Here is a 123,590-nt window from a genome sequence, read left to right on the forward strand (position 1 = left end):
CATGGCCCCTAAACATTGCCGAAAATAAAATTACCTGGGAGTTTTAAAAAAATTCCCAATGCTGGAGTGTCGCTAATCAGTTATGCATGGAGGGCTAGGGGACAGACAGTTGGGGACATACGGGATAAAAAGACTCTGCCTTTACTGTTGTTTCTCAACTGGGCTGCTGATTAGAATCATCAAGGCAAACATTTCCTGTTGCCTGTACCCTGAACAGTTCTCCGCCTGACCCTACCTACTCTTGGAGTTTGTGGGTGAGTTGGCGCAGAGTCAGTGACTCAGACTCCGGGAGCAGGTGAGAAATGCTGCAGCAAGCTCACCTGAGCACTGCTGCAAACTCCTTTAATACCCTCCACTCATGTCCCCCATTGGTTCAAAGAAAGTATATATTTTATTTTATTTTTTAAAAGACTTATTTATTTATTATATGTAAGTACACTGTAGCTGTCTTCAGACACTCCAGAAGAGGGCATCGGATCTTGTTACAGATGGTTGTGAGCCATCATGTGGTTGCTGGGATTTGAACTCCAGACCTCTGGAAGAGCAGTCGGGTGCTCTAACCCACTGAGCCATCTCACCAGCCCCCGAAAGTATATATTTTAAACAGCAGTTTCTGATTGGCTTATTGCATTTGCACTAGCAATCCTTGGTCTCTCAGGCAGTCCTCAATTAGGTCCTCCTGCAGGAATGCTGGTGTCACAAGAAGTCCTCAATTAGGTCCACCTGGAGGAGATGCTTCTGCAGCTGTATGACCGCCAATGTTTACATAGAGGCAGCCCTACTGTTACTGCTACAATGTCCAAGATGGCAGTGGCCCTCTCAGAACTTTCTGAGTTATATAATGTGTGGTCCTCAAGTCCAGCAGAGCCAGAGTTGTGCTGTGATAATGAGTGGAGTCTCAGAGGACGGAAGCTAGTTGTCACCATTGAGTCCATGTAGCAAAGTGCTTTAGTTAGGGTTTTACCACTGTGAAGAGACACCATGACCAAGGCAACTCTTATAAAAGACAATATTTAATTGGGGCTGGCTTACAGATTTAGAGGTTCAATCCGTTATCATCAAGGCGGGAAGCATGACAGCATCCAGACAGACATGGTGCTAGAAAAGCTGAAAGTTCAACATCTTGTTTCAAAGGCAGCTAGGAGAAGACTGGCTTCCTCAGGCAGCTAAGTGGAAGGGTCTCAAAGCCCACACCAACAGTGACACACTTCCTCCAACAAGGCCACACCTACTCCAAAAAGGCCACACCTCCAAATAGTGCCACTCTCTGGGTCAAGCATATTCAAACCACCACACAAAGGCTTTGCTCCCAAGGTATTGATGGTGCATGGCTTTAGTCCCAGCACTTGGGAAGCAGAGGCAGAGGCAGAGGCAGAGGCAGAGGCAGAGGCAGAGGCAGAGGCAGAGGCAGAGGCAGAGGCAGAGGCAGAGGCAGAGGCAGAGGCAGAGGCAGAGGCAGAGGCAGAGGCAGAGGCAGAGGCAGAGGCAAAGAATCTCTGAGTGTGAGGCCAACCTGGTCCAGGAAGATCAGGGCTACACAGAGAAACCCTGTCCTGAAAAACAAAACAAAACAAACAAACAAACAAAAAACAAAGGCTTAGCTGAAGACATTTATGACTTGTGTTTGTGCTGCCTTGGGAGTGGTTTATTGCCTATATTTGCCAGCTGGAAAGAAGGATTCTCCCTGACTGGGCAAGTGGGTGGAGGAGGGAGGACAGGCAAGGGACAGTCCCTGAGAGAGTTAGTGTGACTCCCCTCTTGCTGCACACCCTTAGTTGGTGAGGTCGGTAATTCGGTCAGTACTATGCTCATCTGTCCTCTTACCAAAAGGATCTGAAAAGTCTTTATCACAAAGTCAAACAAATCAATTAAAAAACAAATCTTTTCATTGCTTTAAATTCTCTCAATTAAAAAAATATATTTTATTTACTTTATGTGCATTGAGAACACTGTCACTGCCTTCAGACACACCGGAAGAGGGTATCGGATCCCATTACAGATGGTTGTGAGCCACCATGTGGTTGCTGGGAATTGAACTCAGGACCTCTGGAAAAGGAGTCAGGGATCTTAGCTGCTGAGGCATCTCTCAAGCCCTCTCTCAACTTTTGGATGACACCTAGTGGCATTTGTGCATATGCTGTGACAACTCTACCTTCCATTTTTTGGTGAGAGGACAGTTATTGTGGTCAGTTATACTGCACTGTTGAATGATCCCCAAGTCTCGGTGGCTTCATGAGAACTCATGCTCCATTTTTTATAGTAGGTCTGGGGGAGGGGGGCAGGCAACTGGGGACCCAGGCTGGTGTTATGCTTGCATAATTTTTCTGGCAGAATGAAGAACCTTGTCAGTGCTGGCTCTTACATTTTCCAGCACTGGGGGAATCCTGTGAAAGGATGTCTTCTGGATATGACATGGCTGCAGTAACCATGAACACAGCAGCTATGGCTTCCCTCACAAGACCTTCACACTCACAAAATAAGACATGAAAGTAAGAGGAGACTAACTGAGGAGAAAGGGGTCTGTAGGAGGGGGAAAGGTATGAGAGGGTAACGGAGAAATATGTTCACAATATAGCCGAAATGTCGAAATTTGACATGTATGAAATTGCCAAAAAACGACAATAATTTAAAGATGCCCAGCACAAGCTGACATGTTCAGTGTCGTTCAGGTACTGTTGCCCAAAGAGCTGTACCCATCTTTTTCTTATTTTAAAGATTTATTTACTTATTTTATGTCCGTGAGTACACTGTCTCTGTCTTCAGACACACCAGAAAAGGGCATCAGATCCCATTACAAATGGTTGTGAGGCACCGTGTGGTTGCTGGGAATTGAAGTCAGGACCTCTGGAAGGGCAATCAGTGCTCTTAACCACTGAGCCATCTCTCCAGCCTGAGCTGTACCCATCTTAAAGGAAGGATGACGTAAGTACTGATCAGAGGGAGTGAAGAGAACCTTTATGAACAGCTGCAATGACAAACGCACCATTAGTATGTAGATATAATTGTTATTAGCACTTCCCCGAGAGCCCTGGCAGCTGTCCACAGAGTGAGGCTCACACGGAAGCAGCAGCAGACTATGGGTGTGGTTGCCTGGGTCTCTAGCTTATGCTGGCAGTGAACTGGAAGTAAGTGCATGCGTATGCATCAATGAGAAGTGTCTCCTTCCCCCATAAGAAGAACACCATCAACTAACTGGACCACTCAGAGCTCCTAGGGACTAAACCACCAACCAAAGAGCATACACGGAAGGAGCCAGGATTCCAGATACATATGTAGCAGAGGATGGCCTTATCTGACATCAGTGGGAGGGATGGAGGCTTGATGCCCCAGTATAGGGGGATGCTAGAGGGCTGAGGTGGGAGTGGGTGAATGGGTGGAGGAGCACCCTCATCAAGGCAAAGGGGAGGAGGGAGGAGAGAAGAGGGGTGGGATGGGGGAGTTGGTAGAGGGGTAACAGGGAAGAAGGATATCATAAAAGAATAAAACGGTTAATAAAAAGAAAGAAAAAAAAGTGTCTCCTTCTACACAAAGCTAGAACAAGCTTGTGCCCAAGAGGTAGTAAGGGAGCAATAAGGGGTGTGCCCGTAGACCACTGCATACTGCCAGCCACCCAAACATATGGCAGGATCCCCATGTCACCACGATGGCAGGGTCCCTGTTGTTACCATGATGACCATCATTTCCGGATTTCAGTTCTCTTTACAGTAAAACTTACACAGGACCATATTTGATTAAAGCAACCAACCAACCAACCAACCAACCAACAACCAACCAACCAACGACAAAACCCAAACGGTTGTTGTCCAACAGTCAAAAACAATTGATAATAATATTGAACCTATTTTGGAGAAATCCCAGAGAAGGGTAAGAGTCTTTTTCTTCACTCTTCTTCCTCCCTGGAAAAGCCTCTGTAGTCTTTGAGACTCTTGCCAAGCAATGTGAGGTCCTCCCCCATCACCTCCTAGACAGAGCCCTTTAGACCTCACCACGCTTGCCTGTGCTCTGACAGCACGCATCAGCCTGTGCTAGAACTTGCTTTTCATCTAATGGTTTATTTAACCAGGATACACAGTTCTTGATACGATGCTTACAGCTTAACCAGTATCACTTTGACCAGTCCTTGTAACCTGCCTAGGAGGTGATCCCTGGTATTTCTACTTGGAACACGAGAAGCCCAGCCCCTGCGGAGCAGGTACTTGCCCCTAGGTGGTTCAGGAGAAAACCCAGAGGTTTCCTGACTAGGTCAGGAGCCATGGGGAAAGAGGGAAGCCACCATGAGCTTAGTATTTCCAGAGGCCTGGGTCAGAGCTTGGGATCAAGAACGGCTGCTAAGTGAGCAAACCTGCTGATGTATTGTGATGAGTAATCTCGGTTGTCAGGTTGACTATATCTGAAATTAAGACCCAAGCAAATGGACATGCAAGTAAGGGCTTTTCTTGACTTATATGAATGAGTGGGTGAGACCTACCCTAGATCTGAGCCCCACCTTCTGGTGCAGCCCACATTAAAGGACATGGAAGAAGGAAGCTTCTGCTCTTTGCCTGCTTGCCCTCACTCTTGCTGGCAAGCTCATCTATCCTGTCTCGGGGGCTTCCCTACTTCTTTAGAACCTAACTCTTTGGGATTCTCTAGGAATCCACCAGGACCCCAGCGTCAGGGTGGGACTGCCAAGGAATGCCGGCTCATGAACAGCTACTGCATTCTTATCCTTTCTTTCTATTGGGTGACAGCCTTGTTGGGTTACCTGAGCCTGTTAGTCACTCAAATAAGTTATACATGTATGTTTATATATATACATATGTATGTATGCATATATGTAAAAATATATGAATTTTTATATTCATCCTTCTATTCTGCTCCTTTAGAGAGATGCACTGATTCATGGACAACCACTTGGTCAGCCTGCCCCATATAGACCCATTTCACAAATTACTTTGATCTCATTGGGATTATTTGGGAACATACCCACTAAGTGGAATGACTCAAGACATAAAAGTAGTGTTTTAGGTGAGATAAACTCCATTCTTGTTACAGAAATTTGGAACTTAAACTTACTATTGTGTCCATTTATTTTATTGATTGATTGTATTTTAATCAATCTGAAGTGATATTTGTAAGGGGCAAACGTACTCTCACTGATGGATATAGATTCATTCCATGGTCACTGTGGGGACTCTGGGATTTGTGTCTTCTTGGAAGTCTTTGCTGAAGGTTAGTAGTTTGCTATAAAATCACGGAACAAATCTTTTCGGTGAGATAGGTCATCCTAGTCCCACAAGAACTAGGCTAAGGAAATCAGGTCAAGATTCCATCATTTCCATTCCATTCAGATGTATTGTGCAGCACTGATAACTGGGCCACCGAAGCTCTCTCCAGTCAGGCCTACATCCAGAGACCTCAGCTCTCCCCTTACAGAACGGTAAGACAGACACACAGACAAACACACAGACAGACAGACACTTTTGCTGAAGTATCAATGTCCAATGATTGCTTACAAGTGCCTATCCTTAAAGAAACCCAGCACAAAGCTCCGAGGACCTAGCTGCATAAGGGAGAGACTTTGAGAGGAACAAGCTCTTTAGCTGCCAGGCCTAGGAGGCTACAGGAGAATAAATAAGGGCTTTTAACAGAACAGCTAGGGGTGGCTCTTGGGTTCCTAGCGAGTGTGTAGTTCTTGGCAGTGAACCCCACTGCTGCCTTGTTCTTTTGTGAGCCTTGAGCTTGGGAGCCCCACCCCTACCCCACACCTCTCCCTCCTTTGGTGGTTCCAGCTTGGAGATGTGCATGCACACACACACTGGAGCTCCTCTGATCAGTCTGCCCAAAGCCTTTGTTTTCCCACCTAGAAAACCCAAACCCTTCCCCGTGGGCCCCTGGGGCTCCCCACGACCCCTTGATTTCTCCTCGGCTCTTCTCCAGAGCTCTCTACCCCTCCCTCTAGCCATGGCGACCCCCACTTCCTGCAACAAAGGATGTTTCACAGTGACAGCACTTTGATTAGATTCCCACCCCACTCCTACCCCAACTACATGCAAAGAGCACCTGGGGAGCCCTCTTAGTCGTCATGAACCAGCTCCCCACAGCAGAATTAATTTATACCTTTTTCCCTTGTAAGAGACTTGAGCCATTTTCCTTTCCTAATGTCTAAAACCTGGAAAGTGGTTTCCTTTGAAACTCAGAGACCCGAATGAACCTCAGCTTACCTGCTGTCACTGGTCTTGGATGTCATTTAAGGCATTGATAAGGTCATCTGGGCTACACGGAGAGATGTTCAGGGGCTCTTGCTGAAAGGGGGCGGGGGAGTTACTGCGTGAGCTGGAAATGGTGATTTGCTTGACATAGTGTGACATTCATTATGCATAGCAAAACATTAAATACATTTAATAAAAATTTAAGAGATTAAATATCTGCAGATCTCCTAAGTCATTTTATAGACAAGGGTAAAGAAAAATAATTAGAATTATGTACACATATATTAAAAACTAGATGCACACACTGAAAACCTTAACATAGCATGTTACCTCCTGGAACAAGTATACAGCCATCCACTGTGGTTTGCTGAGGTCTCCAGGCTGCTGGAGCTGCCGTCCCCCACTGGGCAGGGCATGCTGGTGGGTGAGTCTTGTTCCCTGGGTCTCAGGAATCTGCCACATCTTTCTTTAGGCCAGGAGAGCAGCTGGTGCATGAATAATGACGGGTGGAGATGCTTCTCTTGGACCCTTCCCTGCAGACAGCTGCTCTGCCTTCACAGTGGACCCCAAATCCACAGAACTGCCTCAGCACCCGTTTGGACTGACCAGCGGGAAATGACAGTCTTGCCTTTTAAAGTCTGAGTGACTCCATGATAGTATTTGGAGGTTCCAGATGGCTTTGTTCATGAACTCTGCAACTAGCCAGCTACCTGATGGGGCTGTTCTTATGAAATCTCTCCGTCATTGACACTGGAATGACGCTTACACTGTCTGCACCAATTGGGAACTTTACCTTGTCCAACCAATTTTCTGGTGACCAGATCTTGTTTCTGTAACTTTGGGGTTGTCCTTTAGCAACTCGAAGCCCATGCTGCCTTCCCGGCATCCTCTTTCCCTTATTCTAACAGTTCCAATGCATTTTCTGGGCCAGCCTGTCAACAGTATTGGCTCAGGTAGCTTTGGAACAACACCATGATATGACTTATTCCAAAGCGATAAGGAGCATCGAATTTGACGAAACCTTGGTGAGAATGTCTTTCTCTAGGATTCCCAAACTAACAAGGGGATGGGCACCATCAGCACCAATACCTAGGATGCTTGTCTCAGAGTAAGGATCTAGAGGACACAGACTTGGAGACAGCAGTTCCAACTCATGCTGTGAGCATCCCAGCCCCTCCTTGCTGGCTCCCGCTGTGCTGCTCTGCACCTGTCAGCAGTGCTTTCTGTCTTTAAGACTAGGGACTGAGCCCAAAGCTTCAAACACTCTAGGAACGGCCATGGCGCCGGACCCCAGCTCCCTCCCACGAACCACCGATCCGCTGAGAAGTTCTTTGTGGCTTTATCTAGTGTGGCTATGTGAAAATTTTTATTTTCTACATTAAAAAGGTTTGATTGTGGTAAAGTGTCCAAGAGCTTTCCTGTGCTAGCCCTTTTAAAGTGTTAATTCGGTGGCATCAAGTGTCTCTTGATGCGGGACAGCCATGACTTTTACTTCCGGGATCTTTGCTTCATGATAAACTGAAGCTGTGCTACCATCTCATGCCAACTCCCTTGTCTCTTGCCTTCAACTCCTGGTCACCACTACTTCAATTTGTCTCTACAAATGACTGGGTTAGTAAATGTCACAGGAGTGGAAATCATAGCTTTTTATGACTGATATAGCTCATCTACTAGGTCTTCAAGGTTCTCCCACATTGAAGAGAGTACCACACATCCTGTTTCCTTACTGCTAGCTAATATTCTACAGTGTGTACACATTTTGTTTCTCCACTCCTTTGTGGGTGGCCATGTATGCTGTTTCTATTTTTGATTTTTCTATGTAACACTGCTGTGAAAAGTATCTATATGAGTCTTATTTCAACTCAGAAGCTCCGTGTATCCAAGTTGGGAATAGATGACTACATAGTAACTGTTGGTTGGATAAAGGAATGTTAGGGTGTCTTCCACAGTGGCTGCACGGCTTAATGTCTCTACCAATATGACATCAAGACTGCAACTGCTCATCTCCTCACTAACACTTGTCCTGAGGCCATTTAAGGAGGAACTACACAATCCTGGGAAGAGGCCTTATTACCTCATCTGAAAAAGAAGGGAACGGTTGGGTTAATGAAACTTGAAAGCCAGAAACTCTGGTCCTTCAAAAACAGTTCTGTGCTCCCCCACAGTCTCTTTGGAACCCCAACCTACAACACCAACACGCTGGGCTGCAAAATCTGCACGGAGACAGAGTGATGCCTAGCGCTGCTGTGTCCCTCTTTCCTAGTGTGTGCAGCTCTTCCTTTAAGTCCCCTGCACTCTGTCCGCTACAGGAAAACCCAGAGACACTTTCCATTTAGAGCTGAAGAAGACAAGGGAGAAGAAGGAGCCAGCAATAAACGGTGACACCAAGACCCTGTTGCTTTCTTGTAAGGACTTTATTTCCATGTCACCGTGGTCTCAGGCAGACCTGAGGCACCTTTGTCTGTCTCGGTTTGGCCTCCTTATTTTTTTTTTTATGGTGCTTTTCCTTAAACAAGAAAAATGTCAAGTGAGATTTGTACACCATCAGTTAATGTTTTAACAATAATTAAAAAAAATGGAGCCATTGTCTTACTGGTACAAGAGACCAACAGCAACAGTACACACGGTACAAGGAACTTCACAACAAGTTACAGTAGACCAGACTGACACACACGCAGGTGAGGGCAGGGACAGAGCAGTGTATGTACAGGTGCCCGAGGACGTGCGGTCAGGCTGGGCAGATGGGTCACGCAGAGTCTTAAGTCTATCTGAAGGGCTCCGTACCTTTTCAGCAAGGTTGGCCTGCATCCTTTCAGATGACAGACACTCTCGTCTTCTGGCCTCACGGCCTTATCATTACAAAAAGTTCACTGAGTTAAGACAGTCTAAAGCGTTAAGAAAGACTCCTGAAAAATTAAGACTGGACAAAATAAAATTTAACTTAGAACACTCCGAACTCAACATGGAGAAACCCAACCAGAACGGAACAGTGCAAATTCAACAGGCAGGCAGAACTGAGAACAAGGGTGCTCGGAATCTCTTCAAATGTACATTTTAAAACTCTTTAAATCTATTTATACCTTATTTACCTTTTTTGTTTAATATATCATGTGTAAAAAAGATGGGAGACAAAAATAGTTTTCTGAGCTATGAAAAAATGATTACAGGCACGTTTACTGTTTCATTCCCGAAACATCTCAGTTTACCAGGTTGAACATTCAGTAGCCGTGTGTTTTTAAAAGCATCCTTCGACCTTGAGAAAGGATCTACATCTTTCCTTTGGGATGGAGGTTGGCTGATGGCGGTGATGGTCTGGTTATGCAAATTACAGTGAACTATTCCGGCGATCATCCACGCAAGCTTGCATCCTGTCACAGGTGTGGCTTCTCCTCTGGTGGGTCCTCCTCACCGTGTTCCTCCATGGACATCGGGTGTCCGGGTGACTGTGACTGTGAGGCAGTGGGGGAAGGTGGGGCCCAACGGGATGGAAGGCGGCGGTTTGCTGGTCTCTCTGGCCTGGAAAAGCAGGGCTCTAGGGAGGGCGCGAGCGCAGAACAAGGCAGTTCCTTCAGAGCCGAGAGAGGGAGACAGTGTTACTCAGATCTGCAGTGTCATGTGGGCCACAGTCCCAACATACTCCAAACACACTGAAGTCAAATGAAACAAACCAGGCAGCTTCAGCATCTGAATGAATGATTTACAGCATGCATGGAGTAACTTAAAATGATAGGTTAAACACTCCACATGAATGATTAGTGATGTGACCTGTTAACGAGGTGACAGAACACAGCAACACGGTGACACGGGGCTGCTTTGTAGGGCATCTCCAGAACTGGGCTGGAACACAGAAGTAACAACTGGGGACACCTTGTCCCCGGCTCACCCTTGAGCCTCTTGAAGGATCCTTTGAGCTACTGAGCTGGTCTCAAGGGATCTCAGGCTACTGAGGTCCACAGTGACCTAGGGTTACATCCACAGTGACCTAGGGTTACATCCAGCCGTAGTAGCAAAGGAATTCAAACAGAACTCTGTTTATTCCAAGCTGATTGTCGGCAGGCTAAACAAACTCCCACAAGTTGTGGAAGAAAACCCGTTGAATTCAGAAATTTTAATTGAGGTCTAGATCTCTTTAATGACTCCTCACCGTGGTGGTGATCTTATGACTAGAGCTATGCCACGCTTGTCTTTCAGTCACTGTGATGAGCTAAGGGCTGATCACGTGACACACAACATCGGGCCATCTGTGGCTGCTTGCCTGTTTAAAAGGAATGTAGGGTTATGTGTTCTTCACCTGCATGTCGGGGATCAGGGATTGTGGAAAGCTGGGTCACATGCAGTGTGGATCATGGATGATGTCGTTGATAAGGTTCCACAAGAAGTCAAGAGGCGAACTACCAGAGTTAGACATGACTAACAATGAAAGACCCCAGATGATAAGGCTGGGAACAGTGGGGGTGGAGGAGCAGAGGCTCTGTCCGGGGGATGGGTGGTGGTTCTTGGGGGAAGATAAAACGTGGCAGACGATGCTCGGAGATGGTCAGGGAGGATGGCATGACCCGAGGGCAGCCAGGGACACGCCAATGGAGTAAAGGGGCAGAGTCTTTCCCTTATTCCTGAGGGGTCAGCAAAAAAGGAAATATTAACACTGAGGTCATTCCATCAAATGCCTGGTTTGGGCAGGCAGCTTACCTGACCTAGGAAGAGCCCTCTCTAGACCATTCATGTATGCTGATGGTACCCTGACAGCCAGGATGCGCCTATAGCTACCACATGGACACACTCGAAGTCAGGATGCTGCTGTATCCATCTCATTACATCATCTCATAGTGCCGGGAGGAGGGTTCGGGACAGTCTGGTCTGCGGAATCCGTGTCCCCGCACCCACTACTGTCAGAGGGAACTTGTGCCCCTAGGCTGCATGTTGGTGCAGCTTCAGGGCTAGCCAGCTCCTCTTCCCACTGAGGGCGAACAGGAACAAGCTGTTCTCAGAGACCACCACACCTTCCTCACTAGCATCGGTTTTTGCATGAAAAATCACGGAACCATGCTGTCCAGGAAAGGAACATTTTCCTTATAAGAACAGCACACAGAAACAAGCAATGCTGTCAACCAGAAACCAGTAAGTAAGGTGGCTTTGCGGGAATGGTCTCCCCTGACTCCCTGCTATGGGGACACACTTTTTATCTAATGGTAGCTAGCCCCCCCCACCTCCCAAGACATTGTTATGTAGAGTAGGCTGGCCTCACACTTAGATATCTACCGCCTCTGGCTCTCTAGTGCTTAGATAAAGGTGTGCACCACCTCCATTAATTAGCACGAGCTCTACTTTTGTTATTAACTTCAGGTAGTCCGGGAGGTGACTGCATCCTTGACTCTTCCCAAAATGCATACATTCTTATAGGTCTCACTCGGGAACAGGGATGTCTGGTCCTATTCATTCGGTTTGTATTTACCAAGAACTTACTTTTTCATCAATGGACTGACTTGGAAGGACAAGAGACTTGGGGGTTTACTCTTGATTCATGTTTGTTTGAAAAAACAAGAGAAAGAGAAGGCTCAGCACATTATGCAGGCCATACCCCAGCCCACGGCATCACCAAAATGCGAGTGAGCAGTGGTGGGTAAAGCCAAAGACTCCCATAGGCAAGACCCAAGATGGTCCCTCCTGGCCAGTGCTTCTCTGTTGAACTGCAGGGGAGGAGAAACTTTAGCAGAATCTAGATCCTAAGTAGTCCACCCTGGAGGTGGGCAAAATGGGATGTCTGAGCTCAGCGTCTGTCCCTTGGGGGTGAGAGTGGACGTCCACAGATGAGGATGGATGCCGAATGCCAACCACGAGTACATCAGCTACACACACAGCTCTGTGGACGGGTGGAGGTGGGGAAGAAGCACTTACAGTGTGAGGCAGGCAGGGCTAGAGTCCCCAGGGGGCAGTTAGTAAGACAGTTTGGTTCTGGACAGACAGACAGAGAAAGAAGAGAAAAAAAAACAACAAGTCGGTTGGAAAGTGTCTCAAACAAAACAGTACAAGTAGAGAGCCCCTGCTCCAAGATGGCCTCCAGGAGGGAGCGGTGGCCTCTGTGTTCACTCAGAGGGAGACCGGGCAGAAGGAAGCCGTGGCTCAGCTCACAGGACTGTCTTCTGCTGTGAGTCAAGACACTGGAGGAAGCAGAACCGAGGGGCAGGGTCTTCCCAGGTCTCTGACAGAACTTCCGTGGCAAAGGGAGGGAGGACAATAGGAGGGCTGGCCACACGGCCTGCTTTGTTCTGATCACCACAAGCTACCGCTGCCCACGCTCAACCGTTCCCTCCAGGGTACATTAGGCTCTTGGAGGGAAGGGTGCCACCTACGTTGCATCATTCTCTCGGCACCTCTCTGCCTCGCTGCCAAGCTTTGAGAGAGAGGGCAAGGTCACTTGAGAGGTGAGGAAATCAGGGGAAGAAACACTTCCTGTCTCTCAGATGTTGAGATTCCAGTGGTGATACCACACAGGGTGCTTGGCACAGGCGAGGAAAAACACCAACAACTCTGCTTATCTGGGCGTGAAAACCAGACCTGGCACACATTCACCAAGAGAGGAAAGGCGATTTCCGATGTGACTACTGTGAGGGGGTCAGTCCAAACAGCAATGACTGATTCTCCTGGCATCTAGAACACGTGAACATCTGAGAGAAGGGGGAGAAACCATGTCCTCTGGGTTATCTATGTTCGTAGACTGCCCTAAACATTCACTGTCAAGAATACAAAGGTTCTTTTGTGCCCCCAATAAATCTCTAATACGAGTAGAAACTCAAGGTAGCCAACTGATGACGCCTTAAAGCAAGCTCTATATTAACTGAAGGCAGAGTAGACATATACAGACCCTCCCAAGCCACAAGATGAGAGAAGACACCGTTTGCTACCTGAGAACTCATACCCTACAATGTTCATTCTTCTCAGAGCGTGTAACCAATCTGCCCTGACAACTCAGACCTTGGGAAGAGCGGGTCAGAGGACTGCAACTGTCAAAATCAATACCGGCTTGACCTGCTTCTGGTTTGAACTCTATTTTGCGTTAAGTACTCCTTGGAAGGCTAGACTTGGAAGGTAATCATTTCTCCCCCCACGTGTAATTTGAGGGAGACAAAGGACATAAACCTGTCTCCTCATGTCACCAGGAAGCCAGGGCTGGTGCCATGCAAGGGAGCGGTGAGTCGCCCGGGGCATCTTGCTGTCTTCTGTCCCTGTCCTTGCTGTAGGTAGGCCAGACTTGGACGATGCTCACACCCATGCAGACATCTGGGATCCTAGGACTTGCAGTCATGTGACTACTTACTGGGCAGACAAACTCGGTCAGCACTGCAGTGACAGTGAGGCATAAATCCTTGAGGCTGTCACCACTCTTATTATCAGGCTGCTTCCTGTCACTGCAGGCATGGGGTTTTCCTTTCTCTCTCTCTCTCTCTCTCTCTCTCTCTCTCTCTCTCTCTCTCTCTCTCTCTCTCTCTCTCTGAGAGTTCTCATGACATAGCCTTGGACAGCCTAGAACTCAAAGAGCCACACCTTCCTCTGCCTCCCAAGGGCTAAAGTGCAATATCATGCCTGTAAGTGTCCACACTGTGAGTGTCCTTGTTTATTTGTGGTTTTGTTTTGTTTTTGTGTTTGTTTTGTTTTCGGTGCAAGAATACCTGTGGGCATCCATATCAGAAGAATCCAGTGCTAACAGACTTTTGACACCATTACCATGTTCTATTAGGGCACACATTTTTTGCCCCCTACCGTATCTACAAACTGCTGATCTGTACTGAGGTGGCCTGAGAATCCAAAAGCTCTTCTTGTAGTTCCCAATGAAAGAATTTTGAGTCCGTGTTATCCACATGCACTGTTACATGCCCCTCACACAACCACACATAAAGAACTACTGGGTGTGTAGAAATCCTGACAGACAGACACGCATACAGTTTCCGCTTACTCAAGTTCTACACTTGCATCACGTCACACACAGAGCAAATATACACTAGACCAAGAAGAGTCATTTTTAGCCTGACCAGAGGATGAAGCCAGAATAAAGCACGTGTTTAACTATTCTGGGAACAGGTAGAGTAAACTTGCTTACAAGGGTCTCTGGGTTCCTTTCTGCCTGTTCCATTCCATCTTTACTCCACTTCTGCCCTAGCTACACGGACTCCACTCCAGGCTTCCTATGCTGGGAAGCCTAAGGCAGAGCTGATGGGGAAGGGAGCAGTTACCCAATTTACCTCCATGGATCCTGGCTCGGCTGGCACTGGTTCTCCAGTGTGGCTGTCGCTGGTGAGACCTGAGGAGCCATGGCTGGCTTGCTTCCTCTCCTCCTTTAAGGCATGCTCCAACAACTTTTTGTTGAGGATCCGGGCCACATTCTCAGTGAGCGTGTAGCCAGGGGGCGCAGATAAGTCCTGTCTCACTGGCGTGCTCTCTCCTCCCTCCTCCCTGAACGTCTCGGAGCCTACCCCTAGCGGGCTGGGCGACCTCCCTCTGGAACTGGTGCCCGTTTCCTGGCCTGGACCCAGCTCCTGTCGAGGTTCTGCTGACCGAGATCGGCTCCCAGCCCGCACCCCGATGGGACTGTGGTCGATGATATTGAAGAGGCTGGAGAGGCCATCATTGATGGTGGTGTGCACAGGGCTCTCCCTCGTGGTGGTGGAGCGGGCCCAGGCTGACTCGCTGAACCCTTTCTGGGGTATGCCTGGTGAGGTCCTGCTATTTGGCTGGTCAGCTTTTGAGAGGGGCTTTCTCTGAAGTTTGGGAGAACCGTACTTTGGGGAGCAGCAGGTGCGTTCAAACTTGGCCTGCACCTTCTCAATGGCAGGGGCCACCTGTCTACTCCTAAGGCTGCGGGAAGGAGAAGACACGGGTGTGGTGCCACCTCCGGCTTTTGGCGTGAGACACTTGTGGGGGCTGCTGGTGACGCCGCTGGCACGTAGGGCCTCGGTCTGCAGGCCCACGCTGATTGTCTGGATGGTCTGCGTCCCTGCTGTCCTGGACCCATTGGTCTGGCAGGCCATATCCCTGACGTGTGGCTCGGCAGGACCGGCGCAGATGGCATTCCTGACAGAAAAAGCCACCTCCTTCATGTCATCACTCATGTTCTTAGACATATCTAGGCTGTTCAGAGGGGAGGCAAATCCCAGGGAGGGGCAGATAGGTCTGTCGAGGGGGCGAAGAGACCCCTCCACACAGTCCCGGGGATGTCTGGGTGGCGTGCAAGGCCACCTGTTGAGCACAGGTTCTGGATGACCCCCCTTGGCATCTGCCAGGTTCCCTCTTGCTCTGCTCATAGGAAAGGGGCCCTCGGGGTCCGCTCGGCTCCTGCCCTCGCCGCCTGATGCTATACTGTCAACCCGGCGAATGGCAGGCGGGCTGTGCAGCACGTGCACACCAGACTGCTCAGTGAGGACATGGGTCCGCAGTGGCTGCTTCTGGCAGTGCTCCGGACTGGTCATGGTGTCTGTCGTCATCGTGACACTTGTGGTCAGATACCAGGAGGGATCCGGACAAGGCTCTGTGGTGGCTTCATGCCCCACCCTCCCCATCTCGGTCCTGTCTGCCCAGGGGTCTGGAGGCCGATCGGCCTCAGCCCTGGGGGATGCGTAATCCCAGTCGTTGCTATGGAATTCTTCAATGTATTTCAAGTCGTCGGGAGACAAGGGTGGAGTGACATCCTCCTTGCTGCCGGCGGAAGGTAGCCCCTTCTCAGGCAGGAACGGAGAGACGTCCATCAGACGCTGGAACTCGGACATACAGGACACAGACACAGCCCTGGGGAAAGATGCAGAAAAGAAAGGTGTTAGCTCCTGGGCCATGCTCTGCACAAGACGCACCCATGGAGGTGCCTGCCTCTACCTAACTCATAAAGCATGGGCCAGCCACTTGATAACCTCTGAGTGGCTGATACACTCCCCCAATGAATTCCCGCGCCATTACTGTCCTCTATAGGCGACAAACTCGCTTAGATGTGTGATCAACAGTAAAGGGGGAAGACAAGTGTGACAAAGCCATAGTTGGACATTGGTAGCCAATGCGCATGAACGCGAGTGTGGACTTCCTCAATGCTGGCATTTTTTTAAACTCTGCCTGTTTCAATCTGACATAAATTTGTTGAATGCCTTCCATGTGCCCATCTGCCAACACAGAGGTGGTGGGTGGCCTACTGGACAAGTCAGAAGGTAGCTGGGGTATACATGCAGCCGGTCTACCCACCTGGGCAAACAAATGCTCAAACCTGGATGTGCCTGCCACCTGAGCTGACAGAAGCTTTGTGACCTGGAATCTCTGGCAACTGCAGCCGAAGTGGGAAGGCAAAGTGGACACTATCACATGTCATGAGCTTCCCCTCACCTGAGAGAGTTTATACCTGGGGTTCTAGCATAGCCCTAGCCATGCCAGAGGTGACCCCAGATCCAGCACACAGACTGCTTCTCCACAGAACCTGTTAACAGTAGGCCATGCTGAGGCTACCCGGTGAGCAAGTGTGTACTCTCAGCGGTGTCTACACAGAACCACCAGTGGAAGCAACGGGTGGGGGCTCCGTGGCTCTGGGGTGAGCTGGATGGAGGAATGCAGAGAGGAGAGAGAATGGAGGGACACTTAGAAGCAGCCATGTTGGAGAGACAATAAGACTGGGGTGTACTGGAAGCATGTCTGAGCACCTCCTGATGCAGATGTGGCAGGACCAGCCGTATTGTTAGAAGTCGGAGGGTGCACAGCCAGGGGAGGGGACCAGGACCTTCGTGGTTTTGTGTTGGACATTTTGATGCTGTTTAGAGATTATGATCCCTGTGTCGACTACTTCTGAAATCAATAGAAACAAGTAAAATTAAAAAAAAAAAAAAAAAAAAAAAAAAAACACGGTCATAGTGCATAAAGGCAACAGAAAGATGGGAGGCCTGGACTATCAAAGGTGAGGACTCAAAGCCTCTGCCTTCACCTTCCACACAAAGATAATATGCTGCTATGGATGCCAGGGAGCACTCAGCAGTGACAGCTGCGTGCTACTCCTCTGTGTCAGATGTGACTGATTCCCTGTGTGCCTGTACACGTAAGCTACCCAGAGAAAAGAGAGTATCTTCCAGAGAAACTGAAGCTCTCCTGTTTACGGATGTGGAAACTGAGGCCCTCGGAACAGATCATTAAGAGGGATATGCAAATTACTTCCAGAGCCCAAGCCCACATGTGGACTTCGCCGTTGCCCGGGGCAGACCAGAGAAGAAGGACAGATCCATGCCTAGGCAACAATCTCGGTGGTGTGGACCACAGCCAGCACGGGCTGGCAAAGAGACACTCCTTTAGAGCCTCCGAGTTCACCCGACAATAAAGGATAAAGCTGGAAGCGGCAAACTGCCAGGGAAACAGCACCCGATGGAAATAAAATCTACAGAGGGAAGAAAAGCAAACGCGGAGAGCTCCCATATCCATCAATGTAAGGGAGAAAGGCAGAAGCAGGGAGCTCAGACCGGCGAGCAGGGAGCAGGTGTATCACTAACATGAAGGGTGGCAACCCCAGGCTATTCCCCTCAGGAAAGCCTCTAACTACAAGCCCAGGCATAGCAAGTCCAACACCTCGTGGATGGAGAGGCTTTCTGAACTTTGCAAGAAGCAAAGTTTTCCTTGGCTCGTTTAATAGCTGGCCTTTCCGAACACTCCTTTGGACATAGCATAGAAAGCATATGTTGCCCTTTTTGTTGCTAAAACTAAAAAACACGGCATGTCTACGAGATGCACGATTTAAAAGCCATCCATCGACTTACCTCTGAAGATTGCCCTTGCGACTTTCTTCTTCCTATAAAGGGGAAACAAATACTTGCTGGAATCAGTCAGTCTTGGCTTCCTAGGAATCCTGTCTGGGCTAAAGTGACTTGTTCTGCTCTGATCCCTTAAAGGTGGGGTTTGGAATGCTCACGGAGGCCGAGTCCTAAGCCGCTGCCCTGAGCCCTTTGAAGCCGACCAGTAAAAGCAGCATCCGAAGCATCACGGGAGGGCAGGGTAGCCTCTGCAGTCTCTTCCTGGAAGGAGGGGGTGCCTGAGGGGAGACCTGACTGAGCTTGTTGAGGGAACTGCTCTTGTGCATTCCTGCGGAGACCTCCTGACTTCGTGGAGTTCAAAGACCTGTCGATCCAGAGCAAGTGGTGTGTGTGTGTGTGCGTGTGCGTGTCAGGGTGGGAGCAGAGGGTAACAGTGAGAAGAGAGTTGGGAGCTTGAGGTCCTCCAGTCTAAATCTTGCCATGGAGGTTGGTGTGGCCTTCTTGGGGATAGGCCCCCCAGCTTGCTTTTTAGCACTCTCGATTACAAGCCAAAGAAGAGTAACAGCAGAGAGCTGTGCTGGCCAACAGCACCACAGAGGCACAGGTTGTCTGTCTACTGGGAAAGGACTCTCAAGCCGACACGGCTTGGAAGAAACAGTCACTTGACAGTAATGAAACCGTACTCCTGGGAACAGGAAGACTGAAGGGTGCCCCTCCTCACAGACAGCATGTCTCTGTTTCTGCTGCACAGAGGAGTAAAGTCCCCACTTTGACCCTGTGCCCTCTCTTCTATGAAACTGGGCTATATGCATTGCCTGCAGATCTGTGAGCAGGGCTGACAAACAGTCTACCACCCCAATACACACCACTGGGATTAAGGTGTGTGACGTCACTGACTGCATGGTTGAGCATCCCTCAATCCGGAAATTTGTAATAGGAAGTACTTCAGAATCGGAAACGCTTCCAGTTCCGACACTTGTTTCACACACACAAAATAAACATACTGAGTAAGACTACCTCCAGGTTTTGAGCATAAGGTGTATACAAAACTCACAATGATTTCTGTGTTTGAATTGATTCCGATCCCTAAGACACCTTATTATGTGCATGCAACTACCCCAAACTCTGGAAGAATTGGAAATCCGAAACTCTGTGGTTTGAGCACTTTGAATCAGGTACGTTCAAGTCATATAACGTCTCCATATTTCAAAACTATCTGAGGCAAGTCCCTGTAAGTATGAAGTATTTGAAAAACTGCCATCCAGTGTAGCCACTATTAACTGGTTCACATATAATGATCCCTACACCCACGTCCCCATTCCATCCTCCCAGATTTATTGAGACAGGGTCTCATTATCCCTATACCAGTTTTAAAAACAAGGTTTAAAAAAAACCATCATCACTGGAAAGAAATGTAACAGAAATTTGGTGGCTCTCTAAAGTCACTCATTTGGTAATCTGATTGTTGGATGTTTTTCCCTTTTGCCCAGAATAGCATATTTATAATAGCTGCCATTTAGTGATTGATAGCTATCAAATGTTAAGAAATTTCTTAATACAGAATTACTTCTCAGCCATTAGCTTTCTAGAATCAGAAAACTGTACTACAATTTCAAGAAGAGTTGAGAAATACACATTTATTTTCCTCTTTTGTGTTTTGTTCACCATACTTTTTCTTAAGAGTTACGCAGCAGGACCACAGTCCAGCGTTTCAGCAGGACCGGGGTCAGGTTCACCAAATAAAGTCATCACATCGCCAATGGCAGCGGTTCACGTGGCTCAATGCACAGGTTGTCTGGGGAACCTGATGAGAGGGGACTCTGCTCAATACTAGCTGCACTTAATGACAGCTCCCTCCAGCCATTAGGAACCTCGGGGGACAAACCCAGGCTGACCTCGGCAAGGCAGTTCCTGAGGGGTGGCGGATCCCCTGGATCATCATCCAGGGACAAAGCGTCCAAGTACAGGTTCTCACTGGCCGAGCACCTGTCCGACTCCTTCAGTTTGGAGAGCGGCCGGTCTTCAAATGGGATGGAGTCGGCGTCTTCACAGGGCCACATGGACACAGGTCTGGAGGAGTGAAGGCTTCCTTGGTGCGGGTAAGGGCGTGTGTCGTCTTCCCTTCGGCTGCAGAGGAAACTGCCGCTTCTCCGGGGACTTTTCTCTTTCTGTAACTGGGGGGGTATTAAAAATGAAAATAGTCAGTTTCCATTTTTCAGCATGAGAATCTCTCTAGGACCATCCCTTTCCTGCTGTATTGAGTTGCCTGTGTCTACCTGTAAAGACTTGGCTGGAAGCAAGTGTACGGTTCTGACCTTAGTTTCCGAATGCCCCGCAAGACAGATGATGCTTTCTGAAGAAACGCATGCTTTTACCAGGGCTGCAGAATCTGATTTGCCACACAAACCTCCCTGATGTTCGGAGGAGTCTTTGCTCGCATTCTCTTTATTTTTGTTGTAGTCATATAATTTATTTATCAATTATTGCACTCATGGGAAATTAGACTTTTTTTTTTTAAGTTTAATGGGAGTAAGTATAATACTTTCATTTGCAGTTACCTCCAGGACTTTAGTTATGCTCCATAGAATACTTTCATGGATGGCAAATTCCTGAGATGAACCGCATTTTCCTAATTGATTCAAGGGGGATAACAAATTCTATATATAACTCAAGTGATTGAACTGGAGTATAACCACGTGGTGCTAAAGGTGGCTTTACCTCTGCTTGAGAGGGTTAGCTATACAGATGGCTAAAGATCTAGCACGCTTGTGGCCTAGCTTGGAAAACTGAAGTGGCAACAGGCAAGCACTTCTCGGAGTGAGAAGATTGGAGATGAAGGGGTTGGGGATAAAGCCAGTGAGACTGCACGTGCCTAGCATTTGCAAGGCCCTGCTCCAAATCCCAGCACTTAAGAAGGCAGGGCCCATAGCTGCGGATGTGTGGCCTGCTGGTTTGTCAGCAGACGTGATTTCTCAGTTGTGGCTTAGCTCAGTGGAGATGAGCAGACAGGTGAGTTGGCAGAGGGGATGGTAGATACGGACAGGTGAACTTGCAGTTGGAGTAGTTTATCAGAGAGCTGGCTATGTACAATCACAGAGGACCAATGAGGTGTGGCTCAAAGCTCCCCCCACCCCCACCCCACTTATAGAAACTACAACTGAGGCTTGAAGGCCTTTCCAATGAGATCCTCGCTGGTGTATGCTCCTAGATTGACCATTCTCTTGAATAAGTAAAATTTCTAACGAAATCCATTTGGACTTCATTCGAAAGAGTGGCCAACTGAAGATTTTCAGTTCTCAAGTGCTGAGATGGTGGAAGAATTTCAAAAAAAAAAAAAAAAAAAAAAAAAATCCCGGCTCGCAACATCCCTCAAATCCAGACAGATGGTTTTTGAGAGCATCTTTACAAACTGCATCTCTGCTAACCCAATTTGAGCCTACCTCCATGAGCTTGCAGAAGTGTGGCTTGTGATCCATCAAGGAGGAAGGTCTACAGGACACAAGGGCTTCTACTCAGTTTATTTCTCATTTTGGAGGTGTTCACTCAGAAAGCTCTGAACATTATTGTTAATCTAAGAAAGGGGCAACCTGCAGCAAAACCTTAGATGGCAACCTACAGCAAGTTCACTGTTAAATTGGGGAATAATCCAATCTCTTCGGGTTTGAGCTCAGCTCCCTCTGTCTCTTCTCCCCCTCCCTCACGACACATCTCTTCGCAGTTCCCTTAATGATGCTAAATGCTCCGCTTAAAAAAAAATTTATATAAAAAGGAAAGCTTTTTATTACATCCCTCTAGCACGTGTCAGTGCCGTTTGAGTTTCAACACATGATCCTCTCCCAAGTTATTTTGGGCGAAGAATTAAGATGCAAGCATCGAGCTGGGAAGCCGCAAATGTGCGCCGAGGGTGTGTGTGAGGAGACGACTAAAGAGGAGAGCTATGAGCAGACGCGCTCTAACTCAGTAAAGTGGAACTTCAAAAATAAACCCGGGCGGCCAGCAGTAGTTCGCACTGGGGCTGCTGAGTGTCAGGTTTCCTTAAAATTAAAAAAAAAAAAAAATAGCCATGAGCCAAAGCGGCCAGAGCTGGCAGTCCCTGCTGCTGAGATGCCTGCGTGCTGCTGTAATGGTATCATGGGTCCTTTAGTGGGTAGGGTTTTCCAGGGCTGAGTACCTATTGTACTTTCAACCTATGGCAGAACAACAGTTAATACAAACAGAACATTTAACAGGTTCTATGCCGAATGATTAAGGACAGCAAAATCTCAAGACTGTCACCTCACAATCGGGTGAGAAGAAGGTCACCCCTTGAACAGGTTTTAGAGGGTGAGCCGGCTGCTCAGGTTCTGAAGGTAGCTGACTTAGCTCCCTAAGTACATGAATAGATACGCTCTGTGGCTGAGACCTGGGAGCTGATGGGCCCTATGGGGAGATCTAGTGTGACTACATAAACGCTAACTACCCCCCAGTCAAAAGTGAATTGAGATGAGAGTTCTTCTGCTAGGATAGATGAGGCACGCTGAGTGACCCTAGCCACGTTCTGACAGATGTTCGTCATAAGCACCGCCTCACGCGGTGTAGAAATTATTCGGGAGTTTAACGACACTGGAAAAGCATGAAGCATATGTTCTGCAAGTGGAAAATGGATTTAGTGCCACTTCTTTGTCCATATCAAGTTATCACAGCCAAGGTTATACGGCTTCCCAAGGAGTCAGATATCAAGTGGGAGCTGTGAGGGATATTCAGTTACATATTGGCTTCATCTATGGAATGTACAGCTAGACATTAAACCAGCAAGCAACTGGGGGAGCCATGAAACCAGTGCGTGCTTCCACTTGTACATAGATCTCTGTAGGCTCTCACCTGAGCCGACGTCCTCCTTCAGATAATACTTATGGCTACTGTATGAATTTTCAAATAGGGCATTGAAATTACAAAACCCTTGAAGATGCTGAGTACTTTGATGGAAATTAGATCCATTTCTGAGAGCCGCATCTCTATGTGTGCAGCATCCTTTCATCATGGGCCCCTCTGATAAACAGGGAAATCCTGCCCAGATGCTGGGGTCTACAGAACAGGTGTGAGGGACGGCCAGGCGGACGCTACAACACCTAAGACACAGAAATGAAGCTCAGCTCTTGGTCCTTGTTATCACCCCCCCAAAATAGTCTCAAAGTGAGGTGGACAGCTCAGCCCCAGGTCACTTCAGATACTGAGTGTCATCAGATGTGTCTGGCCAAGGTTTTCTTTGCTAGAAATTCCTCATTCCCCAAAGAAAAACAAAAGCCTGAGATGCCCGCCGAATTCATGGCAAGTGTGACTTTCAAAGCTGAAGAGGCCTGGGACAGGATCAACAAGCAGCAATGACTAGACAAGGGGATCCTCAAAGGCCCATGACAGGGAACATGATGGCCTCACTGGGGTAGAGCAGGGACACCCAAGGTGAGCACTGCAAAGCGGTGGCTGGGAATGAAGGCCCCTAGGGCCAGGCTGCTGCGGGTTACCTGTTGTTTTCTGAGAGATGAAACACGGCCTCTCAGAGGGAATAGAAAGCTTCAAGCGACACACAAGGTCCAGGAAGCACAGGGAATGAGAAGAGCCACTGAGAGTCTTCCCCCAAAGTTACATAAACACTAACAGTTGGGGAATAAGAAGGCCCCAGTTGGCTGAGCTGTCTGCAGTTTGTGTACCATAGGTACGTACGACCTCACAAATCACGTGCTGCGGTGGGGCTTTTCAGTGAGGTACCCTCCTGCTAGCCACCAGGCTCCTATAAGTAATCCCTCATCCATGGTCCTGTAAGTACCCCAAATAAGCCCAATGGTTTGCTAAACTAGATTTGGGTTGGAATTATCCCTTGATCTGTATTCAGAACTCCATCTGGGGCAGAGACATCTGTTCATGTCTCCTAAGAAAAAGTCAAGTTGGGTGTGATAAATTGGTGTTTATTTTATAAGAATACATGCTACTGTTAGCTCCGAATTTCCGCCTTGAGGCAGACCCACTCAACAGAGCACAGATGCGAGGCACAATCTGGCAGGTCCTTCACAGGGCTGTATTTCCAAACCAAACAGGAAGCGGTGACTTTCCTCTTGGTAGTATTTGGAGAATTTTGAAGTGGAGCCATATCAAATATTAGCAAGGTGACTCACTGGTGATCAGCGGGGACAGCCTCCGCTCCTTCAGTCTGTAGTGCTCTTTCTCCTTCCCTTTCTACTGTTTCTGAGTCAAAGGTTCTGGGTCATTTCTAAGTCACTTAGTGCTTCCTGGGTCCCATTTAAAATTTCCATGCAAATTTAAACTCAAATTCACCTCCATTAAACTTTAGCATAGGAACCGTGCCGTAGCTAAGCATACTTAGCAGAGCATACTTTTCAAAAGGTCCTCTTATTAGCACGGGCTGAGTGAGTACTTATAATGGAGTCATGATCCCCTTTATCCGAGTTACTGTTTCTAACTGACTGATATCTCTTGAGGCTTTTCGCATTTATAAGAATGATGGATTGAAAGAAGCAAGGTTATCTGTGGGCTGAGAAATCTAGCCACTGAGGAATTCTAAAACCTCCGCTCAGTGTGACGTGAAAACCTGAATTTCTCACATCGCTCCGGGCCTACTGCAGCTACTTCAGCTGCACCAACCGTGCGCAATGCGGAGAGCAATCATTCAGGCTGCGGGAAAGCAACTCCCTCTGCTCTCCCCACATCCGTCTGAGTTTGTTTACCGGAAGATGATGAGCTACCAGATAACTCCCTTGGTTCTGGTCCTATCTAATCACGGCTCAGCAATACCCACAGCAGGAGCAATCACCAGCAGACAGTGGCTTCTAACTCGGTTTGGTAATTACTTCGCTAATGGTAACAATTCCGTTCAGGCTGCAGCCATCTCCGCGGCTTCCGTAGCCATCTTAAGAGAGTACTCTGGGGAAAAATTCCCTGAAGGCAACCTGAAATAACTTCCCCTTTCAAGTTTAATCTCCAAATCCCTTTAAAAGGTCACTCCCCAGCCCCTGCACATGCATACAAAGAAAAGTCTACTACCATCTCTGCAATGAAAGGTGTGTGTGCTGTTAGGGTGTAATGAATAACCTTAATTGCTAACCTCACTGGATTGAGAAATACCTACATTACGTAATACTGACCTGGGAGTGTCCACGGTGGCCTTTCAACTAATTACATCCTTGGGGCTCTGACCTAATGAATGAATGAATGAATTCCTAGGCAAATTCATAGTTGATGGTATTACTGGGAGGTGGTGGAAGGTAAGAGGTGGGGTCCTGCTGGATGAAGCAGGTCCGTGGGGCCGTGGCCTTGTCCTGTCCTTCTTCTCGACTGCTCTGTGTGCTTCCTGTCCACCATGAGATGAAGGCCCTCCTCTGTCCTGCGCTTTAACCACCACATACGGTCCAAGCCCAGCACCAAGCAACCATCAACTGACCCAAAGCTGATCACATCCTTGTTTTCATGGGTCTTCAGGGCACAACTACACAAAAGTAATACATGGATCCCAGGACCAAGATCTCTACTGTGGGAGGCATTGCATTTCTCACTCTTCCTCTGGATTCTCTCAATAGAATGCAGATGACAGCAACAATCTCCTTTCTTTATGTTACTGGGCTGAGAACTATCTATGAGCTGCGCTGTGCTCTGGGGCTGTGCAGTGCTCTGGGGCCGCGGTGCACTCTGGGGCTGTGCTGTGCTCTGGGGCCGCGGTGCACTCTGGGGCTGTGCTGTGCTCTGGGGCTGCGGTGCACTCTGGGCTGCTGCTGCAGCACACCTACCTGCTCCACCCGCCACAGGAGCTCCTCCTTCTGTCGCCCCCACTCCTGCCGCTCGCTGTCCAGACGCTCCAGCAGCTCCACCTTCTCCCGGTTCCAGTTCTTCTCTCGGTGATGGATCTGCCAGCGCAGGTCCATCACCAGGCTGTGGCTGTCAGCCAGCAGTTTCTGGTGCACCTCTCTCTCCTTCTTCAAGGCCCCTTTGCCCTCAGCAGAGGAGTCCAGCTCGCCCAAGCTTTTCTCAGTCTTCTCTTCCAGCTGCCAAGAAGAAAAGACATAGGAACACCCTTTCTGGAAGTCCAGCATTGGAAGGGGAAAGACAGCTCAGTTATCGACACAGGCTTGCAGGATACATCCGTAAGCCAAGCTGAACAGATCCTGTAGATTTTTAAGGCCAGAAATAAGAATATTGAATGTGAAATCTCTAGATTGTTGAGCGCAGTTCTTACAGACTCCTTATTAGCCCCACCGCCCAGTCTAAGCCACTCTGTCTTCTGCCTCTACAGCTCCTTGAAGGTGGTGCCATGGCTGGTCCAATATTCTTGGCCCCTATCTGGGCCAAAATAATGGAATCTTCAATAAATGCAGCTCTGATGCAACGGAACTTCTGCCTTTCTGATCTCTTTCTCTTATCTGCCCAATGCGTGTAGTAGTAAGGCTTTGTATACTCGACATGGTGAACACAGCTCTGTACAGTGTATCAAAGGGCAAAATACCTGCTGTTTCAAGATTCTGTGGCCAGAGCCTAAGCTGGGCCACAATAAATGTTTAATAAATGCTCACCCTCAAATACCTGCTGGTGGAATAGCCAAACAAAACAACATATACTTTACACCTTATAGAGTCAAACTGGCAGAAACCAGAGAGAAGGCACATTATGCAAACACGACAGCACTAGGCCTTCCTCCTTCTGGAGGCCCAGGCAACACCCTGCTTTTTCTCAGTGCTCTTGGTCCCTAGAACTATCTATCACTGTACACGGTACTCAAAAAATCACACAAGAAACATCAGAAACTCTGCAAGCCAGATAACCGTGAGTACCTCTAAATGGCTGACACAAAAATTCAATTCAATGTGCTGGTTGGTTCCTGTCAATTGACACAAGCTTAACAGTTCTGGGAAGAGGAAGTCTTAATCAAGGAAATGCCTTCAGGGCTGGAAAGATCGCTCAGTGGTTAAGAGCATGGACTGCTCTTTCTGAGGTCCTGAGTTCAATTCCAAGCAACCACATGGTGGTTCACAACCATCTGTAATATGATCTGAAGCCCTCTTCTGGTGTGTCTAAAGACAGCTACAGTGCACTTACATTAAATAAATGAATAAATAAATAAATCTTTAAGAAAAGAAAGAAAGAAAATGTCTCCATATGACTGTCCTGTAGGCAAGTCTCCCCAGCCCATGTTGGGTGGTGCTGCCCCTGGGCTGATGGTCCTGGGTTCTGTGAAAGAAAGCAGGCTGAGCAAGCCCAGAGGAGCAAGCCAGTAAGCAGCACCCCTCCACGGCTTCAGTTTCAGTTCTGGTCTCCAGGTTCCTGCCTTGAGTTCCTGCCCTGACTTCCTTCAGAGGTGGATGGCAATGTGGAAGGATAGGTTGAAATGAACTGTTTTCCTCATCAACTTGCTTGTAGTTATGGTGTTTTATCAGAGATAACAACCCAGCTAAGACAATAAAATCCTAAATGTCAAAACTGAAGGAGACACCCTCTCCAACACACAGGAGTGAAAACACGCAATAAAAACAAAAACAACGGTTGCTGGCAGACCTGCTCTTTCACACAGACAAGGGAGGGTCTTCAAAGAGAAGAAACATGGGACGGTACTTGGATCTATCTGAAAATGCATGATAGGAAATGGCAGATAGGAATATAAAACTCATTTTCTCCATTTTAATTGGTTTTAAACACTACTTATTGTCTGAAGCAAAAATCAGAGGTGGTACATTGTATATACAGCACATATAGATGTAAAAAGTGGTGCTACAGAGAGGATGGGGAGGGAGATGAAGTACTCACTGTACTTCATCCCTAGACATGCAGCCGCGGGGCTCACGCATGCTAGGCAATTACCTTTCTCCTGTTACCCAGGATGATCGCAGTCTAGGGATCTCCCTGCCTCAGCCTTCCTACAAGGATGCACCACCACGCCCAGCTAAACAAGGTCTGTCTCATTTGCTGCTGCTGGATCCTCAATATGTAGAGCAAGGCTCAGTTTGGGAGGGGGGGAAAAAAACCAACAAAGGGGGTGGGGAGGGGAGATTTGTGTTCCACTGAAAATATCTAGGTTTTTGTTTAATATTTAAGGACAAGAGGTCAAACCAGACTCAGAACAAGTAAATTAACATCTGTCATTCACTGATCCTGGGCTGGGCATGTTGAAGACACTTCCTAAACAGTCAGAGCATACAGTCTGTGGTACCACCTGCCTTCTAAACTTGAGGGCCCAACTTGTTTCCTGACATGAAGGCTCTCTTCTCCCCTGAGGCTTTATCTGCAGCCAACGCACTAGATCTCGGGCTCCTCTGGAGCCAAGATACAATGTCTAAAAGCGGCTGGCAAAACAAGTATATCTTCCTTCTTGTCTACACAGATCCCCTATGCCTGCTACATTTCCAAAGGGCTTAAACCGCAGCTCATGGAAGAATAGCCCTGTATATTTCTCCCCAGTGACCCAGGGGTCCATCATCTCAAAGGCTTAGACTGAAAGGCTATGTTCCTGACTCTATATAGACTATAAGCCCCAAAACTAAAGTCAGAGGACAGACTGGGGGAGCTTGTGGAATCTGATGACGGATGGCAGTGCGGGTGTGTGGGGGGGGGGGGGGCGGCAGGGGACACAGGTGCAGGTGAACTTGAAGGGTACCTGGGGTCAGTGGTAATGCAGGCAAACTTGAGGGGGGCGGTCAGGTGGTAGTGCAGATGATCTTCAGGGGTGCCTGCTGGTCATGTGGCCAAGCAAGTGAACTGGGGGGTGGGGGTGGGGCTGTCCTAGGAGAACTGGTTCCTTGGGAGTAATAAGCCCTTTACATCTTTTATCACAACGGAGGCTATTCATGAGCTCTCTCCTTTTAAGGGAAGTGTTTACTTTCATGGTTGAGCCAATTCGTATAAAATTTTAATTACTTTATAGTTTGCCTCACAACAAAGGCTAGACAATAAATGACCAAACATCACACAGACCCGGTTTCCCTACAATGACCCAGAAGCACACTGGAGCAGCTGACTGTGTGGGAGACACACAGAGAAGCTGAGCTCAGCAGAGCCCAAGCCACACTCCCCTGGCCGGGCTATAAATCCTCTCTGGAGGTGGTTCACACGGGCTCTTCCCATCCTAGCGCCGCCTCAGATTTGAGGCAAGCTCAGTTTCCTCAGTATAAAAAGGAGATTGGACTTGACAAGGTCTCCTATCCACGAGTGGAAGCTCTTTCCAGTGTTCTGGAATTTCTAAAGGGCAGCCCTATGTTGCCTTTTTCAGAGGTCGCAAAACCACAGTACACACCTCTCATCTCAGCACTTGGGAGGCAGAGGCAAGTGAATCTCTGTGAGGCCAGCCTGGTCTACACAGCAAGTTCCAGTCCAGCCAGGACTATACAGTGAGACCCTGTCTCAAAAAAAAAAAAAAAAAAAAAAAAAAAAGCCAGCTCTGGCTTCTTGTGGTCATCTCCATATGTCGACAGGTCCATGCTGCCAGCCCTTCAGTGGAGCTCCTCCATAGCCTCATTTAGCACCAGGGGGACAAATAGCAAAACAAAATGCTACTGTTGAAGGTAGCCTCAAGCCCTGACCCTGCAGCACAGTTACTGTGGAGAACCTACCTGTGCCTCTTCCCCACCCATCCTGGATAGGGTAGAGGGGACAGACACACACACTCAGTGTTCACAAGGGAGGTGGCAATAGGGGCAGGTACCTGTTCCAGGCGGCACTTGAGCACAGCCCACTCCACATCCCACGCAGCCTTGTCGCTGGCGTACTGCTGCTGCAGCCGCAGCCGCGCATGCTCGTCTTCGCGCAGCTCCGAACGGAAGTCCTCCAGCAGAGCCTTGAGGGCCCTGAAGAGCTGCTGGTTTTCCACCACCTGTGGGAACAGAGCCCGGTTAGGCTTAACTTAACTGACGAGTGTCTTGGAGATGGGAAGCAGAGGGGCTCAGTCAGTGGGGGCTGGAGCACCCGCCAGGTTCCCTGCAGAAGGCACAGGTGGGTGGGGCCTCCGACCTCTGAATAGAGGCAAGATGGTCCCATCCTAAGCCAAGACCCCGGCAGATGTGTTCAGAAGACAGACCGTGGGGTGGTGCTGTGGGCACCTGCAGCAGAGGTACTCTGAACTCTGTTGGAATCAATAAGTTGCCAAAAGCCACAAGGGAGCCCCTGAAAGCTGTCAGGACGCTCTGTGGAACTTCAGACATCCAGGACTCTGAGTCAGGCTGGCTGCTCTGTTACATCATCCACTCCAGTGCCAGCTACTGAGCTAGAAGTAATCTCTGAGGTCCTAGTGGCTCTTAGAGGCATGGGAAGTGGGGGTGGAGGGTCACTCGTTGAGTTCCGAGGGCGGGGAGGGGGGGGGGAAGCTTCTGAGAGTTCCTAATTAGAGCCAGTGGTGAAAAACTCATCTTACAGCGTCTGCTGATCCCAAGACTGAACTATTACCTCACTGTTTACGCTTGACATAAAAGCTACAAAGCTTTCCAGACCCTGCCCAGCCTTTGAAGGCACACTTCCAAACTCTCATTTCTGTTTTAGTGTGTGTTGGCACGGGCATTATGTCACAAAGTCTGGCATACAGCCCCTGTAATCCCAGCCCTGGAGAGGCTAACACAGGAGGACTGCGAATTTTGGGCCAACCTGAGCTACACGGTGAGATTCCATCTCTTGGGACCTGAAAAGGTGAGAAGAGGAGCGAGGAAAATACAGGTCAAAGGTTTGTCTGAATTAAATGCTCTAAATAATTATGGCTTTTTGATGTGATGTGCAGCCAGGACCCCAGTTAGATATAAAACACTGAATTCCTGAGTTCTTGATCCCATGACGTCAGGGTGTTCTTGGTTTGGTTTACTCAGGAAAGCGCAGGAAACTAGAAACTAAATCCCGCCTCGAGCAAGTAAGTTCTGCCTCAGGACAACAGAGCCCTATGGCTCACAGTGACTCTCTGGTCCCAGGAAACTCACTTGCCGCTCCACTCTGCTGGTACACAGGCTCCGGCTCAGAGTCTACAGGCAAGACCACTTCTCAGTCATGCAGCTATAACCATCGATCACAGGTCACAGGCGGTGCAGGATGGCTATGAGTGCTGACGAACGCACAGATGCAAACTTACTAAACACATTCCTAAACGCCACTGTGTGGTTCTTGGGCGTGAACTCCATAGGTGACAGACACTGTTGTGTCACAGGGATGGAAACTTCTGAATCCACTAACTGCAGGCAGGAAAGAATGCCACATAGGGGAAGGATTTAAGACACTTTGTGTGTGTGTGTTTAGATTTAACAAGTGAACTTGATCACTCACAGCATATTAATGACCTGGAAGGGCGTAGCTGTCCCTGAAATTTATGGGAAAGCAAATGTAGTTGATCTTGACAGTGATTAGGTCTATTAGGTCTTTTTAAAAATTTCTGACTGTCAACACTAATATTTCCTTGTGACAAAAGGCATTAAGAGTAAAATTCAGGGGCTGGAGAGATGGCTCAGCGGATAAGAGCACTGACTGATCTTCCAAAGGTCCTGAGTTCAAATCCCAGCAACCGTATGGTGGCTCACAACCATCTGTAATGAGATCTGGCGCCTTCTCTGGAGTGTCTGAAGACAGCTACAGTGTACTTACACACACTCACACACACACACACATATATAAAAGAATAGTAGGAAGAGTAAAATTCATCTAACATTTGAAAAATTGGGCAGACAGAAAACTTCTTAAATTTGTAACAGCCCCTCCAGCTACCAGTCCTCATGGAGGATACTCATGAACACACAAAAGTACCTACAGAGGAGCTGGAGAGATGGCTCAGCGGTTAAGAACACTGGCTGTTCTTCCAGTGCACCAGAGTTTGAGTCCCACCCCCTACACCGTGGCTCCTGACCCTGAGCTCCTGGTTCTAGGGATGCAAACAGAATCAAATAAAATGAAAGTGTATAATAACTGTAATAGTTTTGATCTGGTCTTTGGGGGGTGGTGTCCTTCCCATTTACATGGGGGAAAGCATTCTTACATGTAATCAACCATTTCCATGTATAACCAAGTCACATAAAGGCTCAGCCTGCGATGGATCAACTCCTCTGTCACGTGACTACTAACAACATTAGAATCTGAGCTTTACAGCCTCTTTGCAGATTGAAATTTTACTTTCCCTGGCAGCCAAGCTGGCGGGTTTTGGCATTAGCAAATACTGCATCCAGTAAAATTAAGTCTTAACGTTTGTAGGCACATTGGGTTCCAAAGTCATCAGCAGAATGAATATCCTATGACTCCAGGGTTCCAAAACTGCTTTGGAGTGAAGGTGGCCAGTGGGAGCAAGCAAGTCCAGAGAATCAAGGTGACTGCCAATTGTTATCATCACCCAGGAGCCCTATACTGGAATAGCAGGTAGCCAAGGAGCTTCTGTCATGAACTCACAACACCATGTCAACATTTCTAGAGACTCTCATGCCATGGATGGACTTGGTTCTTCTAAAAGTTCTTGATGCCCACGTCATTCAATAATAATAGCCACTACTACTTACAATTTATCTTTAAATTTTATTTATTTTATACCTGTCTTGCTTAGTCTGCATGCATAGTCAGCAGATGGTTGTAAACCACCATGTGGGTACAGGGACTCGAACCTGGGTCCACTGGGAGAGCAGGTAGTGCTCTTAACTGGGAAGCTGTCTCTGTAGCCCCTACTTAATATTTCGTATGTGCCAGCGTGTACGCTAACTTATTCATCATAGCTCTTATATCTCCTACAGTCTTGATGCATTTTATATAGAGAGAAAGAACGAAAGTTCAGAGCAAAGAGGTACAGCAAGTCCCACTCTCCAGACTGTAACCTCGGTCTGTCTCCACCAGGGACAGGCAACAGGAGCCAGAAACATGTAAACCTCCACAGTACACTGAGCCCAGCTGTTTTCTTTTCATTTTGTTGGGAGAATCCATCCTGTCTCTGAGACACTGGCCTCCCCTTTCTCAGGCCTGTTCTGAGGCCTCTTGCTGGGACCAGTGTCGGGGTAAAAAGAGAGGACATCCAAAGGAAGCTTAAAGACAAATATATCAACTCCGGGGAGTTCTCTGTGGGTTCAGGGCCAGCCAGGTCTACAGAGGGAAGGCTCTGGTCCAGAAAGACTTCATGATCTGGAAGATCATCTGCACACAAGAACTTTCTGAATTTTTTGGGCCAGAGTCCAACTATGCAATTTTTTGTTGTTGTTGTTGTTTGCACATTTCAATTCAGTTTTAACTTCAGCAAAACAAAATAAAAACAAAACCACAGTCTTTTCAGACTCGTTGGATGATACCAACAGCCTTATTATTTCCTGGTCCTTTGTTTAAGGACATTCTGGTCCTTCGCAGCTCACCTCTTGGGTGCTGTGGCACTTTAGCATCCAAAACTGAAGTCTGTACTCATGGATCTTTCTTTTCTTGATGGTTTCAAGGTTGGCCTTCAGTCACCCAGACTGCCTTCCGAGCCTGTGGTACTGTTCATAGCCAGTGAGGCAGGAGTATGGATAAGGTGGTGTTACAAGTTACTTATGGGGCAATACCAGATATTTTTTCAGAGTCTGAGATTTCTGAGACCTTTGCATCACGTGTGAAGCATGGAGCCATCTTCAGCACTGCCCGGCCTGCCTCTAAGTCATTACCTTTGAGAACAGGCTTAATCAAAAGGCGAATGAGATCCTTTGACCTGCCATCATGAGGGGACAAACAAAGAGCCAGGCACAACACGGCGTTGATGGCCTCTGCCCCTATTTAATTCAGCTGCCCACACAGGCAGGGTAGTGCAGCGTTGAGGTAGCTGCCCTGGTTGCCTGCCTGATCCACGCAGGGCCAGTTTCTATTCGACAAAGATTCCGAGAAGGGAGCTCATGTGAAGTTCCATAAAAGCAAATAGTATCAATTCCAGGTGGTCCACGGCTATTGGCAGGAAATCCCAAACAAGTCCTTAAAATGATAGATCCATGGATCAGCAACATTTCCCTACAGGAGCCATTGGTCACTCCCGCCGTCATTGTTACACGGAGATTAAATTCGGCATTCTTTTCTGAAGCCATTATCTTTCCACAGATAAAAGAGAAAGGGCCACTGAAGACTGACCTTGAAAGTGTAATCTACGGTGGGAGCTTCCAGAAATGATACTCACAGTCACGCAGACATCATTTGCCTTCTGGCTGGGAATGTGCCAGGGGCTCGTGGCCAGGAAGACGCTCGGTCTATGCTCTAAGAGTGCCGTGCTCCCTCCCCCCCCCCCCCCCCCCCCCGCCAAGAATAAAATCAGGTGGCTGAGGGATTATCAAAGAGACACACGTTTAGTAGGTTACACTGTGTTATCGGCTAATAATATGCAATAACTCTGCACTCTGCATGTATAGCCTCACCTGAGGAATCAGGACAAGCTTGAGGAAAATCAGCTGGTCATCTGAGCCACAGACCAGAGAGCTCTAGGACCTGCCTTCCTTGTGGGAGGTATGCTATAAACTACTGAGTGTGGTGCATTCTGGGAGGGAGGCTGGGGGTGGGGGCAGGGTGAGCCCTTTTACTAAGTACTTTAAGTACCTGTAAATGTTTACCTATGCCTGCAGTTTCTGGAGACAACAGCAACCAACCAAAGACACAACACAAACCAACTGTGTGTGATCGTGAGCTCTGGTCTAGTTTGCTTTGGTCTGACTGATCGTGAGCTCTGGTCTAGTTTGCTCTGGTCTGACTCCTAGGGAAGTTATAGGATCTAAAGAGTAAACCAGGCTGCAGTGCAAAAAACTCCCAAAATGTATGGACTGTCAAGGCACAAGAGGGGAAGCTGTTAAAGAATTAAGTTTTTGGGAAGGAGCAGGGAGTGAACCCAGGGCCTTGTGCTTTCGAGGTGAGTGCCCTATTACTGAACTACATCGGCATCCTCTCTCATTGAAGTTTGTTTCTGGAGACTAGCTATGTACCTCAGGTTGGCCTCTAACTTGAAATCTTCCTGTCTCAGCCTCCTGAGTGTTGTGGTCATAAGTATGTAATCACCAGAGCTGGGGTGCGGAAGGAGGTTAGAGTGGTGGCTTATTGTTCTGACATGCTTATCTCATTAGAAGGGCTCTTTCCAGAATATTCTTTACCAAACAGAGAGGCCGCATAGTCAAAGACTATTAGCAGACTGGAGAGGTGGCTCAGTGATTAAGAGCACTGACTGCTCTTCCAGAGGTCCTGGGTTCAATTCCCAGCAACCACATGGTGGCTCACAACCATCTGCAATGAGATCCAATGCCCTCTTCTGGTATCCCTGAAGATAGTGACAGTGCACTCATATATACATAAAATAAATAAATAAATCTTTAAACAACAACAAAGTCTACTAGCTGAGGGAAGGCCAGCTTTGGGGACAAAGGACTCTAGCAGTATGGTGAAAGGTGTCTCAGAGATCAACGTGAAGTCACGTTTCTTCCACTATTGTCATGAATCTTATGTTAGGCTTGCCACATGAACTGTTCTCTCTTTAGCCATCAAAGCCACCCCCTTTGTTTTGCCCTGGGACCATAGGGCAGTGTTGGCCACATGAATAACCTGTGATCAGACCTCCATTTCAGTAATCACTAAAAAGTACAGCAAGCATTCTCGGCCATGGCCACTGGGCAGCCGCAGGCCTGAGCTCGTCGGGAGTCGCTGAGCCCATTTTCCCTTGCTCTCACCTAAGAAGATGAAAGGGCACAGTGTGCTTGAGAATGGGGTCACTGCCATGGGATTGTGTCACTGAAGACTGGGAAGTAGGGGATGTTGGCACAACCGAATGCTTGCCAACCTGGTGAAGTGTGCTTCTTGTTCTCCACGTGAGTGGACACCTGCGATACTGAACTCCTCCGGACCTGATAAATGTTGCCGTCGACAGGGTTCCGCGGTGGGAACTGCAGCAAAACACCAATCCAAGATTGGGGTTGGAAAATGTTGTTAGTTGCTTATTGAACCTCGGGGACGCCGTTTGGCCATGTTTCCCACGCTACTTATCACTCCCCCTGGGCTTCGAAGGGGCCATGGTTCTGCACAGCAGCTTTTAAAAACACACGTCGTGGCTCTTGCATTCAGGCTGCCTCTGATGGAGAATGTTCACGCCTAGTGAACCAGCTGTGGTTTACCAGTCCGCACTGCGCACACGGCACTGCGCACACGGCACTGCGCACACGGCACTGCGCACACGGCACTGCGCACACGGCACTGCGCACACGGCACTGCGCACACGGCACTGCGCACACGGCACTGCGCACACGGCACTGCGCACACGGCACTGCGCACACGGCACTGCGCACACGGCACTGCGCACGTTCCCTTTCCTGACTTCAGGCTGATGGAGACGCAGAGCTGATTCTGACATGAGCACTCCCCAACTAGCCCATCCTGCACGCCGTATGCGGTGGAAACTTAGATGTCTGCCCTACTTTTAAGAGAAACCACAGAAGGCGAGGGGGAAATAAACATTCAGACACACTGATGGGTGGTTCCGGCTGGGTAACTTTACATTATTTTTCACCCCCACGGTAACATTTTCCATGACTGTTTAGAAAACCAGATGTGTTTACATCTCTTCCTTTCTCCAAAGCATTTGGGTGCTCTCCTGGGAAAGGCTTCACCACATGGTCTTCATATTGACAGGTTTCTGTCTAAGTATTGATTGGAGCCAGAGACACTTCCGACTGATGACAATACCTCTTTTCAAATCAATAAAATGCCTACGTTTAAAGCTTTATTCATAGCTTGTACCATTCCAGTCTCTAACTAGATCACTGCTGGAAAACTTATTCCATGACCTCAAATCTCCCTGGGGATTCTGGCACGCTGACGCACTTCCTGGTGAGTGTGAGGAGAGGTTCCTTTGAAAGTTATTATCTCCATCCTGACTCACAGGCTCGAGGGAGAAGGAAGGTGGGTGGGGTACAGACAACTGTTCGGATTTGTGTATGAAGAAGAGAAAGCGCTGAGAGGAACCCCAGATATCCTCTTAACCTGCACTCCAAAGACCACCGTTTTCACATTGGAATCTGCACCAAATTGCTAGCGACAGCCAACTCCCACTTGACCCACACAACTCTGGGCAGAGAGGACAGGTGAGAAAGAAACAGCAGCTACAGCACATGGCAGGAGTAAACCACAATGCCTGTGGCTGGAAGGCTGGGCTATGCCCAGTGCCAAAACCTGCACCCTTACCCCTGCAAGCAGGCAGCCAGGGTGAGGAATCCAGGCTTCCTGTCAGAACTCTCTGAGAAGCCAAGGAGGGTCAGAAAGTACTCAGAGATCTCTCAGGATTTCAAGTCTCCAAATACAGACACTACTTTGTTTTAGGAACGTTAAATAAATAGATAGATAGATAGATAGATAGATAGATAGATAGATAGATAGATAGATAGATAAAATAATGTTTATGTGGGGTTGTGGGAGGAGTTGGCCTTTGGAGTTTCTGTTTGTGGTCCTCGGTGACACTAACCATTTAGTAATATTTAATCTACACTCCTCTTAACACACTCTGTAATTTGTCCAAAGTGTCACCATGTAAATACATGTTGTGTGCTTCAAGTGGTCAGAGAGATGTGAAATACTTTGTGCATGATGGGAATTTAAACAAATACTTCTTTATTTTTCCTTATAAAATATGTTACCAATGCAGTGCTGTTGGCAATGACTACTCAGTTAAACACCAACCAGAAAGCCCTTCAAGGTTGTTACCTCTCTATGATTAAAAACAATTATTCTCTCTTCTTAGAGGTCTGCCTATTGAATTTCTTCATTCTGAGACCAATTTTCTGGGTCCAAGGAGGCAGGTATTCAATAGACCTGATCTAACTACGGTCCTAAGCTATGGGCTAACCAGATGAATAGACGAGCTAACATGGGAGTGAAAGAAAGGCATGTCAGGACATCTGGTGACATTCCAATTCTTTCCCCAGTACCAAAAGGTCACCAGAGGCAGCTGAGGACTTTTGTGCACCCAGGAACATCAGCATTTGGAATAAGATGAGAGTCTCCCTCCTGGGTGTACAGAATGCTGGCCTGAGAGCTAGGCACCTACCTGTTTGTTAAGTGGTCCCCCGTCTGAACTCTGTAGCCGTGATCCGTGTTCGCTGATCTGTACCAGGGAGTGTGGGGCATGCTCTCCCATGGGAAGGCTACAGCCTTGGTCAGCATCCTCCTGGTCTATCCCATCTGTCTGGTGAACCCCCTGGACTCCAAGCTCAGCAAGCCCAGGCACATTCTCTGGATGTTCGCTCTGAAAACCAGGAGGCATAATGATCTTAACTTCGACTATACTCTTTGGTTCTACAGACCAACTATTCAAATATGACGGAGTCTCCTTATGAGTAGCCAAGACTAGTTAGTCTTAAACACCTGGTCTCACACAAGCCTCACACTAGAACTACGCGTGGCCTGCTGGGGTAACTGCTCACTTTGGAAGTGATGAAGTCCTTCTCTGTCTTTTCCACTAAGAGGCCCATTCCACTCCCTGCATTTCTTTCATTTAAGCAGTCTAGGAAGGGTGCTCAATTTATTAGAAAAGAACTCATGAAAACTTTTATTTATTTTTTTTTGTAAATTACGACGTGAATGACAGAGGAGGAATTCCAGTGTATTCCTTAGCAAGAAACTTCACAGCCACGTCTAGGATTTGCTTGACCATGTTTTTCCATGGCATGGATCCTGGGAACCTGGTTGAATTAATTTTTAAGGATGTTCCTCAATCTGAGGAGAGAGAATTGGCATTCTCAGGGTAACTTCAATGGCATGCATTGTTTACTCAAAGGCAGACAAAAGGCTCTGGCATCTCAAAGGGCTCCAAGTTCTCACAACACAGAAATAGCTGAGTTAGAGGCCTGTGTGGCTGCCCAGGCCGCCCAGCAAGTGAGACTGGGGGACAGGACATGCAAAGCCACAGGGCACTCAGTTGGGCAGTAAAGAGTTGGTCAGTACCAAGTAAGATGGCCCAAACCTGTAATCTTAGCAACTGAGGACTAAGAATCTTGAGTTCAAAGCCAGCCTAGGCTGGCTGTTTTTGGCTGTTTTGAGTCCAAAACAGCCAAAAATCCTGTTTCAAAAACAAAATCCTAAGGGGCAAGAGGAATGGCTCAGAGGCTAAGAACACTTGCTGCCCTTGCAAGGAGGAACCTGGTTTTAGTTCCCAGTACCCACATGGCAGCTCACAGCCATCCATAACTCCAGTTCCAGGGGATCCCACACCCACTGCTGGGTGCTGCTGGCACACACATGGTACACAGACACACACATACATGCGAGACACTCATTGACCAACCAACCTTGCTCTCTCTATGGAAATGAAACTAAGCAGAAAGCAACAAACCCTGCTCTCTCAATCTAGGAATTGCAAAGCACCGGTTAAATGGGTATAGATGTCAGAGGTGACAGAATGACCATTGTAAGGCTTAGAAGGAATCCTTACAAAGCTGAGGGATGGACTCAGTATGTGGGATGTGCAAGGCCAAGAAACATTTGTGCACCAGGCTTTTATAAACCACCGAGCTTGGCTGAGAAGCGAAGACTCCTGGGTGATGACCTCAGAGACTGACATCTCTCTGCAACAACGGGGATGTGTGAACAGAACTGTTCCAGAGTGGGATTAAAGATGGGGACACTCTTAGACCCAAGTCCAAGTCCAACACTCGGGTCGTCTTTTGCGTGTGCCTGGACAGGCCACTCCATTTCTATGGCTTGGATTGAGGTGGAAAGATAGATAAATAAAAGCAAGGAGGGGAGTGGGAGTGGGTGGGTATGGGGGACTTTTGGTATAGCATTGGAAATGTAAATGAGCTAAATACCTAATAAAAAATGGAAAAAAAAAAAAAAAAAAGCAAGGGACACCATAGATATGGCAGTGGGGTGGGGGTGGGTGCCAAAGACACAACAGATGCAAACTAAATGGGCTGGGCGGGTGGGAGGCGTTACCTCCTCCAGATCCTCTCCTCCCTCCTCCATCTGCTTCCCTTGGCGCCAGTGTTTCAGCAGCCACCTGAGCTTGACGTAGAAGAGGAAGATGTTCTGCTTCAGGGACCTGAGCTCCTGCTGCAGCAGATTCTTCTCGTCGCTCCACGTCCGCTTGTGAAGGGTGTTCTGCAGGGCCAGGCTGTGCATCTCCAGTTCCTTCCACCGCAGGGCGTAGAGGTGGTCCTCCTCCATCTTGAACAGAATCAAACAGATGCTGTGAAAAGCAGTCGATCCAATGTGCCATCCAAACCCAAACAAGGTTCTCTACAGTAGCCTACCTACTACCCAAGCTTTACGGTGCGCAGGAGATGTGAAACGTAGGAATCCTTTTAAGTTTAAGGGTGATTAGCAAGCTCATGAATTCTGTGAGGTAGCAGCAAGCACTGTTTCAAAGGGAAGAAGGCATTACAACCTTCTTCACTGCCGACCTCTTGGTGCTTAATAGAAATCTCCATCCTCCCATCAGGAAAATGCTACTTGGGTGCATGTTTGCGATTGACTCAGATGCCGTGTAAGGAGACCTCATTTCCCCTGTGTGCCCGTGCTTGGCACACGGGATCATTACAATGACAGAGAAGAAAAGAATTAGAAATCTACGTCTTACTTCCTGTAGTCTCTGGCTTCTCTCAAGCCCTGGTAGAGACTACCAAGACAATGGGAGACCTACCATGCACCAGAAAACTAGAGCAGCCCTGAGCGTATAGGATTCAACTGTGTTAAGCAAATGTGATAACCTGCTTCCACGTTAAATGTGATCACGGCTTAGGGAAACCAAAGCATCTTTAAAGAATCACCTATCTCTATCTCTACATTAACGTCCTATTCATGGCTTTTTCTCTTTTAAGACAGGGTCTCAGTATTTCCCTCAGACTGCCCTCCTGGGCTAAAAGCAAATCTCTTGTCTCACCCTTCAAAGTAGCTGGAACCATGGTCGCAGGCCACCACACATGGCTAAGTCCTGGTTTGAAAATACTTATATGGAACTCTTCCAAGCAGGAAGTAATTTACTATGTGCTGGCATTAAGCGAAGGGGTACAAATAAAGTCTTATTTTGCAGAAAAAGGCTCAAGGATAACCTACATTGTAGTGGCAGTGAGACTGGAAAGCAATGGCTTCCGAACCAAACAGAAATAAGGGTTAGAATGGCAGCCCTTACCCTTGCCTGACTCAACACTCAGACCAAAACGAAAGTGGTTTTTCCCCATCAACCGCCAGAGTCATTCTTAGGAACCACTGGATTACAACTCCCGGTGGAGACAGCGCCAAGGGCGATGTGCTCAACGCACGCTGATGGCCTCTGAGAAAGTCTACATGGCTGTGCAGTGTGGCTATGGTCATAACACATGTTCCACGTTGCATCTCAAGCAGGATAAAGAAGAAAGACCACTGGTTTACACAGCACCTTGGCAGGACCTCAGAGTCGAAACGCTGGTCATCCCCATACAGACATGACATCATGGAGTAGGGAACAACCTGGTGCTCTCGAAAACCAGCCCTGCAGTCCCCCACTGTGTTCTCCTGACAGAGGAAATTGCAGCTACCTCGTTGGGGGGTTGGGGGGCGGCACAAAGGCAACAGCATCTACTCCCACGAGGCTGTGGACCAGCATCATCGCTCAGGGAGCTGGGCCTGTGAGTGCTCTCCTGAAACTTGCAGCACCCAGCCCACACCTAGGGGACCTGTGGGCCTCCCTCCACGCCTCTCTGTCTGCTTTTGTTTGTTCTGGCCCATTAGGTGCCTCTTGAGCTCCGAGCCTGGCCTTTTGTCCTCTGGTGACATTGAGAGAGAACTTCCTGGCCCATGTGAAGGAGCTAAAAGGCAACAGCTCCTTCTCTGAAATCTTTTTCAACTCACTCCTTGATTGAAAGCCCAAGTGCTGTGTACTGCAGAGACTCTGCCATTGTGTCACCAGCGTCTCCAGCAACTGTCTCACTTTTCAAACCATTTTTGAGGAGGAGCGATGCCTGCATGCATGTGTGCGCACATGCATTTGTGTGTGCACCACATTGGTGAGAGGTAGACTTCTCTCTCACATAATTCCTTCTCTCTCGTAACTGTACGGGATTCTTCACCTGTACAGGAAACATCTGGGCAGGACTGTGCAACTGGGAAAGCACAGCAGGAGACGCTTACGAGTCTGGCGTTCAGCTCTGCCCACCATGGCAATTCTGCGTCTAGATCCTGGCTCACAATTTAATTAGATATGAAGTGGCAGGGCAGTGTCCTCGGAAGCCCAGGGCAGGAGCACCTGGATCTGGGAATCCCTCAGTGGATAGAGGATAATTAGCCTGTGACTCGTAACTTTAAAAATAACTACAAGTTAATCAGGCCATACCTCAATTAGTGGCAGGGTTGTTTTTTTTTTTTTTTAAAGACAACAGTTTAGGGGGATGTTTCTACTAGACAACTCCTTTTAGTGACAGACATACTTATTGCCCGGTTACATTCAACACCCTTGTTTCGTGGTAGTTTACCAGCATGGTTGCAGGAAAGTTAAACTAGATCTGAAGATTGTTCCCGAAACTACAGTTTCTCCCTCTCCAAGGCTTTTGTTTTCTGTGGATTGCTATCTGCTGGTCAATCATGGTCCAAAAGTATTGAAGAGGAAATCAAACAGCTAATTCATCCATCTAAATAATGTTTACTGGAGGGTATTGTTATCGTGTTTTTACTTTACGATTAATTATTGCCGTTCCACTCTACCCGTGCGTGACCCACAAGGAAAGAAACAGTACAGGAATGAACTGCATGCATATGAGAAGTCTGGGACTCTCTGTGGTTTCAAGGCATCTCTGGAATGTTCTAGGTTGGCACCTCTGTGCATGAGGAGAGACTGCCCGACTGAAAAGTGTGCTATGTAATAGATAGGTGGACAGGTTCTCTCTGGTGCATCTAAGAGTGAGCCTCTCAGCCGAGTGACCTGTGGAGATGCCTATGAGTCTTGGCACCTGCCTGCGACAAACAACATCACTTTCAAATACATCACGGCCCTGCTCCTGAAGGGGCTCCGAGACACACAGGGCGGACGTGCTGGAACCCTCCTGGGATATTTACCTTACGGATCTTGTTTGTGTATGTCTCTGTCTCCTCTTGATGGAGTCTGGCCGCCTGCTCGAGCTGACCCTGTAGCTCTTCTACAGACACACTCTGCTCAGGTAAGACTGGGGAGCCCCTGAGCTGATTGGCAGGATAAAGGAAGGGTTTAGTGCAAGCGAGAACTCGGCCCTCACGTGATGACGCAGGACACACATCTGGACAAGGTGACACACACGGGAGCACAGCAGCTGCAGCAGTGGAGTGACCACAGCAACCTCCCTAGGGCTTCCCCCAGAGGAGTCCTGCTGCTCTGGGCTCTGTGTCTACTTGAACTGCCCTGTGTCTCGAGATGAAGCAGGTAAGTGGGGACCTTTAACTACAACAACCATTAGCCAGGCTGAGAGAAACTCCTGAGCATACAGGAAGGCTCTCTGCTCCCTCCGCAGGTTCTAAGTGGTTTATACCATTCAAGTAGGACTTGGTGACGACACCTTAGTCCACCAAGGCCACTGTCACACAGCTGGTCTCCAAGACTCACTTCACTGAGCCATCTGGGGTCTTTCTGGGTTGCGTTACTAATCTGTCCATATGGCTTGCCTTTTGCAGATCTTTCTACCCACCCACAGGTGCCTTTCTCTAATCCCACGGCACAGCCCTGAATGTCCTGGGTTGTTATAGGTGGAGCTCCTTCCAGGGCCTCTCTGTGTCATACCACGTCCAGGGACCGCACAGATCTGTTAATGCTCACTACGCTCCTAGGGAGGTTGAGGAATCTGTATGGTTATTCTTATTGATAAAGCTTTCACTTCATGGCCAAATGGACATGAAAGAGACATCTGTCATTACTTTTGGAAGAAGAATTGGAGGCATCATTAAAATTTAAGCAAACGCCGGGAGTGGTGACGCACACCTTTAATCCCAGTACTCGGGAGGCAGAGGCGGGCAGATTTCTGAGTTCGAGGCCAGTCTGGTCTACAAAGTGAGTTCCAGGACAGCCAGAGCTAATCAGAGAAACCCTGTCTCGGAAAAAAACAAAAACAAAAAACAAAATTTAAGCAAAATGTTTGTGTTTAACTGGTCAGTGGTGGCTCACGCTTTTAATCCCAGCACTTGGGAGGCAGAGGCAGGTGGATTTCTGAGTGCAAGGCCAGCCTGGTCTACAGAGTGAGTTCCAGGATAGCCAGGGCTACATGAAAAAAAAAATGTCTTAAAAAAAAAAAAAGCAGGGTCTCTCTACATAGGCCTGGCAATCTCTCAAACTATCAATGTACTCCAGGCTGACATCAAACTCACAGAAATCCTCCTGCTTCTGCCTCTGGGATTCAGGAACTGTGCCATTACACCTGCCTGGCTAGGTGGTTTTTTAAACTGGGAACTATAGTGGGCTACTGTAATAAAGGCATGTTGTGGGCTCCTTCTGCTGCCTTTAACTCATTTCTACTTTTCACTGAGGACACGGCTCTTCTAGAGGCCTATGGCTATGTACAATTGTAATGGCTTAGTATATTTTCAGTATGTGCCACCTTCCATAACAACATCTTACTCTTTCCTCATGCCCGTCTGGAACAAGCACAACAAGCTGAATCAGTTGATAATCTTATTTGTCACCCACAGCCCATGCTGGTGCACAGGTTCCTCATGTCTGCCTACCAACCTGTAGGCAAATGGTTGTCTTGCTCATTGATAATCAAATATCCCTGCCACTGCACTGTCTCCTATTACCTTGGAGCTACCGAAGTGAGTAGTCCCCACTTCTGTCAACTACCACCTAAAGCCACATGTCTAAAGGCTGGACACTGCTCTCTGTCCACTTTGGAGTAAAGATTCGGGAGAATTCACTATTCAAATGGAAGTATGATATATATATATATACACACACACATACATATACATATATATATAATTATATTTGTGTGCCTATGTGAATTATGTGTACCTGTGTATGAAGGTGTCTGCAGAAGCCAGAAGAAGGTGTTATAGTCTTTGGAAGTGGCATTATACTTGGTTGAGAGGTGCCCAATTGTGGGTGCTGGGAACCAAACTCAGGCCCTCTGGAAGAGCAGCAAGTGCTCTTAACTGCTATGGCATCTCTCCAGCCTGGTATGTTTTATGTTTTATACAGCATGACTGGGTATTTCCTATGCTGGGCACCACCCACAGCATTGGGGTCACAGCAGGAATCTGCAGCTCGGGTGTCGTCTATAAGCTTGTTTCAGGGATCTGGGTGCTGGCTTCGGAATCTGAACTCTCTCTGAGTTTCAGTGTATTAGATACTAGCCAATATACTGTATTGTTAGACATAAACCATTCCAACCCAGTTCACTGTTAAGAAAAGCATATAGCAAGATATGCTGGGAACTAAATACAAAATTCATCTATGTTTTATATGTATCTTGCACCCATAGTCTAAGGTTAATTTTATACCGTGTTTCGAATGATTCTGTGCATGATGCCTCACAGTATGGAATTTTCTATTAATGGGGTTTTGTGGGTCCCCAAAAGTTTCAGACTTTGGGGGCATTTTGGGTTTCAGTTCAGATATGTTCAATCTTATATTACTTTTGTTTTAATCTTAATAAATACTTAAAATACTATAAAGCAATAAGTCTATTTCTTCATCAACATTTGATTGCTAGCACACCTTTCTGTTAAAGCCATACTTGTGCAGGGTCACAGAGAGAGCCTTGAGGTCATCTGCAAGAATTCAGCTGTCAGGGCAGACCACGAGCACTTGAGTCTTGCTCTTTCAAGTGCCTTTCCACACACTGTCCCTTTTACTAATGAAATACTCGAACACTTGTGGTCACTCCAGTGTTACAGAGAACAAAATACGAACATGCTATGGTCAAAAAATCCCGCCTCCTGCCACACAACTGCAAACAATCACATACACTTAGGGGACATTTTCAGATGACACAAATTTCCTGTAGAACAATGAATACTTTTCTTCATCACCAGACCCCTGAGGTTTGAATTTAAAAACCTTCCTTTGGCCACTTACCTCCTTCGATCAGTACCTACAAATGAACTTATCCCGGCTTTTCTATAGTCAGTTTATTTAAGCAAACTCCAGACCCACTTGCTCAGAGGCTGCAGAGACAGTAGCTTTGGCATCGTGGCCTCCGTTGCCCGGTGTCAGCATTCTGAAATCCACCCTCCTCCCACCAGAGACTCCATCTCCCACTCATCCACACTGCTGACCTTCTGACCAGCCCCAGATAAAGCACCTTATAAATGACTCCAAGGCTTAGGGACAAAGAGCAAAGAGAAAATTGTGATCCGTCTGCTGACCAACGAGCACGTATATAGAAGAACTCTACAGCTACTCGGACCATGACTTCCTTCTGTCCTGGACACTCTCTCCACCACTTCCTTCAGACTCAGTAGATGAGCTCCACACATGTTCAAATACTTGGCATAAACCCCAAGTAGCTGTCCTGGGACTGGCATTTCACAGCTGAGACGTGGGGCACCACAGATACTGTGTGCTTCAGTGATTAAGGGATAAGGAGGAGGCGGAGGCAGAGGAGGAGGAGGAGCAAGTAAGAAGAGCCCTTTGAGAGCCTGACTCAGAAACTCGATCCTCTGGGTGCAGGCTCGGTTTCATTTAGATATGAAACCCGACCAGTGTCTGTGCCTGGCCACTTCGCAGGCCTATTTTTAAGGTGCCTTGCACATTCCACATGAAATGTCCCATACAATGCACGCTCTTAACATGAGCGAGTCTCTTGGCAGAGAAGAGTCCGGAGCACAGCGGGAGCCCACCGCCAGCATGCTCAGGGATGGACAGGTGACAGGAATATTCATCCCTCTGAATTCAACGTCTCCTAACCCTTTCAGCTGTTAGTTTCTGGCATTTGCATTCGTGAGCTCGCAGGCATGGATGGGTTCTGACTTCTGTTTTCAGGAATATGCTGACTCAGGCACACCCTGCCTTTCCTGGGTTTGGTGAAGTGTGGCACCTGAACAGCCGGCCATCTATAGCCATACAACAGGCTATCCATATGGCACCTGCTTGCTATCTACTAAGAGTGGACTTTTCTTTTTCCCCCTTGCTGCATGCAACACTGTCACTGGTGTTACTAGCAGTAATCATAGCTTAAACCCAGTCCCCCAAGGCCCCCCAAAGTTATTCGATCTTCCAAAGTAGCAACTTGCCCTCTTTCTTCTGGCCCCCAAACAGCAGCACTCCGAAGGCCAAAACTAACAAAGGTGCCTCACAAATGGGGCTGGAGAAACCTATCCTTTTAATAAGCACTTCCACCTAAATTCTGAGAGAGGTTCTTCTAATGCTGGGTTTTACCCACGGCTCCCACCCCTCCCCCCTAAGACCTCAAGACAGAGCGCTAAATAAGGGTTACACACAGGTACACGTTGGCAGTGGTTATTTAAAAGGCAACGCACGAGGGGGCAGAGACATCTGCCAGCAGGGCACATCCGAGCTGTGAGCCAGGCCTCACTCTGGATCCATGTCTACACTGGGACTGGGGTGTGGCTCGATGGTAGAGTAGCTGCTTAGCATGTACAAGGCCCAGGGTTCAACCCCAGCATAACAACAAAAAAAGTGTCCTTGTTTGCTTTACACTCCCTCCCCAGTGACTCTGGAGTCTTCAGTGCAGAGCACCTCTGTGGTGCAGGGCACCTCTGTAGTAGGGATGCCCCACTCACTCCTAGGAGCTTCCTGCTGCCTCCATGGCTGGCAGGGAATTGAGGGAGGTTGTCATTGGGGGGCTTTCCTTGCTCCTTGGAATCCCCCCACTGCACGGTCCCTTAGCAGAATGTAGGATTGCGACCAGCAAGACTATGGGAGTGACACATCAAACCAGGATGGGCAGCCTCCCCAACGGAGGACCTACAAGGAAGGACTCTTCTGACCAAAAAAAAAAAAAAAAAAAAAAACTATAGCAGGATCAGAGGCTCCCAAAAAGTTAAAGGTTTACATACTCGACCCTTTCCTATTCCTTTGTGAAGGGAAGATGTATGGTTCTTGCCCCTTCTAGGAAACATCTCCCTTGTCCTGGCCGTCTTCCATTTTCTCATTTCTTCCTTTAAAATATGTATATACCACTGAAAGGAACCTGGACAGATATTTGAAAGAATGATGGTACTATGCTAAAGTCATTGAATGGTAGCCAGAAATACAGCCATGGATAGTATAAGCTCTGGGCTGCCTGGCCCAGCTGTCTTGGAACCCTGGAGCAGGCTGAGACCATTCTGGACTCAATTCTGTTCCATAGCACTGTCTTGAGAGGAATGGGGAGGGGGACTTAGGGTCGGTCTCTCCAAAGGCCTCATTTGTGTCATCCACAGAAGAAGGGAATTAAGTCTGAAGATCAGACGTGTCCTCCCAGGCTCTCTGTGCTGTGCTGGTGGTGGTGCTATGTCACCTTCCAGATTTACTCATCTACCTTTCCTGGAGACTGACTGTCCATCTGTATTTGATTCAATTACGTGTTCTCTCTGCAACACTGTGGCTGGTTCCTGAACGCTGTGATGTCTGCGAGTGCAGCACCCTGCTGTCACTTCAGTATCAACAGGACCAAGGTGAGGTGAGGGTTACAGACCTTCTCTTGCCAGGACATACGACAATAACCAGCCTCTGGAGGTAGGGGATCCAGTTCTTAAATAGTCCATCACAGGAAGAGACCACTGACTGACGACCACGTGCTGAGGAACCGTGGCACCCAAAGACAAGGAAGTGACCTGGACCGCTCTATCCTTTGTTCTTAACCCTCCTTTGTGCTGTCTGAAGCATGAGGTTCCGGGAGAGGCAGTCCCCACTCACAGCTTAAGGGATCTCCTGAGATTCACCGCGGGAGCACAGGAGGTGAGCAGAGCAGAACTTGGACCCGTGGCATAGATGGAAAATAGCTCCGCGTCTTGCTCAGGAGACCAAGCTGGTAGTGCATATCCAGCCTAGAGCCCTGGGGCTCAAAACGCCTCTGATAGGAATAGATGAGTGGTACACCACTCATCAAAGGCTGGAGAAAGTGTCTTCCCGGGTGTCTGTCCCGGTGATGAATCACCCTGGAGCCATTTGAAAAGTGTGCGTTTGTGTCTCCTCGAGCAACTACCAACGTTGTGGGATAGAGGCCTTCCCTGTGTGCTGTACAGGCTAACAAAGAGGCTTTCTTGTGAAAGTTTCAGAGTCCTGAAACACTAAAACTCACGAAATCCATGGGGAAATGGATAGCTCCAGTATGAGGCTACTCTGTTACATTTTAGTTATATAACCGAGGATTAAAGTGGATATACTTAACTCTGTCCAAAGATTGTACTGGGGAAACATTAAAGAAAATGTGACAGGGGGTGCTCTCCCTAGAGGGCCAGGGGCTCTGCCAGTCTCTGCCCCTCACGGGGGCTTCTCTCCACAAGTAGATGGTGATTCTGCTTGCTTCTGTTAAATTGCATACTGCTTGCTATATGCATACATGCTCAGCTCTTCCTATCCCAGGCCTGTGAGTCCAGAATTCATCCCCCCAGCTCATGAAGCACCCACTCAGGGAAGGGAGGTGAAAGACCAGCAGTGAGCCCGGCAGCTCACTTACCTCTAGGTTGAAACAGCTCTGGCCTCCCAGCCCATGGTGGCTCCCGGAATCCCCATCCGCGCGCCGGTGCAGCTCCCGAGTGGCTCGGAGACGCAGGCCCTCTCGCTCGTCCCCTCGATCCTGATTGAGCTGCCATTCCAGCTGCTCTCTCAGTTTGGACTGTGAGGTGCATGAAGGGGATTTATTTCACTTTTGCTTTTAATTTTTCAATGGGAAATAGAAGACAAAGGGGTAGGTAAAAGCTGGAGGAGGTGGAGGGTAAAACATGAAGTGGGTAGACAATGGGAAGAACTATCAGACAGAGAAGAGCGTGAATTAAAAAAAGAAAAGAAATCAACGCAAACACCTAAGAGAGCGAACAAAACGGAACTAGAATGGGTATGAGCGAAAGGAGGAACTAACGTGGAAAGCAGATCTAGGGGGCGGATATGTGTAACACTGGATATAAGACACATGCAATGGGGACACAGGCACACTACCCATGAAGGACACGGGGAAGAGGCTCTGCCTTCCTTACTTGTGGGTTGAGCAGCCAAAGCCACAGTCCGGGGCAGCAGCTGGGCCATGCACCCAGGGCGAAACTCCCCTTGGCCCTCACCCTGGGCGGCGAGGGAGGGCGGCAGGAGCGCGTGGCAGCCGCAGCCGGGGGTTTTCCTTCAAAACCAGCCTCCTCAGAACTGGCTCCTCTCCCCCATCCCGGATTATCTTCCAGAGGGAGTGGGTGGGCCTGGGATGCCTGAGACTTCTCAGAACTGCACTTGTCCCTCTGGTGATAAACCAGAGGGAGTCGGGCGCTTGTTAACTGAGTCTAAGTGTCCTGACTGTGATGGGAGTCGGTATTTTGTCTGAAACTCCTCATAGCTTCTTCGTCAGGGTGGCTGGTTAGTTGAGACACCAAGAGAGGTGCAATGGAAGGCTGCATCCGTCCCTAGCGCCTCCACTGGGCGTGGCCTTGTCGTGAAAGGCCCTCTAAACCACGAATAGTGGTGTGATTAAGGTAGAAGAGAACAGGGGAAGGAACAAGGAAATAAAAAACGAACTTACAAAACAAAATTAAAAAAAAAAAAAAAAAAAAAAAAAAAAAAAAAAAAAACAAAAGAAAGAAAGAAACCAACCGAGAGAAAGGATTTAGTTGACGCGGAGACTTTAGTACAATGCAGGTCTGAACTTAAAACCAAGCAGCCGTAAGCAGTGCGAGCCCTAGAGCAGCAATGCCAGCGAAGAGGAGGAGGAAGAACGAGACGGAGCAGGGAGGCAAGGCTGGGAGCCCCCTTACCTGCAAGTCTGGGCCCAACTCCTTTCCCAGGGTCCCGATGGGGGAGTCCCGGGACACAGAAGTCACAGTGGAGAGGAAGCTGGATGACTCTGTGAGGTGGGATAAGGGCGAGAGACCATCCACAATCCGGGACATCTGCTCCAGGAAGGCCTGCAGCTCTTTCCTGAAAGCCTTCATCCTCACATTGATGGTCTCCAACAAGTGGGGCTCACTCGGGCTGTTGCCCTCACCTCCTCCGCCTTGGACTCCAGGTGAGGCCAATCCATTGCCCCGCAGTCCTGAGTCGTGGATGAAACCATCTGTATCAGAGATGAGGCGCTCCACAGTCCGCTCAAGCCGCTGAGCCTCCAGCTTTATGGTCACCAGGCACTCGGTATCCTCCCGGACCCTTAGCAGCTCTGCCGGGCATGGCTCACTAGCCTCCGACGGCTTTCCGCTTCCGAAGCCCGAGGTCTTCTCAAACATGTCCTCCGAGTCGCTCTCCCCACCAACAGGGCCTTCTCGCTTTGGCTGGGGAAGGCGGCCCTCCTCCCCATCGCTCTCTTTCTTGCCCGCGTCACTCTCGGCATCACTGTCCCGGGGGCTAGGAGCGCGCAGCCCCAGATGTGCGGCGAGGTCACCCCGTTGGGCATTGGACAGAAGCAGCCGGTTCTCACACTGCAGCTTCAGTACCTTCCCGCTCAGCTCATCGATCTGTAGCCTGGCTGACTTCAGCTCCTCCTGCAGGGGAACGCTGGCCGCGGGGCCCTTAGACACACCGTCCCCAAGCCACCCTGACTCCTGGTGAGGCTCAAACTTGAACTTGCTCAGCTCGTGGGTCAACTGCCGGTTGTGATCTTCAATCTCAGAGATGGATCTCCTCAGCAGCTCAGCCTCTTCTTCCACAAACTGCAGGTGCCGGCGGAGCTCCGTGGAGGACTCCATTGAGTCTCCGAAGGGTGAGGTAGGAGTGCTTGGCACGTGGTCCCTGCCTGTTCCCTCGCGTTCATGCTGAACCCGTATGTCTTCCATCTCTGCTTTGAGGCCACGGTTTTCCACCTCCAGCTCCACGATCTTCCTGCCCAAGATGCTGGCTTCCTCCTCCACCAACTTCAGCCGCAGTTTCAGCTCTGCCTCCCTGGTGCTGGGGGGACCACCAGCCTCCCCTGTTGGGAGGGGACTGTCCACATCACCATAGAGGGACTTATACTTCTGCAGTTCCTGCTCCAACTCGTCCTTCTCCCGCCCCAACTTGGCCATCTTTTTGCGCATCAGGGAAGCTTCCTCTTTGACAAACTGAAGCTGACACTTCAAATCCGCACTGTCATCCTGCCAGGCAAGAATAGCCCGAGGGAGGGTTATCTGAAAATACCAAATGTGTGCTTTTTATGGGCCCCTCACACCTTACCCTTAACACACACACATGCATGCACATGTACACACACATATACACACACACATGCACCTGCACACACACACACACACACACACACACACACACACACACACATTCTTCCTGTTGGTGCTGTTGGCTTGTGGAAAGAGAGGCGCCATGCCAGAGCAGCAGTGAGTCTTGGAGTCTTTGCAGATGGAACCCTAAAATGACCCATAGTTTGTTGCTTTGTCAAGAAGCTGAAAAGTGGGCTGGTGAGATGGCTCAGCGGGTAAGAGCACCCGACTGCTCTTCCGAAGGTCCAGAGTTCAAATCCCAGCAACCATATGGTGGCTCACAACCACCTTTAACAAGATCTGACTCCCTCTTCTGGTGTGTCTGAAGACAGCTACAGTGTACTTACATATAATAATAAATAAATTTAAAAAAAAAAAAAAAAAAAAAAGAAGCTGAAAAGTTAGTTTTGGGGAAGACCATGCAACACAGAAACCAGCACACAAGTTATAAATGAAGAAGGATGAAGAAGGGGAAAGTGAATGAAGTCTAAGATCCATTTGCAACATGGTGGCCAGTGGTGACTTTGCAGATCCAGCCTGGCACATCAGCAGCACTCTGAGCAAGTCACCAAAGTCCTTCATCAAAACCTGACGGTAAAGCTAACAGGATTCAGGGACTACATCTATCTGGTGGCCACTGTAAATGTCCCTCAGATGTCTGAAAATCCAGAAGGTTCCACCAGGTCAATGAGGTTGAACAACTCTTATAATAATAATAAGTTAGAGCCTCGCTTTTCCACTGACTAGCTGAGGGGCATGAGACGGGGTAATCCATCTTTCCACTTGGCATGTGTCCTTCCTCAAGGCTCCCCAAATGACATGAAGACAGAGGCCGTAGTCGGCATCTCAGAGCTTTCCAAGCTGAAGTGCCACATGAGAACACACCCTGACATCTAGGACATTTTGCTTAGTACAAGTGAAGACATCTGGGCTCCTTGCCGGGCTAGAGCCACTTTGGAGCCTTTTGTTCTGGTCCTCTGTTTTGGTTGCTGTGACACAGCAGGAAATTAAACAGAGACCAGAGAAAGAAGCTAAGTGTTTGAAAATCTGAGAAGTAGTTCTCAACAGAATTCCAGGGAATCCAGAGTACTGCCCAGGACACGTTAAGACAGTCAGCTACCTTTTCAGCCTGGGTCCCGGGCCTTCAGGTAATCTATACTATCTTGGCTTACCGGATTGTTGTATCTTTTGTGTTCAGGATATACGAACAGTGAATTTCATAAAGCAGTTCTGTTAAACTGAGGGGGGAATACTGAGGCCTGCAAAGCCCCCCGAACCCCCATCACATGGAGAGTGTGCTGACACCTGCTCTGAGACTTGCTGAGCGGTGGCTGTCCAGGCTGTCACCCACGTGGTAGACACGTCAGCCTTCTGTGCATGGCTGTTTGTGTCCCCGCTGTCTGGGAGGCTCTATGAAGTCCCCGAGCTCAGAGAACCATAGCTATTTCTCTGTCACAACCTGGCAGAACAAAGCCATCTGACACTGAGATATAGAAACTATTTGCTTAGTGCCTTGCCCGCTTCTCCCTGACCACAGACAGACTCATGGAAGGAGAACTGAGTGACCCAGACAACTGCAGAAAGCATGATGTGCAGAGCGTCCCCTGGGGCCTAATGTACCCTATGTGTGGTCCATCATTGTCCCCTGGGACCTCTTCCCCAACACCCACCCTCTGTGTACTATGGAGAGCCATCTACACAGGTCACAATCTTCGAGTTCTTAACATTTTCACACTAAGGATTTAGTTTTGGTTAGGTAGACAAAAACAAAACAAAACAAAACAACTCCATAACTAACTCCATGACTTCTCTTGTTCTGGTTTTGGGGACAGGGTTTCTCTGTGTAGCCCTGACTGTCTTAGAACTCACTCTGGCCAAGTGAACTGACTCTTAGACCAAGCTGGCCTTGAACTCACAGAGATCCGACCATCTCTGCCTCTTGGGTGTTGGGATTGAAGGCGAGTACCACCATGCCCAGCGGCTCTGCTCTTTTAACCACTAGCAAAATGGGTCCATAGATTCTGTGGCTGTAATTTCTTTCTCAGGATTTCATGCAAAAGTTGTAAGGACACACAGTGTGCCTGATCCTGACACTAACGAATGCACACCTGCTCCTTCCCTCATCCATCCATTCATCCATCCATCCATCCATCCATCCATCCATCCATCCATCCAGTGTCTATTGAATATTTGCTTAGTAGCAGCCATTGGTGTATACTTTCAGACAGCTCTGATTTCTCAGAACATTGTAAAGTAACACAATGAAAATCATGTTCCTAGCTCCCTGCTAGACAAAGATGTACACACACACACACTGACAACTCCTCACTGTTTACATCGAGTTTGCAGAAAGCTACAATACTTAGCAATGGAGACAGGTTGAAAATACATTCTATAACTGAATTCTCGTGAGAGTTAAATACAGGAACTGGGAGAGCGAAAAGCTTCAATCTATCCTTAGCTGGGTGACCAGAGTGTCACCAAAATCGCCTAAATGACCCCACCACTACCTCTAAGGTAGATGAATCCTTCAGCAGAGACTACCGACAAGAGTATCATTCAACCAGATACCCATCCTCTGCCGCCCCTAGCCTGAGGCTCAAGAGGGCCCGACCAAGGGAAGTGCAGAGCCATCTCCTGTAACCCATGTGAGGCCTTGGTACCATTGATGGCCGGAGACATTTAACCCATCTCGAGAAGCAATTGTCGTTAAACGGGAGTATGGATCAGGGGCTCTCAGCAATCTTTCCTGGGACCAAGGTGAAAAGTGACTGGGAAGGAAGGGTCTATGAAAGGTCTGAGACTCAAAAGCTCCCACGTGTTGGTCATCACCTGCTCATACAAGCAGAGCATCCCACAGAGCCCCGCAGTCATCCTGGCTTCTGGAAAACCTGACCCTCACACTTCCACCATCCATCACCTCCTAAGAGTCATCTCTAGCACCATTCTCCCCCTTAACCTAGACCAAGGACAGCAACATCATCAATGTCACAATTAGCCCAAAGAGTATCCAGTCTGCAGATCATCTGAAGATCCATCATTCTCCAGTCTTCTTTTCCTTGAAGAAAGAAAACTCCAAAAAAGCAGGCACTCTGATGCGTGATAAAGCATGCTGTCATTTCTACCAACACCCATGCAGCACACTACAGGGCCTGCCACCAGACTAGAGCAGCGAGGGGTACAGGGAGAGGGAGGGAGAGACTTGAGAACCTTCAAGCCTGGTAAATGAAGAAAGTAGTGAAGAAGTTGGTCTCACTCCCTGATATCACTACAGCTGAAGCAGGACCTACTACTCTGTGAGGATGATGAGAGAAAGGGGTGCCTCTACCCAAGGGAAGCTGAGTTGGCCTGTTCTGAAGAAGAGTCTACTCCCTCCTATCCTAATGAGACAAAGAGATCCCACAGCTGGCAGCTGTTATTGAAACCAAAGACTTCTAGAAAACTCTACCAAGGTTCTAGAGGAGGGGTCTAGGTTAAATCCTAAACTTGGGAGTATCAAGCTCAAGTCTCAGGAGCCAAGGGGAAGCACAAGGTGGAAACTATCTTTCCAAGGGAAACGACTCCAACTATGGGCAGCAAAAAACAAGCATAGCATGGGTCAGACACACAGGGACCAGCACCATCACCAGCAGCCGGAAAGGCTTGTCAAGCAACAGAAATATATCGCTGCTGGTATATATTCTTTGGCTTGCAAGTCGGCCACCTAGCCAGCACCCCAGCAGCCAACTGCCCACGTTGCCTACCTTGCGCCTCGGTGCCAGCTTCCTTTGGGTTTTGGTGGCCGACCTGCAGTTCCCAGGACGTTCCACTCCACCATTCTGCTGAACAGAAACTCCTGTCTCAATCACCCTGCAGGCTCTGTGGGGCAACTCCACGCAGACGGAGTGCCTTCGCACACACACGAAGCTACAGTTCATGGGCCTGGCATGTCATACCCAACTTCCTCATTGGTCAGTAACTGCACATTGAGGACAAAGCTCTTTGCTGGGCCAGAGACAGGGAACCAGAAACACATTCTAAACTCAGGATACTTGAACCACTCAGCAGTGGGATGTCTTTAATTCCCTTTTGATCAATGGATCCTGCAATAAGAATTGGGGGAACTCATGGGGGTAAGAGAAAAATTAAATCTTCTATTGAGTTCTCGAACAACATTGAATTTCTAGAGGACACATATTCCCCATAGTCTCCAGCATCTGAAAACTTGATTCCTACTTAGTTACACTACCTGGTGAAGCTTAGCAGATATGGCCTTGCTGGAGGACTTGCCTCACTGGGGGGGAAGGCTTTGAGATTGAAAGGCCTACACTCACCCCGAGTTGGATCTCTCTACTTCTGGCCTTCAGTTCAAGATGTAAGCTCTAAGCTTGCTGCTCCAGCCGCCTGCCTGCCTGCTTCAGTGATTCCCTATCTTGACCTTGATACATTCTTATCCTTCTAGATCCATAAGCCCAAACACCTCCTCCTTCTGTAGGTTGCCTTGGCTATAATAAGTGTTCTTACCACAACAATAGAAAAAGTAACTGATGCCCAGGGGCATCATGAAGAGGGAGTTTCCAGGGACAGGGCACATACAGGCCCTTGATGCCCTCTTAGTCCCCCTGACCCATTGTATCTCTCTAATTACCTCTTGCTATAGAGTCTGCTGAAACTATATACCAATCACACCTTTGTTCTTTTTAAACACCAAATACTAAAAACAATCTTAAAAAGAGAAAAGAAATCCAGAAAGGCAACTTCAAAACAGCTGGAGAGCTTGGAAGACTCCATATCATGTAAGAGAGGGCTGGATGTTCCCAGTTCTCCTGCTAGAATGTCCGACTACTCAGTGAGTTGATAAGGCACTGTTCAGCTACACATTTAAAGCACACACATTCACAAAACAGTGGTAGATAAAGGACCTGACCATCCAGTGGCTGTATTATTTTACTATGTGAATGACTCTCATGGCCACAACACTTTCCGGCAATTAGGAGACCCGCCAGAACCCCAGACGATCGATCTCCACTTCAATTCCACACAAAGCCAGGTGGTTTTCTTTCCTAAAGCTCTAGTGGGTTATCAGAGCAAGAAGATACAAAAGGATGGAGATGTGGAAGTAGTAAGAAAATGTTCACCCTGTGAAGGTGTGAGTGAATGCCAATGTGCTGGTGGGTGGTGCTTTGTTTTGTTTTGTTTTGTTTTTTTGGTTTTTTTTTTTTTTTTTTTTAGTGTCTTAAAGGCAAAAGGAAAATTTAAAAGAGCGGGGGTGGGGGAAGCTTCTTGTTAGGAGTGGAACTTTGGGATGAAAAACCTCAGCTTACCTGGTTAACAAGTTTCTTCTCTTTGTACATTTCCCGACTGCCTCTTCTCTTCAGAGAACTCTGAAAAACATCCAAGCGATACTTGGTTACTGAGAGGTCACACGGTCCTACTGGTTGGAGCTACTTCTCGACTCTAGAGAGACCAAGCTCAGCCAACCTTTAAGTAAGTTTATATGTGCTGAATACTAAAGTACTCTATAGTCTAAGAACTGTTTCAGTTACTCTATTTGCTGCTTAACAGTAAAGAGAAGGCAAGAAGACAAACACAGGAAGTTTCAGAAACAAAGCAGCTCTGGAGCTGGTTTATCCCCCTAATTGCACTTTACTTGGTTACTATCAAAATTAATTCTTGAATTCTGAATGGTCAGATTAAAAAGTGGAAGGCTCTTATTTCTGAAGAAAGCAATCTAGGTTGTGGTATTATTAGTAATACCATTAAAAGCAATTATCTTAAGGGTCTCATAATGCTCCCAATGTATTCTTATAAAGTGGCTTTGGCTGAGTCCCTCACTATTTTCTGTGCCTGCCTGGATTCCTCTAAGTCACCTCTTAGTCTCTGGATGGGACCTCTTTTCTGGATCCCGCAGATATCATGGATGCTTACATACCTTAATAAAGTGCTGTAGTGTTTGCATGTAACCTATGAACATCCTTGCATATACTTTGAATCATCTCTAGATTACTCACTATGCCTAACATCAAGTAAATACTATAATCAATATCACACTATATTGTTTGGCTGGAGATAAGAAACTGTCTCATTTGTTCTATACACATTCAATTTTTTTCCAGATATGTTCAATGTACAGTTGGTTGTGTGGATATGGAACCCCAGTGAATACATGCTATTAAAGTCAGCTCATGACATTTCAGAAGACTTTTGCCTGCTTTATTCAGCAAACTGTGTACATATATGAAGCACAGACATAATTATAACTGAGGACCAGGGGTGCCTCAGACGAACAGGGAGCTGGGATTGCTCTTGCAAAGATAAGACATGAAAAGGGACAGAATAGTCTGGAAGAAGAGTAGCATCCTAGAGGAACTGGAAAGGATTTGGAGCCTGGTCTGCAAACTGAGTTCCAGGACACTGAGGGCTGTTACACAGAGAAACCCTGTCTCGAAGCACACCCCACCCCCTTGCAAATATCTAAGTCTAGCTATTTCTTAGCCTCTAGGAGGCCGGAGACCTAGGAGTTAAACAAGCAACTAAGACCCGCAAAGGTGATCAGGAAGGCTAGCGGAGGGGCTGAGGCATGCTCTCCAAATGCCAGCCACAGAACTGGCTTCGTTTCCTTTTCAAGTTTTTAGAAAAGGCAGGTTTGATCTACAAAATGAACTGGCGTCCAGCAGCAGGTACAGAGAAGCCTATCTTAGGTCTGAGACTTCTTTCCCCATAGTTCATAGGCTTTCCGAGGGTTTCATCTATACTCTGCAGCCGGGGGGAGGGGGGGTATTTCGATGAGAAGACTGAGACCCCAGCTTCTGGTGACTCTGTCTTGGAGAATTACAAAAGGACTGCACAGAGGGCCCCCAGTCCCTCAGCTTAACACAAGCAACATAACTGCAGGCTTATGGCAACTGCAGGCCTACGGCAATGATGAAGCGCATCCCTGAGCCAGGGCCTGCCACCTCTTGTGGTAAGTCTGACCCCAAGCTTTGTGGGTCATCTAATAACAGTGCAGATGCTATGTGTGCTTCAAGAAAATGAAACATGGATATGCGAAATGGAAGGCAGAAGCAGAGGTGAAGATTCCTAACTCAGACGCGAAATCATTGGGTGCTGGAGGCTGGATCATCAGGGTGAAGCCTGCTGGGTGCAGGGAGCCCATGGGTGGACTCTTCCAGGCCTGTGATCTAACAAACCATAGACCAGGTCAGGAGTCATGAGACAGCTGGAAAAGACCATATTCATAATAGCAACCAAAGCAGAAGCCCCTACAAGGCCTAATGTTCACCAGGAACCTGCAGAGGCACAGGAGAGCACACAGGAAACACTGGTGATCAACAAACGGTATTCTCAGCAACCACATGCTGGCTCAGAACTATCTTTAATCACATCTGGTGCTCTCTTCTGGTCTTCAGGCATCTGTGCAAGAGACTGCTGTATACATAATAAATAAATAAATCTTAAAAAAATAAATAAATAAAAGAGGCTGGGCAGTGTTGATGCACGCCTTTAGTCCCAGCACTTGGGAGGCAGAGGCAGGCGAAGTTCAAGGCCAGCCTGGTCTACAGAGTGAGTTCCAGGACAGCCAGGTCCTATCTCGGAGAGAAATAAAAAAGGTATGATGGATGCTAGCCAGTGGGAAGACTTTATGCTATAGAGATACTAACTTCCTTTATGAAGACAATGTCATTTTACGCAAATCCCCCTCCCTTTACTATGTAATATGTATGAGAATAATATGAAACGTGTCTGTGTGTACACTACATGATGTACATTTGTATGTGTGTGTGAACGTAGTCAGAATTTATAAGGACTTAAAGAGACTCTAGAATTATCTACAACAGGGGTTGGCACACTAGGGCCATGTGGCTGAAGCAAGCTGCCCAATTTACAAATGTGCTGCGAGGATCCTGCCTCCATTCCTCCCTGGATGCTTTGCAGAGCAGAGGCAGAGCTAAGCTCTCATGGCAAACCATTGTCACCTGCAAAGCTTAAAGCATCCACCTCCAGCCTTTGGCAGGAAACGGCTAAATCAGGAGCAGCAAATTGGCAAAACCAGGCAGGGAAACACTGAGAAGGAAAACAGAGACAGTATAGAAATGTAACACAATGGGCGGGTGCTGCAACAAGCTTACACAGTACAACAAAACAGAAAGCTTAGAAACAACATTAGTGGGAATCAGAGTTTAGCCATCTACACAGGCAACATTTTAACTCAGTGAAGACAGAAAGGGCTGGAAGGTATCAGTTTCTAGAGTAACATAAAAATTCCCAGGTAAAAGAAACATTAAAAAGGGGGATGGGGGGGGGGGGGGCTGGAATGCTGGCTCAGCAGCTAAGAGCACTGTCTGCTCTTTCAGAGAACGCAGGTTTTATTCCCAGCACCCACATGGGGGCTCACAAGCATCTGTAACTCCACTTCAAAAAAAAATGATTTTTCATCTATGACACACAATTAAAACAAAGCATTTTTAGTTGTTTTGCCTTTTCCTGCTTGGACACTTACAGATTCAACAAAGTTGTTAGGACCCACCCACCAAAAGAGGCGTGTCCGTGAAGAAAATGGAAGTAGGAGGCTGGGCTTTAAAACGTCAGCAAGATGTCCTGACCCCAATAATCCACCTCAGGGGATGGCCCCCGAGAACAGATGCTGAGGTGTGCAGGCAGAAATGTCTGCATACAAGGCACGTTGTCTAAGTACACCAGAATTGCTGTGGAGATGCCATAGTCACCATGCTTGGCTTTTTCCTGGGCCTATTAGGTGTGCACAGAAAGATCTCAAGATCCACATAGCCAAGGGGAGTGATTAGTAAGCCAAGCTAGCTAAGGTATACGCCTTTAATGTGACAAAAGGCTGAGGGTATTGCAAGACAATTCGTGTGCTCAGTGTATGTAAGGCACTAGGTTAAAGCCCAGTATCCAAATAAATAAGGAGAAAAGGCCAAGAAGTTAAAATTTAGATTATCAACAACAACAATAACAGAAAAAGGAAAAGGAGGGCAGCGACTGTCTTAGACCTCTCATGCAAGTTTGCAGTAGCACCGATTTCCTGCATCTCGCCTCACAAGCTGATACTGTTTTTATGAGCCTGGTCCATCAGGTATCACATATCCATGTGAAATCCCAAGGATGGAAGAAACTGACCAGGTACTTCACTATTACTGCAGGTCTAAAGGCAGAGAGAGGTAAGCCATAGTGAGTGATAACAGCTCTCAGCGAAGGTCTCCTCCTGAGTCTGGTCCACTATGGAGTGCCAGGGGACTCTACCAAGGGGATCCTGCGGGTAGGGTGGTCTGTGTGGCATGTTTTATGCCCAGCTTATCCCTGGGCATGACTCAGCCATTCGAGTGTCTTCTCAGAACAATGAAGAGAAAGATAAATGTATAAATCAATTTACCATTCCTGCTGGGAAAAAAAAAACAAACAAGATTTGTGAATCCAAACTGAATCCATCTCAGGCCTCTGCATTTTGTGCTTACTGCACACAAAAATCAGGCAACTAGTTGGGCTTTCTTTATGACTTAATTATTTATTGGGGGAGTACCTGTCATGGCACATATGTGGAGGTCAGTTCGCTCCTCCCACCACGTGGGTCCCAGGAATTGAACTTGAGGCTTGACAGTGGACAGCTCTACCCACCGAACCATCCTGCTAGCTCAGTTATTTGGACTTTCATGTCAATCACCACCACTTCCTATTTAAGCCAATTTCTTTCATGGAATTTTATAGAAGAACTGGCAAGGTTGTTTGCTGAAGTGTTTCAGAAGAAGCAGGCTAAAGTTGAAAGTGTGAGTTGTTAGCAAAATAAAGATGAGGACATTGTAAACTGAGTCTGTGTAGGGAGCGGGGTGCAGAAGCAGACTGACAGCTTCAGAAGCCACAAAGACTCTAATTATTTTACAAAGCTTTTTATTTCATTTTTAAATTTTTTGGCATGCACAGAAACATCAGATTGAGACCTGCGGCTGCTTTGCTTCCATTTCTGCTGCCGTTGCGGTAAAATACCCCAACAAAAAGAAACTTAGAGGAGAAAAGGTCCACTTTGGTTTAAAATTCTAACGTATAGCTCATCAATATGCAGAGGTCGAGGGAGGAACCTCAAACACCCGCAGTCGAGAAAGGTGCTCACTTGCTTGTAGGTGTTCAGTTCAATGTCTCCCCTGTCCAGCCACTAACACTGGGCTGGGTTATTCCACATCAATTAATTTAATTAGGACAATCTCCCATAGGCCAACCAGCCCAGTGTGGACAATCCCTTCCTGCGGATTTTCTCATGTAATGCTAGGTTACGTTGAGTAGATAATTAAAGCTAACCATCACAGAGGCAACAGAAGTGGCCGATCCTTTTAGGGGTACCGTTAAAAAGACTGATTCTATTAGTTCTTCTTCCAGTGCTAGGAGATGTGAAAAAAGCCGACACTGGCCAGGCTGCCCTTCGCCCAACTGACCCTGGCTCCAAATTGCTGCCTTTCTCTCTCCATTTGTATCAGTTATTTCTGTTGCTGTGACAAAATATTATGACCGAAAACAACTTAAGAATTTTATTTTGGCTTACAATTCCTGAGGACCAGAGTCCACCACGGTGGGGAAAAACAGGCATGCTGGTTGGAACAGGAAGCTGGCTGGTTACCTTTCCAGTCACACAGAGGAAGCAGAGGGAACAGAGAGTAATGCCCTTCCTCTACCAAGGCTCAACCTTCCAAAGGTAGCCTAACCTCCTCAAATGGCACTGACAACTGAGGATCAACACAGGAGCCAAAGGGAGACAATTCTCATTCCAACCACCATATCACCTGACCCTCTGACAGTTCCTGGGAAGGCTGTGACACCACAGGGGCCCCACACATACAACCCCCTCTTCTGTACAATGGAAACGTCATAGTTGCAGTACAGAAGAAACTCCCTTTGCTAGGTCCTGTCAAAAGGACAAGGACAATCTCACCAACCACCCTTTGTTAGGCATTTGTGTCGGGCACCATGCTGACCCCTCCCTTACACATCAGTAACTGACTGAATGTTCATCTCCTGCCAGTTCTTACGTTGAAGCCCCTAAGATCCAATGAGATGGTATGAGGAGAGATGGTCTTTGGGAGATAATTAGGTCTGGTAAAGTCCTGAGGGTGAAGCCACTATAAAGGAATTGATGCTATCCTAAGAGAAAGGTGCCAGTCTTTCTTCTGTGTACTGCTGAGGAGGCAGCGTTTGTGATCTGCTAAGAAGCCTTGGGTAGACCTTGGCCACACTAACCCTCTGACCCTGGACTCCACGGCTTCCAGAACTGAGAGAAATAGTGATCTGTTGTTTAAATCGGGGCTTCTTGAGCACTTTCTATTCCTGCTCTCTTTGTGCCTGACAAATCTTCATGTGACTTCAAACATACAGTTATACAGAACATGTCTATTCTATATAAAACAAACACTGGTAATAAATCATAAAGAAATTTATCTAAAAACAATTCTGCTATACGTAGAACTTTCCATCTATTAAAGAGTAAAGCAAATTTGCATATTAATGAGGTGTGCTTGTTTACTTTTACATAATAAATGACATCTTGGCTGGAAACTTGGCAGGGCAGGATGTAAAACAGCTTCAACATTTTTCATAGTTAATCTATATTTTGATTTTATGATTGTCAATGCTAAGAATACTACTTGGCAGAAATAGGTAGTTTTAAAAAAAGTATATTTAGGACCATTTCAGAAATAGTTGGAAATTTTATCCTAGTTCTAAAACAAATTCAACAACAAAAAATTCTTTCTATAAAACTTAAGTCAGCCACTTACACAGCAATCTTTAAAAATCAAACATTGTAATACAATATAATCCAAAGTCATATGAGGTTATCAACTGAGGTATGACAGGAAGAAGATACTAAATTTTTTGACTTCTGTAACTAAGTCATTGTGTCCGGGGTGTCTGAGGTGGCGTCTGTCCTTCGATGTCAGGAGGCATGATGTCATGCAATGGGACCATCCTTATGGTAGGTGTTCTGCACCCAGACTGCAGTGAAGCAGCAAGATGAACAAGCGCAGGCCCTGCTAGATATGGGGCTGTGAGCCCAGTCTAAGAGGCTGCGGTTTGTGCTACCCGGCCTGGGGTATTTGCTATAGCTACATAATACCCAACTAAAGCTGAGTAAGAGAAAGGAAGAGACAGGGAGAGGAAGGGGGAAGACTGAGAATTAATCTCTGATTACAACACTGAAAGTCAGCCTTAGAACTCTCCCTGTGTTCTTGGTCCTGGTCCTCAGATTGTTAGAGCCACCTTAAGGCTCACACAGTCTTTGTCTCCCACATTTGAGCTAGGCTTTTTTTTCTTTTTCTTTTTCTTTTTCCTTTTCTTTTTCTTCTTCTTTTCTGAGCTCCTGACTGGCAAGTTTTCTCATTCCCAAAGTGTCTTGTCTTCCTTTAGCCAAAGAGCTCAAAGAACTATTTTAGGAATGGCTGCAAGCCCCGGATCTCAGGCGCCCTGTGCACAGCTAAGGATGTACACTTGTTGGCTTTCTGGAGGTTTCTGAAAGATCGGAGGGGCTGACAGTGCACGTCCTTATATGGAAAAGTCAGTCAGAAAACTGTCATCAGCAGGCAAAAATATTGCAACGTCAATGAGGGAAATTATGCTAAGACAGACACAGGGCTGAAGGAAATGATAATAACAGAAGCCGATGCCCACTGGCGAAAACCTAAAGAGGTGAAAGGCAACATCCAGTCAAGAGCTGCAAGGCCCATGGCCACAAAGTTCACGAATGGACAGAGGCCCAGGAAGTACACCCAGCCTATTAAATGCAACTTTCCCCAGTGAACTCAGAGATCAGAATGACAGGGCAGAGTACATCCAACCTAGAGGAACAGGACCCACCACTGTTCTAGGCTGCAAGATGGTCGAGTAAGTCACCTCAGACCCTACAAACGTGTACCCTGAAACCTAGTTATTGGGAAATTACTCTGACATGTACTGCCAAATAATATAAAAGAAATTGAAGGTAATGACAGTAAATTATAATATACTTGAACAAAAACGAGAAATCATGGTCACTGTAAATAGGATGAGTCGCCCAAAGCAAAGACACCTCCCCCTAAACTGTAAGAATCCCAGTTCTGGGTGAGCCCATTACGGGGACAGCAACGTCACCACCTGGCACGGTTCCACAGAATCTGCATCTCAGAAGCCCTGACTGATCCCTTTAGTACAGGGAGGATAAGCGACCCTTGCTTGTGGTAAGTTGAAAAAAACACACACACACACAAATTGCCTGTATGAAGCTGTATCTTCCCCTGGGAGGAGCGGGGTGTGGTGGCCCTTGCTGGTACTCCTAGACCACAGGGGTAGAGAAAGGGCAATCAAGATATGGACCAGCCTGGGCTAACAGTTATTTGTCAGTGAGTACTAAAATTATGACTACAGAGTTTTACAAATTCCATTAAAAAGTCAAAAGTAATAGATGTTCTTTGGAATTACATTCTGGTACACTCATTGCAAATGGAAAATATTCTACTTTAAAAAAAATGTTTTAATACTTTTTTTTCCTAACAAACAGCCCAGCATATGAAGGGTGCTGGTGACTTCCACTCATGCCTGCAGCTGACTGTGACAAGTCCAGCATGGTAGTACCCTGCATCAAATGTCCCTGGCCCAGGAAAAGATCAAGACCCAGAAATCTGAGGACAGCTTCTACTCAGTGCACACCATTTCAGCAACACTGCCAAGTTGATAAGCTCTATGTCAAAGCACCTTTAGGCAAGGATGGTCTTAGTATTATTATTCTTTCTAATCAGGAAAGATTTTTGTTTTAAATGGAGTCAAACATTCAACATCCTAATTAATAAGCCTTTCTCTTCCCAATTACCAGATGGGTGGGTCTGAGGAGACCCCAGCCTCCTCAGACCATGCAGAAACCAACTGGAAATTAAACAGAGGGTTAACCTCAACAGGCAAGATTAGCTCACTCTGTGTGGGTGTGGTTCCTCACATACATCATCAGCACAGAGGGCGAAACGCAGGGCCTAATGGACACTTGGGGCTAGTAAGTGGAACTCCAAATCTCTGATTGCCTTCCCAGGCTCAGGGCTCCCTGACTGGAGGCTCTCCTACTCGACAGATGAAGTCTAATGCTCATCTGACTTACTGACCCAAATCTGCCTAAGATCCCGGTTATCTAGAGTCACAGCCCGGCTCCATTAATCATCCATCACACTGCTCAAACACGGAGCCTTGCTGGCACCGTGCAGAAAGGCCATTCCAGTTCGAAGGGCAAATCTCCAGCAGTTCTTGTCTCCAGGGCAGTGGCTGCTTAGATCCTTGCCTCCAAGCATCTACTGGGACACGCCCAAGATGATGTATGAGGGATGGGGGTGGGGAGAGCTTAGCCCGGGGTTTTATGATTCTTAGGGACCGGAAGCTTTCTGTTCTCCCTTTGCCTCCACCTGTCCTGAGTATTAAAAGTGATATAATTAGGGAAAGGCAGTCACTGGGCTATAGGGGATGGGCAGGATGTGGAAGAAGCTACTGAGGGCCACTGTGCAGTTCTGAAGCGATGGAAGGGCTTCCAGAGCAGTAGGCAGCCTTGGGGCTACAGATGGGCAGGGAGCACAACAGATAGAAGAGCTGTGAAGGAGACACCTGCTTGCCCTCAGCCATCTTGATCACGCCTCCATGAAGAAGGTGGCTGGGAAAGGCTTGCGCTCGGAGTGGCATTCTACAAAGGTGCACAAACAATCCAAGCTTTAGATGCTGAAAAAAGTCAGAGCACCTGGTGATGTCCAGGGCTGAGTACCTTTCTTTTAATGAATGCACTGGGTAGGTGTGGCTCAACACCCCAAACCATGAACACTTCTGCCACTGTATTACATTTATGCAACAAAATATCACAATTTGAAAGCATGGGCAGTTAGTTGCCAGACCAAATGTTTTCATGGCTGTCCCTCAACAGCTAATCAAGAGAGCCATGATTTGAGCTACCCTGCTAGACCCTCACTGGGGGAGCCTGAGGCACCAGACTCTGATGCGGTGACAAGCAAGCAGGGTCTGTGAAGCAGTCTTCCAGCACATCCCGGCAGCACAGAGCAAACGACGGCAGCTGGTGCCTTGCTGAGGCTGCAGCAAGGTGACCCAACTCACACAGCAAAGACCACACAAACAGGGACAGAAGAGACCTTATGGGCGCCGTTTTGTGTGTACTCCTGAGCTGTGCCTATGTGTCTCCACAGGAACAGATATGCTTGTTCCTTGAACAGCCTTATTTCGGGGCTTCTAAATGACATCAAATATATAGGCAGCTCCTCCTCTGCTGTGCTGAGAGGCCATGACCTAAGCAACGTATACAGGAGTTCACTAGGGCTTACAGTCCCAGAGGCTTAGAGTCCTTGATCATCCATAGTGGCCAGGAATCAGGCACAGTGCTGAAGCTGTAGCTGAGAGCTCACGTCTCAAGATGCCAACCACAAGCCAAAGGGAACTAACTGGGAAATAGCATGGACTTTTGAAACCTCAAAACCTACCCTGTGTGATACACCTCCTCTGAGAAGGCCACACCTCCAAATCCTTCCCAAAGAGTTCCTAAGGGGGCCATTCTCATTCAAACCACCACACTGTTTTTGGACTTCCTTATTTAAAATAAGAACTTCCTTCTTTATAACTGGGAGTAACAACAATGACTCACTCTGAGTGTGGTGGTGACTGCCTTTAATCCCAGCACACTGGAGGTGGAGGGAGTGGGTAGCACTGTGAGTTCGAGGCTAGCCAGGGCTGTCTCAAAAACAAAAACAAGCAAATGCCAGTTATAACTGCCTAAGACAGAGATTTTCTCTACGAATGAGAGAGGTAGTGTGATTCATAGGTGACAGATATAATGAACAAAACTTAGGTTAAAACAAAGTATGCCTTTTCCTGGTTAAAATTCTAAGTGCTTATCACTTGGCAGGGGTGGCTGTGCAGGCCTTTAATACCCACACTTGAGAGGCTTTGTTTTTTAAGCACAGAACGAGTTTACTGTGAATCACTAGCTTTCTTCTCTCTATGAGAAACCCAATGTTCAGAAAGGCAGTTTCCATTCTGCATAGGAATGTACAGTGTGAGGACAAACTTCAACTCTGTGATTATCATCTGTATGTTATGTTCTTTTTGGACGATTCAGAGCCCAAGCAGTATCTCACAGTTCACACACTGTCTTCTCGATGGGAAAAATGTCTATTACTGCGTGGGCTCCTATTCACAGGAGAGATTTTAACAGTAAAGCTTTCCCACAATAGGAAGGCATGGCTTCCATCACTGGGAGAGGTAAGTAGGTCAGACTTTGCGTGACGTTGCTAAGTACACTCGAGAGCCAATGGGAGCTATAATTTCACACACAATGTATGGGGTGTGTCAAACAACTAGCACACACACACACACACACACACACACACACACACACACGAGTGGCCACAATGTTCTCTCCCTACCAGACCCAAAGTACCAGAGAGAAGAGTTTCCTCTCCAACATATTGATTGACACTGTCTAACTAATCGGCTTGGTGGGGATTCAGGTCTAGGGTGGTTTCATGGGTCAGACAGTCTCAGCAAGAATGCCTTGCATCTTGTAACCAGGACACACCCCTCCCATGGCCTTGCCTCTCTCTTGGACATTTTAACCAGCTCCTTTCTTTCCAATCCCCTGATCATTTCTGGGTTCCTACTATTTCTTCCCTGTCTTAGTCAGGGTTTTTATTCCTGCACAAACATCATGCCAAGAAGCAAGCTGGGGAGGAAAGGGTTTATTCGGCTTACACTTCCATACTGCTGTTCATCACTAAGGAAGTCAGGACTGGAACTCAAACAGGTCAGGAAGCAGGAACTGATGCAGAAGCTATGGAAGGATGTTCTTTACTGACTTGCTCAGCCTGCTCTCTTATAGAACCAAGCCTACCAGCCCAGAGATGGTCCCACCCACAGGGGGCCTTTCTCCCTTGATCACTAATTGAGAAAATGCTTTACAGTTGGATCTCATGGAGGCATTTCCTCAACTGAAGCTCCTTTCTCTGTGATAACCCCAGCTGTGTCAAGTTGACACAAAACTAGTCAGTACATTCCCCCCAACTGAAAATTGGACAGGAACAGCTCAGCGTCCTACACAAGGCTGCCTCTTCACTTGGCAGGAACATCTGTTTTGTTCAAACTAAGAGAACGGTAAATGAGTAGAGCTGTGGGTTAGTACACTAGAGCGGAAGATGTCTTTGTGTATGTCACTAGCAAGTCCCTTCAAGCTACAGAACATGGAGAAATTCTTGGTACCCACAAAAACAATTACGAATGAAACCACCAAGGAAGAAAAAGAACGAAGAAACCAAATAGAAGCAGACAGACACAAGCGTGATGAAGAAGGCTAAGGGGCCGCTTCCCACTCTCTGTTTTCTCATATTGCCTCTGTAGATCCTAGATCCCGGGCCTTCCCATAACCTGAGGGTGACACTTCTTTTCACATGGCCACCATCGTTACTGCTCAGCTCTCTATCATTTTTGGGGTCCCTGGAGGCCAACTCTCAGATAACAAGGACATGTGTCTTCTGTTGTCATGGATTCCTCTCCCTCTCCGCTCCCCTCATGCACCTCCCAGCCATAACGGATCAGCCTTTCTTCCTTCTCCTCTCTCACAACCTAAAGAAGACTTGATCATCTGGATTATTTCTAGAAAAACCTCTACATTAGGGGCATCACCTTGGTGTGGCTCTCTTTTATCGACACTGGACTATTTAATAACATGGTGGGTTGGGAAGCCATGGTGGCATGGCTACTTTTATTAACAGAGGGGATGGGTGGCGAGAGGTAGTATCCATATGTACATGCAGGGGTCACGTGTCCTACCTTATCACGCCCCACCTTATTCCCCTGAGACAGGGTATCCCATTGAAACTGTACTGTGCCTGATAGCCAGCAAGGCCAGTCATGCTTTTTGTTTGTGTTCCCTACAGCGTTGGGGCTGCAGGCCCATGTGATCACACCCAGTGTTTTACATGGGTGCTGGGGATTTTAACTCAGCTCCTAGGGCTTGGACCACGAGTATTCTTACCCACTGGAACCCCCTCTCCCCCATCTACTCTACTTTTATTATTAAGTTTGTCCACTGGTGATTTTACATATGAATATTGTGTACTGGGATGACTCTCACTGGCACCCTCTCTTCTCACCTTCTAACCCTTACCAAACCTTATGCGCCTCCCACAAATTTTTCCTATATTTATGCCTTTTTTGTTTTTGTTTTGTTATTCATTGAGTTTAAATAGGGCTGTCAATATGACCATGGGTTTAGAGTTGTCCACTGGAGTCTGATAGGCTCACTAGTGGGTTTGCAAATGAACAAACACATTGACTCTACTCTCCAAGAATCTATCATCAGGGAAAAATAGGGGGATAAAGAGTGACCCCACCCATGACGGACGGTTGACAGGGCCCAGTGGTGTGAAGGCCCCAGTGCTGTCACGTTGATGACAGCAATGGAGTGTCATCCCCAGAAGATGGTGTTTTGTAGCCTTTCTCTCTATCTTCCCTCTTTTGCATTCTTTCTGCTCCCTCTTACAAACATCTTATTCAAGGCTGAGCACTCTCCGATCCCTTGTTCTCAGTCCATAAGCAGTCATGAGTCTTCTGAACTCCCCACATCTACTGCTCCCCATCTACTTATAACGCTGCTTATGCGCCTGCATTATGGCTACTTCTCTAGCCATGGTACACATTCTTACAGGAATGTGGGCATTGTCACCAATGGGGAATGTGCAACCCAATGCCATGTGCCCATTCTGCTAGTCACCAGTTGTGTCCTTATACATCCCCCCTAAATATCTAAATCCATAGAAACTTTTTTTGGGGTTTTTTTTTTTTTTTCGAGACAGGGTTTCTCTGTATAGCCCTGGCTGTCCTGGAACTCACTTTGTAGACCAGGCTGGCCTCGAACTCAGAAATCCGCCTGCCTCTGCCTCCCGAGTGCTGGGATTAAAGGCGTGCACCACCACGCCCAGCCCACAGAAACTTTTAAAAACACTGATTATTGAGGACTCAGATAACAGTACACCAATGTTCCAATTACGGTTCACAGAGACCAAGGAGAGAATAGCATCACCACTGGACAGTAATGGACCAGGGCAACCAGCTAGGGCTTAAGAGATGCAGAACACATCTCTGGGATGATGGAGATGTTCAGGACATAGTAGTGCTGCTCCCTTAACACCAAGAGTAATGTCACCGAATTACACCCTCAACAAAAGTTAAAATGGCAACTTGTGTGTTCTGTATATTTACTGTAATTAAAAAAAAAATCCAGATTTAGTCTATTTCATCCAGATGTAGTCTATTTTAAGAATTTGAAAGGTACACCCTCAACTCTCATATGGGTGGCGTAGCTTGGCTTGGGATGTCACGATGAACCCTCATGATTTAGTGCTTGCCCCTTGTGCAAAGCTATACATACATTCCCCGATCTCTCCTTTTATGGCCACACAGCTAAGATTAACCAGCTCTGTTTTCAATCTGTAAAATACACACTCAAGAGGACTCATACTGTTTATAAATGTCCTGAGGCAGCTTTTAAACAGTCTGAAGCTTTAGGGAGGGCTTTCTCCGCTGGCCTTATTTTTTTTTTAATAGGAATAATACACTTTTTAAAATCTGCATTTCCTTATGCCTCCTGTTCTGGTACTTCAAGTCTGTCTACTCTCATAACTATTGTGAGTATGCTTTCTATGTAAACCATCTCCCCTTTACTTATGAAAAGGTGTTTCTAAAATTTACTAAAAAATACTAGTGGGAAAAATTTCCATCCTTCAAAGTTACCTTAAGATTTGTTGGAGGCATCAGCTTTGCATTCCAGAAAATACCTTCTTCTGGGTCTTGCGCTGTTGTTGTACACACACCTGTGCGCACACAGCACTGTCTCATGGAAATATGGGAAGTAAAAACTGACAGGCACAGAAGGGGATGGGAAGAATGGAGGTAAGGAAACAGGAAGTGTGAGTCTCTCACCTTATCTTCCGAGCACAGTTCTAGTCCGTGGTTCCTGAACCCCAGAACTGACTGGGGACGTCTGGTTTTACCTGGGCTCGCAGGCTTCCATTTGACCATGTGGCTTCTATTTTGTGTCTAGTCACTTACTCCATGAGAGCCAAACACTTTATCAAAACACCTCCTGACACACAGGATGGAGAATACTACTCTTACTGCATATGTCAAAGCCCAGAAAGTAGTTTGCTGCTCAAAGCCATATTTGAACCTGGTTCCTAGGTAGCCCAAGTGTCCCCACAGCCTCTCAAAAACAGTAACTTTGTGGATGCCAACAAGTGCTTGCTGACAGGAACTTGATATACCATACCTGTCTCCTGAGAGGCTCTGCCAGTGCCTGACATGTTCAGAGGTGGATGCTCTTAGCCAACCATTGGACTGACTACAAGATCTCCAATGGAGGAGCTAAAGAAAGGACCCAAGGAGCTGAAGGGGTTTGCAGCTCCATAGGAGGAACAACAATATGAACCAACCAGTACCTCCAGAGCTCCCAGGGACTAAACCACCAACCAAAGAGTACACATGGAGGGACCCATGGCTCCAGCCGCATATGTAGCAGAGGATGGCCCTCTCAGACATCAATGAGAGGAGAAGTCCTTGGTCCTGTGAAGGCTCGATGCCCCAGTGTAGGGGAATGCCAAGACAAGGAAGCAGGAGTGGGTGGGTGGGTGAGCTACTTCTGTGCCAACAGCATACAGGATCTGAATGAACAGGTAAGGTCGGCCCACATTCCAGGAGGCTAACGATAAGTGTATGATGCTGTGACTTCAATATTCGGGGGACTCCAAATAGAGCACCTTGGAGGGTAGACACTCTTTATGCAACCAGAGGTTGTACTCAGGTCATCTATATTCTAGAAGGAAAGAAAGGGCTCCACAGCTAACAATGGAAGTGCTGGTCCACAGCAGATACAGCAACCATACGGCACGGCATCAGCTCCACCCTCGAAGTTCCAAGGTCCGAAGACTGTGTGCTCTGTGAATCCCCAGGAAGAGACAGACCTGCAACTCCAAGCCTGTGACCCTTCCTGTCAGTCATTCCTGAGTACCAGTCTTGTATTCCACCTCCTCCGACCTCTAGTCAGCACAGGCCAAGGTCTAATGTTTCCTGAGGTACAGCTACAAACAGAAAGCCTATTTCCACGACAATCGGCCATTCATGGCCACTGCACTTTTCTCTAGAAATGTGTGCCAATTACAAGCCTTTCCAAAGGTCCCCTGCTTGGGCAGGCAGCTTGCCCTTAAATAAGGGCCTCATTATGGCACTCTGCCTTTGAAACGTTTTCTTCTCATGACACTGTTTTCATGCTGCTGATAACAAATGAGACCTATTCGATTGTTCTACAAGCAGGTTTTCAAAGTGTTCTTTGCGGAAAGGCTCTCAGCCTGAATTAATGATGGGAGGAAAGGTTTTAAGTGTATGGTTCTGGCCCTATGAAGGTGATATAAGCACATGGGCAACTGCAGAAAGCCGGTGTGCAATCTGCCCAATCTGAAACCTGCAGGGTTCTTCCTGAAGATCTCCTTAATCGGGCTCTGCCATATGGCTACAAACCTGCTAAGGGCTTAGGACAGAATGGACTGAGCCTCGGGAAAGAAGTTGATGGTGCTATATAATTTTCTTCTGCTTGGAGGAGAGCAGACATTGACTTGTGGACCCTAAGCCTTGGAGGCTAATCCCTAACAAATGATGTCAATTCACAATGAAAAATCTGGCAACCGCTATCTACTTTCCCCTACGTGGCAACCCTCACTCATTTCGCCTTTTCCCTTTCTGCCCCATGGCAATGAACGGCCGTCTCACATTGTAATGACTAGAAGGAGAAAGGGAGAGAGTTTTTACAAGGTTGGCATATTCTGCCGTCCTCAACTGTATTTTGAAAACTTGTTGTCTGTCCCTCTCCACCCCCATCCCCATCAGCAAAAATGTACACATCCTTTGTCCCCAAGCCACTGGTATTATCGACTGTCTGATCACACAAACACCGGATGACTTAAACATGCACAAGCATGGGCAGGTTTCAGGAAGCCTCAACAGTGCCAAAGGCTACGGCTTTTACAGATAAAAACCACACTTTCATAGATTTACCGAGTCGTAGGACTTAAGATACCAAGGCAGATAGATACAAGATCAACTGGAAAGATTTATCCACTGTCTTCAAATCACCCCAAATCCTATGGTTGAAGGAACATTCTATAAATTATCTACAGAACAACAACAACAAAAACAAACAAACAAACAAAAAACCCTAGGGAAATATGAGGTGACCCATGTCAGTTGGATAAGTGGAAAAACATCTCAGTGGCCCCCTCACCCTGCTGAGAAGAGAGGCCACTGGCAGGCACTGTGTGCCTCCCATAGGGCAGCTTGACAGCTTTTATCTTCTGTGCATAGACAGTAAACAGGCCGGGGCTTTAAACACTCGTTTAGACACATCCACAATTTGGAAGCCAATGAAAGGAAGATTCACGTTCTTCAAAAGGATGAGCCTGCCTTATTACTGCAGCAAAATGCTACTGCATTTCAAAATCTAGAAAATTTTATCAGACCATCCCATCAAAAGAGATTCTTTCTAAACAAACCCAAATCCCCCAGAGACACGAACAGCTCTTCTGCGTTTGTGCTGCTGGAAACATCCCTGGGTTTGCTCCTGATGTGCATCTGCAAAGACCCAGGTCAGGCAGAGACCTAACACCTCCTTCCTGTCTCATGTCCTCTCTGCAGTAGCCAGACTTCCTCAAGGCTGCTGACCCAGGGTCAACAGGCAGAAAATAGCCTCTTTGCCCCTCCTGCCTCCTGCCTCTAGCCATCTCTACCTTTGTTTCTGACTTGCATTTTTCCATCCGGAGTTCTTCAGAAGATGAGCTATCACTACAAAGTCAGTGTTAGTTGTTACTACAGGGATAGTTCACCAACCCAGCGCCGCCAAGGGTGACATACTAAACTCTCCTTAGCAAAAGCTAAAGTGCAAAACAATAGAAAATAAAGTCGACCGCTATGGAAGTCTGTGGCATTCTAGACTCCTGGACATCTGTGGTTAAAGGATAGGAAGTAAGCTGGGCTGGTCCATGATACCCCATGGCACATTTTCCAAAATGTGTGGGATCAGAAGTATTCATATCTCAGGGTTGTCCCCCATCTCTGAGATATTAGGGTATTAGCACCTATAAAATGAAATGCTTGAAAGACCAAACTCTAAATACAAAATTCATGTATCCATTACACATACAGGATGAAGGTAAATGTACACAGTATTTTAAAATAATTTTGAACACAGAATAGTTTTGAGTATGGAATTTTCCATTTGTGATATCATGTAAGTTCTCAAAATGTTTTAAACTATAGATCCCTTTTTGCATTTGGATTCGGAATGCTCAATCTCTACTTCTAACTCCCACTGGGCTTGGTTTTGTTTTCTTTCTCTCTTTCCCCCTGTTTTTAGTGGAATTGTAGAATATACGGTAACGTTCTCCTTGCATCTGAAGCTCCCAAGAGCTGTCTCTAGGGACTCTACTGTAGGGTTCTATGATTGACTATTCCATGTTGCTAACTGTTCCCCTCAGTCATAATTGGGGAGTCATCAGTATTGCCTCATCAGTATTGCCGTCATGCCCTGTTAATGTCAAATCATTTGAGGACAGGACACTGAACGACCACAGCCATTAGAAATGGGTGAAAGCCTTCATGTATAGAAAACGTCTCTGAGGTATAAATATATTCCACTTAATATTTAGGGCTTATTATAAATGATTCCTCAGAATTAGAAACTTTAAAGAAAAACTACTCAAGACTTTCGAACCACACCACACATGCTAAAAGCTGACAACACCTGGATACTGGAGCAAGCAGAATACCACCATCTAACACGACAAAAACACTCAATTTTGCTTCTCTTCCTCCCTTGCCAAGGCTCTAAATGTTTCCTTCCTCTCAAAAAAATGTGCTTCTATACTTCAATATTGCCGAAAATCCACCTGCATACAAATTTTAACCCATTGTCTTTGACAGATAACAGTCTTCGTTCGTACCTAGCTAAGACTATTCCGCAGTGGAAACATAGTGAGGGTTACACGCCACTACAACCTCCAGGAAAGTCAAAAGCCCCACAGGGAACCCCAGCAATCTGTGCCAAAGCACAGGCACCTACTGTGCAGCAAAGAGCTGCTGTCCCACTATGTGCATAGTAATTCTCTGTCTTCATGCTAACCTAACTGAAGATAGTTGTGTCCGACTGCGCATCATAACTCGCTACGGAGCCTTCAGAAGCATGTCCTAGGCTGGGCTGGTCTATGCTCTCCCAAGGAGGACAAGGGTTGGTCTCTAAAAGGTGGTTTAGACATTAAAAATAGTTGTAATCTGTCACAAATGGGTCAGGTTAACCTGGACCCCTGAGAGATGTCCTGAAGGATCAGGATTACACTGGCTCAGGATGGTTTTCTGGGACAAGGTCGGTTCCAGGGAAAGGGAGTGGAGGAGGGCATGCGCTTGTCCTTGAAGTGTTCTTGGCAGAAGGGACAGCTGCCCCAACTCTAAGTGTTTCAAAAAGAGTAGCAGCCGTCAGTGTTGCAAGGCTGGAAAGCCGCCTCCCAGTCCCTCCTCACTTACAGAGGAGGGAGAACAGAAATGTAACAACAGCAAACAAACTCAAAAGAGCATCTGCGAGCTTGGCATCGGGGGCCTGGGTTCTAGAGGCTCCCTGTCTGCTACATTTGTAACTTCAAACAAGTCTTTTGGTGAAATGAGGGGATTTGTGGAGTAGCTGCCACCTAGCTCCGGAGTGCAGCTGAGGAGCAAACATACCACGGCAGCCTGGCAGCCTTTGGCTCCAAGCCACGCTACCGTCCTCATGGATAAGTTTCTCAGGGACACCAAAGGAATGTCTGCAGTGACTAACTGCCCCACCCCCAGCAGCTGGAGAAGGGCTTGGCTGCTCCCACCAGGGGCCTCTTTGATGCTGCAAAGCAGACTGCATCAAAGAGTGAGGGCATTTAGAGACTTTCAGATATCCTCCACTGGTAAGTGATTTCCTTCCCACCGCTAAACCGGAATAGTTCTCCTCCCACAAATACCCCTGTGCTTCACACCTCAGAGAGACAGAGGTGAAGAGGAAGAGAGGAAGAGGAGAGAGTACAAAAGCGGGAAGTGCAGGAAGGTAGCATCAGACATACTTTGGCTCCTGGGAAGCCAAGATGTGGCTAAAGAAATACAGGAAAAGAACGGGAGTACAAGCATTCTCCATGTAAATCTTACTAGATGACCCGGTTCCGCTTTCTCCCGGATCTTACTTGGTGTTTCATTATGAAGCAGTGGGTTGTTTCACATAGGCTGGATCCTAAGGACTGAATCTCTGTATTTCCTCCCGTGACTATTTTGTTCCCCTTTCTAAGAAGGATGGAGGAAACAGAGACAAAGTTCGGAGCAGAGACTGAAGAAAAGGCCATCTAGAGACTGCCCCACCTGGGGATCCATCCCATATACTGTCACCAAACCCAGACACTATTGTGGATGCCAACAAGTGCTTGCTGACAGGAGCCTGATATGGCTGTCTCCTGAGAGGCTCTGCCAAAGCCTGACAAATACAGAGGTGGATGCTTGCAGCCAACCATTGGCTGCACAAGGCCCCCAATGGAGGAGTTAGAGAAAGGACTGAAGGAGCTGAAGGGGGTTGCAACCCCATAGGAAGAGCAACAATATCAACCAACAAGAACCCCCAGTGTTCCCAGGGACTAAATCACCAACCAAAGAGTACATATGGAGGGACTCATGGCTCCAGTTGCATGTGCAGCAGAGGATGGTCTAGTCGGACATCAATGGGAAGGGAAGCCCTTGGTCCTGTGAAGGCTTGATGCCCCAGTGTAGGGGAATGCCAGGGCGGGAGGTGGGAGTGGATGGGCAGGTGGGGGAACACCCTCATAGAAGCAGGGGGAGGAGGAAGGGGAATGGGATAGGGGACTTCAGGGGAGCCAGGAAAGGGGATAACATTTGAAATGTAAATAAAGAAAATATCAAAAAAAAAATCAAGAAAAAAAAATAAGGGTTGAATCATTTATGTCTTCCATATTCATAACAGCAATGAATGTTCATATAACTATTGCTTTCTAAAGATGTCTGATTAAGGGAGAGGTGAAGGAAGTGGGGGAGCAATACTTGGAAGTGGGGTACCTATCATCTAAGTCTACAAAGAAGCATCGGGAATGGTAATGGTTTGAAATAAAAATTAACAAACTTTAGAGATTTAAAAACTATAGCCAGATAATAGGATGAAGGATGGCTTTGTGTTAGTCACAATTCACAACACACGCCCAGATGTCCTGGTTCTGTGTAGCACTGTCTCTGTGGGGCTCACACTACTCTGCTGTGTGTGTAAGCCATGAACTGGAGACCATGACCAGGCTTCACTTGGACTGCTTCTCAGGAATGTTTAGAGGAGCTCTCGAGGGATGAGGCTATGTATCACCCCTTTATGGCACAGAACAGGCTGCATACAAATGACGGAGAGAAGATGGTGAATCCCCATGCTCGGTTTCCTTCAACCGAGACACCAACCCACTACAGACACAGCATCCTGGCCTCACTAGGTCACACTTCCTGGATGGGAACTATGGGGGTGGGGGAGAGAGGACTGCCCCGTGTGCTGAGGGATAAAATCCTTGTCTAAGCCCAGAAGTCTCAGTTCTTCTTCTGTATGCAGCGAGAAGCAGCAAGCTCACTTTTAAGGCTACAAGTAGGCTAAGATCTAGCTCCAAATGCCAACTGCTTTATTTTAAATAATGATTTATTCCAATTTTAAAAACATGGCTTTAGGGGCTCAAGAGATGGCTCAGCAGTTAAGCATGCTCTTCCAGAGGACGGGCTCCATTCCCGGCTCTCACAGTAAGTGGCTCACAAGCGCTTGTAACTCCAGCTTCAGGGGATCTCACACTGTCTAGCTTCCACAGGCATGTACAATTGTGGCATACAGCTATACATACATACATAACACACACAGACACACACAGACGTATATATGTAAATGACATATATCTAAATGAAAACAACGAAAATAAATCTCTGAAAAATTTTACAAATTTGGTTCAGAATTTACAATTGAACCAAAGAAAAATAACAGGGATAGAAAAGGACAGAAGAGAAAACAAACAAACAAACAAACAAAAGACAAAAATCCACACGCTCTTAAATGGGATTTATCTAGCACATGACATTTTAAAAAGACGATTGTCATTTTATGAAGACAGTCTTTTCCATGTCATCCCCTCAAAACCCAGTTACACGTGCGCATGACGACTTCTGTCTAAAACATGGGCAGACTCAGCCAGGAAACCCCACTGACTGATGACTGCCTAGAAATCCAGCCAGTTCATTCCTCTCTCATACACTCGCTCTCAAGGGTTCCTGGTCTTCTGCTGACGTCAGCAGTAAAGGCTGGGCTTGGGAATGAAACCCATCCCCCGCATGCTACTCTCTCTTTCCAGAAGATCCAAAGAGCCACGTTAGAAATGCTGACACGCTGAGTGCCCACCTTGCTGTTCCTCCTGGCACTGCACTTATGCCTCCCTACAGTCATGGTGACTACACAGGCCTCGGAGCCTCACCATGTTTGCAGAGCAGGCTACATACCCAGTGGAGGGTGCCAATATCCACTGGTGGTGGATCTCATTCAACAACTTCCCGTTCTCATCTCTGACCATGTTCTCAGTATCATTCTGCTGGGATGGATAACTTGAGTTGTTAGTGAGGAAACTTTGTTGAATGGTCACCACAGGAACCTTGGAAGCACTCCGAGTGTCTACTCCAGCTTGTGTCAAGTTGACACACAAAAATCAGTCAGTACAAATGCACAAGACTTTTCAAAATTACTGCTCTAATATACAAGGGATTTTTATTTATGAATAGTCATGATGTTTACTGTTTAACGTACACATTAACTGTTTAAGGCTCTCCTTTAACACATGTGACGACATTTAATCTAGCCTCATATTCAGTATGGCACCTGCCCCAGATCTCTTCTCCCCAGATGGATGCCCTCAGGATGCCACAGAGCAGCAGGTCTGCTCTACCACCCACTCACTCCTCTGCCCATCAGCTCACACACACATCAACAGCCCAATCAAAGCGCCACCAGGCTGGTTTTGCCTCCAGTTCCTGATTTAAGTGGATCTTAAACACGATGCCCAAGAAAGTGAGATACATTCAAAAGGGAGCTACGTGGGCTCTGTCTGTCCAGCTGTTGGTATTTCTACTTTAACCTGGTCTTTCATGACGAGTGACAGGTAACTTCTACCGCAAGCACACTTAAGCCCACGGCACTGTGCACAGTGCCAATCTTAGTTCAGCCACATCACGCAATCTGCCCATGAACCTAGTTGTGCACTGGGTCATTGAGATTCTAACTTCGTCAGAATTCACTTCAGGCTTCCTCCATGCTAGAAAGGCTACATAAGGCTAGAGGCCAAGAATACAGCAATTATTTTCAGAGCACTGGCATATAGGATATGAACACAGCATCCCAATAGGAAAAAAAAAAAAAAAAACAACAACAACAACTGTAGGAGAGCATCCAGGATTCTATTCGAGAAAAAATTATATAGCCACTCTTGAGCACGGCCCCATAACAGTAGTAACGTTAGTTACATCCTTAGACACATGGATAAAACATCATGTTATGCTCCTGGGTGGTCGCTGGAAGAGGCACGTTTAATATATATGCCTATAAAATTTGAAAGATAGAACCCAAACTTGGCACAGTTCCCTTCTGGGGCCTTTTATGACAGAACCCACACGAGCTATGTCCAAACACGTCAAACATTTATTTAAACATTTAAGGCAGAGCATAGCCGGCAGCAGTCTAAACCTTTATTTCTACATAAACTTTATTCTCCACAAAATTCAGACAGACACAGAGCCAGTACTGATAGAGAGACAGTCACAGGATGATGGACAGCTGGGGTCACATGCCTCTGCCCAGTGCCCAGTGTATCTATTGACTACTCTCCTTCATCTTTGGGACACATGAGGACAGGGGAGACCTGGCCCAGTGACCTGGCCTCGGGGCACCCTGCAGCCCCCTCACAGTGCTAACACTGCTCACTCAAAACTTCATCAACACATAAACAGAGAGGAGCTCCGAAGGCCTTGGTCCAGTAAAGCCGGCGGGCTGGCGGGCTGGCGGGCATCTCTGGTGACTCCCAGAGGGAACTTGTTTTATCTGCAAGCCTCTTCACTGTCACAGAGATGAAGTGCTCTAGGCCAAACCCTCTGAAGTCAGGCGGATCGATGCAGTGCATTAAAAGTGTGTTAATAATTGTGTAGGTCCAAAAAAAACCACTTAAGTGCCCTTTCTTCCTGATGTAGGCACTTGAGGTCGAAGTACATAACCTCAAGAGAACACAGGAGTCAGTGCTTCCTCCCTGGCCTTCACCTGATGTAAAGATGGTCATCCGGTCAGTCAAGTGGGAAACAGCCACGGCCTTGGTACTAGATGCCCAGCTCTCTTTGAGAAGCGAGGGACAAAGAAAAAGTAGTAGGTACATCCTTAAAGAATGCAAGCTTGGGTTCCTTCCAGGACTCTTTTGTTCTAGCAGCACACAGTCATAAAATGTCACCAAGTTGGGCTGGAGAGATGGCTCAGCGGTTAAGAGCACTGACTGCTCTTCCAGGTCCTGAGTTCAAATCCCAGCAACCACGTGGTGGCTCACAACCATCTGTAACAGGATCCGATGCCCTCTCCTGGTGTGTCTGAAGAGATCAACAGTGTACTCACGTCTATGAAATAAATATGTCACCAAGTTAACAGTAGCTTTACTGTCCCCCTCTAGGGAGTCACAGAAGCCGATCTCAAGAAGCATCTTAGGTTGAAATCTTTGTATCACTGCATCACTCGGAGATTACAGAGATCAGGAAGGCAGAGTAACAACATCACAAAGGGACGCTGCGGTCCCTACTTTGCAGCCGCAGATGGTTAAGTTCAGGTCATTAAGCCACTTGTCCACAGCTACCTAGCCGCTAAATAAATGACAGACCAGAACTTGTGTCTAGCACCAAGCATGTTCTGGACATGACTCACTGTGACCGACACCACTGTGAGTGGAAGGGGGCTGTCCTTCTAGATGTCTGAGGGCCGCGCTCTCCAGTGTCTCCTGATTATGGAAGATTGTCATTGTCAGAAACACCTTTGCTTGGGATGTTTTCTTCCCATATAAATCTTTGCTAAAGCATCCTAAACAGCTCTCTCTCTCTCTCTCCCTCTCCATTCTGCCCCAGTGTTCACTCTCTTTCAAAATATACTAAGACTACACCATGTCCTTCTCAAACGCTGCTGGAGCCCATTGCTTCCAAATGCATCCAACAACCCAAGTAGGACATGATACCCACAGAGCTTGTCCTTAGCCGGCACGGCCTCCTTCAGGTTCACCTCTGCATCCTGCATCCCTTGATAAGAGTGACCGCCTGCTTTATAGCCCCAGGCCAGAAGACTTTCTTACCTTCTGGCCACGGGCCTCTTCAAACCTGATTTAACAGTATTACTGAGGCCGCTAGCTGACCCAGATGCCTGGTGGTACATCTGACTTCCTGTCTGTTCATCCATGCTGGCAAACAATGCGGAGACACCTCTCAAAGCACACCCCAGGAGTTAAAAATGCTCCAGAGTAGCTGAAACTACCAAACAAATACAGTAAGTGGCCAAATGATTCTCCAGGCCATGTGGGGCCAGTCCAGGATCTCTGTGGGAAACAAAACTACAAATGGGAAATAATGTGCGTGTTACTTGCAGGGCAGCGTCGCGAGCTGCAGGTGCCATCAAAGGACTTCATCTGTCCATATATGTGAGAAACAGCTTCAATGACAGTGAGGATCCTAGAGGCAACTGTGACGCTTGGCTGGAAGAGATAAGGATACCCTGTCAGTCCCGTTTACTAACCATGCTGCGTCTGCCACTGAAGTCTCACCCTGATCTACCAACATCGTGGAAAACAGTGGAAACCCTCCTGAACCGACGTAAGCACACCAATAACCCCCTCTCCCTCACCTTCCCCCTTCCCCCAAACACACGCACATACATCTTGTACCTTCTCGTCTATCACAAGCTTCGGGACCGTGATAGCTTAGAGCGCTATCTGTTAGGTATGAGTGTAAGGTCCAGAGCCCACATGGTAGAAGGAGAGAACTGACTCCCACTTGTCTTGACACCACCACCCCCGCCCCCACCCTTCACACTTGTACCACATGGCACACACATACGCTAAATAAACGCATGTTTTTCTGGTTGTCTGAACCTCCATTCCTTGTTAGTTATAAATCGACTCCTGTTATTTTCATTTAAAGAAACTATTGGTTTCTTTAAATCTGTTGGGATCTTCTTTTTGTTTAATGTTTTCTCCAAATGGGGATTCATAAAATACCTCACTGTCAGCAAAATACAAGGAGAAACCAAGGCGGGGGGGGGGGGGTTGTTTTGTTTTGTTTCTAAACTGAAGTAGAAATGTTTACTATTGGAAAGAATGCTTCTTGGCCAACCTCCTGGGACAGAAACAACAGCTAGTCACAAGCAGTTCCTCCGCAAATGCCCTGTGTTCTCTGAGCAAACCTGCAGGCTTAGAGATCATCCACTGTCTTCAGGGCTGGTCTCAGCTCTTTAGCCTGCATGCAGCTCATCACTCATGCATGCATGCATGCGCTCATCCCTGCAGTCAGCAGATGCCTACCACCTTTCTACTGGAGTTAAGTCGATGGAGCAATGAAGAGAAGACTGACTGAGCCTGTGCCTTTCCTTACAGAGCGGTGAGGTCAAGCGGAGAGGGCAAGGCTGCCATTCAGACAGGAACAAAGAAGGGCTTCTACAATCCTGAGAGAGCCCTCCAGCTGTGTTCCTCCAGGGAATGAGAGCTTTATCAGGTAGACAGCAAGGAAGAAGACGGAGCGTATGAGTCAAACGTGTGGGGTGCATCCCAGCACAAGATGCACAGGGGTGCCTAGCAGGTACCCACATGAGCTGATAGGTCCTTGGGAACAGGAAGTCCCTGGGGATAGCTGGGGCTGCCCACTACTTTGTTGGGGGAGGGGACTGCAACAGGCTCCCATGGCAGCGGTGTGCAGAACTTACTGGAGGGGAGGCCCTGAGGCAGAGGTCGGCCATGAGACTGCCAAAGCAGTGAGGTCTTGGGGGAGTCTTAGCTCCATGGAGGCAGAGGAAGGGAGAGAGAAAAGCAAAAGCAGGGAGCTCTGTGGTGTGACAGCTGACTGGGGGTGCTGGCTTATCTTCCAAGGAGACCTGGCTGAGGTTAGGCCTGAAGATCTGGAGGGGCAACGGTGCTGTCTGTCAGCACAATTCAGACATGACAAAGGGTTCAGTCAACTCCTCCTGACCCACTGGGGTCAGGGCTGCTACAGCACAGAGCGCGCATGAAAAGTCAGAAAGAATAGAGGCTACCTGAGTGTACTCCAGCCATCTACTGTGGGGAATCCCTGCAAATGAATTGCTACCAAGAGGTGCCGTCAAAGAGGAAACAGACCACACAGACCACCGATTCTGTGCTCACACACTGTGGATCATAGCAGGTCCCATGGGGATATAAGGTTTGCTGCACAATTTAATTTCTCTGCCTACTTCAGTATTGTGGGTTGACCTGTGACCCCAAGAAGATCTATTCAAGCGTTCACTCTGACAGTGGTGAATGTAACCTCTGAATGCAAAAAAAAAAAAAAAAAAGTCTCGACGATGCAGTCAGGTAGAGATGGGGTTACGCTGGAGGTCGGTGAATTTGATCTCCGTCATGGTTAAGAGCCTCAGAAGCAAATGGAAGAGAAACACACTCGGAGAAGGCTACGTATGTAATCACATGGACACACAGACAGAAAGGCCACAGAGGCAGACACTGGAGGGATACAACCATGTCAGAGCATCCCATATGGCTGGTACCCATGAAGTGACAAAAGGGGCACACTCTCTTCTGTAAAGCCTTAGTGCAAATGGCCAGACGCCACCTTGACTTCAGACTTCTAGTCCCCACAACTATGAAATAACAAGTGTCTGGTTTTTTTTCAAGTCTTGATTTTTATTACTTAAAAAGTGTGCATATCTATTTTGCTTTCTGACTCTGCGCTTGTGCCTTCAACACTTTCACAACGATTTTCTGCTCCTCAATAAGGAAAGCCCGCTTGATCCTGTCACGGACACACTTGGCACACATGGAGCCGCCATAGGCCCTGCTGACGTGCTTCTGTGTCTTAGACAATCTCATAAGGACTTTGGGTCGCACAGCACGAACCCCTCGCAGTCTGCCTGGGCACACGCCACATGCGGATTTAGGTGCTTTCCCAACCTTCTTGGTGTAGAGGTAAACAATCCTGTTGCCAGGGGTTCGAGACAGCCTAGTTTTGTTAGAGGCTGTGTTGTAGGAAAGCCTACGGCGGTATGTCAAACGCTGGACCATCCTGAGTGCCTCTGAGCACCGTCCCCACCAAGTGTCTGTTTTTTAAAGCCACCAGCTTATAGCCTGTTGTCCCATAGCCCGTGGAAAGTCACAGAGCCTGAGGAGCACACCAGGGACAGTGTCAACCTGCCAGTCCAAAGGCTGACTGTCCTCTCAGACTTCCATCAGGAAGGCCAGGCCAGTACAGTACACTAAAGGAGAATGCGTCCTGTGATCCAAAGCAGGCTCCTACACAAAGGCCACCGTGAGGAGAGAGAAGGGAACTGGCCAGGGCAGGCTCTCAAGCTTGGTCTTCAACTGTCTGCCCTGTTCCCATCAGAAATGGGGTCCGAAAGGACAGTCAGCCTTTGGACTGGCAGGTTGACACCATCCCAACTGTGCATCTATAGATTTAACCATTAAGAGGAGGCCCCACTGGCGTAGGTTGATCCTGATCTCTTTGGGACCAGAGTCCTTCTAGTCCATTTCCTGTCTCTTTTCTCTAAGAATAGAATACCCACCCACCCACACTACCCAGTCCTTACCTTTGTATTTATACTAAACAGCATTTAAAGTCACAAAAGGATAGAGATTGCCTATCAAGAGGTCATTGAGACTTTAAAAAAAAAGTTCTACTATTTGTGTATCTAACCCTCAGTACTTCATTTAGTACCTTAGATACAATGAGCTAATGCTGCAAACAGTTTCCTGATAACTCTAGGGTCCAGCCTCCTGTCTAAGACACAGTTAGCAAATGGCCTAGAAAACTGACTATCCACCTAGGAAAGATGGAACAGGTAATCTACTCCTATTGACCAAGAAGATAAACCCCATTTGATTCAAGAACTTACCTGTATGACTCAAACATTCAATTACATTAGAATATATTTTTGAGCTTGCAGCATATAATATAAGGGTAAAGCTTACACGTTTAAGTACAATATAATTTAATTCTCTACTCTTAAAAAGTGGAACAGAATGGTGAAAATAGGCACAACCTGAAAGAGCGCCATTCTCTGCATGTAACGCCTTGACAGTGCTCATAAGGCTATCCATCCCAACTAAGAAAAAGAAGTTGGGCATGGTGGCACGTGCCTCTACTACTGCAGAAACATGTGGATAGCCTGATCTACATAGCAAACTCCAGGCCAGCCAAGGCTATGGTGAGACCCAGCCTCACAAAAAGCAACCAAGAATGAACACAGAACTATATGAAACAGTTTTGAAAAGCTGACTGAAGGAGAGAGAATGCAGACAGAAGCCGTAAGCACGGTTTCAGTGGAAAGCAAAAGTTTAAAATAAAAAACAAAAACAAAAACCTAAGCATTTGTAACAGACACAAAAGTCTCGCAGACGCATAAACTACCACGACCACAGTGAAAACCATGTGTTACTCCTTCAGGAAACACTGTGTGTAGACAACGTGAATGGATATTTCTTCAGAGGAGTAAGTGACCAGCAAACACAATATCACAAGACAGTAAGAGCGTGTGAGTCAAAACCACTCAGACAGATCTCCACAGCCACAAAAAGCGGCTACCATCAAAACGATAGAAAAATAAGACAGATGTGGTAGCACACACCTTTAATCCCAGAACTCAGGAGATGGGGGCAGGGAAATCTCTGAGTTCAAGGTCAGTCTGGTCTACGGAAGAAGCTTTGTCCAACAAGAGTTAACATGGTGAGACCCTGTCTCAAAAAACAATAAAATAAAATAATAAATAAAACTTGAAGCAGGACCTTGGATAAATTAGCACCTTGGTGCATCGCTAGTCACTATGGAAAATGGTAGAGCCACTGTGGAAAACATCAACGTATTTCCTCCAAAAATTACAAGGAAAGCTACCATAGATTTCATCGGTTCCACCTCTATACAAGTATGCAAAAGAATTAGAAATAGGGTGAGGGGCTCTGGAGAGATGGCTCAGCGGTTAAGAGGCTCTTCCAAAGGACCCAAGTTCAATTCCCAGCATCCTCTTGGCAGATCATACCCGTCTGTAACTCCTGTTCCAGAGGATCTGACATCCCCACAGAGACAGATATGGAGAAAACCACCAATGCACATGAACTAAAGATAAATTAATTCACTTAAAATATCAGAAGTGGGACTACTTTGCAAATCTGTGTTCAAGGTACAAAAACTGCAGAAGCAACTCTCATGCCTATCAATAGACAAACAGAAACACAAAAATGTGTCGTGATCACCAATGGACGATCATTAGTTCCTGAAAGGACATGGATTCTGATAAAACACTGTCTCGTGGACTGAACAGGGAGGATGCTATGCCAAGTGGCATAAACCAGTAAGCTCTGACGTGGAGCGCTTGCATGGAGGACAAGTGAGAAGCACTTACGTGGAGCACGTGTGAAGGTTCAATCCCAGGCATTTTCAAAACCAACAACAAACCTTCAGGTGATGCACGCCTACCGTATAAAGGTTTTTATCTACACAATGACTCCACAGTGTTGCTTGTTCAAAAATAGTGTATTTGAGCTGCATTCAGGGGAATTTATTTGAATTACTACAGACTCCTTGAGCGTGCTAACCTGTTTTCTGTTTGAAAAAGCAAAGGACTCAAATGTACTAAATATCACTTGTGCGGCTATCGGATGTTTGCTCTCTAAATGTCCACATACAGGGGAGGGGAGGGGCAAGGGGATCGATAGGAGAGAGGTGCTCTTGACCCGGGCTGGGCTAGGCTGTAGGTCACTGTGGTATTCTCTTCAATGCTAGGTACATTTGAGAACCTCCATGATTGAAAGAAAAAGTAATAAAATCCAGCCAGCTTCCACTTTATAAATACTTTGACCTCTGTAACTGTGACCCTGGGAAGGTGGGTCAGTCCCTCGGTATGAGCTGCCTCGCTCAGTGAAGTGGCAGAGCTTCTGCTACCTCAGAACTGCTGGGTAGCCATGGCAACTCTGAAGAGGTCATCCCTAAGACCCTAGGCTGCTTCCAGGCAGCTTCCCTGAGACCTCACACTCTCCTCTTAACGAGCTCACCTGCCAGAGCATGCTCGATTCAGAGTTCCGCCAAGCCAAGAGCACATAGCCCTGGCTTCCAGCTGCCCAGAGCCAGCTTGTTTCCAAAGCCATTTAACTCTCCATTAACTTGATTTGATGAGTTCCTGGACAGCCACCAACTGAGAAATCAAGGCCCGAACAGCAAGCACATCATAATTTAACCGCAGCCATGACTGGTCCATGCGCCTGTGGAGCGTTGGCGGCGGCAGCGTAAATCACTTTTGTTTTTCCCTTACCCCTCCCAGACTTCCTGCTCTGTGTGTGCGCGCCGCTTGGCGCTCACAGTTTCTCTGCAGCTGCTATTCCATTTATTTTCCTTATTCAACGATCATTTACCTAGTTGCACAGTTCGCTGTTGCCATCCATACAGTTTTTGTCCTGGAGAAAACATGCAGTTCCTTCAATTTAATGAGCCCAACAGAAATCCATCCTTTAAACATCTGCAGGCTAACGGTGAAATCGAAGATACTTGCTATTCTGAGTAATTCTGTTGCAGAGGCTGAAACAAAGCACGCTGATGAATGGCTAAAACCAGTGCCCTCATTAATTCTCCACAGAAGGCGGGGAAGGGGACAGCCAGACACAATTACTATGGGTTAATTAACACATATTATATGGGTAATTAGCCAGGGTCCTGCAGACCACACCTCTGACTTCATCAGACAACCAACTCCATACTCTCATGCTTCTACTTCAAAATGTCAGCTATAACTACATCTTTGCAAGCATCAAACTGTGTAGTACACAGGACACGCTCCTAGGGCTTAAGTTCTTAAGCCCTGCCACCTAATTCTGTAAAAGGAGGGTTTAAGGCTGTTTCCGGAAATGATTCAATCCATAGGGAGAAACCCTAAGACAAGAAATGTGGCTTAATGTTTGCGTTCAAGTCAATGAGCAGAAGAAAGGCTACAGAAGACTGGTAAGAACAGAACTGGCCACCGGGCCTGCCCCGAGCCAGCCTGTTCCTGCAGCCTTAAGACTTCCTAAATCAATTATCCAAGATTCCTGCTCCTTAATCTCCCTGGGCCTGAGGGTATCTGGCTGATAAGGGTGATAAAATAATCAATCAGCAAGCAGCTTGCCTCACAGGGCTGTTAAGTGCAAATAAAGCCACTGCTAGGTCATTCTCTCATTCTCAGGAGTTCTTCAAGCTGTCCAGAGCTGAACACGTTGTAAGAGCTGCAGCTAGAGTTTAAAGTTCCCAGCTATTTCATTTGTACACACACACACACACACACACACACACACACACACACACACACACACACACAGAGAGAGAGAGAGAGAGAGAGAGAGAGAGAGAGAGAGAGAGAGAGAGAGAGAGGTGAACACAACAAGCCAAAGGAGGTCGGAAGAGGGTAGTGAGTCCCTGGATTAAGAGTGAAAGCATTTGTGAGCCACCTGATATGGATGCTGGGAATCCATTTTCGCTCCTATGGAAGAATAGCAAGTCTTCTTAGCCAGGAAGCATCTCTCCAGTCCCTGCAGTTACTTCTTTAATAAACAATGACTAAAGCACCTACCTGCCTCCAAACTGCAGAAGAGGCAGGAGGAGATGGTGGTCCTTTTACAAGGAGACAGTGTGGTTGTAACTGCCTTGAGAAAGAAGCGTGACTGCTTGCTTTTCCCCCCACAGATATTTTAGGCTGGCTCTTTGTACCTGCATACACAGACTCCCTTCTGAGCCAGGGCTGGGAATCGGCTCCACAAGGCTTTGCTCCCCTGTGGCTCTGGAGCCACCGTCCCCAGGAGTACATTCAGGTCATCCCTGCAACATGTCACTCAGATGCCTGAACTTCCACGAGCACCCACGTACACTGTCCCCTATCTACACTTCGGATACATCCTGTCCTGCTCCAGGATTCTACTGTCTTATCAAAGAGGACATGGGTCCAGCATGGGCCCTGGGAATATTCTGTGTCCTGTGTGCCCTCGGGTTGCTACCTCAGGAAGTATTTGGGTATGGACTATATGAGGGCCTTTACAAGGGAACCACAATGCACGCATACCACGCTCTGAGTATTTCAGGGTGCACATTCACCCACGAACGTCTCTGAAATCAGGTCATGGTTTCACGGTTTGCAGGTTTGATTTTAATGACGGGCCTTCTTCTCATCTCAAGTCAGTGAAAAGTGGTTTGTCCCTGGAAGTAGCTCTTCCTGGTCTGTCTGTGTGACATGGGTTCTTACAGTGCGCAACTGTGGGATTCTTCATGTTTGTGTTTTTATTTTGAATACATGCAGCTTTAACACAGACCAGCAGACATATAAGCACACTTCAAACGTAACACCCCCAATTTTCAATGAGTTTCTCTTTAGGTGAAGGGAAGTTATTTTGACTATTTAGAGTGTCTTGGTCCACTGGATTCACTGCCAGTGAATTCTCTGAGACCTCTTTGTCACCTACAGTCGTGTGTGTGTGTGTGTGTGTGTGTGTGTGTGTGTGTGCGCGCGCGCGCTCTGGAGTTAGATCCTACTAGCTCCGAGGTTCAAATTTCTTACCGATTTGGGTGAGCATGCCCCACCCAAATCACTGGGTTGCCTCAGGAGGACAAAGACAGGCACTTAGATCACTGAGAGCCACACCCCAGGGGCTCAGGGAACTTTCAGCTGGCTGGCAGAAACTCTGGTCCTCCCACCTCCATTGGAATTCGCAGAAATGTGCTGAGTAAGACTACCTTGTATACACAACCAGCCTTAAGTGTTCCCTATGCAAAAAAAAAAAAAAAAAAAAGGCCTTCTGCTGTCCTGATCTGATGGCTTATTTTTTAAAGAGCAAGTCTCTCAGGCTAGCATGATGACTTTTTTTTTTTTTTTTAATCTCTCAGGATGGTTTGGAGGCAGAGACAGGCAGGAGGAGTTGGAGACCGCCTGGTCTACACTTGAGTTCCAGGACATTCAGAGCTACACAGGATTTTCCTGTTTGGTTAAAGAAAAGAAAAATCGAGGGGGGTGGGGATGGCAATGAATGTGTCTGTGTATCTATCTCTACATAGCCCTACTGGCTGTCCTGGAATTTACTATGTAGAGCAGGCTAGCCACATCTGGCCTGATGGGAAGTCATTTATTGTTTTAAAGAATTATTTATTTTATTCATATGAGTACACTGTTGCTGTCTTCAGACACACCAGAAGAGATCCCATTGCAGATGGTTGTGAACCACCATGCGGTTGCTGGGAATTGAACTCAGAACCTCTGGAAGAGCAATCAGTGCTCCTAACCACTGAGCCATCTCTCCAGCCTCTGATAGGATAGGATATCTTAAAGAAGGAAGTCAGAGGGGACACATGACTGATTACTTTGTAACAGATTCTAGGACTGTCACTTCCCACCTGCAATGGCAGGACCACACTAGGCAGACCCCACTACTCTGGGTGGGGGTTGGGGATGGGTGTGCAGAAGGAAACCAAGATGGCGGAGAGGGAAGGAATCAAGTCTGAGGAAACCAAGATGGTAGAGAGGGAAGGATTCAAGTCAGTTGAACTTCAGACCCAGGTCACCTTCCTGTCCTAGAACCTGGCCTCTGATTTGTAATTAATGGAGAGGGACCGAAGGTGTTACTGTCCTCTTATAACTGCTGAAGTCATAAAAATATAAAACCCAAGGTCGCTCTTACTAACTCACTGAGTAATTGCAGGTTGTAGCTATGATGTCTGGGCCTCCACTTTGATGCCGAGGGGTCATTTGTCCAAACAAGCTGTCCCAAAGAAGGCTCAGCCTCGTAAAGTACCAGTTGGGGGACAACTCGCATTTTACCAGTCTTGAATCCAAGCCGGCACCTCACATACTTAAACTACAGAGAGGGAGATGTACAACTAAATACTAAACACAAACTACCCGAGGAGTTATGAAAGCCGGAGATGCCTGGTCCAACCTCAGAGGACCCTAAGTTACAGCCTGGATGTGCTGCAGATATCAGGAGTCTTAAAAGATACCCAGGGGGTGTGATACGCAACCAGAGCTGAACAGCATGGGTGCTAAAGGACCGAGTTCTTCATAGATATTTTTTGCACTCTTTTGCTACCTCAGAAACCTACAAGAAGCAACTTGCTGGAAGATATCCCTCAGGACTGTGTCATCCAAGCTCCAAGTATCCACTCCATTAATCCAAAGTATCTTACAGGGCTTTCTGCAAGAGGTGAGAGGAGGGTTTGCTACCTGCTGCTCATCCAGGTGATTTAAAGAAGAAAAAAAATGCAGACCAGCCCACCTCTGAGAAAATGCACAATTACTAGACTTCAGACTCCAAGGGAGAGTTGAAGAAACAAGGTACAAGACCAGGTGTGAGCCTGAAAATAAGACCATGTTTCTGAGATGCAAGGATGAGCCCCGTTCAGTTATCTCCCAGTCACACCCTCCCCAGTCAGGTCCCCACACCCAAGTCCCATGTCAAACAAGTCCTTCCAAAGGAAAGAGCCAGAAACCACGTGGAGCTCTGGCAGTACTCATAGCATCTGATGGGAAGAGACTGAGAGAGATGCTGCTGGGCTACTGACATCCCATGGAACAGCTCCTACCTCCAAGAATTCCCTTCCAAAATGACTATGCGCTCAGAGGCTGAGCAAGCTTGTTCTATCTAGGCAGATAATGCAGAATGGATTCCTCCTATCGCCCACCCTCTCATGTCCACGGTATGTGTTTCCGAGGGGACTCCGTGACACTTGGGTGGCCACGCAACAGCATTTGTTCACAAATAAACCCAATCCTTGACCAAAAATGCCTCCTTTCAGAGGTTTTCAGACCCCTGAAAACAGGAAATACTTGGTGTGCCCTTCACAATTTTAAAGCAGATAGCTTGGTCACGCCCCTGCAGTAACTCGAGTTCACTGGCAAGAAGGCTCCTTCCTACATCCCTCCCACAGGGATGACAGTGCTCAACATCACTCCACGTGAGCAACAGGGTCCTGTGTCATACAGCTAAAACACCTTTGGATTCTCACGTTCCTTATATCCTAAAATGAATCCGAGGAAGAGTTTTCAGCAGTTACTTTCTGGTTCTCTCGTGCAGGAGGAAACAGCAGTGACGCCATTCGTGTGAATAAACGCAAAGCAAACATCCGAGAGCCTGGTCTCTGTCAGCCACATAACCATGGTTCTCCAGCAGTCCTGAGAGGGAACCCCAACTGTCCAGCTCCCCCACCAAGGGTTACCCGAACACTCTTTCTTGTCTTTCCACTCTCCCACTGCTTCCACTGAAAGAGATGAACCCAAATGCCATGGGAAACAACCCACAACCATCTATCTATCCTGGCTGCTCAGAATTAAATGATAAACACAAATAGGTGTTGACTAAATCCACACTCTTTTGCCTGGGCAACCAGCTTACATCAGCACCCAGAGATGGGTAGCATCTGTGCCTGATGCCACCCATCTGATGAGCACCCCCACATTTCTCACATTCCCTGAACCTAGGAAAACTGCTGTGGGCCACAAAAAACATACAACCAAAGCCCCTATCCCCGCATGAATACCTTCATTAGCACAGTTAACCAAGCTGTCTACATTAAGGAGAAAAAGGGTTGTCTTTCCTCTTAAGTTCATCTCCAGGTCATAAAGTCAGTGTCCTGAGGCAGGTTCTCACTGTGTAGGCCTGGCTAGCCTTGAACTCTATGATATAGACCAGATTGTCCCCGAATTCAGAGACTCCATTGCCTCTGCCTCCCTAGTGCTAGGATTAGAGATATACACGACCATGCCTGGCTTATTTTAATAAGTCTTTTTAAAAACATCTATAAGACTTTGCTAGATCTCACAAGATCCATTCTGACGCTCAAGATCAATGGGTAACAACCTGAAGTGTTCCCTTCTGTTACCAGAGGTTCTCGTCAAACGGGGATAAAGGGGCTACAAAGGAAGAAGTGATTGGAACTTAAATCCCTAAGAAAGTCTGTGAACCACACAGATGCTCGGATGCAGCAAATCCAAAGGGCACTGCCTTTGCCTTGAGAAGCCACTTAGGCACCATGATGCTGTGAGTGAGACTCCACCAGCCAACAGTGCCAACTTGGTGATGCATGACCACCATGGCACTTGGCTGCACGTTCAAGAATGTGACAAACAGAGCAGCCCTGTTTACCCACTGGCCAAACATGAAGTTTTCATGACTCACAGACATCATCAAAAACAAAAAACCAAAACAAAAAAACCAAACAAACCCCAAACCTAACCTAACCTAACCTATGGTAGAATTACTGGCCCCCACTAACTGTCCTGGGGCAATCATTACAGAAATCCCTTAAGAAGAGAATTTCAAATAATGGCATGGCTTGCTAGGCACTGGTAGCCCATGCCTTTAATCTTGGCTCTTGGGAGGTAGAGGCAAGCAGATATCTATATGTTCTAGAGCAGCCTGGTCTACCAAGTGAGTTCCAGGATAATCAAGGCTATTACAAAGAGAAACCCTGTGTGATGATTTTTATATGTTCGCCCAGGGAGTTTGACACTATTAGAAGGTGTGGTCTTGGGACTGGAGAGATGGCTCAGTGGTTAAGAACACTGACTGCTGTTCCAAAGGTTCTGAGTTCAAATCCCAGCAGCCACATGGTGGCTCACAACCATCCGTAATGAGATCTGATTTCCTCTTCTGGAGTGTCTGAAGACAGCTACAGTGTACTTACATATAATAAATAAATCTTTAAAACAAAACAACAAAAAAAGAAGGTGTGATCTTCTTGGAGTAGGTGTGTCACTGTGGGCGTGGGCTTTTACACCCTAGTCCTAGCTGCTTGGAAGCCAGACTTCTCCTAGCAGCCTTCAGATGAAGATACTCTCAACTCCTCCTACCCCATGCCTGCCTGGATGTTGCCATGTTTCTACCTTTGATGATAATGAACTGAACCTCTGATCCTGTAAGCCAGCCCCAATTAAACATTGTTCTTTTATAAGAGTTGCCTTGGTCATGGTGTCTATTCACAGCAGTAAAACCCTCAGACACCCCTGTTTTGAAAAGCAAACAAACAACAACAACAACAACAACAACAATAGCTGTTTCTGTAGCCAAAGTTAACACGTTTTTGATGAGCATATGACAGACAGGGGTGGGATACAAGTATACATAGCACAAGGCAAAGCTGTGACAGTCCAAAAAGTGCCATGAAGGATCAGATAAGCCAGAGCCCTGGAGGGCCTAGACAATCTGTCTAGAAAACACTCGCTATGGAAGTAGAGAATCAAGCCTGCGTGGTTTTACTGAGGACCAGAATACAGAACCACACAAACGTAGCCAGTCAAGTTTTTGTGGTTGTTTTTGTTTTTTTGAGAAAGTCTTACTATGTACTCTGGCTGTCCTGGAACTCATTCTGTAGACCAGGCTGGCTTCCAACTCAAGTGTTGCCTTTGCTTGTGAGAGTGTAGGGAGCCTACAATACTGAAGCCCTACCACAGAGCAGGGCCAACCACTCTGATTGCTTTGTTTACAGAATTCAACATGCAACTCCTATGCAACCCAGAATCATTATTTTGGGTGTTTTCCCCAGAGAAATAAAAACTCACCTTTCCGGAAAAACCAACACACATCGCTCTGTAGTGGCCCACGAGGTGGGAATACAGTGCCTTCCTTTCCCTCAAGGTACACACAAAGCTTTTCTCTGTGTGGGATTTTTCTCACAATGACCTACTGTAGTGGCTATTCCTGGTTGTCAACTTGACTATATCTGGAATGAACTACAATTCAGAACTGGAAGGCTCACCTGTGATCCTGATCTTGAGGCTGGAAGATACAAGTTCCTGACCTCGATCTTGGTTGGCATGGAGATCTTGAGGCATAGCGGCTATGAATCCCAGAAGATCAAAGCAAGGAGATCTCTGAGTTCAAGGTCATCTGGGACAATGCAAGTCCCAGATCCAGGCGTGGTAGTACGCACCTTTAATCTGAGCCACACCTTTCTGCTGGAGACCTACATAAGGACATTGGAAGAAGGAAGACTTTCTTCTTGGCCTGCTTGCCTTGTGGGACTGAGCAACTGCTAGATCCTTGGACTTCCACTCACAGCTGCTGCTGACCATTGTTGGGGAGTTGGACTGCAGACTGTAAGTCAACAAATTCACTTACTGTATAGAGACTACCCATAAATTCTGTGACTCTAGAGAACCCTGACTAAGACACCCACTATCCAAGTGGGACCAGATGGGAATTCCATAATAAAATTCAACGTTGAAGCTTGAGCTGGAGAATACCAGATGAGGACTTCAAGATGTGCAAGACGATCTGACCTTTTCTTAGATGCCAACTGCAAACGTCGGATCCCAGGCTACCTATAGCATCTTGCCAACTTGGCTAAATAAGAAATTCTCACCACTCAGGCTTCAATGATTTGCTAGTATTGTTCATAGTGAAGTCAAAGGAAAACTTCCCTCACGTTTAATCATTTATTATAAAAAGATGCAACTCAGGCACAGCCATATGCAAAGCTGCCTGGATCAGGGTATGGGGGAGGATACACAACTCGCCACACCCTCGCCTCCAGGGCACTTCCCTGTGCTTTAGGGAGGCTTTGCTCTGAGGGTATGGTTGATCAATATCACTGGCTACTGAAGATGGCTTGACCTTTGCTTATCCTGTTTCCTGACAATGTTAGATATGGAACAGAGCCCCACATGATTAGTGTTTTAGTCAGAATTTCTATTGCTGTGATGAAACACCATCAAAATAAGAAAGAGTTTATGAGGCTTATACTTCCATATTGAAGGAATTCAGGAACAGGAACTCAAATAGGGTAGGAACCTGGACATAGGAGCCGATGCAGAGGCCGTGGAGAGGTACTGTTTACTGGCTTGCTCCCCATGGATTGCTCAGCCTGCTTTATTATAGAAACCGGGACCACTAGCTCAGGGAATAGTACCACTCACCATGGGCTGGCTCCCCCATCAATCAGTAATTAAGAAAATGCCCTACATCCAGATCTGATGGAGGCACTTCCCAATTGAGTGTTCCTCCTTTCAAGATAACTCTGGCTTGTATCAAGCTGATGTAAGACTAGCCAGCATAGCAGGGACACTTTCCATATGGCCACATCTGTAGCCAGATAAACATAATGGGTCTCTCCTTCCTCCCATCCCCAAAGACAGAGTATAAAGCCTACGGTCTCCTCGGCCAACTCTCCTGAGAGCTTGCAAAGGGTCCCAATCATCACTCTTCTACTAAGTACATGCCCTTATCCCTTTAGAGATGCCAAAGCTCTTAGGAGATATAGGATGTGCTAGGAAAGAACTATATGGAGAAAATAAGCACAGGTGTACACACGTGGTCCATAGCTGACTGCGTATGCGACACACATGAAGGTGGTCCCTAGTGATATTATCATCAGCTCAGCTTGTGAAAAGACAACCAGTATATCTACATATGTGCATAGGCGAAGGATGAATCGTTCAGAACCTCCCTTCTGATTCTATGTGACCACATCATACCTATGGCCGCTTGATTTACAATTAGCCATAGCAAGAGCTTAACAGAATAACAAGAGATGACATAACTGGAATAAAAGCACCTGCATCGGCTATTTCTGGAGTTTTCACTTTATATGTTTTGTCACAGTCGGCCTACGATGATGGAAACACTGGGAAGCGCAGCCACAAATAAGGTAGAACTAGCAACTGTAGTTTCCAAAGCCCTGCCTAACTGGGCAATGAGACCTTGATGTTTTTGGAACTGGCAGTGTTGTTAGTATACCCAGCCCAGGGGCTTTGTTCTCCTATGCCACTCCTCTTCAGTGTGATCCAAAGGAAAAGGAACACTTCCTGAATGACAACGAACCGTGTGATTTGTGACATGATATTGCACCTCGCCCCTACCCTAATGAACCACACTGCGTATTTCCAGTTTCAGCAGAGTCAGCTGTCTCTCATAGTTTCATCCCTCGGGTTTTCCACAATAATCATCTAGCAGTTTCATCGTATTAAAAACATCTGTTCAGAGTCTAGAACGTTACAGAAAGCTTCTGTGAGGAGCTGGTGCTACCAGGAAAGTCTTAATGTGCAAGACTGCCGAAGCGGTCAGGAAGAGAAGGGCAAACCAAGGCCCTGAACGGAAAGCATGAGGCGCAAGTGGCGGGTAAGGGGCTCACACTCACCCCTGTGGAAGAAAAAGCCTTCCTCCTGCAATGTTTTCATTGCATGAAGCAACATGGTAAGAACCTCTATAAATAGACGTTAATTACACAGAGAACCATCAATGGGTCAAAGGTTCCTTTCTCCAATACCTGAGGATAGACCTGAGCTGCCTTCTGCACACTGCCGTAACGCTGGCTCCAGAGCCATCACTAGAGTGATAACCCTAGTGATGACCCAGTTCTGACCCTAGTGATGACCCAGTTCTGACCCCAGTGATCAGCTTCTTCTAGCTAGAATAAATGCTCAAAGGAGCTACGGAGGAGGAGAAGAACTGGACTTGGGAGGTCCCCACCCCTTTGCTGCAGCATGACTGCAGACCATTCAGAGCTCCTAGACCTGGGCTTCCTTGCTTTGCCCTGAGAGGGAAGGCTGAAGTCCCTAGGAACCCTGCAGGCTTGGATGCCCAACAAATCTGACATTCTAAAAGTCCCACAAAAGGCAACATGCTGACGATCTGTTTCAGAGCCTGTGGTGCTCCTGGAAAATGCTGGAATCTTCAGGAGGTGGAAGGTCACCATGGTACACCTTTGAAGAAGACATTAGAGTGTTGGCCAGTGTCTCCGTCTCTCTGCTTCTTGACCTCCAGGAGATAGACAACTTTGCTCCAGGACACGCTCCTCTACAATTTTCTTGTCATCACAGGCCTCAAGGACCATGGGTTGAAATCTCTACATCTAAGAATCTGGGTAAATCTTCTGTAAGTCAATTATCTCAACTATTTTATTTTTCAGAGTTGCATCAAGTCAACAAGCATCCCTTAGGTCGTGGTACAGAAATGGCCATGCCCACAGATGAGACACACGCAGCTCATGCCTTCAGATACACGTGAGGGCTGTGCTCACCTCTGCCTTCCCCCCTTCCCCTCACCACCATGTTCTCTTTATCATAACAAAAACCAAAAACAGGTGTTAGGAAAATCGTTCTCTAACAACCAATCTCAATGAACAAACACAACCTAAGAAACCAGGACATTCCAAATATTTGAACAGGCCAGAAACTTTCCTTCCCAAATCTCCGCCATAGTTCCTGTGCAAAAGCAAATAAATTCACTAGCACCCAGCCCAGCCTAGATGCCCCAGGAAGGTACTGGGGGGAGTTGAGTGGTGATTTCTGGCCTCAGAGACTTTGATACAAGTTTGTCTTGATTCAAAGGACAATTTCTGCCGGGCGTGGTGGCGCATGCCTTTAATCCCAGCACTCGGGAGGCAGAGGCAGGCGGATTTCTGAGTTCGAGGCCAGCCTGGTCTACAAAGTGAGCTCCAGGACAGCCAGGGCTATACAGAGAAACCCTGTCTCGAAAAACCAAAAAAAAAAAAAAAAAAGAGAACGATTTCCCAATGATTTGTGATGCACTCTCAGGCTCCACAGCAGCAAATTGGCACTAGTCTATTTACAGCTCCTGAACGGAGGGCACAGCACACTCTTCCAGCCACCTAACTACAGCTTAAGCATGCAAAAATATTTATACCGTGTCTTTCTGTGGCTGGTGCCTGTTAAAATGATCTGTGAGTCTCTGAATTACCCAGCTGGGAACTCCTGACCTGTTATCTGGATAAAGTACAGAAAAGGCTCACCACAGGGGCGGTAGGAAAGAAGCCCCAGAGAGTACACAGCATACACAAACACATGAGAGACAGACAGACGGGGATGGACACACACCGGGGGGGGGGGGTGCGCAGACAGACAGACAGACATAGAAAACAGGCAGGCAGGCAGGCAGGCAGGCAGACAGACACAGACAAATTGATGCCACAGGTCGCCTCTTCTCAAGTTCCAGTATCAGGAAAAAGGTTTAACCAGCCACCATTAAGCCTTCTTCCTCCCTCTCTCCATCCCATTTCCCTCCATTATTAACTTAACAGGACATACAACTGGTGTATCACTTAAGTCCCAGGTTTCTTCCCCCTCCTATACCTTAGGCTAGAGTCTCCCTGCCACCCACTCCCATACACACCATGCATGAAGGCACAGAGTGACCAGGGAAAGACCAGAGACTGCATTATCCCCTTCACAGCTATCCAGACTGAGTGCATGCAGAGTCTCTGCATCTGAATTTAGTACGTTTTGAGCCAGGGATGATGCTCTGGCCCAAAACAAGCAGTGTCCTAAGGACAGGGTAAGACTCCATATGGAGAATTTGCCACCTCCGCCAAGCAAATTTTTGCTTACAAGGGGAACCATGAAGCCGATAGATACCAGCAAATGAAACTTTAGTGCACTATAGAAGAACAATAGCTATTTGTTATTTCGATGTACCTACACTGCCAGATTCCCTGGCTGTCAGACAGGCACATAAACAAGGTCCTAGTTTAGAAGACTAGATAGATGCCCAAGGAGCAGAAAAAGAGAGAGAGGGCAGAATCTATGGCACCAGGAGAAGCAAGAGGACCAAGCCCTGAGCATACGGGGAGAGGGGGAAGGGGAGAGAAGGAGGAATGGCGAGCAGAGAGAAAAAACACCAGTTGAAACGCCAAGGCTGCTACTCAGAGACTGTCCAGAGATGTGTCCTGTGGTCACATCCAGTTTAGAAAACATGTTGTGTCAAGCTATGGGGACCCTTCTTCCCAGCATACAGCCAAAGTGTTCAACAAAACACAATAAACAAACATTTCTATTTAGTCAAACTTAAGAAAAGACTTCTCCGATGTCAGAAAGGGCTTTAAGACCCTCATCATAACCAGGCGCATGCCTTTAATTCCAGCACTTGGGAGGCAGAGGCAGGCGGATTTCTGAGTTCGAGGCCAGCCTGGTCTACAGAGTGAGTTCCTGGAGAGCCAGGGCTATACAGAGAAATCCTATCTCGGAAAAAAAAAGCAAAAAACAAAAAACAAAAAACCAAACCCCAAAAACAAACAAACAAACAAACAAAAGCCCTCATCCTAGCTGCCTGGAAGTCAGTCTTCTCCTGTCTGTCTTCAGATGAAGATGCAGAACTCTCAGCTCCTCCTGTCCCATGCCTGCCTAGATGCTGCCATGCTCCCACCTTAATGATAATGGACTGAACCTCTGAACCTGTAAGCCAGCCCCAATGAAATCATGTCCTTATAAGAGTTGCCTTGGTCATGCCTTGTCTGTTCACAGCAGTAAAACCCTAACTAAGACAGATGGTAAAAAGGATGCATAGTAAGGGGCAAGTGTGGCAACCAACGGTTGCTTTTCTAGGCCCTCACAGACAGGGGCATGGACACTGAGGGAATTCGCACACAAAGGAAAACCGACGATCCCTTGGGAAGGAGAGTGAGGTCCTACTCAGGAGCCCAGAAGGGAGAGCAATCTCTTCAAGTTGTTAACTGATCCTGGCCTACACCACACCAGGCTGCACATACCACAGGCCTGAACTGACACTCTTTCTCTGATCAATAGCAAAGCTATTGGTTGCTCTTTGCAACCTAATGGCAACATTCTATTACGGAAGTCCACTTACTTATGTCATCAAGCACAGAGAAGCTAAGCTGGTCCTCTAGATGCTCCACCACTGTTGACCAGAATCCTCGATCCTGGAAGGTACTTTCCATGCTCCCAGAGGAGGAAATATCACACAGCTATAAACCCTTCGACCACAGCAGCAACCTGCCTGCCACATATACTGGGTAACAGTGGCACATGTGTTATAGGAATAATTAAATAAATACCCAATATGACGAATGTGGCCAACCTGAGACAAGATAGGCCATGGGTCTAAGAGGGCTAAAGGAAAACCTAAGGTACTATTATTCTGCTAAAGGAACATAGCAATAAAATAACTCCCAATGACACATTACTATACCCATAGAGCAAAGCACCACTCAAACCCATTTCTTCTTGCAGTGGATATGAATAAACACAGAGCCACCGTGGATAATGTACAGTGAGAGATCACAGAGCCTTCAGTTCCAAAAAGGGATGTCTTTATCCAACGCCTCTCACCTCAGAGCTCAGGGATCTATTCAGAGTAAGGGGAAAGAAGAATTGCAACTTGTAACTCACTATGTAGACCAGGCTGGTCTTAAGCTCACAGAGATCTGCCTGCCTCTGTCTTCCCCAGGGCTGACCTTTAATTTTATTATTATTTTTTTTAATGTAGATGGCAGGATCAGAACTTGGGGCCTCATGCTTGCCTGGCAAGCACTTGACCTAGGGAGTCATCTCCACTGCCCCACCCTTCCTCTTAAGCATATTCTTCTTACCTTCTGTTGCCTTCGCACTGAATTGTGACTGTAGCTGTTAGGAGTTTGGGTTGGTAAATAAAGGCAGAAAGTGCTTTTCCTTCATACTCAGTGGAAAGATGCCGAGTTAGGTATCAGAGGAGCCCGTGCCCACTCCGCCTTCTTCAGTGTTAAGACCATCCAGTTGGAACCTGTTCAGGTCCGGTGTATACTGTCACAGTCACTGTGGATTTATATTTATATTTATATTTATATTTATATTTATATTTGTATTTATATGTGCATACGTTTTCCTTGTGTCTGGGAGACACTATTTCCTTGGAGTTACCCGCCACCTCTGGCTCCTGCAATCCTTCTCCTATTTACTTATTAAACTAGAGCTTCAAAATACACTGGGTAAAGGTTTGACACAGCCTGATATAAAATTAAAATAAGACCAAATTATAAAGTATACAAAAAAAAAAAACGCAAACAACATAATTAATGAACCACTTTTACAAACTGCAACAACACACCAACAGGCTATAAGTCAATTAAAGACAAACAGACCAGGATTGAAAACACGCTAGACCCCACTGATGGAAAATCAGGATTCCACCAATCCTTTACATTTGTACAGAGAGACTATAAAATGTTCTCCCTCTTCCAGGTCGCTGATAACGTTTTAAAACTTCACTCTAGGGCTGGTGAGATGGCTCAGTGGGTTAGAGCACCCGACTGCTCTTCCGAAGGTCCAGAGTTCAAATCCCAGCAACCACATGGTGGCTCACAACCATCCGTAACAAGATCTGACTCCTTCTTCTGGAGTGTCTGAAGACAGCTACAGTGTACTTACATATAATAAATAAATAAATCTTTAAAAAAAAAAAAAAACTTCACTCTAGTTGGAATTATATGGAAATTTCCACCCAGACTTAGAACATCTAACCACTTATTTACCAAGCACAGACCCAGAACCGACATCGCATGGCACTCAGACACCCAGACTTGGGAAGGCAGCGCAGAAGCCCGTGGCTTCTATTAAATAAAACAAGAGGCGATTTGTTTGAACTGAGTTTCTGCAGTAGGCATAGGTCAAACCGGAGCCAACCCCAGTAAAATTCTCCTGGTGAACGTCCACACGCCACACACATGCCTACCTGAAACCAGGAGAGACTGAACAGTCAAATCCACCATCGAGCCATTTCCTACACCTGATGGGACCCTCGCACAGGACAGTAACCGAACCAACGCCCATCAGGCTCCTTCCCTGCTATTCTCTTTCCCGGTTTCTACTCTACAAACTGGTCGGCTGGGAGATGTCATTCATTTTATGAAAAAGAAACCATTCCTGATCTCAAAATTGCAACCACAGACCGATGGAATCTGACATTCAGTTTGTCTTTTGACACACTTTCCTGCAGTACAGATCCAATCAGATGACACGCCTGTCCTTTCTAATGGCCGATCAATTTGGCTAGTTACTAGCTGAATCTGCTATATAACTGTATTCAGAAAGTCGGGGAGGGGCTATGGTGTAATTAACATCTTCGGAAAGTGGAAGCTAAGCTAAGCTCCGGCTACCCACTTTCACTTTCTGAGCTACTGGGACAGTGCTGAGAAAAAATAACACCATGCATACCCTTTAATGCACACAGTCAGCCCACAGTCTTTCACTCAAAATATTGGACAAGAAAACCAATCGACGGAGGTTAAAGCTCACATAAAACCAAACATCCAACTTATAAACCAACAGAGTTTGGTGTATTCGCACAGTGGTAGACAACCATCACCTTTGTCTGGCTCCAAAACATACCCAAGGCAATTCCAGACCCTCTGACAGCTGGCCCTTCCTTCCCATAACGACTGAAAACTGGTCGCCTGATTACAAGAATTTTGCAAAGCCAATCATTACTGAAAAAGCAGAACGGAGTCCAAAGCTGGTGGCAAGTCACTGAAGGTGGAGACAAAGGATAGCAACTGTGGCCACCAAAAGCCCTGGGGAACTGCAGACTGAGGAGAGGCAGAAGGGACTTAAAGTAATGGAAAATGTTTGGTGGTGTCTACCAGAACCACAGGGCTCTGTGGAAGGCCCAAGTGGGGCTGCTTGGGTCCTCGGAGGCCAGGCGGTTGGCTCCACACAAGGCCTCTGTTATTGAGGAGCAGGGAAAGCCCTTGCAGCCTCAGGTCACCGTGAATCCCAGCGGATGCATACAAATGTCAGGGATGAGCCACAGAGAACAAAGCTCACAGAGACAAACTCAACCTGTGCATTTTTCAGCTTTTGTGAAAATAATCCATCAACGGAGACAACAGCTGGCAAGTCCCAGTAATTTCTCTCCGGCCGCCTTGGGACCCTACATCCCCTGGCTCCATCTTTCTCTGTGTCCAGCATCCTCTGCCAGTGTCTGACTCTCTTGAGACTCCTGTATGTTATACAATACCTTAATAGTTTAGTATAAAAATACCACCGTCATACCGGGCTGACTGCACGGGGGAGAAAATTTATTCTATCCCAACTGAGTCATCCCTCTGTATCATTTTAACCCACAGGGTGGGGGAGGGGTGGGAGGGCGAGGATGATCCCTTCACATCACTCCTCACATCTTCCTGAGCCAGCATTAGGCTCCACGATGACCCTTGCTTCCTCTGGCCTTTCTTTTAATGTCGAAAGCAACAGTAATTATTTCTTCCTCCCAGGAGATCCCAAGTCTTACACAAATCCATTTAAACATATACAGACTCCCTTGCCTAAGATTATGACTGTAATCAGCCTTCTGTATCCTTGCGTTCCACACCTGCAGACTCAACCAAGCAGGGCTAGAAAATAGTCCAAAAACAAAAATTGCTGTAAATCTGATTACATAGACTAGATTTTTATGATTAATCCCTAAACAACATAACAAAACAATTATTTATATAATGACTACACTGCATTCATGCATTATGAATAGTGTAGAAGTGACTTCAAGTATGCAGATGTGCTCAAGTCTATAAAATATTATATCACTTATATAAGAGATTTGAGTATCTATCGACTTCCATTTCTGTGAGGCTCCTAGAATCTCCTGGTATCACTATGTATGTATGTATGTATGTATGTATGTGTTCATGTATGTGTGTACATGTGTCATATGCATGTATATAACTAGATCATGTGTAGCTACAGAAAAATACCAAAACTTTTATCCGGATCAATCTTATAAAATATACTTCTGAATTATTTTCTATGCACACTGATAGGGCTTGACCTGTAAAACACACAGCACCGTTTCGGGAAACTTAGACCAAAGGAAAAAGCAGCAGACAGTAAAAGGCCCCAGGGATAGTGAATAAGGCAAAAGATTCATGACTATCGGGCAAACTCTCCCATCCTGGGGGGTGGGTAGATCCAGGCAGCAGTTAAGGGGTCTGCTCTACTCATGAGGGAAGTGCCCTCAGCAACCTCCCTGGCCCTAGGGCCCTGCAGAACCCACATCCCTAGCCCAGCAAGCTGCCACTACCACAGCGAGCGCGACATTATCATCTCTGAGTTGGTTCCCTCACTTGGCATGTGTCAGGCATCCATTCAGGCACAAGGGTAGATGAACCAAACAGTGAACCAGACAGACAAACTGACAAACCCTGCACCCACTCAAACGGCGCTCACATTACCGAGGAAGGGACATTAGCAGATTTGGACACATGAGAAACAAGAAACAGTACTTTCCCAGCCAGGATGGCCACAAGCAAAGGCAGTGGGGGACACAAGAGGTGTAGCACAAACCACAGCAAAGCAACCTTTGCTCGTGGCCGTACTGGCACCCTGAGGGATGGTCGTGCACATTTATTTATGCCTTCAGCCCCAGAGCTCAGGATCCGGACAAAGTGTAGCATGTGACATTTGGATGGGAATGGCTGAACGAAATAAGAAAAATGTACCCAGAAGACATGACCTGCTACATGAGGCTGTCAGCGAGTCATGTGCCAGCTGGAACCAGCCTTCTCCGGGACTTCTGCGCTACATCAGTATGCACAGGGCGCTTTCCAAGGAAAAACACTCTGCTCCGCTCTTAGAAATAACGAAGCCAGAAAGAAAGTCAAGTCAGGATCCACAGAGCCATATGCAAACGAAGTGGTTTTTTCTAGACCGCTTCGCTAGAATAATCCACGCAGCAACTTTAGAAGATCTCTCCATAGATAGATAGATAGATAGATAGATAGATAGATAGATAGATAGATAATCTCTGCTTGAATCGTATTGGGTGAACGATATACAGATATGTGTGTGCAAGTGAGCGTGTATGTGCCGCACTTATCTACAGAGGGCTTTTTTGCTGTTGTTTTGAGACAGGACCTATGTAGCCTTGGATGGCCAAGAGCTAACCATGAAGATCAAATAGCCTTGAACTCATACAGATTTACCTGTCTCAGCCTCCCAACTGCTGGCTCTGGGGTTAAAAGGCATGAGCCACCAATCCCATCTGTTAACAGAGTTTTGATGAACAAATTAAATATACCCCCCCCAATGTCATTGGAAGAAAAGGTGGGGGGATGGAGGGGGGAGGTGCGTGCAGAAGCTACTGTTTAATTCTGTACTTTAGAAATAATACACTCGGACGGACACACTGAAAGGATTAACGGCCTGCTCATTTGAATAGAAGACATGAAAGTAGACCAGAGTCCCAAAGCCTTTTATGTAAAAAGCCAGAGAGCAAATATTTCAGGCTTTGTGAGCAATCCATGGTCTTTGTTCCATAATCTTCTTTGCATCTGTGTGTTCATGTGACTTATTTATTGTCTCCCAGCACAAAAATGAGGTGTGAGGTGTCCCTAATTCCTAACAAGCCTGAGAAGGTACTGTCCCCGAGTCTCTGCCTTACCTCCCTCAGTCTCTCCACCTCATTCTGGAGGGCCTGTCTGGATACCTCCACCTCGATCATCTGCTGCCGGAGCGTTTCGTTGTCGTCTTCAGCCTTAGCGCGCTTCTCCTCCACGGTCTCGAGTTCGTGGTGTAATCTGACAGACACATCTTTGGCTACCTGCATTGGACACATGGGGATCGTGTCAGGATGTCATGAAATCTGGGGGATGCCAAGGGGGAATAATAGACAGCCCCAGAGGTAGACTCATTAAGTAGCTTAGTCGTCGCCAAGAATTCAGGAAATACGTGACAGACTTAGATTGAATGGAAGACAGTACGACATGTTGAGCATCGCTGATTCAAAAACCCAGCATCTGAAATGCTACAAAATCAGAAACACTCTCAGACCCAAACACTTTGAAAAAAGAATACTGTCTCGGGCTAGAGAGATGGCTCAGCGGTTAAGAGCACTGACTGCTCTTCTAAAGGTCCTGAGTTCAAATCCCAGCAACCATATGGTGGCTCACAACCATCTGTACAGCTACAGTGTGCTTAGATATAATAATAAATCTTTGGGCCGGGGTGAGAGGGGCTGACGGGATCGAGCGGAGTTGACCAGAGTGAGCAGAGGTCCTAAAATTCAATTCCCAGCAAACACATGATGGCTCACAACCATCTGTACAGCTACGGTGTACTCATATACATATATACATTAAATAAATAAATCTTAAAAAAAAAAAGAAGAAGAAGAATACTATCTTAGCTAGTGTCTCTATTGCTGTTATAAAACACCATGACCAAAAGCAACTTGGGATGGGAAGGGTTAAATAAACCTTACAGTTCCACGTCATGGGGCAATGTTGCTTACAGACTTTTCCCCATGGGTTGCTGGCAGCCTGCTTTCTTACACCACCTGGGACCATCTGCTCAGGGATGGCACTGCACAGAATGGGCGGGGCTCTCTCCCATCAATCAAATGTCCTACAGACTTATCCATAGGCCTGTCACACGGAAGCACTTTCTCCACTGAGAGTCCCTCTTCTCAGGCGTGTCTAGCTTGTGTCAAGGCTGACAATAAACTACGCAGACACTCAACGAATAATTTAAAACGCGATGCTACATTATGAAGGAGCATGTGGCTTTCATAAACGACGACACAAGGTCTGGACAGGGCTGTTTTCCTCATGGAGTTACTACCAAGAACACCAATTCCCTTTGCACTCACATGCTTTCTGTCAAACAAATCAATATTAAACATCTACTGTATGCCGTGCATGTTCCATATCACCAAGATTTTAAAGATGTCTCTGTGCTTCTAGCGTGGTTAAAACCTGAAAGCAATTAACCTTTTACTTTCTTCTTAATTGTCTTTATTTTGTGTACATGAATGTTCTGCCAGCGTGTTTTGTATACAGTGCCCATAGAAGCCAGGAGACAGTGCCAGATCCCCCGGAACTGAAGTAGTAGATGCTGGTGAACCACCAGGCTGGTGCTGGGCACAAAACCTAGGTCCTCTACAAAAGTAGTCAGTGCTCTTAACTGCTGGGCTTTCTCTCCAGCCTAAAGCTCCTTTATTTTTTAAAAGTGAATGGGGAAAGGCTGTAGGAGAACTAGAAATCACCCTTTCATACACTGAGTAGCCGACAACTGAGAATTGCAAAGATTATTCTTGCTATATGGAAAGGCCAGATGAGATCTCACACTCTCACAACCTAGAGGACATCCATCCTGCATAGCCCACATCGACGTGTATCATTGGACCAAGGTGTCTCTGCAGTCCACACTGGGAGCAAAAAGGGTAGAGAGTCTGGGATTTCTTCTCAGTCACTTCAACCAGTGAGTCTCCCTCTTCCTTACTCTCCTTCAGATTTATTTTATTTCATGGGTAGGGGTATTTGGCCTACATATATGTCAACACATCGTGTTCATTTCTGGGGACCCACTGAGACCTGAAGAGGGCATGGTAGATTTCAGAGATGGCGTTAGAGATGGGCTGTAAACCACTGTGTGGATGTAGGAATCGGATCCAGGTCCTCTGCAAGCGCAGTAGTGAAATGTGTTGGGTGGTGTCTGAAGTTCCCTAGGAACGGGATGGACCTCACTCACCTTCAAGTCCTGCTCCAGGCTTCTGATGAGCTCCCCGTCCACCTGCCCTGTTTCCGCCACTTTCAGGCTCTTCTGCTCGGCTTTCCTGAGTCGGTACTGCAGGATTCTGCAGTTCTTGTTAGCACGGTCCAGCTCTCTCCGGAGCTCCTGCAGCTGGTACCCGTCCTCCTCCAGATAGCTATCCCTCATCTCCTCCATCTCTGCACGGAGCTCATCCAGCTCGTCCTAGGGAATCCAGACATGGAAGGTGAGCCAGACCCTGGCAGGAGAGAGCTAGAAGGATGCACTCCTCTCCAAAAGACAGCCCACGCCACTCCACCCAACACACTAAGATGTCAGATGTCTATGCACACCCAGCAGCTCGTGGCCATTCAGGGTGAAGCAGCGAGGGACCGCTGCTCCTCGTAGGAGATGATAATGTCATCAACTATTCAAATCTTCTGAACAGACGCTCTAAAACTCAGTCACCATGATTCCCCGAAGTTTCTATCTTGATATGTACATACATACATACATGCAGAGACAGACAGACAGACAGACAGACAGACAGAGACAGAGAGACAGAGAGAGAGGATATCTGCTCTGCAAATAATTAAGCCTTCAGATTCAAGCCAAAGGCACAATTTGGGTACCAGGATGAACCAGGCAGACCTTCCCCCTCCAAAGGACATAAACTTTAGTAGGGTAATAACTGCTGATTGCCCTGGAATTACTGCAAGCCTGCAAACATCTCTAAAACCCTATTCCACGATTCAAACGTCAGCACTAAGTGATTCTATCTAGTTAGAAACATTTTCCATTATTTCAAACACACACTGAGTTTGTTTTTTTTTTTTTCTCCCCAATCTCCTAGCCTGCCTTTCCCAGACCTCCCATCTTTACTACGCAAAAACAGAGTCCACTGTTCTACACTGAGCTCTGGCCTTAGGCCCCTGCACGGATCAGCCTGAATATCAAAATGAAATCATACTAAGTTTCCCATACCACCAAACAAAAAAACTGCTGTTGTGTGACCTTCTGAAAAACCAGGAGAGAGCTGATAGCCTAAAGTCCCCAACAGACCAGTTTCATTCAATGCCATGGTAACAAATCCCCCCTCACTTTAAACATCTCCGGAGGAGAGTAACCTGAGGTAACCTGACACCCAATCTATTTTTCTCTGGTTAGGTCTCCTTCGGGAGAGTAACTTTGAAACAGTCTCCTTTTTCTTGTTACTGCTTTCTTCAGTTTTTCTTAAGTCTATAAAATCAGTCTCAGCCCAAGGAATTGAAAAAGGAGGTGAGCTCGATTCTAGAATTGCAGATAAAATCATTTCCTTAACTGAGGCTTCGCCTCTGGCTCCCGCCCCACAGCCCACATTCCAGGAAGCATTATTATGGTCTCAGTGGGTGACTCTCCTTCCCGCCTCCCAAATCCCAATTCCAATTCAGGTTTCGGCCTCAATCCCGAGAGTAAGCAAATCCATCCAAGGCTCTAAGCTTCCCCGCAGGCCTCCAAATCCTTCTAGTCTAAATCACTACCTGCAGAGTTAACCTTTAGTATGTAAATTAGATGACTCTACCCACTACCAAAACCCTTCAGGACTTTTTCTTTCTCAGAATTCTGACTAACAACCCTTCCCAGGGCTCCTCAGGGCCCGTAGGCCTTACCTGATTTTCTTCCTTCCTAGAATGTGTCAACTACCTGGTGGGACTCCCTGAGCAGCCCCTGGGTGTGTGGATGTGTGTCTGTCTCTGTCTCTCTCTTTCTCTGTCCCCTCTGACCCCAATCTTCTTATCACCATTTAGTGTTATTTGTGTATTTTCTTTCATGTTCTTCAACCTAAGCCATGACGGCCCGAAACCTTGTCTGTGGTCCCTTCTCTGTGCCCAGAGCAGCCTAAGGCACACAGGGGGCTTTCAAAAAAATGTTTGTGGAATGAATATGCAGAAACATCATCAACACATAGAAAAGACCAAACCATCAAGAAGAGGGAACTCAAACTTCTGCCCCAATCTTGCAGTCTGGTTAAGAAACACCCCCAAACCGGGCGTGGTGGCCACGCCTTTAATCCCAGCACTCGGGAGGCAGAGGCAGGCGGATTTCTGAGTTCGAGGCCAGCCTGGTCTACAGAGTGAGTTCCAGGACAGCCAGGGCTATACAGAGAAACCCTGTCTCGAAAAACAAAACAAAACAAAACAAAACAAAACAAAACAAAACAAAACAAAACAAAAAAAAACCAAAAGAACAAAATCAAAAAACAAAAAAAAAAAAAAAAGAAGAAAAGAAAGAAAGAAACACCCCCCAAACCAGTAAATGTTGCTGACGACTACAGAATACATAACCCAGCAAAGCAGTGTGAATTATTCTGAGAAAGATCTATATAGGAAGAATATTAAGGAAAGCATTCTAGAATGTTTCATAATTTGCTTAATAATCGGTGATCCAAATGCCTACAGAATAAGAAGTGCTCGGTTATTCCTATTTATTTTATCCAACTCATACTGAGGCTCAAGAAAAAGAAGATGCTCTCACCCACACCAGAACACCCTACACAGCCCGCCCTCTTGCCTTGCTGCTCAGTGTGCTCCAGGCTTCTTGGGGGTTCTCACCACCCTCCCTAATCCTGATTTGTTCTTAAAGCTGGGGATTTACTTACAATAAGGAACAACATTTCCCAGCTTCTGAGCCCCAGCTTGAGAGGACCCTGAACGGAAAGAAATATCCTGAAGATTATCATGGATAACGATGACGTAAAGGAGACCCATCAGGAAGATGGCTCTTGAACCTCAGCTACACACAATGGTTTTAGAGCAAAAGTAGGGGAGCCCGTCCCCCTAAGCCCAGCAAGCAGTGCCCTACTAAACTATCCAGTATCCTCCTTAACAGGACCCCTGTGGTTGGTGAATTATGGGTTCAATAAGAGACTGTCCAAAAAAGGGTGACAGTGAACCTCCGACGATCTACAGGCACAGACATCCACGTGTATGACTGCCTGAGCACACACATGCAGTGCACACACCTTCACCCACTTGCTAATGGTCAAATAAAAATCTCACCCTCTTACAGAACGTTCTATATTAACACTGAAAATATCACTGTAAGTCTAAGCCACTCCGCTGACTGTGGTGGCATACCCCAGTATTCACATTACTGGCACAGCAACCTCACCCGCCCTGTTGCTGTCTGTGCTAGAGAGAGAGAGTAAATTACCCTGACCAGCTAAAACCAGTTTTAGATGCACCTTCACCTCTGTGAAAAGAAATCCCTGAAAAGAAGCTGTGTCTGACCAAGAACAAAAATCAGCTTGAAGGGGGTCTGTCTGCAGAGACTGACAAGCACTGGGATTTCAGTACCGTGGAGAGGGTAGGCTTTTGTAGGTTCAGAGGCTAATCACTTTATCTTGGGTTAATATTAGCCTTTGGGAACAGCCATACCTCGACCCCACTCTGTATCTAAACTAACAGCTTGCGATGGTAAATAAAAACCTCCTAAAAGCTATTAACTTAGCAGAACAACTGGCTTCCACAAATCCGGGAGCCAAGCATCCTGGGCCTATAGAAAAGGTGCTTCTCCCAGCCGGGGCAGTGGTGGCAGGCACCTTTAATTCCAGCACTCGGGAGGCAGAGGGAGGCAGATTTCTGAGTTCGAGGCCAGCCTGGTCCACAGAGTGAGTTCCAGGACAGCCAGGACTATACAGAGAAACCCTGTCTCGAAAAACAAAAAAAAAAAAAAGAGAAAAAAAGAGAGGAAGAAAGAAGAGGAGAGGAGAGGAGAGGAGAGGAGAGGAGAGGAGAGGAGAGGAGAGGAGAGGAGAGGAGGCGGTGGTGGCGCACGCCTTTAATTCCAGCACTCGGGAGACAGAGGGAGGCGCATTTCTGAGTTCCAGGCCAGCCTGGTCTACAGTGAGTTCCAAGACAGCCAAGACTATACAGAGAAACCCTGTCTTGAAAAACAAACAAACAAACAAAGAATAAAGAAAAGGAAAGTGTCTCCCATTTCATTGTACCTGCCTTTCCTCTGTACCCACCAATGCATTTTAAAGTTGCCCTGACATATGGCTTTCTGTGCTCTGTAAAAACCCTGTGAAAATGCTTTCACGTGGGAACATGGAATTTGGGGTGACCTAAATCTGCATTCATCACTCAAAAAATGGCTCCAGAATAAACTATTCCTCATTCCCTTTAAGATGAAAAGTGGTGGTTTTTATATTGACATATCCAAATCACTGGACAGGCCTATGTAAACAGATAATCTTATTTTGGGGCACAAATAATCACTGACACTATTAGTAGAACTAAAAAGAAAACCAGAGAAAGACCAGAATTCTCCTATCAAACACTGCTTCTATAACCTCATATTTTACATAAATTTCTGAAACAGAAGGCATCCTATATTCTGCACTTTACTCTCGACGCTAACTCTAAAATAAACCTCCCATCTTAGAGTCATAGACACCAAACTGAGGCCAGACCCTATCATCTATCCAGAGCCTCAGAGTTAATAAAGGAAGCTAGACTACAAACAAGGATGTCTGTTACCACAGACACTCAAGCTTCTAATAAATGCAACAAATTAGCTGTTAGCAGGGCAGCCCGAACAGTAACAAACCTACAACTGTGCTTTGGAAAGCCATGTAAACTAGGAAAAGCTGCCTAGCAGAGTAGAGCCTCAGAGAGGATGGCGCACACCCATCAGAACAGCCGGCGCTCCAGAGGACACTGAGGTGGTCAGAGACAGTTCCCCTCTCAAACACCGGGACCCGAGAAAGGTAAACTGAGGCTGGTGTTTCGACTCTTCATAGCCTTGAAAAGTGTGCTCTTCAGGTGTCATGACAGTTAGTTACCACAGAGGCAAATTAATAACCACATAAGATGGCCACGGCTCTTTGCAACACAAAAAGCATTGCTATGTGGACTAGGGTCATGGTGGATTGTGATTTTTTTCAGACTAACACTACCGTACATTAACTTACTGCGGATATGCTAGATTTCAGAAAGCAGTTCCTGATCCTTAAAGACATCTGCCATTTAAAAAAAAAAAAATCAAGAAAATCAAACAAAGCAGAACACACAGTGTTTCCAGCAGATATAATTTCCATAAAGTAAATAAAGTAAAAAATTCTGATGTCTCACACACATAAGTTTCTTCCTTTTCTTTTTAAAAATTTCTCAGCCAGGCAGTGGTGGTGAAAGCCTTTTATGCCAGCACTTGGGAGGCAGAGGCAGGTAGATCTCTGTGAGTTTGATGCCAGCCTGGTCTGCAGAGCCATTTTCAGGACAGCCAGGGCTGCATAGAGAAACCATGTCTCCAAAAACAACAGCAAAACAAACAAACAAAAAAAGTCTTTATATTTGTATGACATATTCTGACCTGCAAAAACTGTATTACATTGTGGTTATTCGTGAGGGGTGGGATACACATCACATACTCATACGGAATTCAGAGAATTAACCTTCTAGAACTTGGCTCCTCCCTCCCTGCACAAGGTGGATGCAGACCCGGGGTTGGCAACTGTCATTATCTACTAAGCCACCTTGCTGCCCATTAACTGTATTTTAGAACTACTTTATATAAAATGGATTTCTGAAGTTGTGTGACGCTGTCCAACAATTCCCCTTGGCTACAGATAATGAGTCAAACCTCCTCACAGACATCAGATCGGAAGGCTTATGGGTGCCGTGCATGAAGGTGAGTAAAATAACAACTTAATCTACGAAAAGCAAATGCAGGATTTCTTGATATAATTAACCAAAACTCTGGACAGATCATACTAGCAATTATATGCAAATCTCCATCTCTCTTAATCTCAGATGAACTGCGTATGCTTGTGGAAATGACAAAAAGAAATCCCTCCATGTCTTTGTAGCTGTAACCTCAGCTCCGTAACTCTTTCTCCATCTGATGATTCCGTGTAAACAGACGCAGTGGGAACACGAGCAGTCCTTTGGTGACTGGGAGTCTGAGGCAGAAACTGCTGCTGTCTTTTGTCATATAGGGATAAACACGCCTCATTTCCTTTGGGACAATGGAAATGTTCTGTGCAGAGACCAGCTGTGGCTGGGCAGGCCCAGGGACTGCTACTATTGTTTACCAAGTGACAGTCCAGCTGGCAGCTGAGTGGCTACTGTCTTGGACCACAACATCATGCCGCCTAAGATTTGCATCCTGGTCCTTTCGGGACTGAATGAAGAATGCCTAATGGGGAGCAGAGTGCTGGGAGCGAAGAACCAAGACCCTCCATGCTGATACCCCCCACAAAGAAAAGGAAGGGGGAACCAGGAGCAAGGAGATGACCCTCCAGCTGCTAAGATGCTGGGTCCTGCCCACACCACCACCCAGGCCGTGCTGAGCACCTGGCACCCAGCCTGCCAAATGGAACAAACCATGTCAGACTGAAACTAAAAATCTCCCCAAGCTTCAGGGGCTGAGGGTGTTCTCAGTGCCCGCGTCTTCAGTTAGCACACACAGGACAAGGCTTCAATCCACAGCATCTCCCCCACAAACAAAAACCTCAAATCTCTCTTTAAGAAAACAACCCCTAGCTGGGCAGTGGTGGTGCACGCCTTTAATCCCAGCACTTGGGAGGCAGAGGCAGGCAGATTTCTGAGTTCGAGACCAGCCTGGTCTACAGAGTGAATTCCAGGACGGCTATACAGAGAAACTCTCGAAAAAACCGGGGAAAAGGAAGGAAGGAAGGAAGGAAGGAAGGAAGGAAGGAAGGAAGGAAGAAAGAAAGAAAGACATCAACTCCTCCTAAGGAGAAACAGTTATCTGCTCTCACCGTTCAGTAAAAATGATTCTAAGAACTAACAGTTGAAAACAGAGCAGAAAGAAACAGCCCTTCCTATCCTAACACTAGGCCATCACTCTGGACACCAGGATGCAGGGTCCACTGCCCCTAGCCAGGCTGTGAGCCCATCACTGTAAAAAGTATGACTGCTAAGAGCATTTTCAAAACCAGCCAGTGGACTGACTCCATGATTACCTTGTGAAAAGTCCGTAGAAATGGAAGGCATAATTAATATGTTGACAAGGAGCAGCAGGCTTGTCTGAGTGTCCCAGAGCACTCAAGCAAAACGCCAGGCAGGGAGGAACCAAGGAACCAAGCTAGGTTTTTTTCCTTCCTTCCTTCCTTCCTTCCTTCCTTCCTTCCTTCCTTCCTTCCTTCCTTCCTTCCTTCCTTTCTTCCTTCCTTTCTTTCTTTCCTTCGCCCCCCCCTCCCCCGCCTGTGGAAGTCAGTCTTCAGCATTAAGAAACTTGCCTGAATTTGTCTAAGACCCAAAGGCATTGGATACCTAAGCAAGTCTTAATTTTTGAATATTATCTGTGAGGTCATCAGAGGTCAGAAGATGCCCCAAGTGTGTTTCTGCGTATACACACAGAAGCCAGCCTCCTGGACCGAGGCAGTCTGCACTTTTCATCTAATTACCCAGTGTCCTTTGATGCAAGATGAAAATCAAGGATGACTCTACATGCTCCACACAGCAGAAGAGAGGGAGCGTACTAGTCAAAGAGACATCCTTGAATTTGTTTACCAAGGAGGGATCCTCTCAGAAGGACCACCTCATTTTCCTATTCCAGATGCTCTGGTCAACTGTGAAAATGCTGTACAATAATGGTTACCAGCTCTCTCTCTCAGGAAATATTGTAATGACTACACCACCTCCCCCCCCCCCACACACACACACACCACCACCCCCAGAATGTAGAGACATAGATCCTCTACACCAAATTTCTTCTTAGAGAACACTGGTCCAGACAGATGCTGTGTGTCATCTCGGGAGTCCTGTGCAAAAAGCGCACACTCCTCTACCGGGGTTTGGGGGGTGGGGTGGGGTGGGGCGGACCACAGGGAAACATCAATCAATTTTGCAAAAAGCAAAATTACGTTTATGTTATGTACATTCTAGCTACCTTGTGAAAAACAAAACAAAACAAAAACAAAACAAATAAATGAACAAAAAAGGAATGACTACGGCCCACAGGTCACCGAAGTCCAAATGAAGCCTAGGCAAGTGGGCAGGTTCACTGGCCTATGAAAAGGCCAGTAGGATTATTTATTATTCTTTTGAAAGTTGAACTACCATAACACGCATGACATCCACACATGGGCAGTGGCTTTGGCTTCCTGCTCTCCTTCAGCCCTCTCACTGACTCTCCTGCTGTGTGTGCAAGGAGACTGAAGGATGGACTCACAGACAGGCTCAGCAAACAGATGGCCAGGACACTCCCCCACACACACACCCCACCCCCCACCCAGGAAGCAGCTACTGAATAGCTCTTGCAAATCAAACCTTAGCTGTGCAATCTCTGCCGCCCTTCAGACACAGGCCACTGTGAGATACTCAATATGGGCCTTTCACCTGAGGAGAAAACAGAGGTTCTCCTCCCTGGAAAGCTAGTGAAGAGGGCCGGAGGCAACGGATGGGTATCAGCTAGAGAACAGCTTTGCTGGCAAACCAGAGAGCAGCCTGAGCAGCCTGGTATGCAGGCTCAGGAGGGGCAAAGAGAAAGGAACACCACTTTGGAGGACAGGGTAAGCCTGGGCAAGACCTGAAGGGTCTTGCCGAGGGATTGGAGTTGGATCAGCAGCGGGATTTGGAGGGTGTAAGGCAGTATAGCACAGATCCTCCTGCCCAGGCAGGGCTCTTACACCACTCTTTCTTGAAAGAAAACTCCATTCTCTGTCGCTCAGCAGTCTTAATTTGCTTTCATGTGATTTGATCAGGACTACTGAAGGTCATAGGCCACACAGGTTAAGCTTACATCTGGAGCTAAAAAGCATGGTTTCCCTTCTCACCCTGCCCAGCCCTTGAGTTGGCCAGGCAAACCTGCACCAGTGCTGCTTGCAGGAGAGCCACACACCACGTAGCTGTTTTTCCTCGTCCACACCTTTGAAACACTCGCTGCTACCTATTACATAAGACCAGACGACAAAGGCAAATGCATCGTTGGGAGCATCCCAAAGTGCTCCCATCTCTCTCTTCTGTACTGCCTTGCTCCGCAATGGACAACCTAACTCATCACTGATCAACAAAGTAACTTCTGATCAATGATGAGGTTCTGAGCACCCACAAGGAGGTGACAATTCCAGCCTGAGTATTTCACGACCATAGCCTTAAAACCCAGAACCTCCACTGCAGCATCAACACAGGGCCTCTCATTCAGGCAGGTTCGCCACCTGCAAACAAAACAGCTCAAATCACAGAAATCAAGGACACCCCAGGCTTTGACCCCGGGAGAGGATACCCAACAAGATCTTGACAGATGTGTGAGCAGATTTCCGTTCCTGGAGTTATTTTCTAACCTGAGGATTACAGCCAATTAAGTCACTCTCACTACAACCCCCCTTTGGTTTCTCTTACCAGTTCACCTCAACTGCCTTTAACTTATCCCCCCGACTCTGTCTAAACCCCCTGCTCTGCAGACCAGCCCTGTAGAGAACATCACGGAGACAGTTTATCCATCCCAATTGGAGACAGTTTATCCATCCCAGTTGATAACAATAAGACCATCGCTGGCAGGCCCCACTGGATAACACTTGGTATGTGGGAGGCTACGGTTCCTTCGAAAGAGCTGCTGTGTCCTTTCCTGACACCGACTTTGAAAATCTACTTGCAGTCATTTACAAAGGGCTACTCACAAAAATACTGCAGTCCCTGAACCAGACACGAAGTTCAAGGCGCCCCCTTCTGAATTTAAATTTTGTTTATCACTATGGACAGCAACCCCCTCTGCTATATTCCAAAGACCTAAGAGACCCCAGCTCTTTCTGAACTCGAAGGTCCTCCTGCAGGTAAGTCTGGAACCTGGAAACCATAGCATACCCAAGTGCACGTGTAGGGGGCTACAGCTGGGCATCTAGATCACCCTCTTCAACAGGTGACAGTGCAGGGGTCAATGTATCCAAAACGATGTATAGCCACCCGAAACGCATCAGCAAAGACAGGCAAAACAGTAAGAGCAAAACTGGGGGAACCAGACCTACAGGTCCTCCTACAAGTTTGGAGTTAGGTTACCAGAAGCTAGCGGCTTTGGGTAGCAGTTAGGGGCAAAGAAGGGTAAAGAATTAGTGAGACCCCAGGAGACGAGCTCACATGACCCCAGGGAAGCCAGGGGATCCCGGGTCGGCTTCCGAGACACACCTGCCACCCCGGCTGCTGCTCACCTTGAGGTAGTCGTTCTCCGAGCGCAGTTCCTCCATCTCCCTCAGCAACTCCTCTTCCTCAGCCACCACCAAGAGCCGGGGCTGTTCGCCCAGGCTAGGCTCCTTGGAGGTCCCCAGAATCGTCCGCTCCGGTGGCGCTCGGCCCCCAACATCCTCCTGAGAACCGGGTCCCGGGGACCCTGTGGAGGCCCCGCCTGGGCTGCTTCGGCCCCCGAGACAGGCACTGGCGACAGGGGGCGCCGCGAGCAGGATAGGGGGCTCGGGGCTGCCCGGCGGCGGCCCGCGGGATCCGGAGCTCGGAGTGGGTGCTCCGCGTATGGGTTCCCGGTCACTGGAGCCGGTGCCCGACTCAGCGTCGCTGCTGGCGGCGGGGAGTAGGCGCTGCTCATCAGACAAGGGTTCGGAGGCGCAGTCGGAGAGATCCGAGCTGCTGTCCGTGTGGTTGATACGACAGCCAGCCACCGAGGTCACAGAGAGGGTCACGGCGGGGACCCGGGAGGCGCGAGCCGGGGGCACGACGGCGCGAGCTGGAGGCGTCCCGGGGCCGCGCTTGGTTTTGCGACCCTTCGCGACGGCAGGCGGTGGCTCGGCCCCAGTCGGCCTCCCAACCCGGGACAGTGGCTCCGCCGGCCCCGCGCGCGCCGCCCTCCTGGTCCCCGGGACGGCCTTAGCGCCGCCCGCCGACCTGGCTCCGGCGCCCGGCGGCGGCTTGTCCTTCGCGCCGGGGACTACACCGCTGCGTCGGGAGAGGCGACCGGGCGCGGCCGGGGGCCCGGGCGACGGCGGCGCCTTCCCGGCAAGGCTAGGCGAGCGAGGAGCCGCGGGAGTCGGGGCACGGCCCGCAGAGGGGGTGGCCGTGGCGGGCCGCGTGTGCAGGTCCTTGAGGAAGGGTCTGGCGGGCGAGGGTGCGCGGTGCAGCCGCCTCCTCTCGGCCAGCGGGTGCAGGTGGTGGTGGCGGTGATGCTGGCCGGCTGGCTGCGGCTTGGTGTCCGGGGCGCCGCCGCCCGCGGGGCCGTTCAGCGTCTCCATGGCCCGGGCGGCGGCTGCGATCCGCAGCTCAGGCGGCAGATGCTCCGGGCGGCGGCGGCGGCGTGCAGCCTCCCCGCGCGCCCGGTCATCACTGACCCCCTGCCCCGCCCGGCGTGCACCCTGCGCTCCCGCCGTCCCCTCCCCCGCACTCAGCCGACCCGGGGGAGTGTGTCCCCTCGCTCAGGTCAACGGCGCTCGGATCCTCCTGGCACAGCCGCCACGGCCGCTCGCATCCCCTGCACCGTGCGTTCAGAGAGCTGAAGTGGCCGCCACCGCGGCCTCGCACAAAAACACTTGTCTGGCGACGCGCGCCCGGCTCCCGAGTTCCGCTCCCCGCCCACTGCCAGTCCGCGGGGGATCGGCAGCCACGGCTTCTGCTCGGCTGCTCCGGCGGAGAGAAGCTGCTGCACGCGCGTCCCCCTCCGTCCCCAGCCCGACGCGCACGCCCCGCCTCCTGCTAGCGGGACGGGGAGGGGGCGGGGCGGGCAGGAGGCGGGGCTGCAGCTCGGGGGACGCGGGAGACGCAGAGCCCGAGTGCCCACGCGTCCACGCAGCAGAGGACCACTCTTTGCCTTTGGATGTACTGGGGCTACCACCCTGAGCCGGCTAGGAAGGGAAGAAGCTGGGGTGAAGGGAGGGAAGAGGGCGGGCATCGGCCACTTGGGGACACTTCAGGTGCAGGCGGGGTAGAGGGCCCCTCTGCGGTGGGTGCCAGCCTTCTCTCTGTTCCACCCAGCCCCCTCTATCTGACTCCTGCCTCCCCTCTTCGCTTCGCTGCCCACCGCTCTCCCCAGAGCTTCTTTAAGGATTCCTGGTACCGGATGCAGCGTCAGGACCGACACAGCGCTCCACAGTTGGCACCCCCAGTGGCCTGGGCAGCTCTGAAAGGGAGGAGCCGCTGTAGAAATCGGAGAAGCAGCTCGTCAAGCCGGGGTCTGAAAGGGAGCTCACATTTATAGTTCCGGCGACCTTGCTCCAGGCACTGCTTCTACTCGCATGATGACAGTCCCGAATTCGAAATCCTGTTTTCAGAAGGAGACATGGGCACGAGGAAGTGAAGTGGCTTGTTTGAACTCCGGGGCTGAGCGGGGATTCAAACCTAGGTCTACCGGAGTCTCAGCAGTACACGTTTGCCTTAGAGCACCAAGGAGCCTGAGGGTTCCGCTCCGTGGGCAAGGTACTTGACCTTTTGGGTCTCCGATTCCCGCCTCACCTGTAGAATCAGAGAAAACCGAATGTAGATGTATTCTGATTAACTGAGCAAAGAGAAGGACTCACCCGTCCACTGTAAAGTGCTTTTGACAGATGTTCCGTGTGGTTTATATCCCAGGCTTTGGATGTTGGGCAATAAGCGCCCCGAGGACAAGTCTAAGTTGTCCTCTATCTAGATTCGGGATTTGGGGAGCAGGGATGAACAAGAAGAAGACGCCAGCGGGGAAATCCTGTGTGTTTCCTGAAAGATGCTGGTCTTGAAGTTCACAGCACAGTTAAGTGGGACAGGGCTTAGACCTAAAGCTGTGGAGTGGAAAGTGAAGGATTCTGGTTGATCTTATTTGCTGAGAAAGATCCCAGAGCCGCAGGGTGGGGCAGAGGGCATGGTGTGGGTGACTGCATCCCGAAGCACGAGGAGAGTACAGACTTGAAATGTTAAAGGAAAATTGTACTCAAAGTCCGTGGTCTTAACGACAGAATGGCCTTCCGTAGCCCGAACCGTCAGAAGCTGCAGGAAATGGCTTTTTTTTTTTTTTTTTTTTTTTTGATTATAAACCAGAAGATAGAATGTCTTGTTGGGGCTTGAGCTCAGATCCTATTGAAACCTTCCGACACAATTTGCACTTACAGGCCTGGACTTTGCGAGTCACTTTTGTGAAAATCTTCTGAAAGTGAGGCACACCCTATATAATCCGTAATAAGTACCTTTTGAGACCTGCCCCTTGAAGTGCTTGGAGGCCGGCAGGCACGCTTGACTAACTGTGTCCACGAGACTGTGTCCACGAGAGGGCGCTCCAGCGTTCCCCTCCAGTACCAACGTGAGGAGTCAAAATCCCCTGCCAACCCTCACATTCCTGAAGAAGTATGACCAGGACTCTTAACATGTCACCTTTTCAGACCATACACAGTCATGAAGAGTCCACCCAAAAGTGTTTCAGTAAGTCTTCCAAAAACTTGCCGACTGGGACCCAACTTCCTTTCCCTTAAAAAGGACAACGTTCCTCCTTATTAGCATCACTCAATACATACAATACATGGAATACAATACATACAATAGCATCTAGCCTGAGGAGTCGGTACTCCTTTGTTTTCCTGACTTTAAAGAGACACGGGCTTGTTGGGTTCATGGATGGCTCACTGGAAAAGCAAGCGTGCTTGCAGTGCCCGCGTGTGGGTTCACTGGCCGGCTAGGCTAGTAGAAAAGAAATAGGCTCCAGGGTCCCAAGAGAGTAAAGTGGAGAGTTAGCAGACTGGCCTCAGTAGGTATGCATCCCGCATTGTGCACTTTACATACAACACATCATACAGGCACTATAGCACACACACACACACACACACACACACACACACACACCTGTGGGCAAGACGTTTAAAATTCAACTATGACTTGAAGAGAGGTTTTTTTTTTCCTTCTGTTAAATAAAAACTAG

At 47.5% G+C, this 123,590-nt stretch overlaps 1 protein-coding gene and 1 pseudogene across 10 annotated transcripts; both read right to left on the reverse strand.

Moving 5' to 3' along the window:
* Positions 1-8,582: 8,582 nt before the first annotated feature.
* Positions 8,583-121,409, reverse strand: Mtcl1 (microtubule crosslinking factor 1). 10 transcript variants are annotated; one of them, XM_006524856.3, is made up of 17 exons: positions 119,920-121,409; positions 109,770-109,994; positions 107,683-107,841; positions 57,463-57,522; positions 55,903-55,977; positions 50,732-52,072; positions 49,456-49,614; positions 42,926-43,048; positions 39,833-40,063; positions 37,947-38,144; positions 29,625-29,792; positions 25,726-25,980; positions 19,846-20,124; positions 17,957-17,988; positions 14,429-15,968; positions 12,087-12,143; positions 8,591-9,757 (listed from the first exon to the last, which is right to left on the reverse strand). In XM_006524856.3, the coding sequence occupies exons 1-16, from the start codon at positions 120,946-120,948 to the stop codon at positions 12,105-12,107; spliced, it is 5,913 nt and encodes a 1,970-aa protein (XP_006524919.1). In that variant the 5' UTR covers positions 120,949-121,409; the 3' UTR covers positions 8,591-9,757; positions 12,087-12,104. The 10 variants fall into 10 exon arrangements, 9 of the variants coding, with proteins under 9 accessions (XP_006524912.1, NP_001107570.1, NP_766551.3 ...); XM_006524849.3 differs by lacking the exon at positions 12,087-12,143 and having other exon boundaries at positions 8,583-9,757; positions 119,920-121,408; XR_001782108.2 differs by having other exon boundaries at positions 8,585-9,757; positions 12,087-15,968.
* Positions 85,196-85,613, reverse strand: Gm4705 (predicted gene 4705; annotated as a pseudogene).
* Positions 121,410-123,590: the final 2,181 nt, after the last annotated feature.

The sequence above is a fragment of the Mus musculus genome, chromosome 17, assembly GCF_000001635.26.
Source record: "Mus musculus strain C57BL/6J chromosome 17, GRCm38.p6 C57BL/6J".
NCBI lineage: Eukaryota > Metazoa > Chordata > Mammalia > Rodentia > Muridae > Mus > Mus musculus.

Bases quoted from the DNA above. Each gene is read 5' to 3' on its own strand.
- Mtcl1 (XM_006524849.3), bottom strand. From the start codon at position 120,948: ATGGAGACGCTGAACGGCCCCGCGGGCGGCGGCGCCCCGGACACCAAG. The intron at 40,064-42,925 runs GTAAATATCCCA...ATTCTGTTCAAG, and splicing joins ACACAAACAAGATCCGTAAG to ATGGAGGAGGACCACCTCTA. The intron at 29,793-37,946 runs GTAGGTGCCTAG...CTGTTCCCACAG, and splicing joins GGGGACCACTTAACAAACAG to GTGGTGGAAAACCAGCAGCT.